Here is a 144,179-nt window from a genome sequence, read left to right on the forward strand (position 1 = left end):
AGAAGCAACAGCCACCGCACGTCTTAAAAGTGACCGGTTGGTCGCCGAAGGAGCCCTGGTACTGGAGCCCCTACGGGGCGACCCAGGAAGGAGAGCCAGCGGGCGAAGACAGGCTACGAGCGAAGGCGTCGGACTGCGCAGGCGCCTCCACCTCCCCGCCCCCGGGGAGCCCCGCCTCCCGGCCGCTCGCCCCGCCCGGATATCCGGCCTGGCCCCGCCTCCCGGCTGCGGGGCCGACGGAGCTGTGCGAGGCGGTGGTTTGCGGAAGCTCTCTGCTCTGGCCTCGGGTTTTGCCCTTCGGAGACGCCATCACCCAGGTACCGCCGCTCGGCGCCGTCCATTCCGCGGAACCCGGCTCGGCCACCGCGTGGCCCGGTCTCTTGGGCGTCCTCGCCGCGCCCTCGGGGGGGCGTCGCCCTCGCCGCGAGCCGCGGGCCAGGCTTCTTCGGTGATTCCTGGCTCTCCTCTCCGCGCGGGAGGGGCCCATTCCTCCCGACTGTTACGAGGTTGTCGGGGCCGCCTCCCTGCACCCCGCTTCCCCCAGCAGATGCTGCCCCAAGGGCTGGACGCTCACAGAGCGTCGTGTCCCCGCCGCCTCCAGAGCCCCTTCGTGACACCTGGCAGTGGTTCATTTCTCGGTGTTGGTAGCTTCCAGCAGGGTGACATCTTAAGGAGGGCAGCGCGGCTTCGCAGTACCGGACACACGTTCCGTTTAGTCTTAGGGGGCTTGTGTGACGGATGAGATGAAGTGCAGGGAAGTTTAGGGACTTGTCCACGCCACGCGCTGGGAGTGACAGGGCCTGGGCTGGCCGCTCTTTGCTTTCTGTGTCATTTTTCATAGGGATTTTGGTAAGACCTGGCACGTTGTTTTCATCGTAGTGTCTTCCTGGTCAGTGGCTGTTGTCCTTTTCCCTGAAAGGTACTTTGAATGTGCTCACAGCGGGAACAGTGCTTTGTGTCCCACGCGGAGCTTCCTGGGGCGTCACCTTGCACAGATCACGGCGGCGCTGAAGCACTTCCTTCAGTTCCGTCCCTCCCATTCCATGCGGAAAACCCTCTCAACCCCCGTGCTTCCTCTGATGGAACATCTCGCCGCTCTCTTGAATGAGATGCCGCCAAGTGATACCGACCAGGGTTCTTGGCCTTCCCAACCAGTAGAAATGGATAAGAGGCCAGTCCAGAAATTCAGGCAGGGCTTGACTGGAGCTCAGCTCTGCAGCTGCAGGAGGGGAGCAAAAACAAGTAACAGGTTCCCTTGCTCGCTCCCCCCACCCCAGGGGGGGCAAGCTCGTCCCTTACACGGGGTGAGGGTACGGGTGTGTCCAGGGGTCGGGCGGAGGGGCGGCTGAGGTGGTTCGCCCACCCCTTGGCGGTGTTGAGCGCAGGGGGCACGCGCAGGACCCTGCTTTTGCTCTCTGCTCTTCAGAAGTGGCAGTTGGGTTTTTGACCTTTTTTGTGTCTTGCCCATAATTTGCCCCAGCTGCGCAGGGACGCAGTTATTTTTAGTTCCTTAGCGTTTCTTTGTATTCTGTTGCTGAAGGAGGAGACGTAGGTCCAGGGGCAAGCTCTGCAGCCGAGGGCCCCAGGTTCCAGATCACCTTTTCACCCAAGATTATTTCAACTCTCATTCAAGGAAAAATAGGTGTTCTTACTTCAGGGAGGGAGTACATTTTAAAAATTACCTTCCCATGGTGTTTTTCATTTTGTTTCGTTTTATCTTACTCTTCTCGCATTCAGACATGACTTCCTAAACCAGTTTTCTGTGTGTATGCCAATAATTGGTAACATTGTTTTTAGGCATCTAGGGCAGTGAGGACTCTCCAAGTTCCATGGGAATATATATCAAAAAATGTTCACCCTGAGTTCTGAAATTAATTTCTTTATTAATTCTTTCAACTCTGAAGAGGTAGTGTAGTGTGGATTTCACTTCCTAACTGAACATACAGTTGGTTTCATCTCTTGTACCTAGATTTAAGTAGCTTTTCTAGATAACAGTGAGTCTAATATAGGTCTCAGTAAAATGCAGGTGATTGGCTCAAGTCCAATTGACAGGGAAGAAAACTACCTCTTGCTTCCAGAGTGCTGCTGAGGTGTAGCTATAGTAATCCCTAAGACGACCTCGGAGCAAAGCAAATGGTGAAGGCCAAGAAGCGAGGGAGTACAAAGAGAAAACAAGAGGGGAGTTGCTGAGCAGTGTGTCCTAATTACACTGATAAATAGTAACGGGCTTTTTCTGTCTTCAGGTTTCTTTGCAGCAGGGTGGGTGGGGAGTATCGCTGGCTGACAGGCTGGCCGGGTGAGAACAGTTTCTAGATTCCTACTTGAGTGTTTACTGATGGAGAAGAGAGTGAATGATGCAGTTTGAAACAGTAAGTTCCTCCTTTTTGTGTCTTTGCAGGCCGTTCCTAGTTAGTGTATATAAGGGGTTGGGGGAGAGAAGGGCAGCACTCGGGTTCAGTTAAAACTTTGCCACCTCATGAAACCAAACCCTAAAAGTTGTAAAATATATTAGGGGCTTGGATCCAAAAATACAGCTATTCACTATCTGAACAAGACAAGTTCTTTTTCAGTTATGGTGGGTACGATTTAAATAATGAGCAAGGAGTTCAATTGAAAGAATACAAAATATATTCTAAAACCAAAGTTGGATTCATTTTTGGATAGAGATTTTTCCGCCCAGATTCTCTTTATAAAAGATATCAGGTATATAAAAAATAAAATATATCAGATATATAAAAAATATTTTAAAATATATCATTAATAAAAATAGTGATGATTTTGGTATTCCATTTGCCAAACGGAAATCATTAAAAGGGAAACAATGTTCCAGTTCAGGTGCCAGAGACTTTAAAATACTTCATGTTTGTTGTCTCATTTAATCTCTACAACTGCCCGGTAACACAGTGATTTATCATCCTCCTATCCATCTTCTAGCTGAGAAAAATAAGGTGGAGAGAGGTAGATAACAAAGTCACACGACTAAGAAGTGTCCGGTGGCCTGGCCCCGGAGCCCCGGATCCTCCGGCTCCCGGGGATGACAAGGGCCCCGCTCTCCTGTCGGAGGGCGAGTCAGCTGCTGTGCGCTGCTTAGTCAAGCGCCTGGCCCCTGAGAAGTGCTCCAAAAGTACTGGCTCTTTTGTTTTTAATAATTCAGAACCTGTTTAATTAGTCCATTAACCTTTTCTGATCAAGTAGAAGATATGGAAAAGCTAAATAATTATTCAAATGGCCTGAAAAACTGCAGGCATTGCAGATGTTTCTCCAGTACATAATAATGTTAGTACTAAAATCGTCTCAGAATTGATTGTTTACAGGTGTGATTGCTAGAAGACCATTTAATTAGCAAGTAGTCATTTTTCAGAATTGAGAGTAATTATAAGATGAAGTTGTAGACAGTGTGTGTGTGGTCTGGTAGGCTTTATCTATGTCACTCCTAAAAGCATCTTGTGACAGCAGGCACAAAGCCGAGCGGCCACCGGGAGGCCTCAGCTGGGTGAGTCCCGCCTCCCCTCTCCTGGGCTCACCGCCCTCGGCCAAGGCCGCCAGAGCCCGTTGAGAACCAGAGTGGCACCGCGGCCCGGGAGCTAGAACCCAGGCAGAGCGGGATCCTCCCGTGGGCGGGCGCGCTGAGCCCACCTTCCACCGGGCAGGCCCACGGGAGAAAGCAGGAGGCCGTGTCGGGAGGGGCGCGCGGCAGAGGGACCGCAGCTCCATCCAGCCCAGCCTCCCTTTCTGTGCCGGCAGCGCCGCCCCTTTGTGTCCCACACCGACGGCTGCCCTTCGGAGGTACGCGGTCTTTAGCCACGTTGACGCTTGGGGTGAATCTTTTGCATGACCCAGGCCCCGACTGTCTGCTTCAGCCACGTGCAAGGCCCAGAATTGACTTGATTCAGTGTTTTCATTTCACCTAACCTCCAAGTTTGAAGGTTATTAAGAGTCACCTTACTGTGACTGTCCTTCTGTACTGCCTATGTGGATAGCAATAAATTTGAAACATGTAATTGTGTCCCATAGTGACGTCCTTAAGTTTTAGCTTTAAATAAGATCTTTGTATACTCAGTACAAACAGCATTTTAAGCATTCTTAAATCCACTTAAATACTTTTTAATTTACTGATTATTTTCATCAATCTTTTTTTAGCCTTATCCAAGTATTTCTTTAACCAAAAATACTTGGTTTGAAAGGTTAGAAAAAACTCATCTTTTTCAGTTTTTAAAAGCTTCTGCTGTTCGCTTTTAAAGATATGCTCTTGCCTGTTGTCACTTATAAAAACCTAATTTACATTTTTTCTGGAAGGCAGTCAATCTTACAGAGCCTGGATGTTTTGGAAGGAATCTTTTAGTTAATTCCTATCCTTTTCCCAACTTCATCTGAACTTAAATACCTGTTATTAGCCAAGAATTCATGTAAAAACCTTTCTTAATTTTCCAGTTTCTTCCAGCCTTTTGAATAACTTGGGCACTATTGATTATGTTACTCAATCCAGAGAAATTCAGATATTCTTCCCCTTTCAGAAGGGAACTTTAACAGTTTCAACCATGGGCCTCACCTGCAGTTTTTTTGGTTCACAGCCTTATAATAATGATATATATATATATATTTTAAAATCTATAATGGCAGGGATTTATTGAGCTCCTTGTACGTATCTGGCCACTACATTACTTTTAATCTTCACATATCCTAGCAGATTGGGTATTAGTGTTCATCTCTCACAGCTGGGAAGACTGAGGCACGGAGAAATTAAGTTGTCAAGGCCTCCTTACCAGTGGAGGGCAGCGAGATCCGGGCACTGGCTGCTCTGCGTCAGGGCCACAGCATACAGGCCTCAGGGAGGGAGCTGTTCGGCCTCGCACCACCGGATGGCTGTAAGACAGACTTGTCAAAGTTCTAGAGTGTTCCATTTTAAAGTATTCTAAGTGGAAGCTTTACAATGGCTAGCCAGCAATTTGTAATCATTACATACTAAAAACACAAGAACCACACTTAGAAATAAATGTGGCTGAGTTTTTTTGTTGCTCCCAAGGCTGATCAATGCTGAGCGCTTGCAGAGTCGCGTCAAACCAGAGTCCGCTCCTGCTGCCCTTTGGCATCTGGTGGTTGGCCTTTGGCCTGCAGTTATTCATTGGTGCCCTAGCTTCTCTGCTTAGTTGCTTATATGTAGGAATTTGAACCATACACCAAAATTAACCACATCAATTTGCTAACCATCAATTGAAGTTTGAGATTCATTGGGAAAAAAATTTTTTTTAGTGGACAACTTGAAACATCTACAGACCCTACCCAAAGTCACAGCTACTCAGTGTTGGAGCTGGGATTCTAACGCAGGCAGCCAGCTCAGTTTCCGTGGTTGGTTGTTTTCAGTATACCACCATACAGTACTGTGAATCAAATCATATATTTTTAAGAAGGAATAAAATGCCTGTTAACAAACTGGTTTAAACTGAAACACAACTAACACATATTTACTGAAACTACTGAATCAAAACCACCAGGTAATAATGAGAAGCGTGTGTCAGTGTAGTTTGCCACTGTAACAAATGCACCCGCGGGTGGGCGGTGTAGGTCGTCGGGGAGCGGGGCTGGGGGTGGGGCTGGGGGTTAGGGGAAGTCTGTACCTTCTGCTCGGCTTTTCTGTAAACCTAAATCTCCCCTTAAAAACAGTGTGTAAGTACTGTACGCGTACTGTACGTGTACGCTTATCCCATTAGAGTTCCAGCTTATTAGTGCCTTTCTACCTTTAATACCTGCCTGCTGTAAGCTCCATTTTAAAAGTACCCCACTGACCATGCATGAAATCAGCTAGTCTGCATAGCCCCTTTGTTCATTATTATTCATAACCTCTCTCATCGAGGAATGGGATGGATTTGCTGTATCTTGGAACCATGAAGGAGAGGAACATGCCTCAACTCTGCTGCTGCTCTGATCTTACCAAAGTGACACCTGGGCAGCGGCAGGGCCATGGCACAGAGCAGGCATTGTGAGCCCAAGCACACCCTCCCACATGGAAGGTTAGCTACAGGCGACCAGAAATAGTTCTTTGCTCACAATTCATCTTTTTTATTTTATTTTTATTTTTTTTTAATTTATTTTTTAATTTTTTTTTTATTTTTGGCTGCATTGGGTCTTCATTGCTGCGCGCGGGCTTTCTCTAGTTGCGGCGCACGGGCTTCTCATTGCGGTGGCTTCTCTTGTTGCGGAGCACGAGCTCTAGGTGCACGGGCTTCAGTAGTTGTGGCACGTGGGCTCAGTAGTTGTGGCTCTCGGGCCCTAGGGCACAGGCTTAGTAGTTGTGGCGCACGGGCTTAGTTGCTCCGCGGCATGTGGGATCTTCCCAGGCCAGGGCTCGAACCCGTGTCCCCTGCATTGGCAGGCAGATTCTTAACCACTGCGCCACCAGGGAAGTCCCTACAATTCATCTTTAAAAATGTTTCATTTCAGAAAATGCGATGTTCCGAATCGTGGATTTTCGGGTTACAATACCAGATGGGCGAAAATTATCCTCCCGAGGCCAATCAGGAAGGGCAACAATTTGGACAGCCCAGTAGCAGTTACAATTTTCTTTGGTGCCAATGACAGTGCGCTAAAAGGTAAAGGCATTCTTGTTTTCCTAGTTCATTTTTAATTGTTTTTTTTTTGTTACAGCAAACTTAAATTTATATACTTTTTTCATCTGTTTACCTATCTCCCGGTAGGTAAAGTTTTGCCAAATTTATAACGAGTTCCCTGAGTTTACTTCCGTGTATTTCTTCTGGCTTTCTTTAATGTCAGTGAATTTTATTCCCGACTTATTTTCTACATGCCTGGGTCGTTGGCAGACCTAAAATTTCAAGCACTTGAATGTTTTTTAGAGTCCAGTAGTGCTGTGCCCAATTTCTAACGTTTCTTTCTCTTTAGTTGATGTAGTTGGCAGCAGAGAGGTCAAACTGGACACCTTGCAGTGTGACTCACACTGATGGAGAAAGGGTAGCTCAGGGCAGCAGCGCCCTGACCCAGCACAGGCTTGACTCCTGGGCGACGGGAAGCAGGTCTGAACAGGAGACGTGTCTCCGTATTTTTGGAAGAACTGCTGCTGTGACTAGAGGCACAGGCCTCTCTTCCTTTGCTACTCGTGAAAGGAGAGCCCTCTGCTCGGCATAAAGGAGAAGAGTAGGCAGCTTCCAGAGGCTTCTCCCATGCCCCACCCCCGGCAGCGAAGGTCTGCTATTAACAGGCACACGGTCGGGCCTCTCAGGTGAGGCTGGAGAGAAGGGAAGGGACAGCTGCCGACTGTGATGCAAGGAGGTCTTGCCGCCTGTGAGATCATAGACTACAGGTGTTGGTGGAGACTAAGCTCTCTCCAGAAAAACCCAGAAGTTTTCAAACAGGTGAATTTCTATCAAATTTAGGACAAGGAGAAATACTTTCTGAGTATAAAAACTTAGAGGAAATTGCAGTGGAGGAAACTGCAAAGGAAAAAATAGATTTGTGAAATAAATTAGATATGCCAAAAAAACTATTAAAAAAAGAAAATGACACATTAAGGAAAATGTTTGCAAAAGCAGGAGAGACAAAAGGTTAATGTCTTTAATGTAGAAATCAATTAAGAAAAATATTAACTCCAGTTTAAAAAATAGGCAAAGGCAGGAACAGGTAATCGCAACAGGAGAAATTTAGTAGCCAGTACATGTTTGAAAATGTGTAAAAACTTCTGTTATCCACAACATGAAAATTGAAACAAGGAGTTTTGGTTTTTTGACTCTCAAATCCATGGTTTTAAGCAGTAATACTTACAGCTGACAAGTGTGGAAAACAGGCACTCTTACAGTACTGGTGGGAAAACTTGAAACCTTTCTGGAAAGCTTCCCTAGAGACTTCCCTCATCTAGAAACCCAGCCTAAGGAAACACCTAGTATGTAATGCAGCCAGGTATATGTGTAAAGATTTCTATGCGCTGTTATTTATAATAGCAAAAAATTAGAATGCTGCACAGTAAGGAAATAGAAGCATCCATTGTGGTCACCCGACAACTAAACACCCATGTTTTTGAGGACTGTTTGTAGGCACAGAAATGCTCATAATGTTATGTGAAAAAAGCACAATATGGTCGTTTATCTTCAGTGTGATCCCTCTTTTTTTTTTTTTTTAAAGTCTACATATCTGCATGGAAAAGACTGCAAAGAAGTACGACCAAGTGCCAACAGTGGTTTTCTGGGTGGTAGGATCATGAGTGCTGTTACTTTTCTCCTAGATTATACTTACGTGTGGTTTGCAAATGGCCTGCAGTGAGCCTTGTGTGAGCCTGTCTAGAAGGAATCCTTTGCAGTGACGTTAGCCGTTGCTTAGTTTATTTACTGAGGGCTTCCTTCCCGGCAGGCACCTTGCTCTAAGTGCCTTACACGCTTCGCTGATGTAATTTTCACAGCTGCCCTATGAGGTAGACCCTATTGTCATCCTCATTTTACCAGCGAGGAAACGGAGGTACAGAAAGGCTGATCATTTGTCCAAGGCCACGTGGCTAGCCAGTGACAAAGCCGGGCTAGAACCTGGGCAGGCTCACTGCCCAGCGCAGGTCTTACTTCTTTACAAATTCAGCCTAATCGACTAATAACCACATGACCAGTAAAGGAGGAAAGACGCGAGTGCTTACAGGGCCCCGAGCCAGAGCCTTTGGGGTCTGTTTTACATAGGACTCTGTACTTGAACTCTTTCCCCTTCTCCTTCTGCGCTTGGCGCTAAACGGTCCCCCAGCGACGTCACGAGTTGTGCCCGTTTGTGAATGTGCATCAACCTTAACTGTCATCACTTACAACAAGTCTGCATTTGGGCTGAAGTGTCCACGTTCCTCCCAAACAGATGAGAGCCCCAAGCAGCACACGCCCTGGGGGAGCACGCCGCGAACCTGACGTGCACGGCGCCGCACGGCACCTGCACTCCGTGGGCATGCCCGAGGGCAGGCTTATCCTCATCGCACCGCGCCGCTCTGTGAGGCCGCGTGGGGACAGGAGTGCCTCCGGCAAGGTGAGCAGGTGAGCGCAGCCCGGACGCCGGGCCCAGGGAGGGGCAGGGGGGACCTGTCTCCAGCCGGGGGCCTCGGCTTCTTGGGGGCCTGTGAGTTCCCTTCTGTCTGCTTTAGTCGACAGAAGTTGAAGCAGAGCTCCCAGCCTGTCGTAGCGTGATGCAGAAAAGGATCCTGGCCGCGCGTGAGTCGGGCCCCGGGCCTGGCACTCGCCCGACTCCGGGGGGCACAGGAGGCCGCCGAGGAGTGTTCTGCGCGGCCAGGGGCTGCGGCTCCCGCGTGGTGCAGAGGCTCGGGCTGTGTGCGCTCTGACACAGGTCCGCACTCGGGGTGTTTTCCTGACTTCTGAGCGGCAGGGGGAGGTCGCTTTGCCCATTTCCGCCTGCACGTGGCCCTTTCTCCGCTGCCTCGCCTCACCTGGGAGCCTGCCTTGGCAGTGGGACCTTTCACCCAGATCCAAGGCTCCTCTGCAGGTCACCAGCACGGACGCGCTCAAGCGCAAGGGCGCCGCCGGCATCACTGGTGGTTGAGTGATCGGAGGCTGCTCTGGGGCTCGCCAGCGCCAGGGTTCTGGCTCCCGTTCTGTCCCCACCAACTATGCATCTTGGCACCTGTATGTGCTATACTAGGACCTGGCCAGGTGTGCAGGATACAGAGATGACTAGAACCCGCTTCCTGCTGTTGGGCTAGCAGGGGAGCTAGGCCAGCTGTCGTCAGATATTTGAAGGGCGCCGTCACGTAAAGAGGACAACGCCCTGCTGTTAGCTCCAGAGGGCAAAGGGAAGACCCCCGTGGGCGTCTTCAAGGGCGATTTTAGGTCATAGTGATCGCTTGGGAGGTAGAAAGTCGCTACAGGAAACGTTCACGCTGAGCCTGGACGGGCAGAGGGGTGCAGCCAGCGCTCAGTGCTGCTCACATTGCAGGTCACGACCCATGCGTGGATCGTGAAACCAAGTGAGTTGTGACTTTTTTTTAATGGACTGTAATAGAAAAATCCGTATCTAGAATGCGGTGGGCACGTCTCATGAGACTGTTGCACTCTTGTAGGCGTGCGTGCGTGTAATGAGTCCTGCTGCATCACTCTAGTTTCAGCCAGGTTCATGACTTTGGACCACGCGCGGTTCTCCCGTGGTCCCAGATTAGCAGGTCAACGTCATCTGGGAACTTGGTAGAAGTGCAGATGCTTGGACTCATCCCAGACCTGTGGAAGCAGAAGTCTAGGGGAGCAGCCCAGGGCATGCTCCCGGTGAGCCTGCTGTGCCTGGGTTTGAGAATCCCCGCACTGCAGTGCCTGGCGCTGGGCAAACCACGCCCCGTCGCCTACAACAAATACAGTTTCACTGGACGACAGCCAGGCCCATGGTTTACATGTTGTCTGCGGCTACTTTGGAGCTGTGAGGGCAGGGCTGAATAGTTGCCCGTGAAGCCTGTCTCCTGTCCAGCCCGTGGCAGAGGAAGGTTGCTGAGCCCCAGGCTGGCCTGAGTGACCTCTGCGCTCCCTTCCAGCTCTCGCCTTCTCTGGTCCGAAGTCTACAAGTGACTTTTCCACTACGTGGCTGTGGCTTCTCATTACACATAACGATTCAGGGGCCTGAGCCCAGCAGCGGTCCTGCCCCCCGTACCCCATAGTGGTCACCTGCCCAACTCCGTTCGCCTCTGGCCTGCGCTCTAGCCAAGCCGCTCAGCTCTCCTGGCCTGTTCTGCCTCTGTGTCTATTCGGTGTCCTCTGAATGCCCTCCATGGCCCCTCATCCCCATCGTCCTTGGTCCTGTGCTGGGGAGAGCAGCACACTAGTGACCCGTGAGGCCCGTCCTTGTGTCCCCCAAGCCCCGTGGCTGGCCCACTTCGGGTCTGTAAGCACACTCCCGTTCCCTTGAACTGAGAAACCCTCCAGGTAGTAGAACTTGCACAAAGACCAGCACTTGGGTTTATCAGTTGCACAGTGGATTTTCTCTTCTCAATAGGGTGCAAATGAAATCGCCTCAACGCGGTCGTTGGTGAGTATGCCAGGGCCTGTTCACAAGCAGCCCAAGACTGTGGGATTGATGCACTTGACCTGTGGACCCTGATGCAGAAGGACAGTCAGGTATAGTGGCCTGCTCGGTCCTGTCGGGTGAGTAGGATCACACAGCAGTGACCACGCTGTGCGCCGTCTGCCTGGCGCAGCTCTGAGTGGGTGAGACAGTTGTCCTTTTCACCAACTGGAATGAAACAGGTGGATGGAGTGGAGGAGCTGGAGAGGCTCCCGGACGGCCTGCAGACCCCGCACCTTGCTTGGCCTGGTTCTTTACCGGCATCCAGCAGTGGGCACCGTGCTCTGGGAACCCCTTTAATAGGAGTTGGCATATAGGGAAATGAATGAGCAATAAATGGTTCATATTTAAGAACATCCAGGCCAAGTTTTATAATATGGAGAGGGGGAAAGTTAAAAGAGGCAAAACAATGAATTTAAGTAGAATATGGTATTAACTAAAATTCGTATTTTGAGGTACGGAGTTCTAATTGGTTTAAAGCCAGAAAGCCCACTTACTTACAAATATAAAAGGTAAAAAGCCAGTCCCCGTGCAGAATGACACAGCCGCCCCGGAAGACAGCATGACAGCTTCCCGTACAGTTAAATAAACGTGCGCTTGTGTGGGACCCAGCAATCCCACCGCAGACGAGAAGGCCGTGTCTGTGTTCCTCTGCACCCTGACTGGACTGGACCCACCTCGCGTGTTCCCAGGTCGGGAAGCAGGCTTGGCCACGTGACCGCTGAGACAGCACCCAGAGCTGTGGTTTGGTCTGGGTTACGCTTCCACCTGAGATGGTTTGGAAAAGTAATGCTGCTAGAGAAAAGGAAATTGCAGACTGCTGGGCTAGTGGCTCTTTGAAAGTCCTGTTAGGCTGACTTAACATATTAAGACTCAGTCCAGAGCTGGGAAGGTCTTCCTCAGCGATCATCTGACCTGACACAGCAGAGATGAGAAAACTAAGGCCCGGGAGGGGTGCGGCTAGAATCGGAATGGCTGGTCTGCAAGTCATGAACCAGCTCCAGGTTCTAACGGGGATGGGCGGAGCTCTAGCGTAGGGAAAAGATTCTTCCCCAAAGGAGAAAGGGCTCCAGGGGTGGGGCGTCTGGACTCTGGACGGTACAAAGTCTTTTTGTCTGATACTGTGCCTGTCAATTTAATTCCTAGACTGAGAAGAGTCAAAAACAATTTGACACACTGGGCCCTGAGCTCTTGTAACAAATTTTTCCTTTTGTTGACTACATTAATGTGCTGTATTCACTCATTGCTCCTCTTCTTCCATCTGCTGGCCTGGAAGGACACTTCGGCTCAGGCACTCATTAACGGTGTGAGGTTCTGTGACGCTCCGTGTGTCGTATGTAGACACTGTCCCTCCACAAAGGGCGTGGGAGCACTTGATGAGCTAACTGTTCAGGCCAGGGACTCGCCGCCTGGGGCCACAGCTGGGAGACCAGCCACCCCTTTAACTGCGTTCTCTTCCCCTTACAGGACTCTTCTTCCTATTTGTCAGATGGACTACATTTATCACCAAAAGGAAATGAGTTTTTGTTCTCCCAACTTCGGCCTTTGATTGATTGATAGAGAAGAAAGTCTCTTCCCTGCCTTTGCTGCTCCCTTACTGGCGAGACATAGCAGAAGCAAAAGCAGAACTAAGTCTTCTGGGAGATGGGGACCACTAGTCACAGAAAACCAAGTCCAGCTGTTAATCTACACAAAGACCCCAAGATAAGTGGTCCCAGAAGATTCTTTTCTCAGGTTTAAACCTTTGCTCATGACCCTGCAATAAAAATCACTAACAAACAAACATCTGCCACCAAGATTAATAAAAGCATTGGAATTTTTCAGGACAGCTTTGTACCTAGGTACATCGTGGTTTGATAATAAATATTTATTGATTGATTGATGCAGGTGTCATCAGTGCCACAGCTACAGAATATACCCTGAGCAGCCTGTTAATTTTATAAATGGAAAAAAGGTAAAGACAGTGTTGCTTTTTTAAAAAGTCAGTCACAATTTTATAAAAAATGGTTTCTTACATTCAGCTGGGAACCATTTCACTCTCATACATACACCCACACACCCCACTCACATAACAGATTGCAAAAGTGTTAACTACAATATAAGAATATTATGACTAGTTAAAAGACAGCAAATACCACAAGGTACAAGTTCAAGTATTAGTGTAACAGGTATCTGCGTAACAAACATCCTTAGAAAAAAAGATACGATTTGTCACAGGTTTGGTTGATTGCTCTCAAAGCTTACAAGTTATCTCAGTTAAAATGGGTTCGCTGGTGAGCACATTTCAGTACTTAGCAGGGGAAAGAAGCTTTTAAAAGGAAATCAATCAGAATTCAACCTGATGGTTTTTATCCTTCACACAGTAGATGCAGACCATACTGAAGCACTAGATCAAGAAGTAACGTGGGTCAATACCAAGGGTTTTTAGGAATCAATTGTGTGGGGAGAAAGCCCCAGGCCAGCACATCACACCCTGTTCTTTTGGCAGAAACCATCTCATGTACCCTCTTGGCCACTAGTGTTTGAGAAGAGGCGACCATAACTCTCTCATTCTGAAGTAGTTCAGGCTTTCTGAATGGCGAATGTTTTAAGAGGATGGTGACAGTATTGATACATGAAGATACTTCAAAAACACACAAAAACCGCCCAGCTATCTAGGGTCCTAAAACAGTTGGCAGAATTCTGTAGATTCATTGGGCTACAATTTGTAACCCTCACTATGAGCTAGATTGTTTTAATTCTAGAAATTAGAAATTCTTAACAATTTAGAATTAAGAAACATTAACCCAACTTATCCCTAAATTTAGCAGTGTAATTCCCTTCTTCTGCTACAAGTTCTACATAATACCTAGAAACAGAACCCACATTTTGGAGACAATGTATACATGGGTTTTATCTCCCTTTGTGTTGAAGGCAAAAGAATAAATCAATCTATTCTGTGTTCCAGTTACCCTCACAAGAAACTGCTAAATGCCTCATTATGTTCGCTGGATCATTACAGTGTTTAAAAAGAACTGATCATCTCCCTAATCAGTGCCGTTCTCAACATAAAAAGTTAATTTACAAAAATGTAAATACTCATAACCTAATCCAGCTGTAGTTTCTGCTTTTGCGTCAGAGGTTGAAGGACATCTGAAAGATCAAAAAAAACTAAAACCTGAAAGCCTCAAAATAAGCTAGATTCACCTTACCTCTTCAGAAGGAAAAGGGCCTGACCACACAAGTATTACGTATGCGAAGGAAGTCCAAACACATGACCGGCATCTGCTGTGAAGTCACTTCCTTTTTTCTCCCAAATCTTCACAAAAAATATGCAGTGATTTGAGGTCAAATCTACGAAAACATTCTACACACGGAAGTCAGAGAGCTCGGGACGCGGTCCTGAACTAGCACTCGGTTTCCTTGCTGTCAATGTGGTTCTGACGCTGCAGCTTAAAGGACGAGCCCTTTTCGCTTCTGGCGGCCGGACGGTCCGTGAGATCCTCAAACGACTTGGCGGCCGTGCTGCTACTCGGGAAGGGGTCCTTCTCGAAGCCGTCCTCGTCGGCGTGCGAGTCCGTGCTGGGGTCCTCCTGGATGGTGTCCATCCGCTGGTGGTCCAGCTTTGGGGCCACGGGCACCGAGGGCGCGGGGGGCACCGCAGGCACGGGCTGCAGCGGCTGCAGGCGGCCCGGGGTCGGGGGCGCGGGAAAGGGCTTGATGACGCGGACTGACGCGGAATCCATGCTGCTCAGCATCTCGACGTTCTGCAAAGACACGGAGTAGATAGAGGCACCCCAGGTCCCACGGTCCCGGCCTCACCCGGCAGACGGCCACGCCCGTCGGCGCCCTGACCCCCACGCTGGGGAAGGCGCCCCGAGGAGCGACTCGAGTGGTTAGCGTTCAGGTCCTGACATGCCGCCGTTTGGAGGCCCAAAGGAGACCCATGAGAAGCAGCCCCGTCAGGATCCCAGGACAGGAAGGGTTCTCTCAGTGTTACACTAGGCCCGGGCTGAACGGCTAGCCACTCGGCTGCGGGGAGGGCGGCGGTGCTCCTTTCGCTCTCCATCCAAGCGACTAGCAGACGCTCACTGTCACTGTCACGAGACTGACCTGAGCATCCAGCCTAGATCCCTCCTGCTGCAACAGGACCTTCCAGCCAGAGAAGGCGCAGCTGGAAGGGCCGGTGGCTCTTGCCGCAGAGGCCAGTGAAGGTCTCTGCTTAGCAGGCCTCAAAATACAACTGAGAACGACTCGTGAGAGATACTTACACTGGGGTGGAACAGAGACAGAGATTCAAACTGCTTATCCAGTTTCTTATCCTAGAAAGAAGAGAAGAGCGGCGTCACTCCTGCGAACAGCTCCGTCAAGCGCCCCTTCCTCATGAGCCCCCCCCTAGTATCAGGGGAAGAACCAACTCAGCCTGCGGTGTACGAAGTGGGAGCAGGCCGTGCAGAAGGGGAACTTCGCACCCAACCTTTAAGGGTTCTGCCCAAGTGTTTCCTCTGCACTTCAAGGAAATGTGTTTTTTGGCGTTAAGTAAGGAAACAGGCAAGGTTTAAGCGCTGGTTTCTGAGGCCCCGTCCCCCGGGCAGGAACACCTAGGGCGGCTCCGTGCGGCGGCGCTGGCCGTCAGGGCCGCTCCGGGAGGCTGAGGGGCCTCGCCTGGCGCGGACCTTCCAGTGCCCCAGCCCGCCGGGGCCTCGTTAACTCCTCCCGGCCGTGTCCGGGGTCGCTGGCGCCCAAGCTCTTGGCGGCGCCGGGCCTCGAGTCCCGACAGCACACCCTGCAGAAGGCTGGACACGTGGTCCGCCTCCGCCCTCAGTCCCTGCCCGGGCCTGACGCTGGCTTCCAGCCCGGCCGCCCTGAACGGCCGCTGAGGTCAGAGACAAGCCACCGCCCGCCCTCCCGTCGGCAGCTCTGCGCAGAGATCAAGCGTCAGGCCTCTCGGTCCACAGTCGTAACTCGCCGTAAACCACGCCGGTCTGACTCTCAGGTAAAAGCAGCCGTAATGGATGGCACCGTCGCCCATCTGTCAAAGCCTCCACTGCGTCCCCTTTAACACCGCTCGGCTTTAGCAGGGCTTCTCCTCACGTCCGCGGGCTCGCCGCCCGAGAGAAGAGCCGTTCAGTGAGCGCGCGGCCGAGGGAAGGCACGGGGCCGTGAAGACCCGAGCGCTCGCCGTGCCGGAGCAGCCCACGTGCTCGCGGGAGCGCCCCACGCAGGGGTTTCAGGGCCCAGGCCTGGAGGCCGGGCTCTGACGTCCTCGTCTCTACACAGCGGACAAATCCGCCTTTTCCCACAGAAGCAAGGAGAACGGATCTATAAGAAAATTTCTGGAGAAAGAAATTTTCGGGAAGAACAGGACCAGACCGCCCAGAGAAGCCTCTCGAGCCCCTTAAGCCCTCCCTGTGACAGCACAGGAATAAAATCGTGTTTCTGTGGACAGCAGAAGGGTCTGACTTAGGCGAGTCAAGCTGCCCATAGGTCTTTCCTGCCCACTCGGCGCCCGTTTCAAAATCAAACTTTATAAAGTGCCTGGAGTTTCTCAAAGCCCTATTCAACTGTTAACTGTTACTCATTTTGAACAATAAAGAAGACGGCTCCCTCTCCTCACGTGGAAGCATCTGAGCGAGCGCCCCAGACGACGACGCCAAGACTGCAGACCAGATGGGGCAGCACGTCTGGAATGCTGCTGTTTGGCATCTGCTCTGCCACAGCAAAGTCAGCCTGGACACGCTCGTTCAGAAGCTTCACTCACCAGAGGTCCTGGACAAGCCCAGTTAACCAGGCTCCTGTGCTTAGAAGTATAAAACTCCTCAGAAATTATACATAAGGGCAAAACATCCGCACACAAAAAGTGTAATTCTTTTAAGAGACCATTAGTTAATCTTTTTACAAAAAATGCTTTCCCAGGGATAGCACCAAAAATGTCATTGGAAACAGCAGGTCAGATTTTTCTAAGAACAAATTTTTATCTTTTCCGAAGGTTACATGGTTCGAGTTGCTCAAAATTTTAATAAAATGTTTCATTACTTAAAAACTGGTGACTTACCACACAATGGACCAGAATGCTGAAAGGAATCCAAAATATCAAGGAGAAAACCAGGACGGAACCTACGATGTTGTCTGCTAAAAACTTCCCTGTGAACAATTCCAAACAGTGAATGTCTTGACCAAGTACTTTAGAAACTGAAAATGCAACATTTTTAGAGTATTGTCACGTGTCAAACGGCACAGACTGCTGGCGGGATATTACAACTGAGCCGGCACCGAGAAGCGTCTCTGTGCCACCTGCTCTACACCCAGCCGTCCCCCCACACACAGGCGCTCTCCCCAGAATGGCCCCATGTGCTCGTGGAGAACAGATCGCATCACAGGAGGCCCACACAGTCCCCGGAGGGACCGTGCAGGGGACTCACCCTGGGGAGGCTCCTACTAGGCACGATGCTGGCGAAGACAACGCCGATGCTGTCTGGGTACCGTTGTTTTTGTGACTAAGCCCTACATTACGAGCCCTAGAGGACACAGTGCACCCTTGCTTCTGCAAAGTCTGAGGCCCACTTTTAAATAAATGACTCTTACATCAAGCAGGATTCAGCTTTACAATCTATAGGACTGAAGGACACTTATGCTGTCACATGTTCATTTTTTAGTAAAGAAGCCAGTATTTTTACTTCCCTTGTCTGAAAATTTGTGCATCCACGCTACACAGGGGCAGACCTATAACGTGTCCATTTTTTTTTTTTTTCAGCCAGCAAAGTCGTTTCAAAACAAAAGCAGTAACTATTTCCATCTTCTATTGCACGATTAGGGCCTATCAGTCTGAAACCACACTTTTCTAATGTCATCAGTGAAATCGGCTCAGTTCCGAGCAACCACCCACCCGGGGAAACCACGTACCGAAAGTATTGATGCTCAGCTTGTCAATGAACTCCCAGAACCGCTCAATGACATCCTGCACTCGCTTCTCACATTTGCCCTGTGAACAGAAAGCACCCGGCATTACCCCAGCGGCCACGCATTTAGAAGGAACATGGCTTCCTTCAAGTCAAACACATAATTAACATGAAAAGGGCTCCACTGAAACCAAACGGCCAGGAGAGCCACCTCTGACACACTGGAATGGGTACCTAAGAAGGTAGCATTCTCTGTCACTGACACTCCACAGTCAGTCCATTTTTATAAGTGAATTTAGAGCTACTGGAAGACAAAACTCAAGAAAACCAGTTTGTTAAAGATGGGCCAATTCCAGTAAGGACTGCACTGATCTCACACACACACTGCCAGAGAAGCCTCTCGAGCCCCTTAAGCCCTCTTCCGTGACAGCGCAGGAATAAAATCGTGTTTTTGTGGACAGCAGAAGGGTCTGACTTAGGCGAGTCAAGCTGCCCGTGGGTCTTTCCTACCCACTCAGCACCCATGTCAAAATCAGAGCTTGCAATCCTGCAGAATTAGTGACTTTTATAATTAGCCCAGAAAACCAAGTAAGTAGGACTCCCTGCCTCAAGCTCAACTTTACCACAAAGTCCCCCAGGCCCTGCCTAGTCTCCTGAGAGCACTTGGTCTTCTCCTCCGAGGTCACACGCACAGTACGTAACTAGACTCTCACACAAGGACGACGGATAGACATATAGATAGCATCGGTGCTCTGATTCCCTTCCATTTGCAAAACCCAGCATTTACAAAATAAAAACTTCACATCTGGCTGTTAGAGAAAAAGCTGTAGATAAATAAATACTCACATTCATGTCACAAAATCCTACTGTACAGGGCTTTCCCTTCCTCAAAAATAAGTTCTTCTGTTCAGCGTCGACATAGGGCAGGCAGCGGCCCGAGGGGTCCCTGCAGCACACCTTGCACGAGTTGTCGGTTTCTGAAACAGAGCAGAGCCGCTTAGACACGCGCTCTCCTCCTGCCTGTCCCCCTCCTACCCCGCTCCCGCAGGGAAGGAATCGCACTCATTTTTTATTCCAACAGCGAATATGATCCAGGTTTCACACCCCTCCCCTCCCCCCGCCAAAGAGTAACTCCTGAGTTCAGGCTCCTCAGCCCTCAGAGAGGGAAAGCAAGGTAAAAACGATTTACACGGAAACGTTTCCTTTAAGAGATTAAAAGGCAGATTATTCTCTCTACTTCAAACCCTTCATAATGCTAAATGATTCCCTTCATCCCAACATTATTACACCGCGGGTTTCAATCCTTGGCTTCTCAGTTTCCAGCACACTCTGGAAAGCCAAGGCTCCAGCGAGAGCCAAGCCACTGTGACAGAATTGCCGGCCTCGGGTGCAGATCTGAGTGACCCACCAGCGACAGGAGCACCGCAGCCTAAGCACAACCTCTCCCCCCCCATGGACACCAACCTCTGAAAGCACATGGGGTATTTGGCACACGTACAAACGGCAGGAATGTCCAAAAGGTCAACGGGCCGTATAACTCGGGACAATCTTTACTTGACCTCTTAGGAAAAATTGAAATCAACCAGAACACGAAAACAGGCAAAACCACTTTAAAGGGAAAACAAAAACCTTTTCCTCATTCATTCACATGTCAAGCATTTCCTGGGCATTTACTATGTGTGCTTCCAGGGCGCCCCGAGCCTCCTGCCGCTCACTGAATAAATCATCTGACGTTTACTGTGCGTTACCTTTCTCTACGTGTTATTCCACCTGGAAGAGCCGCTCACTCCACTGTGTGGATGCTAAGTGCCCAACCCAGGGGTTCTGACTTCCGGGATTTTTGTTTTGAAAGCAGCAGGACTCTCTCTGAGGGAGGGTGGGGAGCTCAGAGCCCAGCCCGTCCCTCAGGCCCTTCCTCAGACCCAAGGGTTCCAAAAACAGTGTGGGAATCTGAGGACAAGGGTCCCAGAGGCCACGGCTGAGCGGAGCGCGGCAGCTGGCCCAGCAGACATCCCGCCGGCGGGTGGGAGCCGGGACTGGCCCGCCCTGGGCGGCTCCTGAGCAGCATCCGAGCTCGAGGCCAGCGGGAAGCAGCAGCTCCGGCTGCTCTCACGGCGTCTGGGACGCGGGAGGAGTGAGGACCGACCTCCAGCCACCCGCCCTCCCGCAGTCCCCTCTGGCCTCACCACCGAGTGGCCTCACGGTCTGAGAACGCAGCCACGAGGGAGACGGACAGGACGGCTTCCACAGACGACCGTGGAAGGAGCGGGATCCGGATGCAGCGGTCTGTCTGCACACCGCCCGCCGCAAGGATGGGCAGGGACACGTGCTCACCGTTACAGGCGCAGGACTCCAGCCTCTGCTCCCGCTCGCAGAAGGGCACGCACTTGCCGTCTTTACACTTGCCGAGGTCCAAGCACACCGTGTCGTCGGCAGCATCGCCGGGAGGGGGGCACTCACTGCTGTTACCTGCCGCACGCAAAGGGCACACGGGCCGCCGTGACTCACGTGGCCCAGTTCCACGGGGCGGCCCGTGTCCCGGCAGCCGGGGAGCACCGAGGCCTGGCCACGCCGGGCACCGAGCTGCCCGCTCCGCCCAGCGTCCACTCGGCCCCCGCGGCCTCGCCTCCGTCACTACTTACACGTGCCAAGCATTCTGCTTTTACCTTCATATCGTGAAACATAACATACATGCAAAAGAATGTATATATAAAAGAGATCTCTACTACTATCACCAATAAAAGACACCTGTGTGCCCTCCTTTGACTAAGACGCAAACTCCCTAGGAAGGCACACAACCGTCCCCAAGCCACACGCCCGCTCCAACGGCCTCCCTTCAATTTACTGCATTTCTCTCTCCCCTCAGAACCTGACTGTATGCCGCTCAGTACCCGCAATGTGCTTGTCTCCACTCTTTCACGAGGACTAGCTGGGTCCTTCTCACCCTTCAGATTTTCTCTCCAAGACCTCCTTTCTTGGCCTTTCTCAGCCATCCCCGAGGACCCTGCCTCAGCTGGCTACCCCTCACCCCCGCCACGCTCTATCATTACACGCGCTCCCCCACTTCACAGCACATGTTTTACAATTTACATCTATTCGATTATCTGTGGTTATTTTCTGTTTCTTACCACCAGACTGGTAAGCTCCATGAGAGCGGAGACCAAAACTATTAATGAGTCAGTTATGCCCAATCCCTGTCACACTGTAGGTAAGCCACAAATATTTCTTAAATGAATCAATGATTCTTAAGGACAAAGAAAAGCCAACCAAGGATGTTAAATTCGAGAGAAAGGGTGGAACAAATGACTCATTCTGGAAAATGAGAAGCACAAGCAGTTGAAAGTCAACGCTCAAAGGGAAGAGAAAAACCGCTGCATGAGAACACCACAGGCCTGGCCTTTCAACTGAGGAATGGAACCAATCAAAAGATTCAGACTGAAAGGTCTGTGAACTTAAAGGAATCTGCCCTATTTCCTACAAAAGCAGCCTTTCATTAACTACCTAACATATGAGACGCTTGCTTAGGCTGCTACCTTTGCCTCTGGTTTTATAAAACCCGTTATGGGTGCTGGGCATTCAGAGTGTCAACAAAACCGTCTTATAGCAAACTCACTGCCACTGACAGCAAGCTCTGGAAAAAGTACAGCAAGTTCAGTGAAGGTTTATACTCTGTATTGTCACCATATTTTTAGTATGTTACGCTGCCCTCAGCAGAGACATAAAAAATGCTTTAGAATATTTGTTGAACATCTGTTCTTAAAAGATTAAAATCAGAGTATAAAGCACACAGGAAAATAAAAACATAGCATCACCTATTTAACATGGTACTCGAAGTGGAGCACGCGTCAAGATCCGCCAGTGGATGCTACGACAGCGTGCTGGGCCCTGCCCCGGAGCTGCCAGCTGCAGGAGGCCGGGGAGGGGGCTGCGCACTGCCCTGTCCAACAAGAGCCCGGCTGCTGCTGCTGCTACTGTGTATAAAATACCGAGGGAACAAAAGGCTGTTTGAAAAGGAGTATCTGTTTTTCAAATTGTTTTACTTACACTTATTTAAAGAAAACATCTTTCTATTATTACAATAAAGACAAACACTGAGCACAGCTAGAAAGTGTTTTTTAAAGTCAGATTGAGATATTCAGGCTCCTGACATTTGCCAAACTAATGTGATGCTGACAGATCTCAGAATGTAAGAATCATAAGTAACATCTTATAAAATGCACATGTAAAAGCCGAAGGAAAAACCAAAATGAGGTAAAACTTTGCATCCACTAAGATGGCTACAATCAAAAAGACAGGGGAATTCCCTAGCGGTCCAGTGGTTAGGACTCCACGCTTCCACTGCAGAGGGCACGGGTTCGATCCCTGGTCGGGGAACTAAGATCCCGCATGCCACGTGGGGGGCCAAAAAAAAAAAGACAGACAATAACAAGTGTTGGTGAGGATGTGGAGAAACTGGAACCTTCACACATGCTGGTGGGAACGTAAAATGGTGCAGCCACTTGGAAAACAGCCTGGCAGTTCTTCAAAGGATTAAACAGAGTTACCACCTGACCCAGCAATTCAACAACAGGATATATATATATATATATATATATATATATATATGAGAAATAAAACACGTAAGTCCACACAAAAACTTGCACACAAGGACTTCCCTGGTGGCGCAGCGGTCAAGTATCCGCCTGCCAGTGCAGGGGACACGGGTTTGAGCCCTGGTCCAGGAAGATCCCACATGCCACGGAGCAACTAAGCCTGTGCGTCACAACTACTGAGCCTGCGTGCCACAACTACTGAAGCCCGCGCACCTAGAGCCTGTGCTCTGCAACGAGAGAAGCCACCACAATGAGAAGCCCGCACACCACAACAAAGAGTAGCCGCCACTCACCAAAACTAGAGAAAGCCCTCGCACAGCAACGAAGACCCAACGCAGCCAAAACTTTAATTAATTAATTAATTAATTAAAAATTGGGTGGGTTCGTTTAAAAAAAGAAAACTTGCACACAAATCTGCATAGTATCATTATTCATAGCAGCCAAAAAGCAGCAACAATCCAAAATTCCTCAATTGATGAATGAATAAAAAAATGTGATATATCCATACAATGGAATATTATTCAGCAATAAAAATAAATGAAGGACTGATTCATGCTACAACATGGATAAACCTTGAAAACATTCTGAGGGAAAGAAGCCCACATATTGTATGATTCCATTTACATGAAACATCCAGATTAGGCAAATCCACAGACACAGAAAGTAGATTAGTGGTTGTCTGGAACTGGGATGATGAGGAGACTCGAAATGATGGCTGAAGGGCACGGACTTCTTTCTGAGGTGATGGAAATTGACTGGTAGGTGGATGCACACATGTGAGTATACTAGAAACCACTGAACTTACACTTTAAATGGGCAGGTGGTATAATGTGTTAATTATATCTCAATAAAGCTGCTACAAAAATCAAACCAAGCAACCAAAGGGCACAGAAATTAGAAAAATACAAGATGGGATAGATACACCAGACGACAGGAACAAGAACAACAACAAACAGGTAGCAGACTGAATATTAAACAATTTAAGTTAAAACAGTATATGTGTAACGGATTCACTTTGCTGTACACCTGTAACTATCACAACATTGTAAATCCACTATACTCCAATAAAAATTTAAAAAAAAAAAAGTTAAAAGAAATCACAAGGGTCAAAAAGGAGCACTACATACTCATGAAGGAATAGCAGATCAAGAAGATGTAGAGAGGAGGATTAACCAAGATGGCGGAGTAGAAGGACGTGCTCTCACTCCCTCTTGCGAGAACACTGGAATCACAACTGGCTGCTGGACAATCATCGACAGGAAGACACTGGACTTCACCAAGGAGGATACCCCACGTCCAAGGACAGAGGAGAAGCCACAGTGAGACGGTAGGAGGGGCGCAATCAGAGTAAAATCAAATCCCATAACTGCTGGGTGGGTGACTCACAGACGGGCGAACACTTATACCACAGAAGTCCACCCACTGGAGTGAAGGTTCTGAGCCCCACATCAGGCTTCCCAACCTGGGGGTCCAGCAACGGGAGGAGGAATTCATAGAGAATCAGACTTTGAAGCCTAGTGGGAATTGATTGCAGGACTTCGACAGGACTGGGGGAAACAGAGACCCCACTCTTGGAGGGCGCACATGGAATAGTGTGTGCATCGGGACCCGGGGGAAGGAGCAGTGACCCTGGGGGAGACTGAACCAGATCTACCTGCTAGTGTTGGAGGGTCTCCTGCAGAGGCGGGGGCTGGCTCTGTTTCACCGTGGGGACAAGGACACTGGCAGCAGAAGTTCTGGGAAGTACTCCTTGGCATGAGCCCTCCCAGGGTCTGCCATTAGCCCCACCAAAGAGCCCACGTAGGCTCCAGTGTTAGGTTGCCTCAGGCAAAACAACCAACAGGGAGGGAACCCAGCCCCACCCATCAACAGTCAAGTGGATTAAAGTTTTACGACACAGCAACAGTCAGCTCTACCCACCACCAGAGCCTCCCATCGAGCCTCTTACATAGCCTCAACCACCAGAGGGCAGACAGCAGAAGCAAGAAAAACTACAATCCTGCAGCCTGTGGACCAAAAACCACAGTTACAGAAAGATAGACAAGATGAAAAGGCAGAGGGCTATGTACCAGATGAAGGAACAAGAAAAAACCCCAGAAAAACAACTAAATGAAGTGGAGATAGGCAACCTTCCAGAAAAAGAATTCAGAATAATGATAGTGAAGATGATCCAGGACCTCGGAATAAGAATGGAGGCAAAGATTGAGAAGATGCAAGAAATGATTAACAAAGACCTAGAAGAATTAAAGAACAAACAAACAGAGATGACCAATACAATAACTGAAACGAAAACTACACTAGAAGGAATCAATAGCAGAATAACTGAGGCAGAAGAACGGATAAGTGACCTGGAAGACAGAATGGTGGAATTCACTGCTGCGGAACAGACTAAAGAAAAAAGAATGAAAAGAAATGAAGACAGCCTAAGAGACCTCTGGGACAACATTAAACGCAACAACATTCGCATTATAGGGGTCCCAGAAGGACGAGAGAGAGAGAAAGGACCCGAGAAAATATCTGAAGAGATTATAGTCGAAAACTTCCCTAACACGGGAAAGGAAATAGCCACCCAAGTCGAGGAAGCGCAGAGAGTCCCATACAGGATAAACCCAAGGAGAAACACGCCGAGACACATAGTAATCAAATTGGCAAAAATTAAAGACAAAGAAAAATTACTGAAAGCAGCAAGGGGAAAATGACAAATAACATACAAGGGAACTCCCATAAGGTTAACAGCTGATTTCTCAGCAGAAACTCTACAAGCCAGAAGGGAATGGCATGATATACTTAAAGTGATGAAAGGGAAGAACCTACAACCAAGATTACTCTACCCAGCAAGGATCTCATTTAGATTTGATGGAGAAATCAAAAGCTTTACAGACAAGCAAAAGCTAAGAGAATTCAGCACCACCAAACCAGCTCTACAACAAATGCTAAAGGAACTTCTCTAAGTGGGAAACACAGGAGAAGAAAAGGACCTACAAAAACAAACCCAAAACAATTAAGAAAATGGTCATAGGAACATACATATCGATAATTACCTTAAACGTGAATGGATTAAATGCTCCAACCAAAAGACACAGGCTTGCTGAATGGATACAAAAACAAGACCCATATATATGCTGTCTACAAGAGACCCACTTTAGACCTCGGGACACATACAGACTGAAAGTGAGGGGATGGAAAAAGATATTCCATGCAAATGGAAATCAAAAGGAAGCTGGAGTAGCTATACTCATATCAGATAAAATAGACTTTAAAATAAAGAATGTTACAAGAGACAAGGAAGGACACTACATAATGATCAAGGGATCAATCCCAGAAGAGGATATAACAATTATAAATATATATGCACCCAACATAGGAGCACCTCAATACATAAGGCAACTGCTAACAGCTATAAAAGAGGAAATCGACAGTAACACAATAATAGTGGGGGACTTTAACACCTCACTTACACCAATGGACAGATCATCCAAAATGAAAATAAATAAGGAAAACAGAAGCTTTAAATGACACAATAGACCAGATAGATTTAATTGATATTTATAGGACATTCCATCCAAAAACAGCAGATGACACTTTCTTCTCAAGTGCGCACGGAACGTTCTCCAGGATAGATCACATCTTGGGCCACAAATCAAGCCTCAGTAAATTTAAGAAAATTGAAATCATATCAAGCATCTTTTCTGACCACAATGCTATGAGATTAGAAATGAATTACAGGGAAAAAAACGTAAAACACACAAACACATGGAGGCTAAACAATACGTTACTAAATAACCAAGAGATCACTGAAGAAATCAAAGAGGAAATCAAAAAATACCTAGAGACAAATGACAATGAAAACACGACGACCCAAAACCTATGGGATGCAGCAAAAGCAATTCTAAGAGGGAAGTTTATAGCTATACAAGCCTACCTAAAGAAACAAGAAAAATCTCAAGTAAACAATCTAACCTTACACCTGAAGAAACTAGAGAAAGAAGAACAAACAAAACCCAAAGTTAGCAGAAGGAAAGAAATCATAAAGATCAGAGCGGAAATAAATGAAATAGAAACAAAGAAAACAATAGCAAAGATCAATAAAACTAAAAGCTGGTTCTTTGACAAAATAAACAAAATTGATAAGCCATTAGCCAGACTCATCAAGAAAAAGAGGGAGAGGACTCAAATCAATAAAATCAGAAATGAAAAAGGAGACGTTACAACAGACACCACAGAAATACAAAGCATCCTAAGAGACTACTACAAGCAACTCTATGCCAATAAAATGGACAACCTGGAAGAAATGGACAAATTCTTAGAAAGGTATAACCTTCCAACACTAAACCAGGAAGAAACAGAAAATATGAACAGACCAATCACAAGTAATGAAATTGAAACTGTGATTAAAAATCTTCCAACAAACAAAAGTCCAGGACCAGATGGCTTCACAGGTGAATTCTATCAAACATTCAGAGAAGAGCTAACACCCATCCTTCTCAAACTCTTCCAAAAAATTGCAGAGGAAGGAACACTCCCAAACTCATTCTATGAGGCCACCATCACCGTGATACCAAAACCAGACAAAGATACTACAAAAAAAGAAAATTACAGACCAATATCACTGATGAATATAGATGCAAAAATCCTCAACAAAATACTAGCAAACAGAATCCAACAACACATTAAAAGGATCATACACCACGATCAAGTGGGATTTATCCCAGGGATGCAAGGATTCTTCAATATACGCAAATCAATCAATGTGATACACCATATTAACAAATTGAAGAATAAAAACCATATGATCATCTCAATAGATGCAGAAAAAGCTTTTGACAAAATTCAACACCCATTTCTGATAAAAACTCTCCAGAAAGTGGGCATAGAGGGAACCTACCTCAACATAATAAAGGCCATATATGACAAACCCACAGCAAACATCATTCTCAACGGTGAAAAACTGAACGCATTTCCTCTAAGATCAGGAACGAGACAAGGATGTCCACTCTCACCACTATTATTCAGCATAGTTCTGGAAGTCCTAGCCACGTCAATCAGAGAAGAAAAAGAAATAAAAGGAATACAAATTGGAAAAGAAGAAGTAAAACTGTCACTGTTTGCAGATGACATGATACTATACATAGAGAATCCTAAAACTGCCACCAGAAAACTGCTAGAGCTAATTAATGAATTTGGTAAAGTTGCAGGATACAAAATTAATGCACAGAAATCTCTTGCATTCCTATACACTAATGATGAAAAATACGAAAGAGAAATTACGGAAACACTCCCATTTACCATTGCAACAAAAAGAATAAAATACCTAGGAATAAACCTACCTAGGGAGACAAAAGACCTATATGCAGAAAACTATAAGACACTGATGAAAGAAATTAAAGATGATACCAACAGATGGAGAGATATACCATGTTCTTGGATTGGAAGAATCAACATTGTGAAAATGACTCTACTACCCAAAGCAATCTACAGATTCAATGCAATCCCTATCAAATTACCAATGGCATTTTTTACGGAACTAGAACAAATCATCTTAAAATTTGTATGGAGACACAAAAGACCCCGAATAGCCAAAGCAGTCTTGAGGCAAAAAAACGGAGCTGGAGGAATCAGACTCCCTGACTTCAGACTATACTACAAAGCTACAGTAATCAAGACAATATGGTACTGGCACAAAAACAGAAACACAGATCAATGGAACAAGAAAGCAAGCCCAGAGATAAACCCACGCACCTATGGTCAACTAATCTATGACAAAGGAGGCAAGGATATACAATGGGGAAAAGAGAGTCTCTTCAGTAAGTGGTGCTGGGAAAACTGGACAGCTACATGTAAGAGAATGAAATTAGAACACTCCCTAACACCATACACAAAAATAAACTCAAAATGGATTCGAGACCTAAATGTAAGACCGGACACTATAAACCTCTTAGAGGAAAACATAGGAAGAACACTCTTTGACATAAATCACAGCAAGATCTTTTTTGACCCACCTCCTAGAGTAATGGAAATAAAAACAAAAATAAACAAATGGGACCTAATGAAACTTCAAAGCTTTTCCACAGCAAAGGAAACCATAAACAAGACAACAAGACAACCCTCAGAATGGGAGAAAATATTTGCAAATGAATCAACGGACAAAGGATTAATCTCCAAAATATATAAACAGCTCATTCAGCTCAATATTAAAGAAACAAACACCCCAATCCAAAAATGGGCAGAAGACCTAAATAGACATTTCTCCAAAGAAGACATACAGATGGCCACGAAGCACATGAAAAGCTGCTCAACATCACTAATTATTAGAGAAATGCAAATCAAAACTACAATGAGGTATCACCTCACACCGGTTAGAATGGGCATCATCAGAAAATCTACAAACAACAAATGCTGGAGAGGGTGTGGAGAAAAGGGAACCCTCTTGCACTGTTGGTGGGAATGTAAATTGATACAGCCACTATGGAGAACAATATGGAGGTTCCTTAAAAAACTAAAAATAGAATTACCATATGACCCAGCAATCCCACTACTGGGCATATACCCAGAGAAAACCGTAATTCAAAAAGACACGTGCACCCAAATGTTCATTGCAGCACTATTTACAATAGCCAGGTCATGGAAGCAACCTAAATGCCCATCAACAGACGAATGGATAAAGAAGTTGCGGTACATATATACAATGGAATATTACTCAGCCATAAAAAGGAACGAAATTGAGTCATTTGTTGAGACGTGGATGGATCTAGAGACTGTCATACAGAGTGAAGTAAGTCAGAAAGAGAAAAACAAATATCGTATATTAACGCATGTATGTGGAACCTAGAAAAATGGTACAGATGAACCGGGTTGCAGGGCAGAAGTTGAGACACAGATGTAGAGAACAAACGTATGGACACCAAGGGGGGAAAACTGCGGTGGGGTGGGGATGGTGGTGTGCTGAATTGGGCGATTGGGATTGACATGTATAAAGTGATGTGTATAAAATTGATGACTGATTAAAAAAAAAAAAAGAAGATGTAGAGAATATGTCCAGTCATGTACCTAATAATATAGCTTGGAGATTTTTTAAAGGAACAACTAACAGAACTACAGGTAATATTGATAATCAATACAATCTCAAAATTAGCTCCAGATAAAGTCCTAAATGTAAAAGGTAAAATTATGAAGCTACAGAAGCAGTTGTGGAAAATATCTTTATAACTATCCACAACTCAAAAAAATAAATACACAAACAAAATGACAGATTTGATTCAAGTGAAAGATTTCAGTTCCAAAAAGGACAACAGATAGGAGGAAGGTATATGCAATGTTTAAACCAAATGGATTATCATAAAAGAACTCCTCCAAATCAATAATAGCAAAAATGAAATGCAATTTTTATAAATGGACCAAATAAATGAACTAGTTATTCACAAAAGGAGAAATTTAAATAGCTAACAAATATAAAGAATGTTCAAGAAAAATGTAAATGAGAAGAAATCACTTTATATTCATCAGACCAGCAAAAAAAATAAGACAGCTAGATAATACAGTGTGTCAGCAAGGACATCAGAATACAGGAACCTGGACCACTGACGGTGGCACTGACAAACCCGTTACTGCTGCTCTAGAGGACGCTGGAGTGCCTCCCTCCACGACTAAGCAATTCCACTCCTCCGTATGCACCCAGCAAGCTCTGAGAGCTCCCAAAGTAGATGTGTAAGGGTGTTTGGTGTAGTCCTATCTGCAGTATTAGGAGATAAAGGCAATCCAAGCAGCTACTGCTTGGCGAACAGATAAGTAAAATATAGTAAATCACAAGACTAAACACTCAGCAAGTGCCCAAAACAATGAACTAGATACAAAGATATAGATACACAGACAGAAATACAGGGCAATAGAAAACAGAGTTGTAAAAACATGGTATTGAGTTTTTAAAAAAATGATCTAAGGTATAGTATCATTTTGGCACGTTAAAAACACACACATACAGAAAATAAACACACTATCTTTCAAGGATATACACCTATCTAGGCAAATATTAAACACGTTAAAGCAGATGCCTATGAGGTGAAGGAGAACGGAAGTGAATAAAAGGGAATAAACAACAAAGAGAAATAATCACGGGCCTTGCACAGACCAATGACAAGTGTGCTGAGATCAACTCAACTCTGCACATGAGGTAAAAAAAAAAAAAAGGGCTATATTCATCTGAATGAAACACAATCTTGCTTTCCAACACACACATACCCTTTTGAGCAAATTATTCCAAGAGAACCAACGGGAGGACATACCTGTGCAGTAAGACACGCCTTTGCAAGTAGCATTAATAGCCTCTTGGCACTTCTTCTGGGCCGTCTCGAACTGACAGTTTTTACAGCAAGGACTGTTCCTATCACTAGAGAGGAAGAGCAGACAGTCCAAGTCAAAGGACAGCCCCACAGCACAGACTATGGTCATGCCACAGGGCCCTGAAATGGCAGGGCAGGGTCTCCTGGCTGGGTCACCCACTCCTGCACAGAGTCCCAGGTGCTAGCACCACCTGCACATGGTCCATCTACCCTTCCTGATGCAGACTCAGGCAGCACAGTGGTCCAAAGTGACCCATCTTTAAAACATCTTGGTGTCCTTGGTTTTCATTGACTTAATACAGTAATTAAAAAAAAAAAAAAAAAGGACTTCCCTGGTGGTCCAGTGGTTAAGACTCCACACTCCCAACACAGGGGGCATGGGTTCGATCCCTGGTCAGGGAACTAAGATCCTGCATGCCGCATGGCGCAGCCAAAAAATGTAAAAAACAAAAAACAAAACAAAACAAAATACACAAGCCCACAAGGCAACAGTGGTCAAGAAACTAGTCAGCCCTATCAGTATTTACAATGTTAATATGCACTGTATACCGTTAAATCTGTTACCATAAATTAAAGTTTTCCCCTCTACTTCTAAGCCAGGCACTGGACGTTAAAAATGGAAACATAAGTACCTTCTAACTTGTAACCTGCTTCCTCCACAGTTTCTGGGATTAAACAGTATTCTTCAACACTATTTACAGTATAGATACACAATAATTAATCTATGTCCCAGGACTGTCATTTTGATTGTTTCCCATATTTTGTTATTATAAAAGAATGTAGCCACGAACATCCCTGCTAAATCATCTTTGTACATCTCTGTTTCCTTAGAAAAGATTCTTTGTACTATGGCATTGCTACAGCAGAGAGGATGCAAGATGGGGGATTTGTGATACAATGTCACGTTGCTTTCCAGAAAACATTTTTCTCGCTGTAAAGGGCAGAAGGGGTAAACACACACTCGCCAGACCCTCTGATGATTCTAGAGCCCCGCGCTTTCAGCCCGCTGTTGTGAAGACCCTTGTCAGGCGCCCAACTCCACCCCGCGCCACGCTCCTCACCTGCACTGGACGCCCGGCCTCAGCATGCAGTCACTGTTGCAGCAGGTGTCATTGTTCAGGTACATGATGCCGGGGTCACACTCCTCCCCCTCGTCCACCCTGGAGTTCCCGCACACTTTGTTGCTGCGTTCTTGAAAACACTCCTGGGCCTTACTTTCAATGGTCTTATAGATGGACTGTTTACTGCAGTTTGAAAACATCTTAAGAGAAAAGAGGCCACATAGGACCCAAAATAACATAAAAATTCATTCCCAGGTGGTGTTTGTGCTTCTTTTCCAGGGACAAACTTTAACACAAAAGCCACAATCAGAACCACCTTGAAGGTATGTCAGGTTCACTGTCGCCTCTAAATGTCATTTGTATGGAATTGAGTCATGGCCCTCTGCAAGATGCTAAAAAGGTGACGTGAATGTGGTTAAGAGCCTAAAATTCTTCACAGGAAAGTAAGCCACACGAATGCTGAGACCAAACACCCCAGCCAGTCCAGCACGAGCAGAGAGTCACCAGACTCTAAGCCACCCCAGGCTCAGGCACAGGCCCCGCTGCAGGGACACTGAGAACGGGGCACAGGCGGCCGTCTTCCTAGATGTAACGATCCAGGCCTGCAAAACAGGGTCTGCTCTGGTTTACCTCTTCATCTTTCCCTGAATATTTACATCAATGATCCATGTTTAAAGTGTTTAAATAGTTGAGCTTAGTAAGAGGCATATTATTACATATAGTCTACTAAAAGATTAAATCCCAAATTATTACCTAAACGTTTTCATGAGTCCCCAAGATCTTAAGTTTCTTTGAGTTTCTACAGTTGACCAGCATCTCAAAGGAAGCCTGAACCCTAGCTTGCCCACTTGGTGTCCAGAAACATGAAAATGACCTTCTACATTTGGGCATTTTTACCTGGAGCTCTAAAATGGAGTCCATTTTCCAAACCATCTAAAATGATCAAGAAAAGCAGAACAAGACTTGGGTAAAACTCAGCGTGGGTACTTCTAGAGGTAGGGCCGCCACAGTTTGCAAATGGCTAAAATGGCTTCACTTTCAGCCCAGACAAAGGCCATGAGACCCCTGAGGAGCGGAGAGCACAGGACCCTCATGAAACAGTATAAAATATACACTGGTCTCTGGCCCCAGTTCCTGGCGCAGAGCTCCTGAAGCCCCTGTAATTTCCTGGGTCAAAATGGGAGTGTCTTTTGTTGTAATGAGCTGACCTGGAGTGGGCTCCTTGGTGGCTCCTGGATGGGGGCTGGTCACCAAAATGACCAAGCCACCATGAGAAGCTTGGAATTTTCAGCCCCGCCTTCCATTCTCTTTCGGAGGGACAAGGGCTTAAAACGGAGCTAAGGGCCGATCGTGCCTATGTGATGAAGCCTCCATAAAATCCCAAAAGTATAGGGTTCGGAGAGCTTAGGGGTTGGTGGACACACGGGGGTGCTGGGAGACGGGTGCACTCAGAGGCAGGGACGCTCCACGCCCCTTCCCACACACCTCGCCTTATGCATCTCTTCCATCTGGATGCTCATCTGTATCCTCGATCACAGCCTTTTATCATACACTGGCAAACGTGTTCCCCTGAGTTCTACGAGCCGCTCTAGGAAATTAACTGAACCCAAGGAGGGGGTCATTGGAACCCCCAACCTATAGCCAGTTGGTTAGAAGCACAGGCGATGACCTGGGCTTGTGAGTGGGGTGTGAGGGGGGGAGTGCAGAGTCAGGGCACTCTTATGGGACTGAGCCCTTAACCTTTGGGATCTGATGCTATCTCCAGGAAGAGAGTGTCAGAACTGAGTTAACCCCAGCTGGCGTTGCAGGAAACAGCTTGGTGTAAAGAAAAACCTCCATGTCTGGGGACCAGAAGGGTCAGAAGTGAAGTGGGCTCTATGAATAGTAAAGTAGACACACAGGAAGAAACACACAATAGGGAAGAACTGGGTATTCCCTACACAGGAAGAAAAAACTGAATTGATTTTCCTTTTCAACCCTCCAAAGGTGACTGTGACCACTGAATCAGATACAAAAGGATCACTCTCCAAAAGACACTGAAGACCCCATCTCCCTAAACAGAAACACTAACTGGATTTTTTTTAAAGGATCTTCCAATGTATTTTTATAGTAAAGACATTTAAGGGGCCTGGTTATTTCAGTCTAGGCCTGAGACAGTTAGTATTTTGCTGCGTTTATTCACCAGCACTGCAGACTCATGAGCTCAATTCTACCAGTTCATTATGGGAGGCCAGGTCCTTATGAATTCAAATTCACACTGAACCAATAAGAAGATCTCTTTGCTAATTTATCAGAGTCACACCCCCAAGCAGCTGGACCCCCCCCCCAGACAGAGCTGAGGGAAAATTGACCACTTCACTCTCGCTTTTGTTGCCTCCACACTCCCCGAAGACCTCTGAGCCCTCTCTCTGTATCCTTACCACACCCGCTTCTCCTCCCACCAATAAACTCTAAGAGGTTATGATCCCTAATGCCGTCTGGCTTGTCTGGTGTAAGGTGCCAGGTCCTGTCTTTCTAGGTCGAGGAACCACCTTATTTTTGTCCTGGAGCCTTTTTTACCTAGTTAAAAACATTTTAAGGAATTAATTTTAATGAAGGAATTAAAATGTGGACCAGAAGATGCCCAGTATCTCTTTACAAGGAGACTGCTACTTGGGTAAACCAAACTATTAAAGAAAATACACTTGGGACAAGATAAATAAGTGGATAAAGTGTTCGTCGCTGATAGACTAGCAGCTCCAGAAATAAATGGCTCTGCCTAGCCTCCATTCTCATTAGCGAGTTCTTACAGGGATGTTCCAAGAGCCCACTGGGGAAGTCTCACTTAGGAAGAACTTGTAACAGGAAGAGTTAGCACCACGCATGCTCACTTTAACAGTCTGCAAAGTAAAACATTTTACCCCAAAGTACTGATGCCATCCTCATGACCAAGAAGCAGTGACTAACAACTAGAGCTGCACTGTCTAATACGGCAGCCACTAGCCATATGTGATTATTTAAATGTCTTTTTCCTTACCACATATTTCACACTTTTTATTACAGAAACGTTCAAGCATCTATAAAGTGGACAGAATGGATTCAAGATGCTCACATGGCCCCTCACCAGCTTCAGCGATTATCAACTCATGGCTTCGTGACTCACCTATAGCCTCACCACTTTCCCTCGGTTCCCACACTGTTTTTTGTTGTTGTTGTTTGGGTTTTTTGCTGCTTTATTAAGGCATATTTTACATATCACAAAATTTACCAGTTTCAATTGTACAATTCAGTGATTTCTAGTAATTTTACCAAGCGATGAAACCATCACCATAAATCAGTTTTAGAACATTTTATCACCTCAGTAAGGTCCCTCAGATCCTTTTATAGGTAATGCCCATTCCCACCTCCAGCCCCAAGCAACCACTACTGAATTTAAATAAAACAGAATTTAAAATTCAGTTCCTTGGTCTCTCCAGCCACATTCCAAGTGCTTACTGGCCACACGGGGCTAGCGACTACTGCACTGGGTACAGCAGATGGTGTTTCCCCCATCACAGAACCTTCCAGCGAACAGTGCTGAACTGTAGTGTACATCATTAGAAAAAGAGAGACAACCTCTGAAAAAAGGAGAAAAATTCAATAGGGTATGTGATACAGTGGAAGAACAGGCAAAACAGGTAGTTCCTCAGGCACAAGTTGTTCAGTGGAGGAAAAATAAAGCATAACAAGCAAAGAAAGAGAGGAACGGACTTTACACCTAACAGCCAAAGAAAACAAGATGCGACAAACAAAAAACATGACAAAAAAAAACATGAGACCAGAATTTTAAAAGGCAGGGTCAGGGCCAGGGAAACACAAAAGTAATCCTTTCCTCTAGGCTCCTGGGTCAGGCTTTAAAAGGGGAGTCAGGACAAATAACTTGACCTTCCTTCCTGATTAGATGCAGATGGTTAGCCCATCCCCCAGCCCACTTTAATTCAGCACAAAACCACAATATTTTCCTCATGATGCCTCGTGCCGCTCAACTTCAAGTAAAAGGAAGAAGGACCGGACAGACATCTATGAACACTTTCAGTTCAGGCTCTACGAGTTAGTCATAGCCACTCTTAGGAAAGTCTCTGAAGCTGTTTACCATGTCCCAAGTCAATGAGTATTGTGTACTCCACCAGACACCCTCAAAAATCGTTCCTCTATTTACCTGACAAGTATTTATTATGTACCAGCTACCCTGAACAGGCCCTGGAGACAGAGCCGGTAACCAGAAGGGCAAGGGCCCTACCCACAGGATGCTTACATCTGGCAAATTACGTATTTTGTTGCAAAGGTTTATTAAAACGTGCATATTGTGAAGCAGTGTAGGGTTAACATGAATGACAAACTTGTAAATGAAATGAAAGGAAATTTTTAATTGAAAGCCTGAGCCCACCAGATCCTGCAAACTAGGACTCCTCCAGTGCAAGCCATTATATTAAGTAATTAATTTTCCACACAGCCCAAACCAACACATGATCTTCTTTGACAACAAACATTCCAGATGAGCAGATTTAGATGGACCATGTTTCACTCTTAACACACACAAACAAGTTTCAAGGTACTTTGTAATCTGTAGTTCCATCCCTAGAATGGAAAGCTTTCCTGAGCTCTCATTATAATTAAACATAGCCTCTTTCTTTCCTAACCACATAAAAAAAGCTCCAAAAGATACATACCTTATTGTTCTCATGATCGCCACTCACAGCTATGGGATACATAACATACTTTCCTCCCTGGTCCTCATTTGGGGCACATTCTGCTAGACCATCTGGATCGTGTTCTGCTCCAAAATTGTGCCCCAATTCATGAGTTGTAACGAGGTCAGCTTCCTGAAGGATCATGCAGAGAAAACATTATTTCCTAATACCTAAACATCACCTGCTTTGGCCAGTTGGGCCCTGCTGTCTTAAATGTTGGACTATGATTTCTTCTATCAATTATAGAAATTAAACAGAATTCATGGGATTTTATTTAATATTGTAAGTAGTATTATATGGATGAATTTAAATCAATGTAAGAAAATATAACTTAAAAGATATACTGGAACACTCTTACTGAGGCACCAAACATGGGCCATTCCAAAAACTGCCTGGCACCAGTAAACCAAATAGCTAACAGTCAATCATCCAAGCCTCCCGCCCCTCACCCCAATCATACTCCTGTTAAGATCTAACTATTGCGGGTGGCGGGCGGGGGCGGGGGGGGGGGTGGTGTAAAAACAAGACAACTGAAGAACAACAAAACAATGTTCCTTATCCCAGTGACTGAATTCATGTCCAATGACAATCTTAATGACCTAGAGGATTTTATCTATCAGAATCCAGTTAAAGGGCTGCACTGAACCGATGAGATCACCAGAGGATTTCTATCTGAACATAACAATGAACCTAGCCAGTAAAGCTAAAAATGTTCCCGTATTTAACTGCAAAAAATAACAAATTTATTTACTGATTTTTTTCCTAAGAGGGGGAAAAAAAAAATCACTCCATAGAATCTGAAAAAAATTGTATGCATTTTGCAAGACATGGGAATTTTAAGACGGAGTCCCAATTCTGAAACCAATGTGTTGAAGATTACCAAGTGTTTATATTAAAATGGTAGTAAAGAAAACTTTGCATTTTTAGCAAAAAAGTACTCAAATCCCAAAGGTGCAATATGGAGAAGTGATTCCAAACTGTGCTTTGGAAAAATTCATCAGTGGATTCTCTAACAGACTGACACTTTAAAAACATCGAAGCGATTTATTTTTTGTTCTGTGTGTCTTATAATAGGAAAACTCGGGAAGACCACGGAAAACATGTCATGAAATCAAACCACTGATGATGCTGCGATACCAAAAAAGTAAAGGAGTACCATGAGGAACAATTCTGGAAATTACAAAGTTTCCAGAAACTGCTTAGTATATTTTTCTTCTCTCATCCCATTTCACTTTTTTTAAATCAACCAAAGTCCATAATTTATATTAGGGCTCACTCTTTGTGTTGCACTTTCTATGGGTTTTGACAAACACATAATGTCTTCTATCCATCATTAAAGGATACAGAATAGTTTCAACACCTGAAAAAATCCTCTGTGCTGCACCTATTCATCCCTCCCCCCTGGGGAAGCAACCACTGGCAACCACTCATCCTTTTCCTGCCTCCGTGGTTTTGCCTTTTTTGCAGAATCTCATACAGATGGAATCAAACAGATTGGCTTCTTTTACTTAGTAATACACATTTACGGTTCCTCCATGTCTTTTTACGGCTTGATAGCTCTTTTTCTTTCTCTTGTTTTTAAAGTGCTGAACAGTACTGCATTGTCTGGATGTACCAGTTTGTTTATCCATTCACCTACTGAAAGACATCTTGGCTGCTTCCAAGTCTTGGCAATTACTAATAAAGCTGTTATAAACATCCGTGTGCAGGTTTTTGTGAGGGCTCCTTTGGGTAAACACTAAGGAACACGGTTGCTGGATCCTATGGTGATACCAGAGTAAGTTCAGTTTTATGAGAAACTGCCAAACCATCTTCCTAAGTGGCTGCACCACTGTGCATCTCCACCAGCAATGGATGAGAGAGACTTCATGCTGCTCCACATCCTCGCTAGCATTTGGTGTTACCAGGAGTTTGGATTTTAGCCATTCTAACAGTTGTGTAATGGTATCTCCTTGTTGTTTTGATTTGCAATTCCCTAATAACATATAATATTGAGCATCTTTTCACATGCTTATTTGCCATCTGCATATCTTCTTTGGTGAGGTGAGGTGTATATTAAGATCTCTGGCCAGTTTTTAAATTGGGGTGTTCGGTCCTTTATTGTTGAGTTTTTAGTATATTCCCTATATATTTTGGATAGCAGTCCTTTAACAGGAGCTGTAGATGAAGGGCTCCAGAAGGGATGTCTTCAGGAAAAACAATAATCCCGACTTGCCTCAAAAGAAATTTGACAGCTAACAATTATTTTCTTCTTTATACTTTTTATTTTCATATTTCCCACTAAAAGCACACATCTTTTTAGGCAGAAACAAAAAACAGTATGTATAGCTTTTAAAAAAGACACCTAAATAAATATGTAATAGCTCAGGTACTACTACAATAAACTCAAAATCTACACTTTTAAAAATTAAAGAACATACCTTTGTAAGGATGGTTTTACCGTAATTTTTTGTGCTGGTCAAACCACTATTCAAATAGATATTTTTCTTTCCAATTGGACTATAATAAGCTACAGGAAAAAGGAAACAGAAACAAACTGCTTGTTCAATACAGAATTGTAATATAATCCAATCACCTTGCTATCCCCACATATTCATACAACAAATGGAAAACTTACCCTTTGGGCAAACACCTCCATGACTGTTTGCTCTGGGAGACCCAACATAAGCTAATCCAAGAGTTCCCATATCAAAATCTTGGTAGGTGAAAAGATGTGCTAGGCAGACTTTAGATGCTTCTTCAGCTATATCAAAGCTGAATTGCTTTAAAAAAAAAAACAAAGTACTCTTAATTAGATTAACAGTTACATCAGACTAAAAGATATATCAACTTAATATTCCAGAATACTATCATACTTTACGATTGCAATTTTTTTTACATTTTTTTAATTGAAGTGTAGTTGATAGACCATATAAGTTACAGATCTAGTAATTCACAATTTTTAAAGGTTATACTCCATTTATAGTTATTATAAAATATTGACTATATTCCCCATGTTGTACAATACATCCTTGTAGCTTATTTTACACGTAACAGTTTGCACCTCTTATCCCCTACCCCTACTTGCCCCTCCCACCCCCCCCCAACTGATAACCACTAATTTGTTCTATCTGTGAGTCTGTTTCTTTTCTGCCACATTCACTAGTTTGTTGCATTTTTTATTTATTTGTTTGTTTGTTTTTTGGCCGCACCGGGCGGCATGCGGGATGTTAGTTCCTCGATCAGGGATGGAATCCGTGCCCCCTGCAGTGGGAGCACTGAGTCCTAACCACTGGATCGCCAGGGAAGTCCCTTGTTGTACTTTTTAGATTCCATATATAAGTGATATCATATATTATTTGTCTTTCTCTGACTTAGCATAACACCTTCCAAGTCCATCCATGTTGTTGCAGATGGCAAAGTTTCATTCTTTTTTATGGCTGAGTAGTATTCCATTGTGTGTGTGTGTGTGTGTGTGTGTGTGTGTCTATATATATATATATATATATATATATATAGACACACACGTCACATCTTCTTTATCCATTCATCTACTGATGGACACTTAGGCTGCTTCCATATCTTGGTAACTGTAAAAAATGCTATGAACATTGAGATGCCTGTATCTTTTCGAATTAGTATTTGTTTCTTTGATCGATTGCAGTTTTTCACCAGCAATCACAAAATTGTGCGGTATAGTGCTCCTTACCTAAGGTTCTCACTCATCTACACAGGTGAGAAGCAGACTGTCATGGGGAGGGTGCAAAAAGGAAAGAGCTTGGAGCTTTTTATAGCGTTTCGGAACTAGGAGGGTTGATGTAAACACATGCAGCACTGGGGACACTCCAATTCTGCAAGGCTCAGGGCTTTGATACTTCTTCCAGGGGATCTCAGCACCTCATACCAAAACAAATCCCTCTAAAGGACTTCAAGGATTCTATTGGTTTTGTAGGGGTTTTAAAGTTTGCTTTGGTTTTACAATGTACAGGAGTTATAAACTTATAGGAAAAAATATATACCTAGTTTTATGTTACTAAAATTAAGATAAAAATTCATTCAAGTCAGCACTGGTGCTTTGGGAGGGTTTTTTTTTTCTTAAAAGGGGTCCACGTATTACTTTATTTTTTTCATTTTTTAATTTTTTGGCCACACCACACAGCCTGCAGGACGCCAGTTACAGACCAGGGACTGAACCCGGGTCCCTGCAGTGAAAGCGCCAAGTCCAAACCACTGGACCGCCAGGGAATTCCCCAGAAGGGGTCCACATGTTACTTTAAAAACCTCTACCATAACAGTCAGAGACTCCAGCTTAAAAAGACTGATTTTTTTTAATGCTTAAAATGAGCGGTCGGAAAGCCCCGTATAAGGAATGAGGTGTCCCCGGGAGCTGTCTCCCTAGCCACATAGGGATTTTGATAGTTCCATGATAATAGGCTTAGGCTCTGGGACACTCTTAGGAGCCTTACGGACGAGAACTGGAGAGGAGCATGTGCAGAGGCAAGTCATTCCCTTTTGTCCCTCCCCTGGTGTGAGTTGTCTGGAGGCCCACAGAAAAGCAGAGGTGGGATCATTCAGCTGTCCTAGGTAGGTGTCAGGAGATCTGGCCACCTGCTTTTGGCTTTGTCATCACTAGTTGTATAACTAAACGTAGACAAGTCATTTAACCTTGCTGTTAATGGGCTGAATTGTGTCCCCCCCCCAAAATTCATAGGTCGAAGTCCTAAAGTCCTAGCAGCTCACAATGTGACTGTATCTGGAGACAGAGCCTTCCTTTAAAGAGCTAATGGAGGTAAAATGAGGTCAGGCAGGTAGGCCGAATCCAAAATGTCTGGTGCCCTTACACACACGAAGGGAAGACCATGTGAGGACACAGGGAGAAGACGGCCACCTACAAGCCAAGCAGACAGAACTCAGAAGACGCTAACCTGGCCAACACCTTGATCTCAGACTTTCAGCCTCCAGAACTGTGAGAAGATAAATTTCTATTGTTTAAGCTGCCCACTCTGTGGTGCTTTATTATTGGCAGCCCTAATAGACGAATACACTTGGCTGAGTCTCTTTAGAAGAGTAATGGTGCTATCTCAGACAACCTCTCCGGTGGCTAGTGGCCCACGTTAGATAAGGTATGTCAGAGTATTATACAGATACAGCACTCTATGGATCTCAACCTGATAATATCCTTTAACTCCATTCAAGCTTTGAAAACTTGATTTCGCTTTGGCCTTGTTGAGACTCTAACCAGAGAACCCAGATCAGCCACACTGTGCCTGGACCAACCCTAGAAACTATCAGATAAATAAAGATGTTGTTTTAAGCTGCCAAATTTGCAGTGATTCGTTACAGCAGCCATAGGAAACTAACACGTTAACAACACAGTAAAAGATAAACACTATCACTTCACAGGCGGTCATTTTACAACAAAGCAATAGGACACACAGACAGAAACTGAGATCATGTGACAAAAAGGATAAATCATACCTTGTCAAGGCAAGAATCCATATGACATAGAATGCTTATGTTATCTTTAGATTCGTTACCAGAATAAAAACACAAAAATTTTAAATTTCCATAGAGAACTTTCAGATCTCCAAGTTATACTTCTACCATCTAATACATTTTCATACCATTTGGTAATTACTGACCTAAAAGATCTACTGATAAGCTTCAAAGAGACCTGAACTAACAAAATGGTGTGTAAAAAATCTGTAAGTGGGGTATCCATCTATTTTCTAAAGGCTGATTACTTCACTAGATTCACAGAGATATTACGGTTAAGAAGCATTGCTCTGTAGCATTTTTCGCTTTCAGTTCTGCCCACCTTGCTGTCTGCCCTGCTACAGGGGATGAGGGCACTGTTGGATCAGCTGGGGTGGGCTGCCCCTGGTTTTCAGTCACCTTTCCTGAGATGCCCCTTCACTAATACAGACATGACCCACGTTTTTAGGAATCAGAAAATGGTGTTAAATAGTATCACTTTCAGGGTTCCACGACCTACCTCTAGCAGCATCTTCACGTCCCAAGCATCCTTTTCTTCACTTGGGTAACTTTTTGCCATATTGAAGTGCCTTTGACCAGGTCTTACCTCTTGTGGAGACTTGAGAATGCGAATCTATACTTAAAGAGATAAAATACTTAGAACACTTCAGAAAAAAGTCACAAGACTGAAATAATACTGCATTGTTTCAGCTATTCAAAAAAAGACCATCTACCATTCTTTAAAAAAAAAAAAAAGTTTTAGAGTCAAAATTCCATAAAATTCTCCAGCTCTAATATCTAATGTTTAATTTAAAAACAAACTGAGAAGCAAATGGTATGCAAAACACATATGTCAAAGAATGACTTATACATTTATCAATGTACTCCTAAAATTTTATTTCCTCTATATTTAGTTGGAAAAAATGAAAACCTAGGTTCCATGAGCCTAAAATAATGTATTCCAACTATAGTCATTGATTCAGAGATACAGAACAATAAGATGTGCAGCACTGCACACCACAGGAATAAGAGTACAAAAAATAGGGGCTTTTCCCTACACATACAGTACAAATTCATATTAATCCTAATTTTTTAAAAAAGGAACAAAGGTTTGTCTCCAAAGGAGATGAAACATATAGGTTGGCAGATCTGGCAAAGGAACAGAGCCATGCTCAGCTCATTGTTGCCGGTGTCTCTTCCAGATCTGCCTGCCTACAGAGGGGATACTGGGCTCTGCTCTGCCACCACGGGGTAAGCTCACTGGGGCGGCTCTGCAGCTCTGGCGGTGGGTGATCAAGATCAACTCTGGGATCAGCTAGGTGGGAGCCCCTGTGACAGCACATCTAAACCACATCCTCCAACCCACCTGTCATCTTTACAGAAACTGGTTTTCTAATCTCCTATCACACCTCATTTTTTCAATCGTTTCCAAATTTTAAAGCAAAAAGGAGCTTTATTTATTGGTCTCCTAAAACTCAAACATGATGCAGCTATTTTAAACAAGTGAGACACCTCTGTTGTACCATAATGGAATAATCACCAACATATTCATGAAATGAAAAAGCAAGGTGCAAAAGAGTACAACATACCACGAATATGTCAAACACACACATATACAAACACATGCTATACATGCATAAAATATCTCTGGAAAGATATGGATGAAACTAGTGACACGGATGTCTCTGGGGAAAGGAACTGGTTTGACAATGGGTAGAGGTTGAGGAGACTTACTTTTCACTGGCTTTTGTACCGTGTATATATTACCTATTCAAATAATAACTTAAAAAAGAAAATGCAAAACAGTAAAAGAGAATGGAAAAGGGGAAAATAATTCTCTTACTTTTCTACAAGTACTATAAAAGTTTAGCATTTATAAGTATGATTTCAAAAGCTTTTTTCTTTTTATTCTCTAAATTCTAAACTACAGAACCTATAAGAATATGTCTAGTTTAGTACAAAGAGCCTGGAAAAAATAGAGACAATAATTTCCTTAATTTACATGTCAAAATGTCTGTCCAAAGCAATACCCAATTTCAGAAGTCTTGTTAATCAGTCTTATCAACTTGGAACAATTTTTACTATGTGATATAATTAGGATGACATTAATACATCACTGCTGGACATACTCTATTGACAGATAAAAACTCAGGAGATTTTTGGGAAAAGAGATCTAATGGTTCTGTATGTATAAATGCCTTGCAAATGTACATAGTATTTTTAAGTAAATCTTCTAAGCATTCAACAGCATGTGCTAGAATTCTAACTAAAGACATTAAGCATAATCATAGAAAACTAAAGCAAGGCAGGGGATAAAAAGGCCATGAATTCAGAAAAAAGAGAGATCATAGCAGCATAAGGCGGCTTTCTGCCTAAAATAAGCCTAAGAAAAGAATATTTCATAATCTATAAATAATTAATATCAAAACACTGTTAAGTTTATCAGATAAAAATCACTGGCATTTCAGAATATTTATTTATGAGTAAAGTAGAAGATAAGTTTTTGGGTTGTGAAAACAAGTGACAAATATTTACAACACGTAACTTAGCTGAGTATTATAACCCACATCCATTGATAAATACCTGCTCTATCTGTATTCCATAACCTTTAAAACCTGCATTGTCCCATGAAGTGTTCCGATAGATGTCATCAACTCTGTCAATTAGCTCTATCTGTGTGTATAAAAGAGAGCGAGAGAAAGACATTATGTATATCTTTACCACTCTTTGCAATGTAATATAAGTTCTGCAGGGATAAAAAAGAAAAATCAGTTCAGATAAAATACCATTGTAAAAGTTTCACCAATTACAAAAACTAGCATTAAGGATGTTATGCTTTACGTTGACAGTGCTAATAAAGAAATTATTCCTAGCCTCAAACTTAAAATGTTGGTATCAGAATAGAGCAGTGGTACAGTTCATCCCAAATTTCAGGTAATCAACTGCACAGGGAACCAAAATATCAAGTAACAAGTTTTTTAAAAACTGCCATTCCAGTCAACTACGGAAATGAAAGTTAAAAGTCAACCAATTTACCTAAAATATTCCTAAAAATAGGTACTCTGTTCATTCTATCTCTTGCCACATACCTCAGAAAAACATCTTCTTCAGAAAGAGGTAAGGAACAGTGACAGATACTGCTAACCCTACACCAGACCCACCCTGGGCAAAGTGCAGCACCGAGGACCAGGTAGAAACAGAGAGAGAGGAGTGAGGTCTCACCACACCTCCTTTCTCCTGTCCTCTGATTTGGGAAGGGGGAAGGTGGGTAGAGATTACTGAGGGAGGAGCCACAGTACAATAGCCAAGGACAATTCAAACTACTGAATATATAGGAACAGAATACTCATTACCAATCTGCTCCTCAAAGAGAAGATTTTATTGTTCAAAAACTGGGTAAATGAGGTTTGTTCTGGCAGCTGTGAAGCACATTACACATCTAAGAAATTGTTGTTTGCTTATAGTAACTGTAAACCAAGAAATGCAATTTTTAACACCAGACCTCTCATTATATTCATATTCTTGGTGTAATGAACAAAGAAGCAAACTAAGAGCCCCTAATACAAACCCCATACTAAGAAAGAAGCTTTTCAAGAAGGACTCTCCTACTTAGGAACAAGAGCTATAGTGACTTCACACACTCCTCCTACCACCCTCGCAATAAATTCACTTGGCATGGAAGGGAAGGGAAAGAAGGGTGAGGAAGGGCACAAAAAACCACAGAATGGGAATAGCAAGGCAAGGAGAAAGACGCCTTGGCTGCACTGGGCTCTGCACTACGAATCAATAGCTGCATTCTCTTTTATTCCCTCAACATCATTTGTGTCAGTGCCAAGTCATCACGAGGAATGAGGTCATACTGACAAAAAAATGTCAATGAAATATGATTCCCTTGACTTTTAAAATTACAATAGTAAATGCTTAAAAATCCAGCATCAATACTTCTGTAATCCTGCCTTCAAATCTTTGCCCTATAGTTAGTTATGACCACAGACGTCCCATCTATGTCATCCAGTTATAGCCCAACAATTAGCTATTTTATACCAGTACAACATAAACCAAATTGACCAACTCCTCTGATGTATACATATAAGCAAAAATAATACACACAAGTTCATACAAATATCAATACTTTTTCCCCCCACTCTGGAGCATACATCCATACGTGTCACCAACAGGATCACTGCCATTATAGCAGAGATGTTTTCACAGAGTTCACTTCTATAAAGAAGGAAGGCCTACATTATGAACTGTCCCTAAACATAATATGCATACAAATTCTGACGTGCACAAAATCTTAGTTGAAAGGTAAAATGGGGTTTCAAAAATTTGAAACTAGAATATCTATACAATAATGTAAGAACCTCAGGTGACAGCCCTCAAGTATTCTAGGAAATCACAGAGCATCTGAAACAGATCTCATTTCACTACGTTCAAATTATAGCAGTCTTCTCTTAAATGGAATTTGCCTACTTATGTGAGCTTTTTTGTCCATTACCTCATCCAACATCAAACACTTACCAAGTAGTTTGTAGTTGTACTCTCTTCCCCTCTGCCCATGTATCTGTAAAAGCGATGATCTGCTACCACCAATAATTTACACGTGTTCTTCAGGGGATTAGGGTCAGCTCTTCTCTTCACCCGATGAACAAGCTCTAATATGAATTTGGATGCACTATTAAATCAAAATTCATCAAAACAAGGAGTTTTTTATAGTAACATTTTAAATCTACCGTATTTTTGAAACAAATATTATTTGAGCTCAGTATCCTTAACAGTATCTTGAACAGGAAAACAATTTGGAGAAAGACAAAAAGTGAAAAGTAATATGAGGTTTTCAAATTGTAGAATTCAAAACCAAGGAAAAGTGCAAAAGTACTTAACAGAATAAAACAATCACCTATCTATTGCTGGGCTATGAAGGTGTCATTTTCTTCTAGAAGAAGTCTACAAATTAACAAAAGTAACAGTAAAAATATCCAGATAATCAAACATTAAAAAATTAGTGGGGATTCCCTGGCGGTCCAGTGGTTAGGACTCCGCACTTTCACTGCTGAGGGTGCAGGTTCAATCCCTGGTCGGGGAACTGAGATCCCACAAGCCATGCAGGGCAGCCAAAAAAAAAAAAAAAAAAATTGAAAAATTATTTTGTGTCAACAGGTCATTTTTTCTTATCAAATAATCACACTGTTTAAGAATTTAGTTATATACTAAAATGCTAGTAATATTTTTCTAAAGTTTTCAAAAATGAGGACAGACTATTTCTCCAAGATGGGTAGATGGTCTTTAAATGACTCTAAATTCATCTGTCCCAAGACTGATAATTTTCTTCTTTCTAAACAGGACAGACCTCTCTTGCTACCAACTAATTTCTTATAAACTTATCTGAAGATTGTTTTTTCACAGTACTATTCTGTCATTTCTAAATACCTACAAATGAAAATATTTTCCCTCAGATTATTCAATTTCCCCTTTCCCCAATCTTTTTTAAAGTCCAATCTTTATTGCCACCATTATTTTCTAGTGTTTTCAATTCTTACAGACAAAAAAATCGAGAAATTTCTGAACAAAACTATTTTCAAGCCAAATACTATAGTTACTTGATAATCATGTTCTTTTTTTTGTCAATTAACAACCACCCCTACTGAAGACAACTGTTATGCTTGCTTCTTATTTGAAATATATTTTTTTTAGTCTTACCATCAGGTGGCTCTCTGCCTACCAGCCCTTTTGGAAGCAACTCTTCATTATCCGCCTCTATATAACCACACACTTTTGGAGACTGCAAACGTGAAACATTCTTGATATCTTCAGATTTATAAACTAACACTCTTTTGTCTTTAGTATCATTAATTAGTCTCCAAAGTGGCTAAAATAGAAAACAAATACAACTGAGATGGAAATATAAAAATTCCTAAATATTCAAGTCTTACAACATCCTTTCCCTATTTTTAGATAACATTCATTTCCAGGCTAAGTAAACTGACTAGTCAGAACAAAGTTCTTCTCTGTAAGAACAAGGGTCTCCTCAGAACCAGACAGCTCATACAGAAAAGATTCTGTGTATGTATATGTGTGTGTGTATGTATCTCCATATCCGTCACAGAAATGAAAATCAAAACCTCAAGGAGACCACTTCATACCCACTAGGATGGCTGTAATCAAAAAGACATATAACAACAAGTATTGGCAAGGATGTGAAGAAACCCTCATCTACTGCTGTTGAGAATGGAATACGGAATATAAAATGCAATAAATGTAAAATGGTGAGAATGTAAAGGGCAGCCACTATGGAAAACAGTCTGGCAGTTCCTCAAAAGGTTAAAAACAGAGTTACCATATGACCCAACAATTCCATTCCTAGTAATATTATATACCCAAGATCAATGAAAATATATGCTCACATAAAAACCTGTTCAAAAATGTTCATAGCAGCATTATTCATATGTAGAAATAACGCTAATGTCCAACTGATGAATGAATAAGCAAAATGTGGTATATCCAAACAATAGAATATTATTTGGCAATAAAGAGAAATGGTGTACTTGACACATGCTATAACATGGATGAACATTGAAAACATTCGAAATGAAAGTAGCCAGACACAAAAGACCACATGTTGTGTGACTGCATTTTTATGGAAATGACCAAGCAAATCTAAAGAAACAAAAAAGACAAATCTAAAGAGACAGAGAGTAGATTAGTGGTTTCCTAGAGCTGGGAGGGTTGGGGTGGGGGGGAAGTGGGCTTCTAAGTAATAAACCACTTTTTCAATTTAGAAATTATTAATCTCATGCAAAAGTACTTCAATAAACCTGATGAGTTTACTTTTAAGTGAACATCTCACAGGGAAATGTTAATTATGGTCATTTTTGTACTTAGTGAAACTGAGAGATATGGATGGAAACAGAATTCCTAATTGTCCCAAAGGGAAATATTTGGAAAAGTGAGGAATCTGAGCAAATTTAACTTGGATCCTAAATGCACCCATTTTGGATTAAGAATTAATAGATGATCCTAAGGAAATAAGCAAACCTGTGCACTGTGGCAGAAACAACGCTGTGCATTCCCCACACAGTTTTATCTTTCTGAGCACAAGAGATTATCTTTCCCAGCCTCCTTTGTAGGCAGGTCAGAGACAAGAGTTTCTGGAACGTGGGTGGAAGTGATGTAGGCCACTTCCAAGCCTGGCCATAAAAATCCCCTGCGGGATCCTCCAGCTGTTTCCCTTCTGTGGCAACCTCAGAGAATATGTGTCCATGTTCCAGAGTATTCTCATTTTCCTAGAGACGCAGAAACACTTCAACCCACAGATCTGTAGCAAACGTTTTGTTTTCTGGACTAGTATCTGACATACAGCCATGTGTCTCGCACAAATGTGGCCAGTTTGCTCTTGGTTTCTACTGCTAGGATTTCAATGGAAGAATGGCCAGAGCCTGAGTTTCCTACAGTTTCCTCTTTTAACTTCTCAAGACTATGAACTATCACCTTTTATTGATCTTGCATTTCCAGAGCATCTAGGAAAGAAGATTTCACCTTCATCTTTGAGAAGGATTATTAGAGAAAGAATAAAGAAAAAATGAGGGCGTTTCCTCTTCCCATTATCCATCTCACATGTGACTTTCAATTAAATACAGAGTGCATCGTATGACAGCATCTTAGATATATAAAATATATATATATTTTTTACTCATCTATTTTTCTGGTTTAAAAAAAAATTTTAAATACAAGAAGAGAAGTTCAGTATAAAGACCCTTTTCTTCTCAAAACAACTGCATAATGGCTTTCTAAACATCAGAGATATATGCTCCTGAAAAAACAAATTCACATGTAGACTTACCTCTATATTATATTCCGCCCCATCTGTGTTGATTCTTATTGTGATATCATCATCTCCTATGTGGGCTAGAACCCGAGAGTCAGGCTCACCTTAAGAGAAAAAAAAAGTCATTATTAAAAAATATTTAGGGGCTTCCCTGGTGGCGCAGTGGTTGAGAATCTGCCTGCCAATGCAGGGGACACGGGTTCGAGCCCTGGTCTGGGAAGATCCCGCATGCCGCGGAGCAACTAGGCCCGTGAGCCACAATTACTGAGCCTGCGCGTCTGGAGCCTGTGCTCCGCAACAAGAGAGGCCGCGATGGTGAGAGGCCCGCGCACCGCGATGAAGAGTGGCCCCCACTTGCCACAACTAGAGAAAGCCCTCGCATAGAAACGAAGACCCAACACAGCCATAAATAATTAAATAAATAAATAATATTTTTTTTAAAAAAATTTAAATCAAAAAATAAACTATGCACTATCAATAAAAATCAAGCAAGCCCTTCTACAGAGTGGAATGTGCCCAGGCACTGTGCAGATGTAAAAAACACAGGCCCAGAAAGCAGCTGGGTATTCTCACTCTTAAGGAGGAGCCACAACTCTAGTCATTTGAAATCGGCCTCTTTCCCTGAAGCCTCTTATGAGAATTATCTAGTGTGTTATAGAACAAAACAAAGTGTAGATTTTCTTCTGGAATAACTTTACCTACTTTGGGGTAAGAAAGAGGAAGCAGAGAGCATGATTCAGAATATACACGTCTTGAACTGTACTACTTGGGTATTTTTAGTGCCATTTTTTTCATATTGCAGAAAATTTTCCAGAAGTAAACTGCAATTGCTTGTTTAACATATTTTCTTAAATAAATACATGATAGGATCACAGAGTCAATTATTTTATCTCCTATCTTCCTTGTTTACAATCTCATAAGGGAAGTCGACAATCTCATAAGGGAAGTTGACAATCCCTCCCTGAAGACAAAAGGAGGTTAAATTCGTATGACTTAAGAGGAAATCTGTTGTAATCATGAAAACAGCCAGTTAGTATGACATGCTGGATAATACCCATTTCCTCCTGTTTGAATGTTTCTGCTTCCAGATTTACAAAGCTCAAATAAAACAGACAAACAATAGCACTTCTTCGACACCCCTTTTTCCTCCCCTCAAAAAAGAATATACAATCTAGTTCAATCTGGACACCTAACCTCCCAAGCACAAAGGCAAAAAAATGAGCACCTACTAACCAACCACATGTCCACTGAAGAAGTCCTGCCATTTGACGGGGTACTCGCTTTCATCTTTCCCATCTACGACCACGACTTTGAAATTTTGGGAAAAGCGTTCAGTACTTGATGTCAGGTATAACTTAAAATGCCTAAAGAAAGAATGCATCTGAACTTTAACCACATAAAACAGAGGCCTAAATTTCATTTAATTAAACTTACTTAAGAAAGAAGTTGACACTTGAGTTTACATTAACAAAGTACTATGCAAGTTATAACTACTGTTTTACTTAGTTATAAGGTACTTAGAGTGTTGTTATCTCCAGTAAAGACAAAACAGACTAGTTTCTTTAGTTGTAAGAACTTGGCAGACCAAAAGAAACTAAAAGTGGGGGGAAAAAAGATTCAAAGAGCTTATATATTCATCTTTTCTGGAGACTCGGAAAAATAAAGAAACACAACTGGATAGTTGAAGCTGGAGTTCTGCTTATCTTAAAAATTTAGGGAAGACTGATATTACTGGATACCTTTTATTGAACACCTACTCAGTGCTAGCTGCTCTGCACGCTGTCTCCACCTCACACAGTAAAAACTGAGACTTGGAGATTAATCAACATGCTCAAGGTTCCACAGCTGGTAAACAGAGGAACTGAACACTGAACCTGGCTTTTACTTCAAATGCCTGCATTCCGCTGCCTCCAGCAATCAGCTGCTCTTACTGATGCACAAAATTAATAAATATGCACTTTCCATGTTTAAAAGCAGCCATGCTTCTTTTCTCCTTCAAAAGAGAACTTACCTTGAAAAAAGTAATCCACAATTACCATGAGGAAAATAAGTATCAGGTATCCAACAAAGATATCAAAATACACACTCCAGTTCTTTAGTTGGCTTAATACTCTCTTGTACAAGTTTTGTTCCTGACATAAAAACTGGATGTGGTGAGCAAGAATTTTCAATGATCATTTACAAAATTCTTTCAACGTACCCAAGAACACCAAAGATAAAGGTATGGTTTTTATCTCAGCCACAGGAACTAATTTTGTCAGCTATGGTGTTGAAAATATAAAATGTTACAGGTTTGGTAAATCGAAACTGCCAGGAAGAATCCAGAGTGGGACTATCTCCATGGCAACACTTTTTTTTTTTTTAACTTTTTGAGCATAACAAGGTAACTTTAGTTTGTCTGTGGTTTTTTTTAATGGTCATTGGGAAGGAGACACAATAGAACATAATCTCAGAAAACCTTGGAACATTTTCTCCTGCTACCTTAAAACGTACCTTCCCACACACAGTTATGATTTTTTTCCCCTGTTAGTTATGCTGAGAACTTTGAAAAGAAAAGCATCCCTCCTGGGAATTCCCTGGGGTCCAGTGGTTAGGACTCTGTGCTTTCACTGCCGAGGGCGCAGGTTCGATCCCTGGTTGGGGAACTAAGATCCTGCGAGCCGGGTGGCACGGCCAAAAACAAACACAAAAAAACAGAACAACCAAAAAGAGCATCCCTCTTATAAATGCCTTATTAGTTAGTTTTAGACTCTCTAGGAGTCTCAATACTATTTTTACTTAATGTTCTTTCCAGGAAAATCACTAGAATTGCACTCTTCATTTTCTATATTAATCTTCTATGAAGTAAAGAAAAGGACCAAGTGTTGGTAAAATTCCTGTTTTTTGAGTTTCCAATCTTCACCTTTGAACTATAAAACCTCCAACAGGATATGTCAGTCAGAACTTATATTTTACTTTATCCTTCCCAAATTATGTGAAATCATGTACTTACAGACCTCCTTTAGCAATTTATCCTTCTGACTTTTAAGGATTTACAGTGACTACAAACTGGTGTTAATCAGTCTGAATTAACATTATTTTCGTATTTTTTTGGGGGGTATATACTGTAAAATGATCACCACAATAAGTCTAGTTAACATCCATCACTGCACATAGTTACAATTTTTTTTCTTCTGATGAGAACTTTTAAGATCTACTCTTTTAAGGTCTAACTTTCAAATATGTAGTACAGTATTATTATCTATAGTCACCATGCTATATATCATTACATCCTCATAACATGTATTTTATAACTGGAAGTCTGTACCTCGTATCTATTTTTTTAATAGTGATTTATTTATTTTTTTTTTTTTTTGGCTGCGTTGGGTCTTAGTTACGGCACGCAGGCTCAGTAGTTGCGGCACGCAGGCTCAGTTGCCCCGCAGCATGTGGGATCTTAGTTCCCCGACCAGGGATCAAACCTGTGTCCCCTGCATTGGAAGGCAGATTCTGAACCACTGGACCACCAGGGAAGTCCCCATCATGTCTGTTTTTAATGGTCCATTTAGCTGGGTATATATCTCTCTCCTTCCTTCCTCCCTCTTTGTGGCTGCATTGGGTCTTCGTTGCTGCACGCAGGCTTTCTCTAGTTGTGGCGAGCTGGGGCTACTCTTCGTTGCAGGGCACAGGCTTCTCATTGCAGTGGCTTCTCTCGTTGCAGAGCATGGGCTCTAGGCGCACGTGGGCTTCAGTAGTTGTGGCTCGTGGGCTCTAGAGTGCAGGCTCAGTAGTTGTGGTGCTCGGGCTTAATTGCTCTGCGGCATGTGGGATCTTCCCAGACCAGGGCTCGAACCCATGTCCCCTGCACTGGCAGACGGATTCTTAACCACTGTGCCACCAGGGAAGTCCCCACTTTCATTTCTTTATCAGTTCTAGCCCTCTTCAAATATTTTGAGATATTTCACTTTTTGTTTGCTTGTTTGTTTGTTTTATAACAACAGAATTTCATTTCTCGTGGTTCTGGAGGCTGGGAAGGCCAGGATCAGGGTGCTGGCAGATTCAGTGTCTGGTGAGAACCCACTTCCTGGTTCAGAGACAGCTACCTTCTCACTGTGTCCTCATGTGGCAGAAGGGATGAAGGAGTTCTCTGGCGCCTCTTTTATTTTATTTTTTGGCCACACAGCATACGGGATCTTAGCTCCCTGACTGGGGATTAAACCCACGCCCCCTGCAGTAGAAGTGTGGAATCTTAACCACTGGACCACCAGGCGAGTCCCTGGGGCCTCGTTTAAAAAGGCACTAATCTCATTCATGAGGGTTCCACCCTCATGACCTAATCACCTCCCAGAGGCCCCGCCTCCTAACACCATTGCATTGGGGGTTAAGATTTCAACAGATGCATTTGTGGGGACACACACAGTCTACAGCAGTCATTTTCACAGTGGACCACCAGGGCAAAGGGGCATAAACACCCTCCAATTTCTGTTTCTCCTGAGGCCTGGGAATTCATCTCTTCCTAGGTTCCTGTGTATATTTCTTTTTTTATTGCAGTATAGTTTATTTACAACATTGTGTTAGTTTCAGGTACATAGCAAAGTGATTCAGTTATATATCACTATATATATGTATACATCTATATTTTTTTTTCCCGATTCTTTTCCATTATAGTTTATTATAAGATACTGAATATAGTTCCCTGTGATACACATAGATCTTTTATTTTATATACAGTAGTGTGCATTCTGTAAATCCCATAATCCCAATTTATCCACCCCCTTCCCCTTTGGTAACCATAAGTTTGTTTTCTACGTCTGTGAGTCTGTTTCTGTTTTGCAAGTGAGTTCATTTGTACTAATTTTTAGATTCCACATATAAGTGATATCATATAATATGTATAACTTTTTCCAAAAAAATTATAACATTATCAAAAAAGTATTAAAACAATATTTGTATTCATTACTTTTTTTTTTCAAATTAACATACTGTAATTGTTTTCCCAAAGATACGTTTTTTTTTCATACACACCCATCATACACTGTAACCAAAAAAAGCAGTGTACATGAAATAAGAGAAAATAAATTAAAAATCCCTACCATAGCATAGGTAAGGAGGCTCTAGTCTGGAGCACAGCTGAGTTTCCAGCACTATAAGGAGGCTCAAAAGTTTCTTTTAAGAATGCCTGCTAGCAAGGGCTCCAGCCAGGTGGTTGGTTCGTCTGTAAGTCAGTCTTGAGTACTTGAAACAGTTCTGTGTTTGTTTGTTTTTTTCTTAGCGTTTAGAATAGCCATCATTGTCCTGCAATAGGCAGAGCTATCACGTCCAGGAAAAATGAGGGAGGGAACCACAGAGGCAGCGTGAGATCCAAATACAGCATTCAAAGGTAATTGGTCCAGTGGTGCCTAGGGAAGGAGGAAGGGGATGGCACTCCCGGGTTAGCCATCTTCCTTCGGGGGCGTGTACTAGCCGTTTTCTTCGTGGATCTGCACCAAGGACTTGTAGGCCTGCTGTGCTCTTGTCAGGCTGCATTGAGATTTGCTGGCTCCAAACTGCACTCGTGCTTCTCCCTTCACCAGTGTGGACTGACCTGCATGATCACTGACTCTATTGAGTAGGCACTGCTCCAGCCCTGCTTGGTGAGAAGTTCCATGCAGATGGCACCTCCGCCCAGAACATACCCCCAGGAGAGGACTGGAGACACAACCCTGACAAACGGCGCGTCAAAGGGAAAGTTATCTTTAAAAGAAAAGTTAAGTAGGATGAAGTCAGCTCCTTTTTTCTCTTTGAGGATCTGGAGATCGTTGTGCAAAGCGCTGTCCTGGTCAACTTTGAGGAGTCTGACATTCCAGTCATACAGACTGTCATTCACGAGTTCGACTGCATAGTTTCCACCTCTGAAACTCTGTGATGGGTATATACCGCTGAGCTCCTTCATCAGCCGGTCAGTAGCCTGCACCGAGCCAGACACCGCACCATTTAAGTAATCTTGCCTCTGGTTCTTTTTAATTTTCTCTAGTATGGCCAAGTTTTCTCTTCCGATGCCGTCATCTCCAGATTTCTTGCCCTCAGCTGGCTCTTCTTCTTTCATTTCATAGTGAGCAGCAGCCAGGTTAAGGTCATCGGACTCCACTGACCAGATGGGGGGCACAGCAGGGCATGACTCCGTGATGTTGCAGTGGATGCGGACGGGATCCCCAGGCACCGACCCAGGAGGTGCGGTCCGGGCGTGGCCCCCTCACCCCGGCCCCTCCGGCCCCAGCCAGCAGGAACTCGCAGCTCAGCTCGTCCAGGCAGGCGCGGGCAAGGCGGAAGCGCTCGCGGCCGCAGTGAAAGATGGACTTGGGCAGGGCCCCCGCCCCGGACCCACCCTCTCGGGCCGCCCCCGGTCCCCGGTGCCACTCCCTGGCCCCCCTGCGGCTGCCCCTGCGGCGGCGGCTGCCCCATCCTCCGCTCCGCTGTGGGGCCGGCAAGCCTGTGGGGCCGGCAAGCCGGGAGCCTCCGGCCTCCGCCGCCACCGCCCTCATTACTTTAATAGTAATACTATTTATTGATTTATAAAAAAGAGGGAATGTAACTTCTGGGTAAATTTCAAACTTTTTTTTTTCCATAAGATTACTTTTTAATTTATATACAATCTCTCAGTGTTTCCATGCTTTTTCAACCACTAACAATCACATCAAAATTTAATGTTATGGGCTTCCCTGGTGGCACAGTGGTTAAGAATCTGCCTGCCAATGCAGGCGACACGGGTTCGAGCCCTGGTCTGGGAAGATCCCACATGCCGCGGAGCAACTAGGCCCGTGAGCCACAAATACTGAGCCTGCGCGTCTGGAGCCTGTGCTCTGCAACAGGAGAGGCCGCGATAGTGAGAGGCCCGCGCACCGCGATGAAGAGTGGCCCCCACTTGCGGCAACTGGAGAAAGCCCTCGCACAGAAACGAAGACCCAACACAGCCATAAATAAATAAATAAATAAATAAAATTAAAAGAAAAAAAAAATTAAAAAAAAAAAAAAATTTAATGTTATGATCTTAAATTATTTTGCTTTCCTCTACCATCTAAAAACAGAACATCTCATTTACCATCACCATCAAATAAAGAGTGGCTTCATATAGGCAGTTTAGCCCTCTACAATTCGATCATTTCAAGTATCCCAACTTTTTTTTTCCTTTAAGCTTCAATAACACAGTATAACAGAAAAGAAAGGGTATGGGCTTTGGATTCTGACATACCTGACTCAAATCCCGCCTCCACCACCGACCTGCTGTTTGATCTTGGCCTTAACTTCTGAACCTAATTTATCTTCATCTATAAGTGGAAGTAATACCAACTACTAACTGAATGGTTTTGAGGGTTAAATGAAATAAACTATTTTAAAGTACCCGGTACAAAGTTCTCATATATTGTTAGATACATTTCCTGTTAAACATTTAAGATGAAAATTTAAATTATAAATTTCTCTGCTTCCTTACACAGAGGGAAGATAAGGAGACGTTGTTTAACATTTCCTTAATGAATCAATGGCATCTATGAAACACGAAAGAGAAGTATGTTAGGCTATGGCAGTGTTTGACCCTAGAGTAAGGATTCTGCAGGCTACCTCAAGTCTAACTTCAAAAGAAACCCAGAAAACTAAACTTTGAGTTCTAATCGTTTTAAAGTCTTCTCCCGTCCTCCTTTGCTCCTACTCATTTCTTGCTACTGTGTCTCCACTCCTTCATCAAACTCTTCATCAGCATAGCAGAAATAACACAAGTTTTGGAAGTCAGACTTGTGTTCAAATCCTTTATCTTCCATTTTCTAGCTGAGTGACTTTGGGCAACTTACCTAACCTCTCTGAGCCTCAGGGGTTTTTTGGCCTTCAAAAAGGGAGTAACAAAGACTTCTATGCAAAGTATGGTGAGAATTAGAGATAATATATGTAAAGTGCCTACTGCAGTAAATACCTGATAAACTATAGCTATTATTAATATCACCACTCTGCTCAAATTTGCTATAGGTGAAGCTAGATAACCTATACTGCAATATTTTGACATAAAATCCAACAAAAAGAAATCATTCAAAAATAATCTACGGATGATGGCAATAACTAGGAAAAATAAAAAGATATAGTAAAAATATTTGCATAAAATATCAGTAACACATGTGATGATGGATTCATTTCCTTAATGCCAAGCACTACTACAATTCAGTAACCCAAAGGATAAACCCAATAGAAAAATGGTAAATGGATACGAAAAGGCAGACAGAAAAATAACTTATAAACACACGAAAAGATGATGAATTTTACACAAAATTAAAATCAAAACATTTGTGAGGTACCATCCCCTTTCAGAGCAAGAAAAGTCGAAGGCTGATAAAACCTAGTATTGGCAAGGATAACAAGAAAGAGGTAAACTCATACACTGTTGCTAGAAGAATAAATTGGTCTAATGTCTTTAGGAGGAAACATGTCAACATCAATAAACATTTATAATATGTATACCCTTGATCCAGTACAGTAATTCACCTTTTAGGAATGTATCCTATAAAAATACCTAGATAGGGGCTTCCCTGGTGGCGCAGTGGTTGAGAATCTGCCTGCCAATGCAGGGGACACGGGTTCGGGCCCTGGTCTGGGAAGATCCCACATGCCGCGGAGCAACTAGGCCCGTGAGCCACATCTACCGAGCCTGCGCGTCTGGAGCCTGGGCTCCGCGACAAGAGAAGCCACGATAGTGAGAGGCCCGCGCACCGCGATGAAGAGTGGCCCCCGCTTGCCCCAACTAGAGAAAGCCCTCGCACAGAAACAAAGACCCAACACAGCCAAAAATAAATAAATTAATTAATTAATTAAAAAAAAAAACACCTAGATAGGGTATATTTATAAAGATATTCACTGGAGCACTGTTCGTTACAGGAAAAAAAAAATCACTTTGATTAAACAGTATCCATCTGTATGGTACTAGTCAACAAACTGTCATAATTTTACACAATAGGAATATTTATGCAGCTGTTATAAATGAGGTAAATCTATGTTATCTATATCACCTACATATATATAGATCTATATGCAAAAAATATGCATTAAAATCTTTTGGAAGTTTATACAGGAAACTTGCTGGGTCTGGGAAGTAAAAACTTCTCATACCCTCTATAGTTTTGGTTTTTTTTGCCACGCCGCACAGCATGCGGGATCTTAGTTCCCTGACCAGGGATCAAACCTGTGCCTCCTGCAGTGAAAGCATGGAGTCTTAACCACTGGACCACCAGGGAAGTCCCTCTGTAGTTTGTTTTTTAAATCAGGTGCATATATTACTTTTAAATATGTGTTGGAGAAGGCCTACCCTATGTACAAAGAAAAAATCAGCCCATTTATATGCGCCCAGTGTTTGTTATTTGATATTAGTAAAGCTCCCTAAAAAGACTTTAGAAAGAGGCCTGTTATTATCTAACACATTTACATCTGCAAAACATAAGAGATATTAAAATTAATGCCCAAATAGAACACATCTATCAATTTGTGCTATGACATAAGAGCAATTCAATGTGGAAAGAGACCCAGCTCACCACTAGGTTGTGGAGTCCTAAACAAACCCTTTATCTCTAAACCTCAGTGTCTTCATATATAAAATTAAGACAGTACTCAGTATAAGGTGGACAATTCTAAAGTAGCACAAAAGTATTATAATCATTCAATTAATTAAAATTCTTTGTTAGAATTCCAAAAAATAAATAAATATACCATCATTAATTCCTTTGGAATACACATTTACTTTTTAAAAAATAGTCATATGAATTTTAGAATAAGCAATACACTATTGTAAGAATCATGACAGACTATAATTATATTACAAATCTTTAAAATGTAACTTTCTAAGATTTAATTAGACACTCCAATTTTTCTGCTTTTACCAAACCAAGTCCCTCATTACCGCAACATTATTCTATGAATAATTCAAATTACCTTTTCAAGGCTGAAAAAGTTAGTAGTGTTTCTAAGTGTGTTGAGGCCTGTAGATCCCTTTTTCTTACAGAGTGCTGTTGGATATTGGATAAAGAGAGGATATCGTAGTCTGAGAGCAAAGAATCAAGCTTTTCTGAAATAAAGGTAAAAAAGGTTATTAACACCTAAACCTACTAATCAATTGTAATATCATTAAAATGAGAGTCAGACAACAAACTCTTCCTGATGTAATGCCCCAGCACGACCTACGAAAGTCTTACCAAACACACATACACACACACACATACATACATACACACACACACACACACACACACCCACCCACCCACCCACACCAGTTTTTAAGACAAAAAGGGATTAGAGGTTGCCAAATTAAATAACAACCTTAGGAAGTAATCAGCCACACCCAAAATGGTCCATTCCTGCAAAACAAATGACCCAATTTCTCCAGGAAACAAATGGCATGAGAAAGAAGGGAGGGGTGGAGACAGAAGGGACTTAAGAATACAGCAAGCAAGCCAGTGTGTGAGCCGTTTTGGATCCTAGGTCAGGCAAATCAATTATGGAAAGATATCTGTGACAATCAGGGAAATGTGAACATGAGTCCATGTTCATATTAGATACTAATAATTTTGATATCTCAGAAAGTATCACAGTATGCAATGAACTAACTTCTAAATTCAAGGCATTTCTGGCTTGTATGTTTAGAATTTTTAAGATCAAGCCTGCCAACTTGACCTGCCCACTGCCCACTTGGGCTACATCAATTCCTTATCAGTTGATGTACAGTAACAAAGAGCAACAAATGTATTAATGACCTGAGGAAACCAAACTGGGAAAGTAAATCTGTTACAGAAAATCTTTTATAGAAAAACCACATGCTCCAAATTAGAGAGCAAAGAAGTGGTAATATCCCTATCATTGTTGACCTCAACAGACACAGCAGAATATCAATCCACCGGACAGCAGGAAGTATAAGTGGTAAGACCAAACCAATCCCTAGGAAAAAAAAAACATTAATTATTTTACAAGGCTGACTTGGAACCCAGGAAAAGCAAAGATGGACTGCCCCAAAGATAGAACAAGCACAAATAAGTTTCTATTTGGTATAGAGCAAGAGTAAACACTATAGAGTATATGCTACCCCCATAAGTCACTTTTTATCAACAGCAACTCAGCTGTCTCTCCCACAATCAGGAGGATTTTTGGAAGACAATTTTGGTGACTTAAGTCTCTGTAAAAACTGTCTAAAAATACTTGAGCTGATGTTTTCCTTTTCTCTCAACAGATATCACTGGAGAAGCAATGGTATTCAAAATCATTCCACTGGACTTAGAATGTCCTCAAAATATAGCAGCAGGAGCTTAAAATACAAGTGTGCTGCTACTGCAGTTAAATATGCTCACAAAACCATTTTTAAAAGAAAGAATCCACCCAATACTTTTCTCCATCCTCTTCCCCTGAATATCCTCAATTGGCTCTTTCATCCGTTCATTCACTGCTGTGTGCCAGGCCCTGGTCTAAGTACTGAGATACAGCACTCAACACAGCCAAGTCCTTGCCTAAAGCAGCACTCACTTTAGTGGGAGAGACGGACAATGCACAAGAAAATCCACGTCAGTGCCGTGGTATGAAAGCAGGACAGCAGAGAGGCAGTGGGAAGGGCCAATTTATACAGAGTGGTCAAAGAAGGAAAAATGCCCCACTGTCACGTAATACTCAAGCAAATGTGAAGAGGCACACTACTATATGGTTAAAGCAATTTAATCAAAGTCCATTCAAGGCTCTAACTCAAGATAAGATTAAAGTGGTAGCAAATTTCACACTTGCTGGGTACCACCCATTTTCTGTTACCAAAAATTTCCTTTTAATTTTAATCCAGAGGAAAGCTGTTTCAGAAGGCATCAATCTCTTTCATGCCGATGGATGTTTATTGGTGATTTGGCCTTGCTAATTACAATGCTTCGAGGCACCAATGAAAAACCTTCAAGAAGCTTATCATTTATTCAACAATTTTTGAGTGTTTTGTTTCCCACAAGACACCATACTAGGTGTTCTATGTAATCTACACAAACATCTTGGGGTATTTTTCCCATTTTACAGATGAAGAAACAGACTCGGAGAGAATAATATCACAAAGCTAATGTAGCACAGTACTAGGATTTGAACTGGGGCCTGTCTGGCTGAAAACCCCAAGCTTCATTGATTTCAACTTTTGAAACTGCTTAAAAATAGCCTAGCTCTACCTGGACCTTCCACTTCTTGGCCTCTTACTTTTTGACATGTCAATCAAACATGACCATGCCTCCCTCTGAATTCTGAAGCTTTTTGTTTACACCTTTCTTCTGGCATTTTTTAGTTATATTTGTCTTATCTCACAAATAGATTGTAAAATGGCCAAAAATGAGCTCTGTTTTAAAATCACGGTATTCTTACCTCACAACACCTGGCACAGAACCTTGCACAAAAGAGCACTCACTCCTTTGCTCAAATTCTCAATGCTGATACAATCCTTTAGCTCTTCGACTTCCCTGATACAGGTTGGTACACAGACTCAGTTTCATTCAAGATCATAATCACTCCCACTAACTGAGAAACTTAACCTCAGTCCTATAGTTTCACTGCCAATAATAGAGGCCAGCTGTTCTCAAAGAGTGGTTCCCCACAACCAGCCACCGCCTGGGAACTTGTTTCCCATCCCAGCCCTCCTCAATCGGAAATTCCAGGCGCAGGGCCCAGCCACCTGTGTTAACATGCCTTCCAGGTGATGTTGATACACACTACTCCAGTTTGAGAACCACTGAACTAGGCTAAACCAAGGAAATAAAGTGAAGAAAAAAACCTTTAAGCACAAAGATGTTCACTGTTCAGCCTTGTATTAGTTTTAAGAACAAAAATTGGAAACGAAGTAAATTAATACCTGGCAAATAGAGAAGTTATAGCATTTCCAAATGACCAAAAAAAATCTGCAATCATTTAAAATGCTGTTAACAACAGGTTTTAAGAACATGAGGAAATACTTATACTATAATATTAAATAAACAAAAGTAGATTTTAAAAACTGTTCATACTGCATGACCTTAACTATGTATACAAATAGGGCTAGAAAAAAAAAATGAGTAAGATAGTAACATCATTGGTTATCTTTAGGTATTTTTCTATAATAAATGCAGCTTGCTAAAGCACTTTAAAATACTTAACTAACATGTTTCAATTGTAATTTACCCCTTTTAATAACGAGAGGTCTCCAGCTGGACGTCCGGGAGCCGTTATAAACAGCGCGGTAAATGCGCGCTCTGTCCAACACCCTGAGCTCTTGCTCTTGCAGGTAACTTCTCACATGCTCGGTATTTCACTGCACTTTACTTCCAAAATTCCAGCCATGGGTAATCCAATTTTCTATAGCTTTTTCAACAGAATTTATATTTCCCCCATCCATATCCAAAAATCTTAAGTATAAACCACTTAACTTCTTACAGTAGAGTTTATGACAGTTTATACTAGACAATGCTACAAAAACTACCTTCCTTATCAGCTCAGCGTACGGTCATATTCTCCTGTTTAGAAACTCCACAATGGCTGCCCAGCATGCTCTACAATGAGAACACTTTCCTTGCTTCCTACAAGTTGCTCCAGCGATCACCCTAAACAACTGAGCTTTTCTCATTTCGGCTGCTACAAACACATATTAGAAAACAGACACTATTCAAAAGGTCAGACTGGAGTACTATATTATTTAGGATCCCCTCCCCAAAGCTCCCTGCTCTTCTCCGCCACGTGTTACAGTTTCCCTCACTTGGCCTCCTCTGTCTGGTCCTCCTTAGGGATCCTACCCTTACTCACTGCTTTTTTAATCTCTTCCACCCCCACTCCCATCACTCCTTTCTTGCAAACACATTCTGCACATACTTTTCCCCTTTCCACCAGACCCCACCTATTCATTTATTCAACAAAAAGTTATTGAAAACCTGCTACCTTCCAAGCACTAGGGATATTAATGGAGAGAAGGAGAGATACATTTCCAATGTTGCGACTTTGGGGGAGAGAGCATCACACAAAAAATCATTATAAAATACGTCACAAACCAAGGGAGAGGAAATGGAAAGAATTTACAGGACACAGCAGGAGCATGACCCCTGTCTGGCAAGCCAAGGATGCTTTCCCAGGGAAACAGCACTGAAGTTAAGACCGAAAGGATGAGGAAGCAGCCAAGAGAACAAAAAGAAAGGACAGGGTTCTAAGTAGAGGGCATACCTATGCTGAGGTCCACAAGAAATACAGAACACAATACACTCAAAGAATTGAAAGCAAGTCAGTGAGGCTGGAGTGCAGAACGCACCGCAGACATGAAGAGGTACGAGGCTACAGAGGCAGGCGGAGGTCTGGTCATGGAGGGTCATGGAACTAAATTAAGGATTTTTGACTTTGGATAAGGGCAACAGCTATAAATTAGAAATTTCAGCGTGACTGTGAAACCAAATGCCCCTAAAACCAAGTTCCCCTGCCAAGTTTATGATTAGCCTGTCTATCTGAAACTTTATTCTCTTTCTTCACCTGCCTCTGTTGCCCTCAGGATTAAAAAGTATCAAAGAAAAGGCGGGACTGAAACCAAGCAGGACCCTTCAGGGCCCTCCCAGATAAAAAAAACCTTTCATTTTTAAAAAAAAAAAATAAATTTATTTTGGCTGCATTGGGTCTTCGTTGCTGCATGCGGGCTTTCTCTAGTTGCGGTGAGCGGGGGCTACTCTTCGTTGCGGTGCGTGGGCTTCTCATTGCTGTGGCTTCTCTTGTTGCGGAGCACGGGCTCTAGGCACGTGGGCTTCAGTAGTTGTGGTTCACAGGCTCAGTAGTTGTGGCTCGCGGCTCTAGAGCGCAGGCTGAGTAGTTGTGGCGCACGGGCTTAGTTGCTCTGCAGCATGTGGGATCCTCCAGGACCAGGGCTCGAACCCGTGTCCCCGGCATTGGAAGGCAGATTCTTAACCACTGGTCCACCAGGGAAGTCCCTACAAAAGCCCTTCTGTCCCGTTTCTGGTTTGTAGAAAAGGCTTTAGTCTCTTAGACCTTCCCCGAGTTCCAAAGAGCAGATTCAAGCAATTACTAATTAGAGAAGTGGTGGAAGGCTGAAACAAGGGGAAAACGGTCAAGAAACAATAGGGAGCCCTAGTTCCTCCTGCAGGGATATACAGAACAATCCGACACAAATCTTTGATCTGTTCTGCAGGAACTAAGACACCCCCCCTCCTCCCACGTGGCAGATAGTGACTACAAGCTGACCACAAGCACACAGAACCCAGACTGGCTGGAACCAGAAGGCTGATGATTAAGACTCACGAAAAAGCACCCTGTTACTTCACCACCAACCAATCAGAAGAAAGTCATGCTCCCTGCAACCCTCACCCCAAACGTTGCCTTTAAAAACCATGGCCAGCCAGGAAGATGGATCTGAGACAAGCCTACATCTCCCATCTTCTCCATCGGTGCCCTCGCAATCAATAAACCTTTTTCTGCTCCAAACTCGGACATTTCCATCTGTTGGGCCTCACTGTGCATCAGGCACACGAGCTTGGGTTCAACAACAACTGCAGTGTGCAGAACGGGCTAGAGGAGGACAAAACTGGAGTCTGGGAAATCAGCCAGTAAGCTGCTGAGCAATCCAGGTGGAGATCACTAAAAGACCCCCAGGTTTCTGGCTTGGATACCTGGGTAGACAGTGGCACCACATTCACTGAGATTTAAAAAAATACACAACTAAGAGGAGGTTTGGGGGAGGGATTTGTTGAAGAGAAAAACCATAAGCCCACTTCTGCTAAAGCCCACGATACCAAACCTAGGTTTAATACCTAACTGTAGTTTCGACCTTCACCAGAAAAGTAATCTTAACCAACAAGTTTGGAATTGTCTACTAATGAGGTAATCTGTCGTAGGGGCCCCCTCCATCCCCCAGAGGAAGAAGAGGTTATCCATATGATAAAACCCTTGCCAGTTCCCTTCCCCCAAAAAAGATGATGTCCTGGCCTAAAAACAATCCTTTTCTTTTCTTTCGCTAACAGCTCCCTTGCCCCACCCTTATTCCTATAAAAACCTTCCATTTGGTACAAACCCTCAGAGGGCCCTTCTAGTTGCTAGAAGGGATGCTGCCCAATTCATAAATCGCCTAATAAAGCCAATTAGATCTTCAGATTTACTCGGTTGAATTTTGTTTTTTTAGCACGGTGATATAAGGGGACAAGTGGATGCTGAAAGATTCTTAAGTTCTACACTGTATCTTGTTCCTTTATATACAGTTTGCAATTATTCATTTACATAGAACTTTTTTGAATTAAGTCATCATATATTTGCAGTTACGTCACTGATAAATCACGTAATGATTTTAAGCAGGGAAACAGTAAATCTGTTATTCTATGATTTTCAAAATCAAGATCAGTGGTTAAAAAGCAGCTGATACTTTGTTCCTTTTTTTATGTTCTCAAAGAATAAAGAGAGGGCTTCCCTGGGGGCGCAGTGGTTAAGAATCCGCCTGCCAATGCAGGGGACGCGGGTTCGCGCCCTAGTCCGGCAAGATCCCTCATGCCGTGGAGCAACTAAGCCCGTGCACCACACTACTGAGCCTGTGAGCCACAACTGCTGAAGCCCGCGCGCCGCAACAAGAGAAGCCACCGCAATGAGAAGCCCGCACACCACAACGAAGAGTAGCCCCCGCTCGCCGCAGCGAGAGAAAGCCCATGCAGCAACGAAGACCCAACAGAGCCAAAAATAAATGAATAAAAAAAATAAAGTTCCCTTTAAAAAAAAAAAAAAGAATAAAGAGGAAGCTGGACCTTCAGGCCTGCCACAAACCGGCTTTCTGGATACAGATATGGAGTGGCCTATAGATTTGATAAACCTTCTTACTCTACCCTTCTCTCATACCTGAATTGTTCTGTCTCCAGGATATGCTTGTATGGCCACTGACTTTTGGTACAACGATATAAAATATACCCTTACTTCATTCATCAAGCCGAGGCAAGTTTTTAAGATAAAACTGATTTTTAAATAATGAGGTGTTGGAAGAGTCTGGGAACACTTGTGAACTTTTTACTTAATTTCTCTTTTCTTTTCGCAATAAATTGCATCTTCCTGGAATTCAACTTGCAGTTGTCATGCAGAACCCCCAGAGCACTCTGCTCCCTCTCCACGGCTCTGCTGCACAGAGTATGAAGAGTTCCCCCAAAATGACACAGTGTCAGGCGCCCACTTCTGGTGTCAGAAGTGGAAAAGATAAAGCCAGGGCTGCTGTCAAGTGTTTATTCTGCTTGTGCAGAAAACACATGAGACTTCACTGCTCTTCAGTACTCCCCAAAATATGCAGGACAAGCGAGAGGCCTGGTCGGGTCACTCTGCAACAAGCCCTAGGCATGGGTGAACCCCTCCTTGGGACTAAGGGATAAGAAAAGAACAGTGCTGTTTGCTAGGCAGTGGACCCCAGAACCAGGGAACTAAAAACCTAATTTTATGGGTTTATACCAGTTAGGGAAGCTGGAGGGTGAGCTGCCTCAAATAATTCCTTATCAAGAGCCCTTCACCTGGGCTGGGGCTAAACCTGGGCCAAGACTCTCCAGCAAGACCAGTCACATGGAAACTCTGAGCCAAAAATGAAAGTGAGCACAGCCCAAGGGAACCTCCAAAGAACCCTGGATTGATCCATAAGCCTCTGTAGCTGAAATGGATGCAAATTCGGGTTAAGCAATGAGATTACTTCCACAATTTCCAGCACTGCTGCCTTTTCCTAGATTAAACCTTGTCTCCTATACACATTCTTCTAATCAAAGAGGTAAGTAATTTTGGACATATGTTTGAGGTACCTGTGAACACTGAGGTGGATACATGAGAGTGGAGCTTCAGAGAACAAGTCTAGGTCAGAGACACATATTTGGTAGTTATCCAAACAGTCAAATGGTAAGTGAAACCAGGGCAACAGATGAGACTTGTCAAAGCCTACAACTCTTATTAAAAGAGAGAAAAAAAGAAAAGGAGGTGTGTGCGGAGGGAGATACCCATCTCCTTGGTTCATTTTAGGACTAAGTTAAGGGATACGTGAAAAAGCACTTCATTTCACCTCCCAACCTCTGTGAAGCCTCTTTCTGTCCCTCCCTCCCTACCCATCTTTTTCTGACTTTCCTCAAAGTATACTTCCAACTGAAAACACTCACCATCTCTCACAAATACAAAATGGTGGAGGATCTAAAATTCAACCACACTTGGCCTTGAAGGACACCTAGACTTAATGTTCTGGAAAACCCCATGAAGGCCAAATGGAATTCTCCAGTTTCCCCACCATGGCTTTCTGCTTAACTCTTCTCTTTGTTCTATTCTAGAAATACAGTTTCTCTCTCTAGTACAAAGCAGAGCTGCATTAAATTTCTCTTGAAGCAGGTGGGGTGGGTAAGTGTTTTAGTTTCAAAAGAATCCAGCCTGTAAGCAAAATTAACATCAAAAGACGAAGTCAGATGTCAAAATATTGAGCAAAATGATGCCGTCAATAATGAGAAATGAGCACTGCAATGTGGAGAATCCCCATGGCAATTGCCTAAAGGTACATTTCAAATATATGTTTCTGATACAAATTTTCATCCCTCATCTGTGACCTATATTTTTTTTCCTTCCACCCACTATATTCTCTTTTATTAAACGTAACACAGAGAAAACTCTTTTGAAATCACAGTGACACTTATATACCCCAGCTGTAACTTCAACAAGATAGCATTATGACTAAGCTCAAATGACTCGTAAATTTCCTAAATTATGCAATTCATGACAGTTCAATTGAAATCATGTTGGGTGACCTGTGGAGTACTCCAAAAGCCAGGATTCTATCATACATTTTTATTCTTCAGAAAATGTTGTCAAATCCCTAATCAATATTTAGAACTGCAGTTATGGGGTTACGGCAACATTTATAGGATAAGAAGGCTATTAAACAATAAACCATGCTCTTTAACTATGAAATTATTCATTGGCCTTGACCAATTCAATCTAAATGGTAGGGTAGAGTTAAGCAACAAGCTACATCCAAAGCTATCAAACAAACACACAAAAAAGTCATTCTTCTAAAGAAAAAATACTCTCAAGCCATATATTTATCACTAACTGAATGAACCTGACAAGTCACTACACCTTTCAGAGACTCATCTTACCTGCCGCTTTATTTAAAAAACTAGACACGATCTCCAAGGTTCATTTAAATTCTAACAATCTCTAAGTGCCTCCATCAGGACTGTCCTTATTTTCTCTCTTCAGCTACTTAACCTTACAGCCTGGGCTCAATATCATCACCTCCTTCAGGGAGCCTTCACTAACCTTCCCTGGATAGGTTCAGTGTCCCCTGATGAAAATAATACCCACCATAATGTCTTCTCTCACTCTCCTTCCTATTGTTCTAGAATTGTCTGTTTAGATCTCTCTATTCTACTACACCAAAAGCTTTCTGAAGATGAATATAGTCTGATCTTTATATTTCCAATGCCACACATAAAACTTGCATACAGTATGTGTTCTTCAAACATGCAGTGAATAAATGGTAAGTCTATGCATTTTTCTGGCACCAGTGGTCTGCACTTTGCAAATGAAAACACACAGTCAAAGAAAAAAAAAAAAACCCTTACGATTTGTGAATGCTGCTGAGAATTGACCTAGAAAGTAAGGTTTTCCTCTATACTATGTGCATTCCTAGGATTCGTGCTACTTATCTTTCCACTTGTGAACAAGAGAATGATAACAAAAGTGAAACAGTTGCGTTAGAGTGGTAAAAATATAACTTTAATATTTCAAAATACGTTTATTCTTTTCATTAACGTTTATCCTTACGAAGTGGATCCTTACCCTATTCCTCCATCCTCACCACCCCTAACTCACCATTTTCCTTCAATTTGTATTAACTTATCACACCTCAGCACTTCCTACCAGGTTCTCCCTGGCCTTTCATTAAACTAATCACCTGCAATCCATTGCAATTTGAGATAACCACAAAGCAGTTGTTCAGGTGAGAACACAACACCTTTAATACCCTCCGCCAATTACAATTTTTGCCCATTAAATAAGGAAAAAGAATTGCCAGGTAAACTAATGCAAATTTTTTATTGGCCATAAAGAAAATCTACACAGTGTCTCAATCTGCACGATACTATACTATATGGCATCATGGTGAGATCTGGGGGCCAAAACAACCATGAAAAATCACTGAGGCTACAACTTCTCACACTGGGAAAATATACTGTTTCATACTTTGTTACTAATTAATCAAACTCTCTTACATGCTAACTTTTAACAGATGAAGGACCCTAACAGGGGTCACTATACGTTTACACAAACTAACTCCCACCAAATTTCACATCTCTCAATGTTAGTCCATCCTTCAAATCCAAGCTCTTTAGAAAATCCACATGACCCTCTACTTTCTGGCCTCAAAACTGACCAAATTGGTCGTCCCTGATAATTTTTGCTTCAAATGGCAAGGAAGGCATTCACAGTAGCGGCATTACGAGTTGGCCCGGCAAGTTTAAGTACCTCCCATAAGCTACAATTTAAATAACACGCTTAAGATGTTCGCAAAAAGCAACTCCAAGACGAGTTCTCCAGGCACCGCCTTCCAACCAGATCACCGCCTAAGTACCTCCTACAGAAGAAAACCTAGTTCGCTTCCTCGGAGAGCCAGGAAGAGCCGTGCAGCCTTGGGCCTTCCTATCCCCCTCCAGAACCCTGCCTTTGGTAAGGACACAATACAGATTTGCTCCCGAGAAGGGCAGGGACCTGGACCACATCTCCCTCTCCGAACACGAGCCGCCACCACCACCCCGCCTCACCTCTGTCCGGAACACACGCCCAAACACGAACTCAGCGGGCAGACCCCTCCCAGGCCCTCAGTCACTCCCGGGGGCTCCCTCCAGGATCGCTGCCCATCCCGAGACAAGCCCATCTCCATTCTTTCCTGAACTCGGAGAGCCACACCCCCCTGCTACGCTGCAAACTTAGGGACGCGCCACCGTCGTCCAATACCCCGCCCCCAAACACCTGATGGGTCCTGCTCCCCTGCTCTTCCCCGAAAGCTGCGCGCTCCAGGCACCCGGTGCCGGCCGAAGCCAGGTCCGCAGGGTCTTTACCGAGTCGCTGGGGGGAGCCGAAGCCCGGCTCGTCCGGCGGTCGCGGCGCCAGCACGAAAGGAACAAAGCTGCTCAGGAAGAGGACACACTGCCTCATGTTCCCGGCCCGGCCAGCGGCTCCACCACTCTGGGCAGCCTTCGCCTGACGGGGGCTCAGGACGCCGCTCACATTGGCAGAGGAGGGGATCCGCCCGGCCCGGCGCCTGCAGCCTCTTACTCTTACCGCGCCGCCTACCGGAAAACTCTAGAGCCCGGCTCCAGGTTCCCGGAAGCGCAGGCAGCGCTCGGAGAGGCTGGCTCAGCCTGCTTCCGGCCGCCGCCGACCCCCGCACCGCCCACAGCCGGGCGCCGCGCGGCATGCCGGGAGGCCCTCGCTACCGCCGGCCCCGCGCCGGCGCGCCGCCATCTTGCCGCCCCTCCGCCCGCCCCCTTGCGTCCCGCCGGGGCTCGGCCGGCGCCGCCTCTGACGCGGCCCGCGGCGTCCTGACTCGACCCACTCGGGCCACGCCTCTGTCCTCGGGTGACCGCCGCGAGGGAGGCGGGAGCTCGCGAGTAGGCCCTCAAAGGCGCGCCCGGCCACCTCCCTCGCCTCGGGCCGACCCACGTCTGGATAGGATCCCTGTTACCCTTTTTACTAGCTAGCTGTGGAAACCACCGTGGGGTCCAGAGTGGACGAGGAGGAGCGCCGGGCCGGGTGGGCTCGGGGTGATGACCCAGCAGCGAAGTGCCTGGGACGAAGGACGGGCTCCCGGGAGCAGGAGGCCCCGCGTCCATGCGCCAGCTTCTGCGAGACCAGCCTCCTAGTCGCAGATGGGGTGCAGCCTGGCTTTCGGGGCCCAGCGTCGTACCACCCGGGCGTCTCAGGCCTCCGTCCGTTGTAACGGAAGAGGCTTTGTGGAGGGAAGTAAATAGGCGCTTCCTTGATGCCCATTTTCTCGTTGGCCCCACTGTATGTAGAGGGTCTGCAAGCACTTCCAGAAACTAAATCCTAAACCTACCTCCTCGTCTGCCCGTACAGGTTCTAGAGAGGTCCAGCCAACCTCTTGAAACTCAGCTCTGTGCTTGGTCACTTTAGCTCAGACTGGAAATTTGCCAAGACAGTTTGTGTTTTGTTTTGCAATCCTTTGCATAATTTTAGCTCTAGTGAGTGTTTATGGTACTGAATAAAACATTCTAATAACGTTGGACGGGAATTGCTATTTTGGTTCAACTAAAGTTTATGCAAGTACGACAGAACACATTTTCCACTTAAGAGTGAGTGAGTGGGAGAGCCTTGTCTCCATTATGAAATCGAAAATTGTTAGGAATAGAATATTAGTCCCGTCTGGTCAAGTTTTACGGCTACTCCTAATAAAATACTCGAACTATGATTTGAATTTAGGTTCACTGTGGCATGCCTCAGTAAAAATCTCAGCATCTTTTCCCAACAGTTATTATCCAGAGTTACTGGTTTTGTGCATTTTGGGCTTAACTGAACCTGTTGTGTTCATCTGAGGTATAAAATGCCTTCATTAAACATATACATTGATGGCATACCTAATCAAAAAGTAAGCAGAAGTTCACCTCTGCAAATTGTACATAATTTTTAAAATGTGTATCCCATAAAACGTGACAGTTTTTTTTTGTACAGTGAGAATATCATCTTATTTTCTGAGCACCCAGACACCATGCTCTCCAGCTTATACCTTTAGTAGATCCTATCTTTCTGTGTTCCACCCACAGCTCTTCTACAGTACCTTGCTCATAGACGGCCCTTCACTATCTGTTTAATAAATGCCATTTTAAAAAAGTAAAGTTCCTGATTCATTTGCTTATTCATATCCAGAAGTCCCAGATTTTCAGAGACAGTCAAGGTTTCAAGTAATTTTTCCCATTCACAAATCAGGACCCAAATTATGATTTCCAGTTTGAGGTTTATCTTTCATTTATAAATTGTCCATGCCTTTAAGATATAAGAGCACCACGTGGAGGAGATAAAGAGCCAGAGGAACATAATAAGAGGGACACATTGGATAGAACTAGTAGTCTGAGCCAGCTGTCTTCAAACTTTTATACTCTTATCCCCAAAAGAATTTTTTAAAAATACGTACTCCCTATATACATTTAACATTTTTCATCATAAATGTAAGTAGTTGCAAAGGATGAAATTTCCAGCATAATGTAAACACTGACATTTATTTGTTTATTTTTAATTTTATTTATTTTTGGCTGCGTTGGGTCTTCATTGCTGCGCGCAGACTGTTTCTAGTTGCGGTGAGTGGGGGCTACTCTTCCTGTGGTGCGCGGGCTTCTCGTTGCGGTGGCTTCTCTTGTTGCGGAGCACAGGCTCTAGGCGCACGGGCTTCAGTAGTTGTGGCTCCCGGACTCTAGAGCGCAGGCTCAGTAGTTGCGGTGCACGGGCTTAGTTGCTCCGCGGCATGTGGGATCTTCCCGGACCAGGGCTCGAACCCATGTCCCCTACATTGGCAGGGGGATTCTTAACCACTGCACCACCAGGGAAGTCCCAACACTGACATTCAAAATTAAAACTCTTAGGTTTAAACTTACCCAATGGAATATAAATACCTGACAGATTTGATAGCCACTGTGGTAGCCAGCCTCCCCGATGTCCCCCTGTGATCCCTGCTTCCTGATATTAACTCCCTTGTAGAGTCCATCCCCTTCCACACTGGTCCAAGGTTGGTCTCTGTGGCCAATAGCGCATAGAGGAAGTGATGGTATTTCACTTCCAAGGTTAGGTTGTAAGAGACTGTGTCTTCCATCTCAGGTGTTCTCTTACTTGCTTGCTCTCTCTTGGATCACTCACTAGGCAGAGCCAGCTTCTGTGTCATGAGAACATTCAGGAAGACTATGGAGTGGTTCATAGGAAGACAGGTCACCAGCCCACAGCCAACAAGTAACTGAGACCTGCCAAAGACTATATGCCTGAGCTTGGAAGTGAATCCTCCAGCCCTAGGCAACCTTTAAGACAAATGCAGTCCCCCAATCCAACAGCTTGACTGCAGCCTCAGGAGAGACCCTGAGCCAGAACTGCCCACCCAAGCCATACCCTGATTTTTGACCATCAGAAACTGGGAGATAATAAATACTGGTTATTTCAAGCTCCTAAATTAAGGGTAATTTGTTACACAGCCACTATTGTCTGTTTGAAAAACACATGAACAAGTTAACTGGATCCTGGTTCCTCTCCTTAACAACAAAAGTGGTTCTTTTAATTTAGGATTTAATAAAGATAAGTAAAAGATTACTTGAGATTTGCTGATCCCAGGCTATAGAATGAATTACTTACAGTTTACTTACTGCAAGTGAATGTAAGAGTAAAATATTTACAATCATTAAACACCTGTTGCCACATATGGTTCTGGAGTTAACTAGCAGATCCACATACGCATTGGTAAGACCTTTCATCTAAATGATCAGAGACATGGCTGTCTAGTTCTGGCTGAGTTTGGGGGATTTTTCTTCTGTCATCCCAGCTCTGTTTTTCTTATTAGCCACTATTTGTCCTATACCAATCACACCAGTCCTTATAGATGTATAGATTCTTCATCACTCTATTTCTAAAATGCTAATTAGTCCTACATCTGTATCCTTTTTTGCCAGTAAACAAATCTATGTGAAGTTAGCACTTCAAAAAGTATGAGGGGCTTCCCTGGTGGCGCAGTGGTTGAGAATCTGCCTGCCAATGCAGGGGACACGGGTTCGAGCCCTGGTCTGGGAAGATCCCACATGCCGCGGAGCAACCGGGCCCGTGAGCCACAACTACTGAGCCTGCGCGTCTGGAGCCTGTGCTCCGCAACAACAGAGGCCACGATAGTGAGAGGCCCGCGCACCGCGATGAAGAGTGGCCCCCACTTGCCACAACTAGAGAAAGCCCTCGCACAGAAACGAAGACCCAACACAGCCAAAAATAAATAAATAAATAAATTTATTTTTAAAAAAAAGTATGAGTCGGAACTTCCCTGACGGTCCAGTGGTTAAGACTTCCAATGCAGGGGGTGCAGGTTCGATCTCTGGTTGGGGAGCTAAGATCCCACATGCCTTGTGGCCAAAAAACCAAAACATAAAACAGAAGAAGCAATATTGTAACAAATTCAATAAAAAACTTAAAAAGTATGAGTCAATCCACAAATCTCCATTAGACGATAGACTGCTCTTACTGGAATATGACTATATACAAAGTCATATACCAAGAGCTATAGTTTCCAGGATTTTAGTTCAGAAATTTTAATGTATTTCAGATCCTTTTAGAAAGAAAAATGAAAAATACATCACAGACGGAGCAAAGCAGAATATGTGAGGATCGTCACTGATAAACAGATGATTCTTTGGGAATTTTTTACTAGGCAAAAAACCCCCAGCCCTCTTGAAACTGGAATAGTATTTCCCCTCAAGTTCAAAAAGAGAAGGAAACCAGCCATTTCATTCAAAATGTTATTTCAAGAAGGTTCATTTCTAAAATTTTAGTAACTATTTCTTTCTCTCTCTCTCTCTCTCTCACACACACACACACACACACACACACACACACTTTTTTATGTCTCTTTCTTATCAGGCATCCTTTCTTTATCACAGAATTATCAATATTTGCAGCGGCTAATCTGTCTGTTGTGAGCAGAGGTAGCGTATCTCCTATATAATGTATGCCATACAAAACATGGAGCTGTGTTCTTTTCCTTCTTAAATCCCTTTCTCTCTCCCTAGAGATCTCAGAGTAATTGAACCACAGGAATAACTGAACACAGAGAATAGATTGGATAAAGAGAAAAAAATGGAAACTTGTGCCGGTTTGAAATTACCACAGGTCTGAAATGGCCAAAAATCATTACTCTTGGGTTGACAGGCCCCAGAGAGGAAGCAATCGCCAATTACTCTCCAGTTCTGCAGTGGCCAGAGGCCTTAATTGAAAATCTGTTCTATTTCGTCCTGTTTAGAAAAACAGAACTCAGTTGTTGAATGTTTAAAATCTGGTAATTCTACTAGCATTTTAAAAATAATACCTCCAAAGTGAATGAAATCAGAATCTCAAAGAGATAACTGCACTCCCATGTTCACTGCAGTGTTATTCACAATAGCCAAGATGTGGAAACAACGGAAGTGTCCCACTGGCAGATAAGTGGATAGAGAAGATGTGGTGTGTACATACAATGGGAGATTACTCAGCTGTAAAAAGGAAGGGCATCTTGCCATTTGCAACAACATGGATGAACCTGAAGGACATTATGCTAAATAAGTCAGACACAAAAAGGTAAATACAGTATGATCTCACTTACACGCAGAATCTTAAAAAGGTTAAACTCAAAGAAGCAGAGTAGAACAGTGGTTGACAGAATCTGGGGGTGGAAGGGGTGGGAATGGGGAGATATTGGTCAAAGGTACAAACTTTCAGTTAAAATGTGTGGATCTAATGCACACTATGGTGACTATAGTTAAGAACACTGTTTTGTATACTCGAACTTTGCTCAGACAGTATTTCTTTTTTTTAATTAATTAATTAATTAATTAATTAATTAATTTTGGTTGCGTTGGGTCTTCATTGCTGTGCGTGAGCTTCTCATTGCGCTGGCTTCTCTTGTTGTGGAGCACGGGCTCTAGGCGTGCGGGCTTCATTAGTTGTGGCTCGTGGGCTCTAGAGTGCAGGCTCAGTAGCTGTGGCTCACGGGCCTAGTTGCTCCGCGGCATGTGGGATCTTCCTGCACCAGGGCTTGAACCCGTGTCCCCTGCATTGGCAGGCGGATTCCTAACCACTGTGCCACCAGGGAAGTCCCAGACAGTATTTCTTAAGTGTTCTCACCACACACACAAAAATGGTAACTATGGATGTGTTAACTAGCTTGATTGTGATAATCATCTCACAGTGAATAGGTATATAACATCAACACATTGTATACCTTAAATATACACAATTAAATATATTTATATATATATATATATACACACACACATTTTTTTTTGTCAATTATACCTCAATAAGGCTAGAAATAAAGTAATACCAAAGAGACCCACATCATACCTTTGATCTCAAAGGACTTTTATCCTAAAAGATGAAAGGTACATAGAAACACAAAAACACATACAATGTTTATTGGCCTAAAAATAACTGGTGTCATGCATTTTTTCCTATTAATTTTTTAAAATAAAATTTTCATTTTGGAATAATTTTAGATGTACAGGAAAGTTGCAAGATAGTACAGAGTTCCCATATACTCCCAGCTTCCCCTAATGTTAATATCTTACATAATCAAGGTACGTTTGTCAAAACTAAAAAAATAACATCAGATTTCACAATTTTTAAAAGTATGTGCCTTTCTGTAGTCTTTAAAAAATTGTGACAAAATACACGTAACATAAAATTTATCATTAGTGACATGCAGTACATTCACAGTGTTGTACAATCATCACCACTATCTAGTTCCAGAAGGTTTTAATCACCCCAAAAGGAAACCCCATACACATTAAGCAGTCATTCTCCATTACCCTCTTTTCCTGGCCCTTGATAACCACTAATAGGACTGCACAGTCTCTGTTCCAGGAGTCAACCCAGGATACCATACTGCATTTAGTCACGTTGACTTTTTATGCTTTAGGACATATAAAACTATTCCTAAATATTTTACTCTGTAGAGAAGCACCAGTTAATATGCTTAATTGGTGTTGAAGGAAACTGTCCAGCTCAATCCCTCACTTATCTCTCCTCTGTACTAGTCTAACAGCCTCTGAAGTGACTTTCTTGCTTCTGGTTTTTTCTCCACCAACATCTCTTCTTGTCTTGGATAACACTGGCTAAATGTCTCTTCCTCATGGCATGTTTCTTGCTTCTTTTATAGTCTATCCTCCGTTTTGTCCCCATTGTTGTCTACTGCTGCTATCTTGTTTTTCTCCACAAGAGCATAAGTTCCTGAGGCAAGGACTATGCTACCTTCCACAGCAAGTAACATAGTCCTGTGAAGAAGGCTATTCTCATTAGCCAAACAAATTAGACAATTTAATGCTTGTAATGGGTGGAACTGTGTCCCATAAAAAAGATATGTTCAAGTCCTAACCCCCTGTATTTATGAATGTGATCATATTAGGAAATAAAGTCTTTGTAGATATAATCAAGCTAAGGTGAGGTCCTACTGGATTAGGGTGGGCCCTAAATCCAATGACCAGTGTCCTTATGAGGAGAAGTGACACAGATACACACATAGGGAGAACACCATGTGATGACATGGGCAGAAGTTGGAGTGATGCAGCCACAAGCCAAGGAAAACCAACGGTTGCTCATGACCACCAGAAGCCAAGAAGAAGCAAAGAAGGATTATTCCTGAGAGCCTTCAGAGGGAAAAAGTCTCTGCTGACAACTTGATTTTGGATTTCTAGCCTACAGATCTGTGAGAGAATAAATTTCTCTTGTTTGGGGAATTCCCTGGTGGTCCAGTGGTTAGGACTAGCGCTTCCACTGCAGCGGGCCCGGGTTTGATCCCTGGTTGGGGAACTAACCTCGAAAGCCCCATGGTGCAGCAAAAAATAAATAAATTAATTAATTAAAATTCTCTTGTTTTAAGCCACCTAGTTTGTGATCATTTGTTATAGCAGCCCTAAGAAACTAATACATGCTCATGGAACACACCCTGAGATTTCCTCCCCTTCTACCTTTTCTTCTGAAATTCCTCTTGCCCAGAACATATTACTAGCTATCAAAAAACCTACCTATCCTTTAGTGGCCATCTTAAGAGACTTTGTGGGTTCCAGGTCTCCTTCACAATTTTTTAGTAGTTGTCGCCTTTTGAAGATCCCATGGCAACTGATAAAGAGTAGGCAGAGACCTGTTAACCAATAGACTTTTAGGAGACTTTTTTTTTTTTATTGGACACAAAGCATGTCCTAAGCCCTGAGAATCAGGCAACCCCCTAATGCAAGCCCAACTCAGAGAAGCTTCCGTGTAGATTTGATAAGTTTCAACATCATAGTCAATATTACCCCAGGTTCTTCCAAGTACTGTGTCATTTCCAACCATGATAGCCCTCCCCAGAGAGGGGACAGGACTAATGTTATCTGGTTCAGGATCCAGGTCTCATCCTTTGTTATTCCATAATTTATACTTTTCACCACTCAATTCTGCTTTGTTCTTTGAGGATTTCATTATGGCTTAGAAGCTAAGGGCGTGGACTTTGGAGCCAAACAGCCTGGATGTGAACAATCTACCATCTGTCTGACACATCACTGAAACTCTCCTAGCCTTACGTTTAAAATAGGGAATTAAAATAGGTACCTACTTCATAGGGTTAAATGAGAGAGGCTGGTCTTTATCTGGTAGAGATGTAGGGAAATAACTGTAGCATTTTAAAGCAATTTGTTGGGGCAACTGAATGATGAAAGAAAAAAACAGAAAAGCTATACATTATGCATACATTTGGTCTTTCAAAGCCAGTCTGCCCAGAGGGTCGCCAGCAGGGAAGAGAATAAATTTACATTTTATTTTACTCCTCCCTGCCTAATTCTAATTTTTAATATGAAAGCTCTCATGACTTGATCATTATTCTTCGGCTGTTCCCATTTTCTCCAAGAATTCTTGAGGCCAGGTCATGGTAGGTATGGACTCAAGCTCCTCCCTCCCCAAGCTCTTTGTTTCCGTTCTTAGTTGGGGGAAAGCTCTTCTCATCCTGGGCTGATGCACTGTTTGGAGAAAACTTGATATAGGGCATGGGGACTGACTCCATTCAAGGAATCTTATTTCATGAATCTGTCCCCAGAAAATAAAATAACTGGCTAATAGTCTTGAATGATTCACTCTCTGCTTTTTGGCAAATTCTAGTTTATTCTTGCTTGAGGGTGAACAATAAAATCCACAAGTTAACTCCCACATTTTTGACCTAACCCAGCAATTTAACCTCCTTGCTTACTTGCCAAAGCTACTATCAAGTAGCTGTGTGCCTGGCTTCCTTTCCCTCTCTCCTCTCCCCCTGTCCTGCCCACTAGCAGAGAGCCTCTTGTGAATTATAAGATGATCAAGAGATTAGACAGCAGGAGATTGAAAGAGAAGAAGTAAAGCCATGGGTAGACAGGCCCTGAAAGAAAAGTGTTAGGTTCTTAGTGGAGTGCTTTTTATGCCTTTGAAATAGCCAGTTAATTTTCCAGAGGGATGTTGGCTTGGGGCCAGAGGGGGTTGGTGCTCAATAAAAATTTATTACACAAATAGGCAAATTTAGGCTTAGAGAGTCCTAGCTGATTAGGAATGAGCTTGTCCTTCTTCTATAAAAGCGTATTGTTTACCCACATTGTGGCTTAGGAAAAGGAGGTACAATCAGGTGTGGGGTGTCTGCAGACTCCTTAAGGGGACAACACTCACATTGTAGTTGATGCGAATGGTGTCCTCAGAGTTGGGCAGTGGGTGGTCTCCAAGCTGACCATGACATCCCTGCAGGGAGCTAAGAGGTCAGGGTCTAGGATCCCAATCAATGAGGTCTACTTATAAAAACATCTTAAAATCTAGACAACAGAAAAAAGCACTCTTGCTTCCACACTGTTCAGATTATGCATGAAAATCAGGGAGAACTCCCTGTCCAGTGGTGCCTCTCTCCAGAGCGGAGGTTCCCTAACTGATCTGCGTGGCCACTGTGCCCTCCTGTGCTCTGCTTCTGAGGGACCAGTCACACTGAAGAGCCTGAACGTAACAGAGTTGCCTGGGGGGACATTACCATTTATTTACTGGCTTACTCTGCAGCAGTACAGGTCAGACAAATAAGTCGATGCAGAATTACAACGCTGGCTTATTTTTAGTATCGTGTACAGCCCTCGATATTTCATCACTACAACTATCTGGTTATGTAATGATTTTTCTTTAACATCTTTATTGGAGTATAATCGCTTTACAATGATGTGTTAGTTTCTGCTGTATAACAAAGTGAATCAGCTATACATATATCCCCATATCTCCTCCCTCTTGCGGCTCCCTCCCACCCTCCCTATCCCACCCCTCTAGGTGGTCACAAAGCACTGAGCTGATCTCCCTGTGCTATGCGGCTGCTTCCCACTAGCTATCTATTTTACATTTGGTAGTGTATATATGTCCATACCACTCTCCCACTTCGTCCCAGCTTACCCTTCCCCCTCTCAAAAATATGGAATGCTTCATGAATTTGCGTGTCATCCTTGCGCAGGGGCCATGCTAATCTTCTCTGTATCGTTCCAATTTTAGTATATGTGCTGCTGAAGTGAGCACTGTAGATTTATTGACATTCTGCCTTGTTCTGGAAATAATTTCAAAGTAGACATCCATTAAAAACTCCAGTTAGTGTCAAAGATGTGAATTTTAAATAAACAAGGGAATGTGTGTGTCATCCAGTTTGGTGATGTCTTCAAGTCTTTGGTTGTTATTGTTTTTAGCTGTAGCACTCTAGCTCCAAAAGAAATCTTTTGCAGAAACTTCATGTATAAAATAGATCAAAGGAGAGCATTGGGTTTGAAGTACTCCTGAACCATCTTCATAGAATCCCTAGGCCTTCCTGAAGTTTACAGAAAGAAGTTCATTGATTTTCCCAAAGTCCCACAGCAAGTTAATAGCAGGAATGATAGGCCAGGACTCAGATCTCCAGTCCATGGCTTTGTTGCCTAAACGGTGGTCTTTAGACAACTCCTGAAAATGGGCCCTGGCTGAGACCGGCTAGTTTCTGACTGTCGTCTGACGAATGAGTGTGCAATCCAACAGTTGGTAGTAACAGGACCATCCACCCAGCAGAATATACACAAAGAGAAGAGCTGGAAGGCCCGTCATTCACCAGTTGTCACCTCCAATGCCTCCATAACAGGGTACACAAGTTGAGCACAGAATGCAAAATTCAAGAGTGAGACATCTATTTTGAGAGAATGAGAGGGTACAGTGCTCTTTTTACAGTTAAGAGCTCTTAGCTCCTAAGGAGGTACAGGGATATTTGCCCTTGAGGGTCTTCTTAAGAAGGGAAAGACAGGGAGGGCAGCCTAATTTGGGTTTGCAACCTCTTATTCTATTGGGTTGGCCAAAAATTTATCTGGGTTTTTCTGTAACAACATACAGAAAAACTCAAATGAACTTTTTGGCCAACCCAATAGTTTAGCCTGTAAAGAACTAAGGAGAAAGAGACTAGTATACTCGTTTCTATCTAAGAAGTATTATCTGACCAGAGCAATCAGGAATTTTCATCACTTATTTTTCTGGCTGCGTTGGGTCTTTGTTGCTGCACGCGGGCTTTCTCTAGTTGCTGCGAGCGGGGCCCACTCTTTGCTGTGGTGCGCGGGCTTCTCACTGCGGTGGCTTCTCTTGTTGCGGAGCACCGGCTGTAGGGCGCGCAGGCTCAGTAGTTGTGGCGCATGGGCTTAGTTGCTCCGCGGCACGTGGGATCTTCCCAGACCAGGGCTCGAACCCATGTTCCCTGCATTGGCAGGTGGATCCTTAACCACTGCGCCACCAGGGAAGGCCCTCTAGCTTATCTTTAAGAGAGAAAGCTCATTTGCATTTTATTTTGCCCTCAATCAACGATTTAGGATTGATGAATAAGAACAGAAGGAACTCAAGTGCTCTACCTTATAACAGGGATATTGGGCCTCTAGTATGACCCTGGTGACCCATAGAGCCATTAGTCAGCTCACATGGTGCCCTAGCAAGTTTCTGGGCCTCCCACCCACTGTTGAGATACATCCCTGGCTTCCTGCCTCAAGCTTTAGGCCAATCTCCCAACACTGATCTCCCATTAATACTGAATGCAGACTTCTAACCTCACATCCACCAGCCAGATGGATCCTCCTTACCTAAGACCTTAAGGATCAGTTCTAACTCATCTCCACGGCATCTTGTCAAATCACGAAATCTGCTTGTTCAGTATTAGAGTATAACTGTTTTTTTTTTTTTGGCCACACTGCATGGCTTGTGGGATTTAAATTCCCTGAACAGGGATCAAACCTGGGCCCTTGGCACTGAGAGCACAGAGTCCTAACCCCTGGACCACCAGGGAGGGAATCCCCTATTTTTACTTTAAATACAAAACCATTAACATGGGCATGACTGAGAGTCGAGGGGCAGAGTGAACCAGAGCCTCCTGTACTCTTCTGCATAATCAACCCAAACAATTTCAGTTGCTGACAGGTAGGCCCTCTCATTCATTAGCCTCAGGTGGGCACAAATCTCAACAGTGTGCTGCTAGATTCAGAATCATTTAACTGACTTATTTTTACTCCCCTGCTGTGAAAATCACCTGATCTTTACTTTGGCCTTGTTCATGCTTCCTTAAAGCAGCGGTTCCCTAAGTACTGTACCAAGTCCCGATCCTTAGCATTGCCTGGGAAGTTGTTAGAAATGCACATTATCTATGGGCCCTACCTCAAGCCTACTGAATCAAAATGTTTTAGCAAACCTTCCAGGTGATCACGATGCATGCTAAAGTTTGATAATTATGGCCTTGTGGCACTATCAATCACTTACTGAAGTTACCTCTTGAGAAACAAAGGCATTTCCTCTTGGTACTTGTTCTCTGGGTCTTGATTTTTTTCTTATGTCAACAGAATGACCTTTCCCCATCTGCTCCATCAGCGAATGCTAATTAGAAGCAAAACCACTGCTTAAGTTTTTTTTTTTAACTTTGCATTCCCAACCAAGTTACACTTTTTTTTTTTTTTTTTTTGGTCGTTTTCTTTTTGTGTCTACTATGCCCTTGAAAATCTAGGACAATAGGTCTGCTCCAAGTGTGGTCGGTTTTCTCTTCCACAAGACTGGTTTCACTTTATTAGAACATTCCAATTCTGAAATTAGGCTGTCCTGCTACTCACTGAGTATTCCACATATGTGTATCTCACAACCCATTTACACCTGGAAATACTTTCACATATTGGCTCACAGGCCGGGCAGGTGTCTCTTTCATAGGTAAGAAAAACTGAAGCTGAGAGAGATTAGGCCTACAACTAAAAAAGTGGCAAAGCTGCAAGTTCTAGTACCCAGTATGAGTCCTTGGCTCTTAACAGGCACTCAATATATTTAACAAGTAAGTGAATGAACGAATGATCGTGTAAGCTAGATCTTTTTCCACTAGGTCACATGTCTCTCACATCACGCAGCTGTAGGAATAGACAAGTAATCTTGTCCCATTTATGCTCCTAGCTCCAAAGTAGTGGTGTTGCCCCAGTCTCAGGACACAATAGTCTTCAGAAATCTTTCCACTGAACGCTCCAAGGTTCTAAGTTCCAGAATAGCTGAAAGAACACCACCTGTTAAGGAGAATGGCTGAAATGCAGGGCCGTGTCTGAAGACCCACGGCTCTAGGATGGAGAGAGTGCTGAGCACTAATTCCAAATGGGCAAAAAACATGGTGACGCCAGCAGAAAACAAAAAACAAGTAGTCTGGTTTCCTTCAGGGTCCAGAGTTATTCAAGTCAGACGCTGTGGAGTGGCGCTCCTAAGATGAGTGAGTGGCAGGAATTTTTTTCAATAAATGCCAACTTCTAGTACACACACACACATATATGTCCTCAGAAATGAGGTTAACCTGAGCCTCATTAAGTGGGTTTAGCTCCCCTACATTTCCGTAGTGGAAAGAAAACCAGGCTGCACTCTAAGTTAAATTTTAATTGACTTTAAGCAGACCTTTTCTAGTGTTCAACAATGTCATCTGCTGTCACAGAAAGAAAAATGGTGATTTTTGTATATAGGCAAATAAATTTCATCTCAAACAAATAAGTCTACAGTATATAATTTCATTTGTCTAAATTAGCAACGAAATTCCTAAATCTTTAGTTCAAATTACAGTAATACAACTATTTTGATAGGCATTTGGGTAAGAACCTCAGATACTCCACTCCTCAAAGAGCTGTATTCCAGCTCAAATAAGAGAATTTAGGAGCCTAGAGTAGTAAGGCCTATTGTACTGATTTTTACTTGGGACTCAACCCAGTTTCAAACCCACTTAGTAATTCATATCTCATGAAAGCCCTTAATAATCCTCTTTGCTAGCTGAGTAAATCCTAACTCTGCCATGCTTCTAGGGTTTTAAGTACTTCCTTGATGGTCTTAGGCCAAGGCTGTGATATGCTGCAGAAAACAGTGTCTGAGTACAACGAAAAGATACAAGAATTAATCTTCACATAATCCTTCAAGCAATGTGGAATAAAAGTATTGCCCTCAAAAGACGGAGTCTCCTTTTTTTCTGAAGGGCATTAAGGGACTCACTGGTCAGCACATTCTAAAGTAGAAAGTGTTGCCATTAACACAACGCTGTAAGTGGAAGGGACCCAACAATGTCACCATGAAAAACTCTTGATACTATTCGCAACAGTGAAATTATGAACTTAACAGTCCTAGGACATGAACTGCAAAGAAACCTCTAAGACCATCTAGAACAAATGGCTCTTAAACTCATTTGAAATCAATTTTACATCACAATCCACTGTTCACATAAAGTGAAAATGATTTCACAAACTATTACCCCTATTAACATGCCATATTTTTTTTTTTTTTTTTTTGGCCACGCCGTGCGGCTTGCGGGATCTTAGTTCCCCGACCAGGGACTGAACCCGGGCCCCAGCAGTGAAAGCACCGAGTCCTAACCACTGGACCGCCAGGGAATTCCCATGCCATATACTTCTATTATAAAAGAGCTGGCTGTAACCCATTAGGTTTCCACTATCCACTAATCGGTCATAAAGAAATTTTTAAAAAGCACTGATCCGTCACTGCTTTAATCTCCAAAAAAAAGGCAACATAGCACAGCAGTAAGAGTACCAACTTCCAAGTAGATTACCCAGGTTTGAATCCTGATACCACCACTCACTTAGCTATGAGGACCCAAGTCCTAAGACACGTCATTAGCTTCTGTGCCTCAGTTTTCTCATTCATAAATCAGGAGAAAAATCTACCTCAAAAATTTTATGAAGCTGAGTTTTATTTGTGAAGATGCTTAAAAACAGAACCTGTGAAGATGGGTAAGTCAGGCCCCTGATATGGTGGCCCAAGATCACATGCAGCTAACAGTGGGACGCTTGGGCTAGAACCCTGGCCGATGGCCTTATCACTATACTGAAGCATGAGTATACGATTAACACTGACAATACAAGGGCCTTCAGTGTGAAACATGCAACATGAAGAACATATCTGAACCATAAATTTGACAAATGCTTGGTAATGAACATTATTTCCTTACTTTCTGAAAATCATTAGAGGGCTAACACCTTTTAAAAAAACCTACTAGAGAAATGTAAATTAAAGCCTTCATTTTCTAAGTCTGAGTGGCAGAAACAAATAATTTTCATTGAAAATTCTTTTCAACTTAGGCAGTAGAGAATTACTGAGAATCTGGAGCTATCTTCATGTTTTTTTGGTCTAATTTTGTCTAGTTTCAGGTCAGACATTACCTGGGACCTTGGGAAAGTCAGTTGATTTTTTTTGGATTTGCTTCCGTAACCGTGGGTTAGGTCCAGCATGTCCTAATATTCCTTGAGCTGCTTTTAAGGTTTTCCTCAAGGGCAAAACGGACAGATTAAGGGTAAGTGGAGGAAGAGTTAAAAAAACAAACCCTCCAAATATGATAGAAAATAAAAGATAAATAATTCTATTTACTAGCCATAGTAAACAAGCTGAAGCACCCACAGCTGGCAACAGTGACAGAAATGAATTTGGTTTTGGCATCTGATTTCAAACTATAGGTCTGTCGCTTAATACACATAATTTTGGACACGTAACTTCATTTTTTTCCTGATCAGATGTCCTATCAGTTAAGAGGAAATTAACTTGGCAGGGCAGTTGAGAGGATTAAATATGACTGACTATGAATGTGTGTGCCTAATACATGACCAGGCACCAAAATGAATCCAATCAATGCTGGTTCCCTGTAACTAAAACAGAAGGGCCAGACCATTTACGGACATGCTCAAGGTGTTCTAATTTTAAACTGAAGATGGTTCAGTCTCCAGCTTCTCCCCCTGGGTATTTATTATTACTTACTATTTATTATTTCTCCCTTTAAAGCATCAAGTCTAAAGGCTTTTTGTAAGTGAAATGTGGCTAAGCAGTAAATGGCAAGTCTGCTGTGAACCGAATTTCATGATGATCTGGGACTCATCTTCCAGTATTGATACCACAGGTTTCTTAAGCACCTGCTGAATGGGTCAAAAACGTTATTGTGGGGGACTTCCCTGGTGGCACAGTGGTTGAGAATCCGCCTGCCAAAGCAGGGGTCATGGGTTCGATCTCTGGTCCGGGAAGATCCCACATGCCCCGGAGCAACTAAGCCCCTGCGCCGCAACTACTGAGCCTGTGCTGTAAAGCCGTGAGTCACAACTACTGATGCTCACGCACCTAGAGCCCGTGCCCCGCAACAAGAAAAGCCACCGCAATGAGAAGCCTGCACACTGCAACGAAGAGTAGCCCCCGCTCGTCACAACTAGAGAAAGCCCGCGCGCAGCAACGAAGACCCAACGCAGCCAAAAATAAATAAATAAATTTTTAAAAACGTTAGTGGTTTCTGTTAAAAAAAACATTATTGTGGCAGGTGGTTTATACTGGTACTTAATTGTGATGGCCTCAAAATTCAATAGTAATATGTATGATATACAATGGTAACTCTCCTCTTGCAAAGCTGATGAAATACAAATTACACAAGGGAAGATGATATTCGGCAGAATAAAACATACAACATAACTGTCTTATTAATCAGTTTAAAGTGAGTCTTCCTAAACATATCAGATGACACCTATCTATAACCAGTCCAAATAAACTCAGGCTCATAATTTAACAAAAATTGTCACGTTTGTGCCTGAAACAGGCCCTCAAATATTTTTGAATGTTTGGCTCAACTCCACAAAAACAAAACAAAAAAATCAGTCCACTTAAAGATAAGTGACTAGAATTCTGATCTCAAAATATTTTACTCTATTAGAATTTTTACACACTTTAAATGGGCTTCCTAGTGTTTTTCATGATTTTTAAAAAACTAATAGTCTCTACTGACAAATATTTAAAGTTATAGACATGACTGTAGTCTACCAATCCCGTCCAAAAAAATGTACTGTTCTTTCCCAATCTCGGATCAAATAATCATGGCTGAATGTACTGTATGTTGGAAGAGAAATCCCTAATGTTTCTATTTTGGATAATCAGTGTTAGGATGCAATCCACCCTCCTGTTATTTTCAGTTATTAAAACCTAAATGACATTTTAAAGGGAAAACTGCCAATTAAAAAGTTCTAACTACAAAATAGGTGTAACATTTAAAATTTCTAAACTATCTCAGAAAGTAATTATAAAAGTTAGAAAGCTCAAACCTGGGTTTAAACCCTCCCTCTACCCCGACTGAGTTCTTAGCAGTATTCTATAAATATCCTCTACATCTAGTACAGGAGGCCCCAAAATGAGAGTCAGAAAGAGATAATACTACAGGCTGGGCCCCCTTTGAAAGATGCTCACCTCTCCTAAAGCAAGGAGATAACCTGGGACTAATCTGCTCTTTCAGAAAGAAGGCTACTTTCAGAACTCACCAAAGTAGTGTAGTCATTACTCTATTCAGTACTTACAAGTTTGTTAGGACTGATAATTTTTTCTCCTAATTCACAATGTTCTTTCAATGTTTACTGAAATTTTTATTTAAAAAGCACTGTCTTGGGCTTCCCTGGGGGCGCAGTGGTTGAGAATCTGCCTGCTAATGCAGGGGACACGGGTTCGAGCCCTGGTCTGGGAAGATCCCACATGCCGCGGAGCGACTAGGCCCGTGAGCCACAACTACTGAGCCTGCGCATCTGGAGCCTGTGCTCCGCAACAAGAGAGGCCGCGATAGTGAAGAGGCCCGCGCACCGCGATGAAGAGTGGCCCCCGCTCGCCGCAACTAGAGAAAGCCCTCGCACAGAAACGAAGACCCAACACAGACAAAAATAAAATACGAAAATAAATAAATTAATTAATTAAAAAAAAAAAAAAGCACTGTCTTACTGATTTACATTTTGGCAGGCCGAAGTTCTATGAATCTTATTTAAATGGATAATTTCTGCAAGTCCCATTCAATTCTGTCTTTTCATTTCCCCTCAGAAAACAAATCAAGTGCAAACAAAACCTTGTTTCATAGTCACACTTTTAGGAGAAAAAGGATAATCCTACACAGCTTAATTTTTCAGATTATTTTCTGACTTTAAAATAAATTCTCAGGCCAATACTAAGACAGGCTAGTATAATAGCCATGGCAATATTATAAAACCAAAATTATTCTGAACTCACCAATGGTACAACTGAGTGTTTACAAAGAGAATTATCTGAAAACAAGGTACTCAAACTCTGACATTCTGTTTGAATATCCACTGAAACGTAATTCTAACACCAGCCAAAGCACTCACAATCACATAATTTTAACTTTTCTAGTTTTAAAATGTCCACTTTATTTCATTTAACGGTTAACTAATATCATTTACATCTAAGGAAGAGAGGGTCCACAAAACTGATCTAAGGTAAAACACTAACTCTTAAGAAACGTAGTCCAATTTTATACAGGTCCAGGCATCCCTAGACAAGTGTATCACAATGCAGAAAAATGGGTACCACTACTCCATTTTACATGAGACAAAAGGGAAGTATCAGTAAACTTCAGAAAGTAGTAAATTCACCTGTCCCTTAAAATATGAGTATGTAATTGTTACAAAGCCATAGTAAATGGTTTATAAAATGTAATTTTATTTTACGTTACTCTGCTGTTACATAGGGCATAACATTTTCACAACGCTTTTTTGGGACTACAGTCGATGATTATTAGCAACATACAATAGTGGTCCAACTCTCTAACAATCACTAGACAAACTGGACACCCTCTCACATGTGCACAAATCTGCATGGAAAAGTACTAAAGTTTTAGACTTGGACTTGTGTACTTTATTTCCCCTTTCTAGTGTATTAAGAAATGACATGCACTTTCATTTGCCAAAAGCAACGCTTGTATTCTGGCAGCAACATGCTACTTCTATTACATAGTAAAGTGAATACCAGAACTACAAAGGCAGGAGGTGTAAGTGAATTTTTATTGGGAAGGGAAGTTGTCAACTTAAACAGCAGCAAATGAAGAGTGAATGAGGAAACTCCCTGTTGTCACAGATACACAAGACCTCCATTATATATGATACAGGAGGCATTTTAATTTGTGACCCCCCAGCCTCAAAATGTCAAATGCTTTTCCATTCAATCTAATACTTCTGGATTCCTACCAAAAAGGAATATATTAAGAGGATGGAAAAGTTGCTTACTGAAAGAAAATCCCCGAAGAAGAGTAAGGGAGGGAATGTAGAAATTAAGAAGTTATGTAGAACACTCTTTAAATTGTAATTAACTACATTTTCATATCTTCACAGTAATACAAAACACAGTCACTTGCAGAACTGGTTCAGATTACTTAAATACCAGATACATTTTTAGTCCTCTACATAAGTGTTTGGAAGTTACTTATGTTTATATGAAATGAAGCTATTAATACTTTTCTACAGCAGTAACTGCACACCAGGAAGGCCAAGACAAACACAAATCAAGGAATGGAGTTTTCCCAAAGCTGCAGTGTGAAAAGACTATAAACAGTTGATTCCATACACATGAATGGGTTTCTTTGCTATAGGAAATCCAAATGGAATAAGGAATGGAGATGAGTAAAAAGGTTTCTTGAGGGGAAGAAGGATGACACCCTGTATGCACTTAGTTCTCTGCCCCTTCTGCCGCATCACATTCTTCTCCTGCACTGTCTGATGTCCATAACTAGAAAAAAAAAATCATATTAAGTTACTATTTCTAGATCAATTATTTCAAGTCTTATTATAATATCAAAATGTAATTCTTAGAGCAGTAAATTAAACAATAGAGATTATGACTAAGACTGGAAGTTATATTTCATCAACTCCTCCCAAAGTGTACCCCTGTATTCCTTTCACTGTGCATTTACAAAATGGCAAACACATATACAATATTTGAGTACGTTTTCAAAGCTTACTATAATCTCAGATGAAAACAAGGTAACTAACATCCTTAGAATTTAATGCTCTCTCAATTTCTGGCAGCCCAATGCTCTCTTTAAAAGCACTACTAAAATATAATTTATGAGATTAATAAGGCCAAAAAAATTTTTCTTTGGGGCTGGGCAGGGACCATAGTCAAAGTCACCATTGCCAAGTACCTGAAGGGCTATCATATAGAAAAAGAAGCAGGCTTACTTTGTATGCTGCAAAGAGTTAAACAGGAGTGAACGATGTTAAGTTACAGGGAAGCAGCATGTATGCATGAAGATATGTAGATACGGTTCTTGAATTAGGTAGGATGTTAGTCTCTCTAATTTTAGGATGGAACAATGAAGTGAAAAAGGGAATAGTCAATATTTGTTGACTATGCATAACAATAGTTCACAAAATGGATTTCTATTAGACCAGCACCAAGACACTAGTGGCAATTTTAGCAGAGCTGAAGTCTTAACCTTTAAGTCATTATTAAGATACTAAAATAAAAACAAACAAACAAAACAAATATCCCCAAAGAACTGTCTCTGGGAGAGAGAAAACAAAACAGAACTAGTTACAAGATAGCTCCACGGTGCATCTGGAAAGAGGTTAATTGCTCAGTTTGTTTTTCTTCCACAGAAGCTATTTATGCTGATCATTTTTCTATTGTTACCTCACAACCAGAGGGATTTCTAATGGCTGGGAATGAACTGTCTTCATAATTTCTCTGTTCAGCAAAGTTGAACAGATAGGGTGCTAATGTTAAAATTTTTTTTATCTAGCAGAAGATGAAGCATCAAAACTGGGGGGGGGGGCAGGGGAGGGGGCGGGAGAACTACATTTATATTAAAAGGTGTATTTCTTCCACATTTTGTCTAAGATTTTGACATATCCAATTTACTTGAACCTACAAAAGCTAAGTAAAGCTCAACCTGTATTTTTTTCTCCATTACTTTTTCCTCCATCCCCTGTCTATACAAGAGGTAGGGAGAAAAACAAAAGAAAAAACAAATTAAAAAAGACAAACTCTCTAGATTAACATAATTTATCAACATCTTCATACCAGTGAAATAAAGAGTCAATAATGTTAATATTATGAGTTCCTAAAATCTTAGTACTTTCTCAGGAAGGTCTGATAAAATGCCTATTCAACTTGAAAATCTGCCTACAAAGAACAGTTGTCCTATACAAAATACTAATACGTATTTAATATTTTTATGTAATTTTTATATATTCATTTTCTAAGAGCAAGTGTAGCTCTAATATAGCTGCCCCAAAACACAGGGAGCCTGAATAAAATATTAATACTTTTGTTCCTGAAAAGGAAATAAAATTAAAAGAATGAAAAACTCACTGTTAGGTTGTCTCTAAGCAACTGCATGATGAGGGTGCTGTCTTTGTATGAGTCTTCATTCAGTGTATCAAGCTCTGCAATGGCCTCATCAAAAGCCTGACAAATATTTATATCCATGGTAAACAATATTTACATCGACACAAACTGATACTCTATAGTCGCAAACCATTTTTATAAAATAGATGAACATCCACTTTATGTTCTATTATCACTTAAAACAAAACTGAATGAAATCACTTCCTCGGATTCTCAGCTTAAGAATTTTTGAGGATGACTAAAACTTATAAAGTTATACGTACTTAATCAGTAAACAAGCATTTCTTAGTTCTTTCACAGGACAGACAGCACGGTAGCTATGCCCAATATATTTTTTACAAATAAGAACTAGTATTTATTTGCAAAAACCCCTTTGAACACTTCCATTTTGAAACACTTTGAGGAATGCAGAGATTCTACTGATCAAACCTGGCAGGCATTACTTTCCAATTCTTTACATTTCTTTCATACTTTTTTGATTACTCTGACCAATATGCTCTTTAGACAGATCTTACTGCTTACAACCATAGCTGGGAGAGTAAGATCTTGAGAAGGACAGTGGTAGGTGGTCATGATGGTAAGAAAAAGGAGATACCCAAATAAATGTAGAAATCATCCCTGGATATTCAAGTAAAATACCTAGACATTAACATGCTTGCTATCTCAAATAACCTAAAGAGGGTATTTCTGGACACACATCTTACCGTTTTAGCCAGTGTGCAGGCAAGTTCTGGGTTATTAAGGATCTCATAGTAAAATACAGAAAAGTTAAGAGCCAGCCCCAGGCGGATTGGGTGTGTGGGTTGCATCTCTTTCTTGCTTATATCAAAAGCCTCTTGGTAAGCTCCTTGGGAATTATCTATCGTTTCTGTGAAGGGAAAAAACGAAATAAAAAAGCATGGTACTGAAAATATCCATCCAGTATACAGTAACACCTTTAACATATGCTACTAACTCGGTAGAACCAGACTTCTCTCTGTAGCCTTCGTTTAAAACCACAGTAGCAAACCAAAAACATTATCCTGTACTGGGCTATTAAAAAACTAGTTTATAATGGTGCTTGTTTATAATCAGCTTAATAAAAAAACCATGAGACAGTATATCAGGTTTTTCCATCTCTGGGGCTAAAACACTTTTCTTCTTTCATGTCTTCTAATTTTATTACCTGAAAATGCAGCAATTAACAACAATTTGATATATGTCAATAATATCGCAATAAAACTTGAAAAAAATCAGCTGCAATATCCCTTCCCACAATAATGGAAACATTTTACAAAGATCATCACCACCAAAATCTCTATTTTTGTGACTCATCCGTAGAAATAATACTGACCCTCGGTATCAAGATGTATTATGTGAAACGCAATATAAAAGCACCGATATATAGATCAAAATCTGCTCTGACCAGAGTTTGATTACTGGCTTAATAAAAATGTCACCTTCCTGAACAAAATGTTCAGGAAGAACTACCAACACTAATCTGATTATATCATGTTTTGAAAAGGTTAGGTTTTCCGAATGAGGCCATTGGGCCCATTATAGCTCTAGAAGGACTGACCTAACAGAAATCAAGTTATCCCTTTAAAGCCCAAATATGTGCCTTTCCTTCTTCTTCTTCAATGGTACATTCACTGATCTAAACATAGCTGGTATGGCCCTCACATTTAACTAAGGAGCTCTTGGTGTCCAGCACATAAGGAGGCATTACAATGAGAGTTCTAAAGCGTCTCAGCATCTAGACTGTAAATACAGACTATTTACAAATCCCAGACTACTGGAGTGTTCTACGTATAGGATGAGAAAATCCCAATGAGCCAGAAAGGGTCAGATCAGATTAATGCTGGGGCTATGGCCCAACCTCCCAAAGATATCCCCTTGACTAGCTGACGTTTAAATGTTCAGTTCTGTGCAAATACCTGTCACATTCAATTTTGCTTATCATTATGGCAACAGAAATTATATATTGATAACACAACAGTTTAGTATACAGATTCTATTACAGCAAGGTACAAAAGTTTTCTCTTTATATCTTAAATTACACTGATTTGGGGGATGCTAAAACTGTCTCACTTTTAGTAACTCGCTGAGAGAGAGGAAGAGGAGGCTGTAATAACCGTTTGTGGGGCATGCCCTTTTAGGATAGGGTAAAATGAGGAAGAAAATAATAAACTTACTGGAAAAAAAATAAGGACTTAAGTGATACTTCTACCCAGAACTTGCTTCATAAACTGAGTAGCAGGCACATACACAATATACTACCGTACACTCAGCTACCAAATACTCCAGGAGACCGAGTTCACTGCTAATAAATTTACTTTGACTGTTTTACAATCAAGTTAGGAAATGAGGTTACTCTTTTCCCCATAGCTGTGTTTTCTGTGATAAATTATATACCAGCAATAATACTCTCATCTCACCTCTCCTCTTCAGAAATCTGGTTATGTGTAATTAGTAGTCAATGTTATGATCCCTCAAAATAGGTAGTAATTAATAAATTAATACGTCAAGTAGAAAAAGTACAATGTCCTGTTTCTAGTCTATATGTAATTTCCAGTTATCTTAAGTTTCAAGATACAAGATGCTGAAGACCATGTGACACAACAGAATCACCCAAAGCATATGCAAAGAACTCTGGGGCTAAAAATATGGTGAACCAAATTCTAAAGCCTAAAAGATTAAGCCTGTTTTTAATAATATCTTATCAGGTTATAATCAGAGAGTTTATGAGTTTAATTTTTCATAAAGAGCACATAATGTAAAGTCATAACTATGTTTTCGTTTTTTGAGAACGTAAGGTAACATTATAAATTTATCCTCCCTCTCTTTTATATTGTAGCTTTACCCATAAACCAAATACACTTACGTTTCCGATCATCACCACAAGCAACTTCAGCAAGGTACCGGAAGTAATCCCCCTTCATCTTCAGATAGAAGACCTTACTCTCTGGATTAGTTGCATTGGCTATTAAATACTTATCCAACAATTCCTGAAAGAAATAAGTTAAAACATTAGGTACTAGCAAACACAACTGCCACAGGAGCTCCACACGGTACCACCCTGGACTGGAGGCGTGGCTAGAGAGCAGGGGTCAGGCGGCCGCCATCAGCTGAACGCTCTGGGGTCACAGCAAGTCATACTTTCTAATGGCAAAGCTATATTACATCAAACACTAATTAGAAAGAGCCTGTCTGCCCACTCATCCATTCACTGAAGCAAGCATTTCCTGATACCAGCTAGGTGCTAGGCACTGTATTTGACCAGAGGGGAAATAAAGTCCTTGCCCTCAAAGAGTTCACAGTCTAATGAGAGGTAAGTATACCGTTAACAGTACAGATATGTGAATAAGGGGCTACGGAAGCACAGAGAGGGAATGTCTGGCTCTGCTGGTGATGATCACTGTAAAGACAGGCTTCCCTGGGGAAGGGATATTTGCCTTGTCAAGAAGGAACAGAAGGAATGCAGCAGTTAGGAAACGAGGATGTGCAATCATTTTAGGGAGGGGAAATAAAATGTTTAAGACATCAAATATGAAGAAGAGTATAATCACAGAATAAGTAAGCCATTATGGCCCAGAGCAGGGCTACTCAGTGTCCTCTGCAACCAGCGCTCATCCAAAAAAAAGGGTGAGTCTAGGGGTTGAGAGTAAGTGGTCTAAAAACTTACCTAGCAATGTGACAGTCATGTCTATCAAATACAACTATTTTTAAAAGTTGGGTTAGTATTTAAGTATGTCTTTTATCCCTCATTTCATACCAAGAAATGTCCGCTTGATCCAATGAGCTAGTGCCTCTCAAACTGAGGTATTTGTACAAGGTGTGCCCAGGAGTATTAAAAAGTCACAAAAAAATGAATATGGTAGACACCTTCTTGGATTATCAATTTTACCTGATGCTAAGTAATTTAAAAATCTTTTTGTAATAAAAAATATTATGGTGAATAAAATTTGGGGGGAGTAAAATCAACAAATAGATACTAAGGAAGTAAAAGATGGTTTAGAAAATGTAGTTTTAACTCAAGAGCTTTCTTGCTGTTTATCTGAATAAAAAGAGCCTAAACAAAACGCAATGATTATATGCATATTATTTTAAAGAAAATAAACAGAGAAACATTTTAAATCCTTAAATTTAATGAAAAATATGTTTAGATTAAAAAAATATATTTTAAAAGGGTCTGAAGCTCAGGGGAAGTTAAACTTAGTATTACAATAAAATTACCTAATGAAGCCCCAGAAATTTATACGTTATAAAAGTGGCAGGATCATATTGTAAGAATTTCTCCTGCTCAACATCACCAATACAATTTTAATAGTTATTTATTAAAATAAACTTGAGAAAAACTCTTTCCCAGAATCTTACAAAATCACACTACTTAAAATTTTTCCTCTAATACCATTTTTACATATCATGGATGACTTCCAATTTTAAAACTATTTCTATGGAACACCTGAATTTAGGGGGTTTTTGGGGAGGAAGGGGGGGCAATGGTGAGACAGCCACAAAAACGTTCACTAAGCTTCTAAATGTCAAACTGCCTCAGTCATCTCTATCTTAAAAAAAAAAAAATTTAAACAAGAGTAGATTCTGAGAAGCAGTATCAAATAATGCAAACACAGTATTTATACTGTAGGAACCAACACCTCTGCTTATATTCAAACTAAGGAACTACAATGTAAAATGAAGTGCCTCTCACTTTTCTTTTTCTCGCAAGTAAGTCAGGCAGTTAAGATGAGATCTCACAGAGGATCTCCAAAACAGTGCCAGCTCTGGTAAAGACAGTATTTACAATTAAAAAAAAAAAAAAAAAGCCACTTGGAACATTTAAGACCTAGTATTTTGTGATTAAATGTGGCAGAAATGTGGTAGCAGGGGCTGAGAAAAGTCTGACTGACTAGAATGAGGACTTGGGGAGAGGAGAGGAATGTGATTCTAGCTCTCATCCCCCCTAAGTCACTTGAGCCAGATGTGGGAATGCTCATGAGGACTCTCTTACTGGCACGCTGGACTTCCAAGGATTTGGAAAGCTGCTAAACAGCTACTGCATCAGTTTACACAGCCACTTATAAGCTAACTGTAAACTTTTCCCTTCTAAAATTATTAACTTTGATCACTAGTTTGCATATAGCCATTACATACGATTTACAGTGTTGGCTTTTATAAAGTGACTTGTGCATTACTTCCATCCTGGAGTTTCAGCCAGGTATCATGGTTCTTTGTCAGATGCCACTAGCTCTCTGTGAAGGAAACAACAGGTACAGAATAATTCTGTCTTTCCATGTGCTATCAGGAGTAGCGATGTAGATTTTAGCCCAATTAAAAGACAATGGATTCTGCTTCATGTCTTACCAAAACGATTTACGGCTATATCAGGTATTATCAATACCAGTTATTAAATATTAATACCACATAGAATAAAGGCTATAAATACTTAAGGTATATAGAGCCTAGGTGTACAATTTTTTTGTTAAAAAAATTAAATTATAAAAAAGACTCAATACAGGTCAGAGAGTAAAAACCAAAATGACAAGCAGCTCCCTGGAATAAGAAAATCTTCCCAGATAAGGTCATTGGTAAGAAGAAGTCAGGAGAGGAAGGGAATCAATTTTTAACATTAATGTAGTTAAAAGTTCCTCCACTAATTCCCCCTTTACATTACTCTTGTCAATTAAGCAGGAGATCCCCTTTGTGACGCTTCAACCAGCAAATTTTATGATCCTGGGAGGCTTGGAGAACTAAGATTGGGGCTACCTTCAGTGTTGAGTGTTACCTGATTGAGAGGCAGAATGCAAGAAGTACATTCCTTTTTGAGAATCTGAGAGATCTGTGAAGTCAGTGCACTTACTACCCAAAATTACAAGATGCACTAGTAACAAAACATTCTAGACCAAAGAAACTCAAATACAAGCAAAGTCAGAGGAAAAAATATAAGTTATTATGGTACAGGTCGTTTTAGGAGATGCTAAAGGACCTCAGAATAAGCTTAATCTCAGAAAAATATGATGGGAATAACAATAAAGAGGATTACATCATAAAAGCAGTAAAGAACTACGCAAGAAATGAAATTGTGAGAAATAACAGTGATGCAAATTTAGTATAGTAATTATTCTTCTTCAATCCCAAACCTTAGAGAAAAGGTTAGGAAGAATAACAAAACTCCAGTACTAACTCTATCTCTAGGAGTGAATTATGTTTACATACAATAATCCTACCATCACTTCAATAGCTTTTCCAAAACAACTAATTTGGCTTCAGTGGTAATAGTCCGTGTGTGGCATCCAAAAAACTAATACTTTTATCTTAAATTCATTTATAAGTGATTTGTTTTATAGACAAAATAAGCTGCTCTTCTTCCTCATTATATAGCTTATTCTTTACATACCAAACTGATTTTTTTTTCCAAACTGATTTTTTTTAAGAGAGCAGGTAACTGATGAAGAGCCTTGAAATACAAACAAAATAATCAACAGGAAACAAAAAATGTTCTAAGGATTTTCAATTTCCTCTCTATCAGCTTATTGAAATTCATTAAATAAAACACTATTAACATGTTCAATCTCTAACTTTATGGCACATATACTAGTCACTATCTGTATATTTTTATCTGTTTAATCAGCACACGTTCCCATAAAAGATTACATTACTCATTCAACAAATATTTAAGTGTTCAATATGTGCCACGCCCTATTCTAACCACTCTTGCATGTATTATTTGCACATAAGAACCATTATGATAATTTTACAAGTGAATAAAATCACCTAGGAATCAAGAAACTTACACAAAGTCATATAATTAATTAAATGGGGCTAGAATCTGAAAATAAAGCTAGCATTCTTAGTACTAACCTATAAAATAATGGAGCATATCTATGAGAGATAAGGCTTTGGCCTTAAGTTATTTAATTAGTAAAGCAAACAGAAGAATTAATATAGGGTCTTCCCTGGTGGCACAGTGGTTGACAATCCGCCTGTCAATGCAGGGGACACGGATTCGAGCCCTGGCCCCGGAAGTTCCCACATGCCACGGAGCAACTAAGCCTGCACGCCACAACCATTGAGCCTGTGCTCTAGAGCCTGCAAGCCACAACTACTGAAGCCCAGGTGCCTAGAGCCCGTGCTCCGCCACAGGAGAAGCCACTGCAATGAGAAGCCTGTGCACCTCAACGAAGAACAGCCCCCGCTCACCACAACTAGAGAAAGCCTGCACGCAGCAACGAGGACCCAACGCAGATATACATACATACATACATACATACATACATACATATATACATAAATAAATTTATATTAAAAAATGAATTAATATAGTATATAGGGTAACATAACTATTCAACAAATGGAACATTCATCTAATGGTAAGAGCTAAATTTTTCTAACATCCCAACTTCAAGTATTATATATAGTACAAAGAACCACTGACATGTAGGAAGAATAAAGTCTCTAGACAATAGCTATCTCTTAATTAGGTTTTAACTCCAAGAGACCAAAATCAAAGAAAAATTCAATACTCAAGAAGGAAGTCATATTTCATCCAGAAAATTCTATTGCATTTTACAAACAGGCAGAAAGCATGGAGGAAGAAAACATTCCAAGGCACAGAGCGCCCATGGCATAAGAAAAGGCACAATTGCAAAACAGGTAGAAAGTCACTGAAGACAGTAAAATCTTTTTAAAACGAAAAGAAATAAGTAGAAAAAAACTTTCCAAACCAGCAAAAGTACATTTTTAAAAAGGAACCAAATTTCACAATTGAACCTCAGTGGAATGAATGCTGGACCAAACATCTGGTTCTAGAGTCTCCATCTAGAGCAAGTTCCTTAGTTTAATTTCTTCTATAAAATAATCAAAATATTTTCTAGTTTTAATAATCTATGCTAATTCTAAGGTATTAAATCAAAGGAGCAACCTGTTAAGCAGAGCAACTTCTAGATAAAAATGTTTCCTTAATATTTCTCATTCACAAAATTCTGTATATGGTATGTTAAGTATTTAGCACAGTGCCTACCATAGAGCAAGACTCATTATTTGTCAAATGAACATTAACCATGACATGGTAACATACTGAAATGGATGCAACAGCAAGAGAATTTCACACGTATTACAGGGCTTAAGATGGCACAGGGCTTTTCTTGAATTATTTGTTTTTGTAATTCTTTATTTTTATCAAAGTAATAATGTACAAGTTAATTAACTACCACTCTAAAATTTCTAAATAAGGAAAAAAGAAGTCTCCCCCATTCTGTTGTTTCACTCCTTCAGCAAATTTTTTTTTTTTTTTTGAAAAATCATCATCTCATACTGATATATCCAGAATTCAAATTCAACCTCACAGGATTCTTCTTCCCTTACTTGTATATTCACACACAGTGAGACTCTGGTTTCCATTAAAATAATATGTAATACTGTCCATCACCTAAAACTCAAAAGTGAAAAATAAAGTTTCTCTCCCTTCCTTGGATCCTGAGCCGGCCAGTTCTTCCCCTCCCTCACCAGTTTCTTGTAAGTTCTTCCAGATATTTTAAACATTTAAAATCCATGTACGTTCCCCCTCCCTCATGTTAGCGTACTACATACATTGTTCTACACCTTGCCTTTTCCGTGCAATAATCCCTCTGAGATCATTCCATATTCATGTTTATAACTGCCTCATGCTATAGAACACTGAACAGTATTATATATGTCCACTGTATGGGCATACCATAATTATTTAGTTTCCTCTGATGAACATTTAAGTTGCTTCAAATCTGTTGCTCTTTCCAACAATGTGCCAAATGTACCTTCGATCCTTGGAAGACAGATGTTTAACTGTCCTTCCTCAGGGCAATTTCAATTTACATCCCCACTAGCAATGTGTAAGTGTTCTAATTTCTCAACATCCTTCTGAGCCCAAGGTATTATCATTTTTTATCTTTTCCAATTCAATAAGGAAAAACATCTTACTATAGTTTTATTTTCAGTTTTCTTTAAACAGTATGGTTATATCCTTTGCCATTTCCCCAGTGAGTTTTTTCCCTTACTGATATGTAGGGATATATGTTAATGATATTAGTCCATTTTCCAGATGTATCTCATATAACTTCATGTACTTAAAGATTCTGTCTGGGACTTCCCTGGTGGCACAGTGGTTACGACTCCGAGCTCCCAATGCAGGGGGCCCGGGTTCGATCCCTGGTCAGGGAACTAGATCCCACGTGCATGCCGAAACTAAAGATCCCACGTGCCGCAACTAAGACCCGGTGCAGCCAAGTAAATAAGTAAATTAAATAAATAAATATTAAACAATAAAGACTCTGTCTGGCAGTAAAACTGCATTTATTAATATTTTTCTGTTATATTAAATCAGATCTAATATTACCAACGTTTCTGACAAATGTGAGAAGCACAAGTTAATGTAACTATTTGATTTTAGCACAAATACACGAACAGAAGACTTCTAATTGAAATACAAGTCTGAATGTGTTTTTAGGTATTGTCCACCTCACCAGATGAAATGCTAACACATATTAAATGCTACCTGAATAGCAGTGTATCAGATTAAAACACACACACACACCCCCCTCTAACTCACTCTTGTATGGAGTATTTAAGAAATTTATGACTCTTCACCTTAAAATAGATGGGTAGAAACGTGATTTCTGGTTGTGGCAATACGGTTAAGACCAAGCAGACTTTCCCTTCTAAAAATAATCAAAATGCTAAACAGAAACAGATAAAACAGAAGAAAAAATTACAGCAAAGCTCCAAAGGAAGGAAGGGAGATATTCAAGTGCTAGATAGGAAGAGGAAATGAAGTTAGAGCAAAAAAGTAAAAATTTACAACACAATGACAGTGATGTGTAGGGGGTAAGGACCCTAGAAAAACGGTGTCTATCACTGCTGAGAAGTAGCAAGAAAGCTATTTCCTGGGCTTTTGGGGGTGTGGGTGGATGTGGGTGTCGTCCCCCATGAAAAACTGAAACCCAAACACATGTTCTGTGCAGGTGCTCTTCAAATTTTTATTTCATACATGATGTGTGAGTCCGCGAGCTGAAAATCTGTGGGCCGAGGCTTAGTGTGGGCCAAGGCTTAGCGTGCCCAGCAGAAACAAATCATCAAAACCACTTCCATAATCCAAGGCACACACACACAAGTTCCACAGGAAAAACTACATCTGAATTCTTAAAAATAACAAAACTAATCAAGGGACAGATCCACCATAATGAGGGATCAGCAGACAAACAGATGGTTAGTACCCAAGAGCTTAAAAAATGAAACAGCGTGTAATAAAACATAAGTATATTAAAAATGTCTAAAGACTCTTTTAAAGAATCCTTTAAAGATATATATTTTAATATTTACGGATTAAGTGGATGACGCCCAGGACTGGCTTCAAAATAATGGGTGTGTGTGTGTTGGGGATACAAACAAAAAATTCATAATTGCTAGAGCAGGGTAATGGGTACATGGGGGGTTATCACAGCATTCTTTATTTTTGTTAAGTTTGAAAATTTTCTTGATTAAAACAACCCAAAACAGAAGTCAAGACAAAGAATAGTATACAATGAATTAAGAAAAAGTAGCTTGGAGGTGGGGGAGAGAGCTTTTAGAATTAAAAGACAAAAAAAAGTAAAACAGAAGGCATATTTGAGGAAACGCCACAGAACACACAGAACTAAAAAGATGAAACAAGTGTGGATAAGTCAAAAGATGCAAATAGAAAGAGATGTCTAAGATATGATGTCTAAGGTAATATGCAACAGGAATCCCAGGAGAAAACAGAAAGAATGAGGAAGAGATGTTATGTAGAGATAATAGCTGAGATTCTCCCAGTTACGAATATAAATAATCTTCAAGGTGGAAAGGCACACTAAATCCCAAGCAAAATAAAATAAAAATAAATTCATACCCAGACCATCATGGCAAAATTGCAGAATGTCAAAGACAAGAAAATTCTTAAAAGCAACCAGAGAAATGACACGTTACATATAAAGGAAGAAACAAGAGTATGACTGACAGTTGATTTTTCATCAGAAAACAATCAAGTATCTTCAAAGTGAGGAGAAAAACAACTGTCAGCTAGAATTCCAAAACCAATTAAAGTACCACATAGAAGCAGGAGCAAAACAAAGACATTTCCAGACAAAGACAGAAGTTCTCACTCAGATCTTTACTGGAAGAACCTTTTTAGAGTTGGGAAGGAAGAAGTAATGGAATAAAAGAGAAGTCACCAAGTAGAATAATTACAGCAACTACAATACTGAGTAAGTGGAAAATTCCTGGTCATAATAATGAAAACAACTTTTCCAAAACTGTAACAACACAGAATTATTACAAGATGCTGAATAACAATACATGCGTGATACTTCATGTTTGCAGAGCATAGTATTTCAGATTATTTAAAAGGACAAAAGTTCTTTCGTATTAAGTATGTGCAAAGGATTGAGTTGGCTAGTAAAGGACACGTGTTTTCCTACCCTCTTTTAGAGGATTATCTAAATTTTTAAGGATAGTTAATGTGCTCCCTGCCCCCCTTCTTTAATCCAACAAGTGTCTGCGCCTTTAAGAGACCACACTTTCTAAAATCTGACAATTAACTATGATAATACAATCTGCTACTAGGAGGAAATGTTTCATTAGAATAATCATGGATCTCAACTACTTCAACAGCTCACTATCCATTTTAAGGTAACTGACAAGATGTGGGTTCATTTTAGATATTTATTGTCAGGACTTTAGCCAATTATCTACATGCTGATTACTCACAAATCTGCCCTTTACCTGGCTGGGCAATTTACTTTTGCAGCTCATACCTCAGTTTACTGTTAAATAGAGTTAATGACAATCTGTACTTCTCAGCAGCCTGATGTGAAGACTGAAAGACTCAATACAAATTACTTAGAACACTGCTTGGTACACAAACCTCCATCACCACGCACCACAACACAAGTCTTTCTCTTAAGCACCAGGCAAGGTGCTCCTATTTATATTTATTGACACCTGGATGGGCCACTGGCCCTTTAAACCTTACTCATCTAAAACATATTAAATTTGCCTTCCTAATACAATCTGCTGTTGATTCTCCTCCCCTACTCAATTTTCTGTCTTAGGAAAGAAAAGCCCTCAGTTGCCCTAGTTAGAAACCTGGGTGTTATCCTAATGCTTCTTTGGCCTCACTCCCCTGGTCCCCCATATTTACAGTCACCCAAGCCTGTGGATGTAATTTTTTCCAAGTCAAGACTTTGGAAACCTTCTCAAAGAAGCAGAGTATACTTTGGGAACACACATCTCCCCACTCTTAACTATAAACCACTGAAGGAAAAGACTTTATTTTGCCTAGAATACACATATATATATATATATATTTGTATAGCAAATTAATAGGAATGCAAGACTTGACTGTAATCCGACAGTATGTAAAGTAAATCTACTTTACAAATAAGGATGAGTCAATTATAAAGAACAGCGCTCAGAGGCATGGAAACAGAAAAGGGTTACAGACATTGAAGAAAAAGGATCCAATATATAGTCATAATCAGGAAGTTGCTTATATGGAGGGCCAACCCTACTGACTGTACTACATCATTTTATGGAAGGGACCTGAGCATCTGCAGATTTTGGTATTCGTGGGGCTCCTGGAATCATTCCCCCTTGGATACTAAGGGATAACTGTATAGTCTAGGGGAGTGTGACTCACAGTCAATCAATCCACTGATCCATCCATGCCCTACCCTGGAGATGACGGCCATTAAACATCTGAAAAGCCATCCACTTCTCTTGTTATAATGCCACATTTACTAAGCGACTCCCTCATTATGAGTTGATTCCTATGTGAGTCTACCTGCCTCCTGAATGAGAACTTACTGGTCACGCCAACACAAGTACTTCAATCTCTGTGCTAGCTATTCCTCACTGTAAATGAATAAACTAATATTCTTGGTTTTATATATCAGTCACACGAGCTTGATTATTGTGGATCTATCCCCCAAAAATAGCTCAATTCTGGTGTGTTTGAGTTAAAAAGGCTGAAGGTCATACTATAAATTGCAATAAACTCACGGAGGTAATGTGACCCCTGCCACTACCCCATCCACAATCCCAACTTCTCCGTAGTGTGACACGGCTAAGTATTCGTATACATTTTGAAATATGAATAGCCACTAGACCTCAATATGCCTTAAACAGGAAAAAATTTATTTCCAAACCTGTTTCTATATTTATATTGCTTATTTCTACTAATTATCTCACCATCTTCCTACCTCCTAGCCACCCAGCCTCATCACCGCAACCTTTGACTTTTCACTCTCCATTTCCCATCCTACCACCAGTTGTTAAGCCCTACTGATTGTACCTCTGTACTAGTATTCTGATCTATCCTTTCAGTCTCATTCCTATTTCTATTACCCAGAATTAACCATATCATTTCACTTCAACTAATCCAATAACCTAACTGATCTACCAGGTTTTAGGGTTTCTTCTTTCTCTAATCCATCTTACATCTTGCTACAAAATCCAATAACCTAACTGATCTACCAGGTTTTAGGGTTTCTTCTTTCTCTAATCCATTTTACATCTTGCTACAAAATCCAATAACCTAACTGATCTACCACGTTTTAGGGTTTCTTCTTTCTCTAATCCATTTTACATCTTGCTACAAGATTAACCATAAATTCTGGACATGTTAATCCCCTGCTCAAAAAATCCCAATGGGGCTTCCCTGGTGGCGCAGTGGTTGAGAGCCTGCCTGCCAATGCAGGGGACACGGGTTTGAGCCCTGGTCCGGGAAGATCCCACATGCCACGGAGCAACTAGGCCCGTGAGCCACAATTGCTGAGCCTGCGCGTCTGGAGCCTGTGCTCCGCAACAAGAGAGGCCGCGATCATGAGAGGCCTGCGCACCGCGATGAAGAGTGACCCCCACTTGCCGCAACTAGAGAAAGCCCTCGCACAGAAACGAAGACCCAACACAGCCAAAAATAAATAAATAAATAAATAAATAAAATTAAAAAAAAAAAAAATCCCAATGGCTGTTAAAGAATAAACTTAAAGCCTAGCACTCATGGTCCTTCAGGATTAGACTCTAAACCTAGAGCTTTCAACTAATATAAGTGATAAAGAAGTACTGATCCCCTCAGCCATCAGAGCAGCAGTGTGAATGAAGCTGGAGAAGAAATCCATTTTCCCAAGTGTGTCACACAAATATGGTTATTCTGTGTGTGTCACAAGACAGAAGGAGCTGGGAAGCACTGTCTCAACCGACTGACATACACACTTATTTCTACTGTTACCATTCCTGCACCAGCAGGAAGAGCATGGAGCAACAACGAGGTGCCTCCCAAATATCAATACTTAAAGTGGTGCGCTAAGAAGCAAAACACTCATTATTAGGTGATGGGAATACAGCAGGTATGGGGGGTGTTAATGAAAAAGCAAACACTGCTAGTATCTACAGCACTATTCAGAGAAGACGGGTACTTGGGTCTATGAACAGTCTTCCAAGAGTGAGGCCGGATACAGCAGTGTTGATAGTAACTAGTCATTAAGATCATCCACCTACTGCCTCTAGTTGGTTTCTATGCTCATCAAACAACCTTCTAATGCTAATTTGGTCCCTCCAGTAAATCTGCCTTCAAGCAATAAACACAGCTAGACAATGACTGCCTGATTTGTAACTCCTGTAGTTCCCCCTCTCAGTGTGCCAGCGAAGTGGATTTGGAGGCCCTAAATCCAAGGAGACAAACCCTGGACCATAAGTGTACACTACTGTGTTACTCATCTGGCACCCTGACAGACAGACAGACAATTCTGCCTTACCCTGATTTGAGGGACAGAAATCTGTGAAAAAGTGTTACCAAGTTCTTTATATCTCCAATTTCTATTTACTAAAATTTAAACAGCTCTGGAACATTCATGAATGTGAACATGCCTTCCTGGGAGAAAGGGTGTAGACTAAAAACCACCTCGTATAAAAAGCGTTCAAACTTTTGAGATATGATTCTAAAAGTAACAAAAGACCTAAAGTCCAACATTGCCTGAAATACGTGTCAAATTAATAAAATTAATAGGAACTAATGTGACACGATGAACTGTCACCGTGGTCAGAGAAATTAATATGGATTCCTCAGATCCAAAGGGATATGATATGTGCTACTGTAGTTACAGCAAAAGTAAAATGAGCCAGAGTAGTCCATGCAATCAAGCGGTTAATTACTTTTGTGGGCAAAAGGAAATACGGAGCTAAAACCCAGAAGATAAAAAGGCAAAGGGGAAGGGGAGGAAACAGATAAAAAGAATTCAAAGTTCTCAACAAAAAGAGAAAAAGCTTTGATCTATGTCCCTGTCCCCAATTATTTCCAAACTCTTTCTCCTGGTCTATCAGATGTCTAGCCACCGCCACCCCATGACCCAGGCGAAATGATCACCAATGACAGTACTACTGCTATCAACATCTACTGTGGCACTGTGGTGCCTTTTAGGGGCCCTTTTGTGAGCATAGTACACCCCTCTCTCCTCTCCTAAACAATCAGCACTTAAAAACAATAAAAATGCTCTCTTGTATAAGAATGTTCCTCCCATCTTCCAACACAGCTACACAGCTGTTATGACTGCAGTGGTGAAGACATATAACAGAAAGAGTTTTTAGCCTCTGACAAATAATAAGGTTTGTGTCAACTGCAATCTGTCAATATTAAAGAAAATCATGCTCTTTGTCCCCTTACTTCACCCAAGGCAGCCGAGCCAATTCCAGATATTCTTAGAAACAAATGTAATGTCCAGTCCTTTGTCTCTGACCTGCTGTTATCTCCACATTTTAGCAGCTGGATACTGAGTCGCCACAACAGCAAGATACGAATGTTATCCCTTCTGCTCAAAGTTCCCAACCCTCTGGCCAAGATGTAAAGGTTTGGAAGGACAGTTTAATACATACACTGGCAACACTAATACTGCTGTCCAAATTTGCCAATCTGCACCAAAACCAAATACACATACACAACCACAATCTACCAACATTTACAGATCGGTGCTACCAAAAGAACCAAGGCAAGCATCAATGTCCATACTTCCTTCCCCTTAGAGAACTTGCAATTTACTAGTATCCAGAAACTACGTTAGCCACTGGAATTTGCAAAGTAAAACATGACAAATGATAGTGAGAAAACAAGAGTGTTCCTTAAAAGGAAAAGAAAACAAAACAAACAGAACAGGAAGTCAAATCTTAGTTTGGTCATAAGTAATCCAACTGGACAGACATCTTGATACCTAAAAGAAAATATGTTCAAGTAATTAAAAATAGGTCAAAATTGCCTTGCTAGCTTAGTATATGGGTCAAGTTTTGCTATATCCTAGGAAAACTATCAAAAATAGATAATAGCAAAGATACCTGTACTTTCACATGAGCTTTGTCTTTTGTAAGTCTATGACAAATTGAATTAAGCCATTTCTACGTTATAGAAATTACACAATTACTTGCAGACTAATGTTTCCATCTGTGGCTAAGCCATGCCACATACATTTATCTCTGCAGCTGAATTACATACAACCCTGTAGTTGAGCCTTTCGTCTACCAGATTACAGGGCATAAAGAGAAGAAAATTTAAAAAGAAAGAAGAAAAAAAAAATTAATCTGCATTTGCACCTAAACTTACACGGGTTACTGATTATATTCAACTGAACTACTGGGTACAGCACAAAAAACAACCTTGAAAAATATAGCAGTGCTTAATAGTATACAGAAGAAAAAATACAGACGAAGTCCTTATTCTTACACACCCTTACAGCTTACCAATATCGACCTAACTCAGATGCAGCCACAAGAGGAACTCAGGACACTGGTAAACTCCAGACAATACAGGATTGCGTCTCATTACTAGACGGTGGAAGATAAAACATTATATTAACATAACAACCCATGCTTACACAGGGGAAAGAATAAGAGCAAAGCTAAGAAAGTACACAATATAGGAGAGAACCATGTAATTCCATGTGGCTGGAACGCAGAGGGAAGGAATGAGTAGTGAGAAAGGAAGCTAAAGGGAAAGGCTTGAAGGTCTCCTAAGTCCTGTTAAGGAACGTGGACTCCATCTAACAGGGTAATGGTTTCAAAATTTTTTGAAATGTTTATTTTCTCTCCCCCCTGCCCTAAGTCTTTTTTAAGCAATACCAGTAAACAGTAAAAGAGACAAAAGGGAGCTGCTCTAGTTGAAGAGCATAGACTTATAAAGCCTTGACTCTCCCTGACTTCCACACAAGAGAGAACCCAGAGAAAGATGAGATGATCTCAGAAGAATAGGGTCTATAAAGGAAGGCTTTACTATGAAAGGCAGAGGGAACAGAAAGAACACTATTCCAGAAGAGTTGAATGTGAGGTCACAGCTAACTGCCTATGTAACTAAGTAAATCAATATGGCTCAGTTTCCTTGCAGGTAAACACATGTCTCATCCACCCATAATTGCACATAGGAGAGTAGAAGGAAACAGATCTGAAAGTATTAATAGGCTGTAATTTGTAACTGACTATAATAACAAGTGCAGTGGCACCGAAATTATATCTTGTAGGATAGGTGTGATTTCAACATATAGAAATGGGAGAAGGAAGGCCTTCCAACCAAGAAAAGCAGTGAGTAGAGGGACAGAAAGAAAATATGGAGGGCTTTGGGTGAACAATTTGGCTAGAGCATGAAGAATGGAGCAATCACAAGTTTTCCTTAAGCGAGCTTTTATGCCAAACCACTTGTTATTTTCCCCATAAGGTGAGAATTTCAGATCAAGGATACATGAATATTTCAACAAATGGTGCTGGGACAACTTGAGTAGCCACATGAAAAGAATGACGGTTGGGCCCCCCCGTCACACCACATGCAAAAATTAACTCCAAATGGACCAAAAGTCTGAATGTAAGAACTAAAATGGTAAAACACTTAGATAAGAGCACAGGTATAAATCTTTACGACCTTGGATTAGGTAATGGTTTCCTAAATATTACAACAAAAGCACAAGCAACCTAAGAAAAAAAAATAAGTCATATTTCATCAAAATTAACAACTTCTGTCATTGAGCCTGGCCAATGCACTCTCCCCTACCTCCTTCCCTAATCTTTTGAAGTTGTTACTCTTGATCCTTTCTCTAATTAGATGGTTCTCAAGTTTTTTTCTACTCCAAGTATCTTGGCAGATGTGGGAAAGGTCAGGAGGATAAAAATTTCCAGGGGACCATCGGTAGTTTGATCAAGACTCCCATCTCAATTTGTTCAGGAACATAAAGTCACCTCAATAAATACCATTCCCCATTTCAAATGTCAGTCCCTTGATGTTTAAATATTACATAATTTTTTTCAAATATACTAAAGGCTAAATTACATAAAAATTAACTTACATATAGCTTAACTATATTAACGGGATAGTCAATCCTTCCAAACTCTTTTTTAAGTTTTTGACATTCTTAAAAATCAAATACCTGGTCTCTGCAATCAGTCCCCAAATAATCTATAGAGTATTTTCTGATTAAAGGATGCGTAAACCCTTACTGTAACCTTTCTAACCTCTTTACTAGTCCCTCAGAATCCTGAGGGAGCAACACAAGCACTGAAGGTCTAAAAGTGTGTTGCCAAATACTTGGAAAGAGCAGCAGGCTGAACGATTAGAACACCTAATATGTATTGATACATGTTTAGTTGCAGGCATCTAATACTATAGTTTTTAAAAGAGCAAAACCTCTCTGAGCTGTGTTCAAGTCATGTCTGGTGGAATGAGCAAAATAAGAAGGAAAATGAGAGTACTAAATATTCTAGACGAGTAACAGTAGAAAGTCTGATTTAAAAATCAGTATCATTATGGTTTTAAAGCAGTTTCACGTACTTTCCCACTTATTTCCCACAGTCACCCTGGCACTTACAAAGAGCAATCTAAGACTGTCCTTTAAGAATAAAGCATTTAGATTAAATTTACAGAAGTCCTTATAGTCATGGTCTCACCACCTGCACCACTGTTTCTCCATTTCTCTAAGTAAAGCCTGCAGCAAACATACAGGAGACTGGTCAAAGGCAGTCAGTAAACTAACTGAGAATATTTTACAACATGTATTCAGCACCACACCACGCCAAATCCATCCGAAGCAAAAGGCCCAGCTGACAAAGAAATCATGGAATACTGTTCAGCTGGACAGAAAAAATGTAAATGGATAGTCAAGATCTTCGTGAAAGACAAGTTTCACTGAAATGCTTCAACCAATGTTGGCTATCAACTAACCTGACTTCCTGTCTTCAAGAGCTAACTTTCAAACCTAAATGCAACCAGATCCAAAAGCCCATCATCTACATATTTCATTCATGCCACATCTGCTTTTGGGTTGGGTCTTGGGGAGTGAGACATCATATTAACCTCACTTTACCATTCTCAACATAAGGAAGCAGAAGCCATTCCAACATACTAGTTCTCAAGTCAGTTTTTCAGGAATGAACAGGGACTCTTTCTTACCCAATATCTAAAATAAACTTTTCTTTATTATCAAGTCTGTGATTTTTCTGGTCTCCAAAACTATATTCCTAGAGTAATTTGGGGGGTAAAGGAACTGGGCAATGGGAAGGGAGGGGAAGGTTTTACAAACTTCATTATCACCACATGATGACCACTACTCAGAAACTGCTCAATCACACAGAATGCCCCTAGAGCAGCAATTTTCGAAGTGTGTTCAGAGAACTTCTACCCCTCCCCCCAACTTTTTGGATGGGGAAGGGCACAAACTCAAACCGTTTTCATAATACGTATTATGGTACTATTTTCTTTTTCACTGCCATTCTCTCATGAGTGGAGTTTTCCAAAAGCTAAAAGAGACGTGATACTACAACAGATTATAAAGTAATGCCACTTTTCTCATTCAATTTCATTTTTTATTAAAAAAATGTTATTATACTTACACGAAGTATCCAGAGTTGTCAATTTCAGAGACAGAAAGCAAAACGGTGGTTGCTGGGATGGGAGAATGGGGAGTTAGTGTTTGATGGGTACAGAGTTTCAGTTGGGGAAGATGAAAAATATCTGGAATGGTGGTGACGATTGCACAACAGTGTGAATGTACTAAATGCCATAGAAGTGCATGCTTAAAATGGTAAATTTTACATCATGTATATTTTACTACAATTGAAAAAAACCACAAGTAATGTTAATTTCTAATGGACTTATTATTCTAAAATGGATTATAAAATCCTCAGTTTAAATTTCTAATAATGTAAATATCTATAGATATAATCTACACAACCAAAACTTTTTAGGTTCCACAGTATTTTCAAGTGTGTGCAAAGGGATCCTAAGACCGAGAAGCTTGAGAACCACCGCCCCAGAGTATGGCCAGTTTTGTAAGTCTTCCACTGCATTCTGTACCCCCATTAATCTAGTTAGCATCTGCCACCAAATACAAACAAAAGCCAAGTCCATCAGGGCCATCTCCTAGGTGGAGAGGAGACATGTTCTCATATCTTGAGGTCAACAAGACCTGGGTTTCACTATATATATATATATTTTTTGCTACAGGTATTAAAGGCATTCAACCATAGCGTGTAGAATATTATACCCCTAATATACAGCAACCAACAATTACAGTGAGCACCCACATACCCACCACCCAGATCCTACCATTAACCTTTTACCAAACTGCTTTATCAAATATCCATCCATTTCTACTAGTTTTTGTGTAAACTGAGACATCAGTACACGAATATCACTAACCAGAGTTTATTTTCTTTTGAAGCAAAAATTTACATACAATGAGATGAACAAATGTTAAGCGCATATTTGCTGAGTTTCCACAAATGCACATACATGTGTAACGCAAATCCATATCAACACAAAGAACATTACAATCACCATAGAAAGTTCTCTCTGGCCCCTTTCAGTCAGTCCCTGCCTCCATCCCCCAAGGCCACCACTCTTCTGATTTTTCACCCACAGACTACTTCTGCTTGTTCTAGAATTTCACATAAATAGAATGACATTATGTACTATTTTGTGCAAAGCTTCTTTCACTTAGCGTGTTTTTGAAATTCATCTACATTATAGTATGCGTCAGTAGTCCATTCCTTTTTACGGCTGAATAGTATCCCACTGTATGAATATACCTCAGTTTATCCTTTTTCCTACTAATGGACTGCTTTCAGTTTTCTGCTCTTAGAACAAAGCTGCTATGGTCATTCTTGTACAGGTCTTTCCTCTTGTGCAAATACGTAAGAGTGGAAAATTTCTAGGGGTGAAAACCTTTTAATTATGGAAAACTGCAAACATATACAAGAGAAGAGAGAACAGTATAATGAATTCCCATTAAAGCCAGTTGCAACTATATTAATTCACAGACACACTTGTTTCATCTATAACCCTCACCCATTATTTTGAAGTTCTAGGTATCATCATCATTTTGTCTTTAAACACTTCAATATGCAAACAATGTTTTCGAATCTGGTCAAATTATTTATCATGAAATATTTCAGGAACCTTCATTGTTGATTTACCCATGGATTAAGAGTTTAATTAAAGTAGAAATGGATGAACTATAGTTTTTTTTTCTTTTCTCATCTTTTTAAATGATGCCTCTCTACCATCCCTCGATACCTAGAAAGTCAATGGTACAAAGATATTTTCTGTTGTTACTCTGAAAGAACTAGTGCTAAATACAAAAATTGGTATTGATAAGTATCATAAAAGAATAAATAAACATCAATATGATCAAGCAGATTTCCCAACTGTCAAGCACCTTGAATTAACTAATCCCATGCTATGGTATCATTTTATAAGTGAAACTGTATATGAGACTCAAAAAAAAAAAAAAAGTCTGGTAACCGGCCCTTTGTGAGAACAAAGATAGTCCTCATTACATCCAAAACTGAACAAGGAGGTAAAATTTCAACCCTTCCAGTCACTAGATTTTTGTTAACCGCAAACAACTGTCTGTGCTGGAGAGGGTAAGGGGAAATGGTCTTTCTCAACAACAGCTGATGACAGTATAAACACATACAATCTTTTCAGAGGGCTATCTGGGGAAAAAAAAAAATGCGTATCTTCTGATTGGAAATTTCATTTCCAAAAACTTAACCTCAGTAAATCCTAGTATAAAGCACGCAACAAGGATGTCCTTCCCAGTGTTGTTTATAAAAGAGAAAATTTGTTTACAACCTAAATGTTCAGTGGTGCATTAGTATAATTATGCAACATCCAAATAAACACACAGTACAGGCTCGAAAGTCTGGAACCACATATGCCAAACTATTAATGGCAGTTATGAAGGAGAGGGGAATATTTGCTGTTCATCAATTTTAACTGCCTCTTCCTAAATAGATTTCACTATAATTTCAGTTGGATCCTTTTTCTCTGTGCCCAGTTTTTTTTAAAAGAAAAAAGCTCAGGGCCTTGGAGGTAAACCCTGAGGTGGAACTTTGAAAATGCAGGACCCACTGAGTAAGTGCCAGAAAGGTGAACTGCAGAGTTAAATAGCATACACATAAGAGTGACAAAGAAAAAAAAATAGCTGAAGTCTAGAGAAAGGGTTCTGACAAGATGCCAATATATTAAGAATCTAAAGGACAGGTGTGATACAATTCAATACAACTTAATACTGCTTGTTTTATTCATAACCTAACCAGAGTTTCTCAACCTCAGTCATTACTGACATTAGGGCTGGGTAATTCTTTGTGGTGGGGGATTTTCCTATGCATTATGTGACGCTTAGCAGCATTTAGGTTTCTACTCACAGTGTATCAGTAGCATCTCCCCACTCCCACCCCAGTCCTGACAACCAAAAACTATCTCCAGAACTTGCCAAATGTCCCCTGGTGGGTAAATTCACCCTGGCTGAGAACCACTGATCAAACCTTGTACTTCTATGCCTGTATGTACAATATTCCATTCCATTTCACTCTTCAGAAACAACTCTTAGCTTCAAGGAGCTGACACTCTAAATGCAAAAAATCCAAAAGTCAAGTTTTAAAATTTTACTGCAATATCCTGCATATAAGGAGGGCTTCAAAATTATAGACTAGGTGAGTTATGTCCACCACAGACCTATTCTCCCTCCCTCCTAACTTACAAACATTTATTAAAGTGTATAAATTCCTCAAAACACTGTGATCTTTAGTCAGCTACTATGTCATTTAGGGCCAAATGTGTTTCATATACTTTCATCTGGAGTCACACCACCTGGGTTCAAATCCGTGCTCTACCACTCACTAGGTTCTGTGATATTGACCAAGTTACTTAACTTCCTTATGCCCCCGTTTTCTCAACTTTAAAACATAAATAATACTATCAACCTAACTAATGGGAACACAGTGAGTATATCAAGTGCTTAAAACAGTACTTAGTATATAATAGTAAATGCCCAATAAATGTCAGTTATTACCTATTATTTTAACTACAAGCTTATAAAGGTAAGAACCATCATCACCAGTTTATAGATAAAGAAACAGAGGCTGAGAGAGACTTGCCTGCAGTCACAAAATTATACGGTTACGGAGCAATGGCCCAAAAACAGTCAGTCTTGATTCCAGAGCCCATAATTTTTCCATCATGTCAAAAAGATTACATTAAGACTCATTAACTATCAGGAACAACATATCGGTCTTTCTTCAAAATAACAACTAGCACTAGACATATTTTCATTAAGAGATTAATTTAGAACACAACTAAATTCAAGCACATTATGGAATTAAGATTACAGGGCTTTTACACACCAGAGACAAATTTCAGTTTCTATATATTTTAAATGATTCTTACTTTAAAAAAAAACTCATGACATAGACCTTAACTCCTGAAACCTTTTATACATTATATATACTAAAGCAACCTACTGAAAATAGTCTAATAAAAAGACCATTAAGGGCCTCCCTGGTGGCGCAGTGGTTGAGAATCTGCCTGCCAATGCAGGGGACACGGGTTCGAGCCCTGGTCTGGGAAGATCCCACATGCCGCGGAGCGACTAGGCCCGCGAGCCACAATTACAGAGCCTGCGCGTCTGGAGCCTGTGCTCCGCAACAAGAGGGGCTGCGATAGTGAGAGGCCCACGCACCGCGATGAAGAGTGGCCCCCACTTGCCACAACTAGAGAAAGCCCTCGCACAGAAACGAAGACCCAACACAGCCAAAAGTAAATAAAAAAAAAAAAAAAAAAAAAAAAAGACCATTAACACAGAAGGATAACATGGGGTTGCCTGAGACAGAGATTATCCTGTAACTACATTCTCTAAGTGTCCTGTTCTTACATGATATTTGTTCTCAGGTCCCAGAAGGGCTTTGTGGACCCCTCTGATTTCTTCAATTACCCTTACCTCACACCCCCGTTCCTAATGACTCTTAAACACCTTGTTCAAGTTTTTAACCACTGCCCGGTTGTCATACAACTTACAGTATTAACCTTTTTCACTTAAACTTTGCTATTTCCAACACTGCTTACTAGGATCACCAATGACTTATGCATCCCCTCTTCCTAAAGACATTTCACTGAAGTTGTTAGTTTTTCAACATTTCTTAAATGATTGGTGACGTGTTCTTCTTCTACCTGGACTATAAAAACTACTCATTTTAGAGTTGGAAGTCAGAGCACAGGTGGAATGACCGGGACCATATAACTCTACAGTCCCAAAGTATCAGAACTGCAACAGACTTAGAAATTTTAGCCCAACCTCTGGTTTCACAAATGACACTGAGAGACAGAGATACCTTGGTAATATCTTCCTCTTTAACTTCTCTTAGATTCTACGAAGAGTTTGGTCTTGGCCATTCGGGTCTTGTTAATTCCTTTTGCTCTTTAGATTACATATTTGGATTTTAACATTTTTTACTGCCTCCACAATTCAATAACCTCTCTCGGTACAGTGATTATCAACAGGGTTGAGAGCTGTCTGCCATGTTCATTTCGAGTAAACAGTCCCAATAATTCCACCCTGAACCTACTCTATGAAATAGAAAGATGAGGCTGAGAATCTCTGCTATTTAAAACCAAAGTTTTGCCTATCCCTCCACGTTACTCCTTTATTAGCCTTCTATAACAAGTCAGTGTCATCCACTTCCTCCACACTAAATTCTCCTTCCCGTTCACCAAAGGGGGGAAAAAGAGATAAAACCTAAGTTTGGTACTCATGTTCAGCAACTTGAGATTTCATTCTTCTTTCCCCATTATTTGATAAACTCCTGATTAAATCACTAATTTACCAATTCTCAAATTCTTGTTCACTAGTCTATCACTTCCTTATCTATCAGTTCAGATTACAAACCGGAAATTAGCACCCAAACCATGAATTCTAGATACTGCCACCTGCACCTCATTCGAAAATCTTCAGAGTCTTCCCACTGTCAATCAAATGAGAAAAATTCCCTCTGACATTCTCTTATATAGTTCCTACCTTCTTTTACAGGCTTTTCTCCTACACCAGCTCTGCACATATTCTGCTCTTCATACAGAAACCTTCTTCCATGAATAAGGCCCATCCTGTATACTTCTTCTGCTTGGAATATTGACACTGCCCCCCCCTTGATCCCCCTCCCTCAATGCTCATTCCAAAAGCCACTCCTTGTAAAGCTTTTCCTGAGGTTTCTGTTTCCTTTAAACTACACAGCATTTTATTCATAACCATCTTACGGGAATTATATATTATTTACATTTGGGTATTTCTCATATGCGCTCCTTATTATAAATTACTGGAGGACAAAATCCACCGTTTTCAGCATTGCTCTCCCCCATGCTGCTTAGCACAGTGCCTTGCACAGGCTGAGCTCTCAAATACAGCGGCCAACTTGACGATGGGCTTTCCTCAGGACTTTTTTCGGAGGCTGGCCGTTAAGTCACAATCAGTCTTTTAAGCCATTTCACTAATAAAAATATTTTATTTATTCCTTGGTGTCTGATGAATCAACTCTTCTATTTCACTTAGTATATACGAAGAAAACAGAACAAACAAACAAACAAAATCTGTCCTAATTTCAGGGGTTCTCTCCTACTGAAATGATCTACCTGGTCTCTATTTCAAGTCACTTATCAACTAAGCAAAGTCTCCTCTACTTATGCCATTAGAAAAACTAAAATTTATAGGAGCTACAAAATAAAACAAATATTCCTAGCTAACTTGCTAGAGAACAGGAAAAATTTTGTGGTAATTCTGAATTGCTGCAGGGTAAGTAACAAACTGCAAAACAATAACAGAACAAAGAGATTGAAATATGCTGTGAGAGCGTCCCAAAGTAAAACATGTATAGAAAAGCTTCTCGTTACCATATGGAGCTCTTACAGTCTTCGTTGATGACAGAGTGGATGTTGTCAATAACCATTACCGTATGCCACTGAAGTCTACCATCACTTTCAAGTTGGCAAATTTTTTGAATACAATCAATTCAGTTCAAAAAGCCTAAGTGTCTCCTCTATGCTAGGCAGGGAGTGGAACCTAAGACATGGGTGAACATAAAATCTCACCTACATAAAGCAAATCATCTCAAAGTTTTCTCCACCTCGTACACATGCTCTGCACTGCTTCCTTCGCCCCTTTACCAGTTATCTCCATCAGCCATGATTTCGTTCAGATCACCTGTTATTTGTACTGGAAAAATAGGTGAAAGAAAAAAATATTCCTGCCCCACGAATCTCAGGGGCAAGGAAGAAAAGGTTGGGAGAGCAAGACGCATTTCCCCCTCTATTCCCCCTTGAAAAATCACCAATCTGGCATGTTTGTCTTTCAAAGCCCACCTAAAACACAACGTGGAACCAACACATCAAAAATCAGTAGGCCCCCTGGAAAAGTGGCACCTAAAAGAGGCAACCGCATCGGCTATTTCATATTCTATTAGTAGAAATGACTCTTTGCAGTATTAAAACACTTTAAAACACCTCAGGATATAATGCTGGTGTTGACATTTTAAAAACTTATCTTACTGATCAAAAGATCCATACGATGACAAAGCTAAAAATGCTCGCTCTCACCAATAAGCGTGAATACAGCAGTCACCCTACTCCACCCAAAGCCACCCTAGCTAAGACTGGACAGTTCAAATCCTGGAAAGCCTTCCTCGCTTACTCCACACCAGATATGAATTCATTTCAACACCTCGGGGTTCACGTGTAGCTACGTAACAGCGAAGAAATGGTATCAAGCACCGAAATTTCCCAGGACGTTTTATTCCTTTGATTTAGCTGTGCCTTTTTCACATTTACCAAACTCTCCCCCTTCCCCGCTTTTAACAAGGAAAAAACTCAACAGATACTCTTACTTGAAAAACGAGGTACCCATTCAGAGTTTCGAAGTAAATTTCCATTGCTGGATTTGGGAGGAAAACCGACTGACATACGTGATCTTTACGGAAAAGGCGCCCGCCCCTTCTTTCAATGGAAGCCTGAAGCCTACGAGCTGATTCAATACGTTTAAAGGGTTCCCAGATCGCCTGAGGACGCTGGAAAACGCTTTTCAGCCTTCTACAAACCTACTCTCATGTTTAAACTTATCTGGTGGAGGAGCAACGCAGCACCTAGGAAAGATATACTTACCACCGGAAAAAAAAAAAAAAAAAAGAAAGAAAGAAAAGAAAAAGCAGCTTCTTCATCTCGAGAACTGAAACAACGCGTTAAGGAGGCCAAGGCTAACCTCCTCCAGCCCTCTGCGCGTCGGCACAGCGCCAGGCAAGCCCCGGCCCCCGCTTCGTTCCCGTCCCCGGGAAATTCCCCACGGAGAGCCGCACACAAAGGCGCCTCGGCGCCCGCCGCCCGGACGGTCGCGGACTCACCAGGACCGTGGTGCAGATGGAGCGCAGTTCGGACTCCACTTTCTCCCGATAGTCCTTAATCAGCTGCAGCTTCTTGTCGGAGGTGTCGGTCTTCTGCTCGATGCTCGAGATGACCCTCCAGGCGGACCTGCGGCCCCCGACCACGTTCTTGTAGGCCACCGAGAGCAGGTTGCGCTCCTCGTTGGACAGCTCGGCGCCCTGCTCCGTCACGGCCTTCATGCAGGTGGCCATGTCGTCGTAGCGCTCGGCCTGCTCGGCCAGCTTGGCCTTCTGGATCAGCTCCGTCTTCTCCATGGGGCCAGGGACAGGACAGCGAGGGCGAGCACCGACCCGGATGCCGAGGAGGAGTGCGGAGGGCCTGAGAGCGGGCGGGCGGGGCGGGGTCGCGGGCAGAAGGCGGGGGCGGCGCCGTCAGACAATGCGCCCGCCGCCCCGGCAGCCCGCCCGCCGCCCACCGCCCGCCGCCCCCTTTGTCTGTGTCCGCAAGCGCGGCCCCGTTGAATTTCCCTCCCCCGCCCACGCTCCCCGCGGGGTGCCCGGGAGGCCGGGGGGCGCCAGCCGAGGAGGCCCGCGGCGGGGGGAGGAGGAGGAGGAGGAGGAGGAAGGGGAGGAGGAGGAAGGGCAGCTCCCGCGCCCGCCCGGCCCAAGATGGAAGCGGTCGTTGGCCCGCACCTTCCTTCCCGCCAGGGCCGTCCCTGAGGAGAGCGGCGTCGAGGCCAGCCGCTCCCCGGGGCTGGCCTCCCGCCGGACTCTCGGGCCCGGCCCGACCCGAGGAGGGCCGGGGGCGACCCTGGCGCTCACCTTCACGTCTCCGCGGCCGCGGCGCGAGTCCCACCACTTTGATCCGCCTTTGGCTTTAGCCGAGGACCCTCCCGTCTCAGCCTACCTCCGAGCCGAGAGGCGGGCCGCAGCGCAGCGGCCCTCTCTCTCCTCGCCCAATGGCGCGCTGAGCTGTCCCCGAGAGTCCCGCCTTCCGCCCTGCCTCTGGCCAATGAGGACTGAGCGCGCGGAAGGGGGCGAAGGGGGCGGGGCGGGAGAGGAAGCGGAGGCTAGGAGGGTGGGTCGACTTGGGCAAGTTCGGTTGGCCGGCAGCCTGCGGCTTCGGCCACGGGGTTTCCTCCAATTAGATCCAGGGTACAAGGACGTCACTGTTGCCATGGCGATGCTGTTACCAACTCCCCTCATCCTCCTCGCCACCCCCGGCACTCGTGGGCGCGGCACGGGAGCAGGAGGCTCGCATGACCTCCCCTGCGGTGGCCGGGTCTCCTGCTGCAGCACCGTTGCAGCTGGTGCATTGCATCTTGTGGGCTAATGCAGCTGCGGCTCTCGTCGGCCCTGGTGAGGTCCGGCCTGGGAGGGTGACACCATCGGCTGTTTTGTTGCACAAGCGCCTGCCTTTCCTCCACCTTCCTATTCGTGACAAAGGTTTGGAGCTCAATACACTGAACTCAGCCTTTAATGACGTTGCGATGGGGACCGCGAATTAGAAATAATCCCATCCCCATTAAAGAGGAATTAGTTCCTGGAGAAAGTGGCATAAGCATGCGTTTTACAAGATAAATTCGGTTTCAGACGGGCACCTAAAACCTGAAATTCCCTTGGAAAATACCCAAAAAAGTCCAGGCAGGTGTCTCTGGCAATGCCAGATATTATGATTTTCTTTAAAATGGGAAATGACCTTAAGGATAATTTGGAGAAAAACACCCATTTAATCCTCCCCCGCCCCCCGAAAAAGCAACTGTTTTTATATTTCTTTCCAGCCTTTCTAGGTCATGCATCTAAATACGTATTTTTCACATCATTGTCATCTGATGCGTAAACGCTTTTTTAAATCTTCTGGTATTATTATTTTTTTAAAAATAAATTTATTTATTTATTTATTTTTGGCTGCATTGGGTCTTCGTTGCTGCACGCGGGCTTTCTCTAGTTGCTGCGAGCGAGCGGGGGCTACTCTTCGTTGCGGTGCGCAGGCTTCTCATTGCCGTGGCTTCTCTTGTGGCAGAGTACGGGCTCTAGGCTCGTGGGCTTCAGTAGTTGTGGCACACGGACTCAGTAGTTGTGGCTCACAGACTCTAGAGCGCAGGCTCAGTAGTTGTGGCGCACGGACCGAGTTGCTCCGTGGCATGTGGGATCTTCCCGGACCAGGGCTCCAACCCGTGTCCCCTGCATTGACAGGCGGATTCTTAACCACTGAGCCACCAAGGAAGTCCCTTCTGGTATTATTTTTGAGAGGAGACTTGAAAAGCTAAACTTCTCTCCCTAGATGTTGACTTCTGACTTTCTACTCGTGAACATCCTTCTGAAACGAGAATGACCGCCCTAGATGCCTTTCATTGAGGGTCATTGCTAGCCCTTTCCTTTCTCCTTAAACTGGGCACTCCCCTCCAGCCACTCCCTTCTTTCCTGGCACTTCCCCAGTGCCTGACTCCAAATCAGGTGGCTGTCTTGGGTGTCTGGAAAGTGGCCTTTGTGCCATATGGGCTCACACTGCCATGATTCCAGTTCCAGCAAGTCCAAGGGAGAATAGATTGTTGAAGGCAAAGAATGCCACAGCCGAGAAAGAATTTCAGATTCTAAGTGGAGCCTGGAGCAGATCTGGAGACTCTAGAATGGAAGATCTGAGAGCAGAGAGACGGCAGGAGAAGGTGTGGACTTTCCAGAAATCTACACTCCCTCCCAGCTGCCCCTCCCTGTCCTGACTTGTAAAGGTTGCTTTGTGCTTTGACGGACAGGAGAGGCCTGGGCTGGAAAGGGCTTGTGTCTTAATGCAGAAATGCCTTACTATGTTCCAGGGTTCTAATGGAGGGCCCTGCTGTTATTTCTGGAATCCCTGGGGCCGGGCTGTAGACACATGAGTGTTTATGGCCGTGTGGGCTGGGGTGGAGCCGGACACCAAGAAATCCCAAATGGAAAGAATTTGCATGTGCAAGGGCAGATAAAATGCTTTCTGTATGACCAGTGAATTTCAAGCTTACTGAAATTAGAGACAGCTCAGGCAAGAGGAGAAACCAGCGCAGGTGGGTGGGGGATGGAGACCCCTGAGCAGAACGGTCAGGGGACAGAACCTTTGTGGTAGGGAGGGAGGGTAGGGGCAAGAACACTAATTCTTTGTCAGAAAGTCTGGGCTGTACTGCCATCTCCCCAGGTGACCTTGGGCAAGTTTTTGCTGCTGCCTGTAACTCAGTCTCTATAACTTCTGCTTTCATCCAATCATCAGATATTTATTGAGCATCAACTCATATAGTTACATCTGGAATCATGGGTAAAAACTGCTCGGAAGCGATGGCACACTATGAAATTATATTTTATGAGGGACCAGAGGGATTAGTTAAATCTAAAGTCCTCGGCACGTGAAAGAACTCAGCTGGAGAAAATTAAAGCTCTGGGGACTGGGACTTCCCTGGTGGTGCAGTGGTTAAGAATCCACCTGCCAATGCAAGGGACATGGGTTTGAGCCTGGGTCCGGGAAGATCCCACATGCCGCGGAGCAACTAAGCCCGTGCGCCACAACTACTGAGCCTGAGCTCTAGAGCCCTCGAGCCACAGCTACTGAGCCCGAGTGCCACAACTACTGAGCCCGCATGCAACAACTACTGAATCCCGTGCCCTAGAGCCCGTGCTCCGCAGCAAGAGAAGCCACAGCAATGAGAAGCTGCACACTGCAACAAAGAGTAGCCCCCGCTCGCCACAACTAGAGAAGGCCGGCGTGCAGCAACGAAGACCCAACACAGCCAAAAATAAATAATAAATAAATAAATTTATTTAAAAAAATTTTTAAAAAAGCTCTGGGGACTTGAAGCCCCTGGACATACAAAGAGCTAACACTTACTAAGTGATTACGTGTGTCAAACACCATTTTAAGTCTCTTGCAAGTATTAACTCATTTATTCTGCCTACTGCCACTATGAAGTAGGTACTATTCTGATCACCTTCTCCATTTCACAGATAAGGAAACTGAGGCACAATCCTTGGATTGTGCACAGAGTCAAACAACTAGTGAGTGGCAGAGCCTCGATGTACACCGACGCACGCAGGCTGGGTGCCAAAGCCCATCGATGTAACGGCTCTGCCAGACCTTTGCTTGATGCTGTAGGGACTCCAGGAAAGATCACACTAGTCTCTGTTCTCTAGGAGTTTCATCCCAGTAAATATGAAATGTGTTAAACATCCATATTCAACGTGCTGGGAAGGACTCTAGGGAACAGACAGCTAAGAAAGAAAGCACTGAGTTCTTACTTTATTTGTATGATGTTCTTGTTATTTTTCTAAATTACTTGGTGAGAAGAAGCTTCTGGAGAAGAGCAGGAGGGAGCACGCTGAGCTTGAAGCCAGAAGATCCTCAGTCCCAGCTCTGCTATTTATTTGCAGTTTGACCTTGAACACCATGGTCTTCTCTGAACCTCAGTTCCTAACCTGTAAAAATAATCCCTACCCCACAGGGATCGTGGAGCTATCCCATAGGAAAATGCTGGGCATATAGCAAGTGTTCAGTAAATATTAGGGGTTTTTTTTTCCCCTTTTTCCCTCCGCTTGGTGGTAGAGGGCAGGGGAAGGGAGGGAGATGCCTGTGACGCTGCAAGGAGCCTCAGAGCCTCATAAAAAGTTAGTGAAGGTTTATCTCTTGAATCACTGTTGTAATTAGCAGAGTTAATGGTCTGCAGAATGGCTACATTCAGTGTACATTTCAGAATGAATGAGTCCTTCTGGTTGAGTTTACTCCGATAAATTGTTTCAGTGGTTTATTTGCCCAGAGCAGTGGGTCATCAGAGAGGAACTTCCTCTCTTGCCATATGGCAGATATTTCATTGACAAACAAACATTTGAGTGGGACTTTTCACTGCAAATTTCCATATAATCATTATCAATACTTCTGTCGAAGGGGTAGTTGAAGAGTTGCCCCCATTCTCCACTCCACCTGGAGGGGCTAAATGAGACTCACGTAGAGCCAGGACAGGTGGGGAAATCAAAGGAGTCTGGTCAGGCAAGGTCTTCCTACACATTTCCTGGCTTAGGGCCGGGGTCAGGCCTGTAGAACTCAGTCTCCCATCAGACCTGCAGCTGGCGAGGTTCATTCTTGCCATCTGGAGGCATCCCTCTGTGCTCGTGGGTGTCCCATTTCTGGCACCTCCTGGACACCCGTCGGCTACACAATGTTTTCCAACTCTCACTGTGTGTTCTCAGGAAAAAAATCTAATCAAATCATTCCATCATTAAAAAACAGATAAGTCTTCCAGCAAGATTTCTTCTGCCACGATTTGCATTTTAAGAGAAAGAAAGCTCTTACATTGGAAGAATAAAAGTTCACTGGTAGGGGAATTCCCTGGCAGTCCAGTGGTTAGGACTCAGCGCTTTCACTGCTGTGGGCCCAGATTCAATCCCTGGTGGGGGAACTAAGATCCCACAAGCCATGAGGCCTGGCCAAATACAACAACAAAAAAAAGTTCACTGGTAGAATTTCAGGCATTGTGAACCAGCTTTTGGTCCACCAGGCTTCTGGGGAAAGGCTTAAGCATTCTGACATTTCTCCAGCACTTCCTCTATGCTATTAGGGTATTTTTTTAATATATATAAATTGATTTATTTTATTTATTTATTTTGCTGCATTGGGTCTTTGTTGTGGTGCGTGGGCTTCTCATTGTGGTGGCTTCTCTTGTTGTGGAGCATGGGCTCTAGGATCGCGGGCTTCAGTAGTTGCAGCACAAGGGCTCAGTAGTTGTGGTGCATGGGCTTAGTTGCTCTGTGGCATGTGGGATCTTCCCGGATCAGGGATTGAACTGGATTCTCAACCACTGTGCCACCAGGGAAGCCCAGTAGGGTATTTTTTTAAAAGCTTGATTGCTTTTGTAATGATAATAGTGATGATGATAATGTTGACGAAAAATGTAATAGCACACATTATATTAAAAAAATGAAACAATACATAAATGTACAAAAGGAGAGTAAAAAAGAACCTGAGAGGCTGCCTCTGCAAGGGGACCACTGCTGGCATTTTGGTGACCTCCTTCTAGATATAGCTCTTTTCATTTGGACATATGCATGTGGTTTTACATGCACGAGATTACATTCTTCACTTTGTTCAATGCAATGGTTAATTTTATGTGTCAACTTGGTGATCAAACATTATTCCAGATGTTTCTGTGAGGGTGTTCTGAGGAGAGATTAACAGTTAAATTGGTGGACTTTGAGTAAGCAGATTGCCCTCTATAATGTGGGTGGGCCACCTCCAATCAGTTGAAGGCCTGACTAGAACAAGAAGAATTGTCTCCCTGGAGCAAGAGACAATTCTCCAGCAGACGGCCTCTGACTTCATCTGCAACATCAACGCTCCCTGGGTCTATAAAAGCCAGCCTTCAGACTCAGATGGAAATATAGTTTCTCCTAGATCCCCACCCTACAAGCCCACCCTGCAAATTTTGGACTTGCTAATTCCTTATAATAAATCTCTCTCTATATCTATCTTATTATTATCTTATAATATATACCTATATGTACATATCTTATTCTGTTTCTCTGGAGAACCTTGACTGACATTCAACAAAAAATCTGGTGTCTTTTACTAGCTCTAAGTGTATGTCCGTGACATATGTTTCACCTCTCTCCTTTGCCAGACCGTGAGCTTCCTGAGGGTTCGGGTTTTCTTCTTTGACCTGTATCCTTAGTGTCCTCTCAACAAAGGTGTACAGGTGAATAAACTGATGCCCAGGGAGGTTAAATTACCAGTCTAAATTGGTAAGCTACAGAGTTAAGATTCAAAAACAAGTCTGTCTAATTTCAATCTTCTTCTGCAACAATAAACAAGACTCTACACTACCTGCAATGGAAGATGAAAACTCCAGTGTTTGCTGGTCTGGGAACAATGTTTAGTTATCTGAGGCTCGTGGGTGGCTAAGTATATATCTGCTGGTGAATCAGCTGCTGATTTTATTTTCATATGGAAGTCTCTGTTTTACTCTCAGTGTCTCTGCAGGGAGAGGATCTTTTATCTGTTCCCTTTTATTAATAACATGTCTGTCTCTCCTCTCCTAGCTCCCCCATTAGACTGTGACCTTCCAGGGGGCAGAGTTTCATCTGCTTTCCACGTCCCTAGCGACTCTGACTCATAGAAGACATTCAGTGAGGGTTCGTTTTGAGAGTGAATCCGGGCTATCAAGGGGGACATTTCCAATACCAGCAATTATTTGCACTGGGTGCTTACTTTGTATCCAACCATATATAAAATCACTAGACTCCTAGTAAATTCACAGAGGAAAGCATACAAAGCAGAGCTGTACATTTCGCAGGTATTCCCCTAACGCGGAATTGCATCTGCTGTGAGGAGCACACTAAGAACCTTGAAGTTGGCCCTGAAGGTCTCTGAGCGTCAGGAAAACGTCCTAAGGTCCGGCACCAATGCTCACACGTGGAGGAGTGTGTGAGGCACTCTGAGGAGCTCCCAACCCCTGACTCAGCTCAGTTTCCTATCAGTTCACTCAACAAAATATTGAAGGGTCTGCCGTGTGCCAGACACTGCCCTAGGGGATTCCAAAAATGGTTAAGACACAGTGCCTACGAGGAGCCTGCTGGAGAGCGTGGAGGTGGGGCACCCAACCTGCAGCTCAGGGGAGAGGCGGGAAGGTCGCCCTGGCTTATCAGTTCTCAGATGCTCAGCAACCTGACTTCCCAGCCACAGCGGTTTAGAAGTAACTATCCAGAAAATAGGAGTAGAATTATTCCCGAGAGTCCCTCTGAAATCCACTCCAGCTTCTCACCAGATGATTCAGAGGAGAGGAAGTGCAGGGGGCTCAGGGGCCAGCCCGGGCCTGTCCCCATGGCCTGACCTGGGATCTAGTCTACGTGGAAGGTCTGTGCAAGGCAATCAGTTGACAGGTGGAGACAACAAACCTACAAGAATTGAATGAGAAAGCCCAAGAGGCTGGCCCCTTTTAGTGGAAGGGCACATGACCTGTACGTCTCAGGCAGGGCTAGGTACGAAGAAAGGTGCCTCAATTATCACAGAAAATGTTCATTATGTTCTCATTTTTTTGTTGCTGTTGCTGAAGTCTGTTATATACTACATGTATATGTGTATATATATATATGCACATATATCCAGAGTGTTGGGATTTTTTAAAAAAGTTTTGGTACAGAAAGCAACAAATCTTCAGCCATCTCTCAAATTATGACTCATCCGCAGACAATTCAGGACAGTTGAATGGATGAATGAACACAAAACAGTCGGAGAACAATGCACACAGGACTGATTGTGTGGCTCTCACAATAAGTGCTCTGGGAGTGGAGAGCAGGGAGATGTGAGTGTCGGCCAGGGCCGCTGCACAAGATGTCAGGCATCAGAAGGCTACAGGGAGAAAGGGATCATGGTAGAAGGGGAGAGCCACCGAGATGACGATGGTCTGCACGCCCACCTTTCTGCCGCCCCAGTGGAGGCCTCTGGAAGCGCAGGAAGGCCATAGCAGCTCCCCTTTGTGCGGAAGTCAGCTTTGGACAGGGCTGAGCCCCGAGAAGGGGGCTCTGGACAGAATGCCGGAAGGCAGACCACCCAAGGGGGGCTCGGCATCTGCAGTTCGGAGGTGGACCCTTGTGTGCCTCTTTACCCCACCCTGTCAGAACCAGCTCAGCCATACGGGCAGCTTAACAAGTGCACTGGGGAGACTGGTTATATTAACCGCCTGGCCCCTTCGGCAGGGCTGATCCTGTAAAAAACGCAAGTCTCACCTTTGCTTTACTTTCCTGCTTAAAACCCTTCAGCTTCATTTAACTGCAGCTCAGCGTAGTGGTTGGACCCGGAAGCCAGATGGCCTGGCCCCAGTACTCACTAGGTAGGTGATCCTGGCAGGTTAGCGAAGTGCGCGGTGCCTCACTTTCTCCACTTGTAAAATGCGGATGATGACAGTAATAATACCTACCTCACAGGCTGTTACGAGGATTCAGTGAGTTAATACTGGGAAGGTGCTTTGAACAGTGCTACATATGTGTTTGTTAGATAAACAGAATCAACTCAGAATCCTTCAGGTGACCCATAAGCCCCCCAGTGATCTCACCCCAGCTCCTCTCCTGTCTGATCTGTTGGCCCTCTCCTCCTTCTCCTGTGCTCCAGCCTCTTCTGAGCTTTGCCCCCGCCATCCCCTCTTTCCTCACATCTTCACCTGGTTAACTTCTCATGTCCTGAGCCTGCAGAAATGACAGCTTCTCGGGGCTGTCCTTGGGCTCCTCTCCCCTCCCAACTAGGTGAGCTCCCCCTGCCCTGCACTCCGCAGGCAGGAAGCATGGCACCTCACTTTCCCACTGGGCTGAAGCACCGGGAAGGCGGGGCTATGTCTCTGTGACTTGCCCAGGTAGCCCCAGTGCCTAGCAGAGTGCTTGGTGCATACGCTGGGTACCAAGAAGTGGACAACTGAATGGACAAATTAACAAGGGAGGGAGGGAAGGAGTCACGGGCAAGTGCACATTGGCCACTGGACAGGGTGAACGGAGGCAGCGGCACAGGACGGCTTCAGGCTCTGGCTGGAGTCCAGCCCCCAGCTGGAGGCACCCATCACTCTAGCTGGGAGGGGCTGGAAGCCCCAGGCAGCCCCTGATGGCCCTCCTTCCCTTCAGTCCTGTCCAGCTCTGTAAATGAACTCCCAATGGCACCAGAAGGCCTGCTGATTAAGAGAAACCAGGGAAGGAAACGTTGCAGAGGAAAGACCCTTTTGAATATGAATAACCCCCTGATTCATTTGGGCCATTTCTCTTCCGGATTTCCTTAAACCAGGATAAGCCCAGGTAAGAAATTTGGGGGCATCATACGTCTAAACAAAATACATAAAACCTTGTTCCATCAAAAGCCGCCCCTGGAAGGAAGGAGTGGATGCTGCCCTGCTCAGCTTTGAATACACCATGAGGTGCCTGGACGGTTTGCCAGGGCTCTAATCAATGTTAATGAGCAAGTGATCCCCAGCCACTCTCCCTGCTCCTGGTTCTGAAACTCAGAGACATGCCAGTCAGACTGATGAGCCCAGGACCCCTTTGAAGGATCGTACAGCAGCCGAATTGCCAAAATGTGTTCAAACAGAATGCAGTAGCAGCAGCTGCTACAGCTGTCGGGCAAGCTTCTTGAAATAAAGGGGAAAAGGCAGCAGCCTATCTCTCTTGAGCCAATGGATTTAGAACAAGAGAGATGAAAAAACATACAGAAAGTCGGTGAAATAAGACCTTAGCTCTCCGGACCAAAGTAGGCAGTCTGGAGTCTTCAAAAGAAAGTTTTAGCCGCACAGGCAGCCCCTGAAGGGTTAGGGATTAGGGGGCTGATGCTGAAGCTCAGCCTGGATGTGATGATGAGAGGGCAGGGATTTGGCAGCCCCATGCCCTCTCAGAGGTCCTCAGGGTCCTCAGGGTCCTCGGAGGATCCACACATAAAAGTATGTTTAGCCACATTAGCTAGTAGGTGCTAGTAGGTGCTCAGAAAATGTGTGTTTCCTTTCCCCTTCCTGAAGACCAGGGACTCAGCTTGGTCAAGGTTAGTTTCTATATGAGACTTTATTTGTAAGTAACAGATATTGACTCTAATTGACTTAAATATAAGACCATTACTTCTTACCAATTGTGAGGAAGGCTGGTGAGCCAAGCCTCCAAGATGGGTGGGCACTGGAGAGAGTGTGCAGTCCGAAACATGGCCAAAATCCCACTGCAGACCTCGACCAGAGGGATTCCTGTTGCTTCCTCCACTGGACCCCAGATGCGAGTCCCTACTGCTCTGGCTCCATGGGCACTGGACCCTGGACCCTGGACCCTGCATTGGCTCCACCCTCATGGAAATCCAAAGAAGCTTTGCCACTGCCCCCAGAAAGAATTCTCCACAACCCCTGCTTTTTTGGGTCACTTGCTCTAGATTCAAAATCCGAGTCGGGGGTGTCTGGCCAGGCCTGCGTTAAGTGCCATATCTTGCTACAAGACAAGCTAAGAGGTAGGTATCTGGAATATACACCTTCCAAAAAGGTGTATAATCCTCCACCACCCCCGCCCCCAATAAGATTCGTAAAGTGAGGAATTCCTCAAAGGGAGGGGCTTCAGGTGCTGGGCGGCCCCAAAATAGCCCGTCCCTTGCAATTATACTTGAACTTCGGGTCTGCATGATGGAAAAAAGCAAAAGCCATAAAATTATACTTGAACTTCGGGTCTGCATGGTGGAAAAAAGCAAAAGCCATAAAATTGACCATTTTAACCATTTTGCAACATAAGTTTCAATGGCATTAAGCACATTCACATCATTGTGCACCAGTTGCCACTATCCATCTCCAGAACTTTTGGCCTTTTTTTAAAAATAAATTTATTTTATTTATTTATTTTTGGCTGCATTGGGTCTTCGTTGCTGCGCGCGGGCTTTCTCTAGTTGTGGCTAGCGGGGGCTACTCTTTGTTGTGGTGTGCGGGCTTCTCATTGTGGTGGCTTCTCTTGTTGAGGAGTACGGGCTCTAGGCGCACGGGTTTCAGTAGTTGCAGCACGCAGGCTCAGTAGTTGTGGCTCGCGGGCTCTAGAGCGCAGGCTCAGTAGTTGTGGCACACGGGCTTAGTTGCTCTGAGGCATGTGGATCTTCCTGGACCAGGGATCAAACTCGTGTCCCCTGCAATGGCAGGCGGATTCTCAACCACTGCACCACCAGGGAAGCCCTCCAGAACTTTCTGATCTTCCCAGACTGAAACTCTGTGCCTGTTAAACAACAACTACACATTCCCCCCTCCCCCTCCCCCTGCTCTGGCAACCATCATCTGCTTTCTGTCTGTATCATTAGATACTTTTAAGCAAGAGAATGACCTAATGGAATTAGAAGGATCCCTCTGCCTACAGTATGAAGGATGGCTTAGAAGACTTAAGGTAGGAAGCGGTGGCAGAAAACTCCAGAGGAACTGAGAAGGCTGAATCGGGGCAATGGCGATAGTGGCGGACGGACAGGGAAGACATTTCAGAGATATTGATTAGATGTAGGAGTCGATTACTCCTAGGCATCTTTTTCTATTTTATTTTCTCTATATTGACCTCCACACCCCTTCCTGTATGAGGAAGAGAGAGAGGATTTACAACCCTATAAAATTGATTTTTAAATAACCCTCTGACCCTATTGGCTCTCAAATATGTCAAAATTACAGCCTATGTAGATGGCAAAGTACAGCCCCACATCATTACTGTAGGATGTGTGAGGTGACTTTGGGATGGATTTGATCATTGCACGCTATGATCGATTTTATTAAAGAGAAATAATTTACAAGAGGAGTTTATGACCATTCAATGTGCAGTGGCAATTCAGAACAGTTGCTCTGCTAGGAAAAATGATCTGAAGCTTGCCTTCAAAGGACAGCTGACTACACACAGGGTCTGGAGTGGATCTCAGAAAACCTGGATTCCAGCCCAGTTCTGCCATTCACCAGCAGCGTGGCCCTGGGCAATTTACTTAACCTCTTTGCATCTCTGTGTCCTCTTTAGCAAAGTGGTTGTTGATTCAATGAGCTGATTTGCACAAAGCACAGCAGTGTCTGCCCTACAGTAAGTGCTCGGGTTGTGCGGCTGTTGTTGTGGTCTTCATGGTGATGATGGTGATGGCATCATCGCCTCGGAGGCCTCCTTCAGGGCTGAAAGCCTGCGCTTTGCAGGAGTTCTTGGCGGGAGATGGAATTGTCCATTCCTTGTGGTTCTGAAAGGAAGGACTTGCCTGCTCCCTGCATGGTCCCTCTCCCTCCCTGAAGACGCGGCCTCAGCTTTTCTGCAGGAAGAACATTGCACGTGATGTTTCTGCCAGCCTCGTCCTCTCTGCTTCTCATTTCTTCTCCCAGCTTGCTCGGGTTCCAGTCACCCTGCCCAAGTCTTCCTCAGCAGGTGAGACGTTTCATCTCCTGCCGGGTGTGGGAGCGCAGGAGGTGCAGGGGTCAAGCCCTCTTCGCTCTACCCCCTCTTGGACCACAGCCGTCTATCTCCCATTCTTTCTCAGAGCCTGCACACCAGCCTCTCTCTGCCTTCCTTGGCTCTTGGAGCTCCCCTTCTGGTGCCCTTTTGAAAGGCGTGTTCTGGGCACAGAATCTTATCTAGAGCCTTGGATGATGAGGCTTTCCCCTGGGTGGCCAGGCCACAGGGACCAGCGGGACACCCTGAGCTCTGTGCCGGCTGCATAGCCGGTGCATGAGTAGGTGCAGGGCTGCATCCAGGACAAAGCAGGGGCCAGTGTGAACTCTGCTGATTGAGAAGAGACTGGCAGGTGAGACAATGGATAAGACATGAGTCGGAGGCAGCTTTGAAACTCACACCAGTAGGAAATGGCTTTAGCCTTGTCTGTTCCCACCGGGCTAGGCTCTCTCTGCCTGAGGGAGACCCGTGCTTTCCTTTTCATGGTGTGTAGTTTTAGATCACTTGCTTTGTTGGCAAGATCCACAGGGCTGGGCATGTACCTAATTGACCAATTGATTACAGAATCAAATATTTGTTGATGGAAAAACCTTTAAGGTGCTTTAAAAAAAATTGCTCGTTGAGGTTAAACATCACAGATCTGAAGGTACTTTGGCTGAGGCTTGAGGTTCTATATTACCCTATATAGTTTACTTTTCAGGTCCTTACATCTTTTAGTGTCTTGAAAAAGAGGTTTGCTGTTCACTACATGCTTTGGTATTTCCCTAACTTAAGGGCAGGGACAGTGTTTGTCTCTCTCCCAGCACATAGTAGGTATTCAAGAAATATTAATGTCAGGAATCTTTTATAGCAAAAAGTATTCATTGCAGACAGTTAAACTCAGAAATTCTTTCTTTTTTCCTATAATTTTATTTATTTATTTTTTGCTGCGTTGGGTCTTCGTTGCTGCACGCAGGCTTTCTCTAGTTGAGGCGAGCAGGGGCTACTCTTCGTTGCGGTGCATGGGCTTCTCATTGCAGTGGCTTCTCTTGTTGCAGAGCACGGGCTCTAGGCTCGCACGCTTCAGTAGTTGTGGCACGTGGGCTCAGTAGTTGTGGCTCGTGGGCTCTAGAGCACAGGCTCAGTAGCTGTGGCGCACAGGCTTAGTTGCTCAGTGGCATGTGGGACCTTCTCAGACCAGGGCTTGAATCCGTGTCCCTTGCACTGGCAGGCGGATTCTTAACCACTGCGTCACCAGGGAAGTCCAGGAGCCATCTTTTTAACTAGAAGTCAGTGGGCACCTCTGCCCAGCCTATGTGGGATGCTTGGCACTGGTCTCAGATGTTGACTTTTAGGCATCCTAGTTGGGCGGTGCAGCGGGCAATGCCCAGGTTTGGTGTCAGACAGACAAAATGCAAATCTCAACTCTACCAGTTACTAGCTGTGTGACCTTGAGAAAGCTACCTGCTTTTCTGAGCCTTACTTTTGAAATGGGTATGGAGGGGCAATGTCCAATACGGTAGCCGCTAACCACATGAACACTTGAGATGTGGCTAGCTCGAACTGAGATGTGTTGAGAGTGTAAAATACACACTGGCTTTCCTCCCCTGCCAGGTCCAATAGTGACTGGAGATGCTGTTTGGAGGGCTATTTTCCTCGCCCCAAGGAGGCCTGGGCTGGAGGCCTGCATAGCTCTGGAGAGGGCTTTATGGAAGGCCCTCCTCCCTACCCGTCACACTTATGGGGACACCAGACATCTGGGAGGCCAAGCACACGCTGTGGATGGCAGCCTCTTGGTGATGGGCCTCACTTGTACCCATCATGCCAGTGGCATGCATGGGAGAGAACATTCTATCTTCCCATACTCAGCCTGGGCCCAGGGTGCCACACTGGGGAACAATGGGGTATAGATTGTGCCACAGGAGTTTCTGGCTCTGGCTCTGCCACCTACTGCCTGGGGGACCTTGCATAGGTACTCCTTACAAACCTAAACTTCCTCATCTCTAAAATAGACTAGGCCTGCTGCTGAGTAATTCTCCAGGACTTTTTTTCTTTCCTTCTTTCCTTCCTTCTTTCTTTTCTTTCTTTCTTTTTCTTTCTCTCTCTCCCTTTCTCTTTTTCTCTTTCTTTCTTTCTTTCTTTCTTTCTTTCTTTCTTTCTTTCTTTCTTTCTTTCTTTCTTTCTTTCTTTCTTTCTTTCTTTCTTTCTTTCTTTCTTTCTTTCTTTCTTTCTTTCTTTCTTTCTTTCTTTCTTTCTTTCTTTCTTTCTTTCTTTCTTTCTTTTCTTTCTTTCTTTCTTTCTTTCCGCTAGATGTTCCTTGGCTTGTAGATGCATCACTCCAATCTCTGCCTCTGTTGTCATATGGCCATCTTCTCCCTGTGTGTCTTTGTCTTCACATGGCATTCTCCTCTCCTATAAAGACACCAGTCATACTGGATTAAGGGCTCATCCTAATCCAGTATGACGTCATCTTAATTAATTACATCTGCAATGACCTTATTTCCAAATAAGTTCACATTCTGAGGTGCTGGGGGATAGGATTTCAACACATCTTTTAGGGGGATGTAATTCAACCCAGAACATATCAGGAGGAGCTGAGATCAAGGTCTCTTGCCTGCTCCCTTGTTTGGCTACTTCCCTCTACTGGAAACCACATCTTCCTCTCCTGTCAGCTACTCTCTCTAGGTTCTGGTAATCATTTTTTTCCTTTGCCCTGGAACTGCATCCATCTTCTGTTGATTGCCCTAAACCCTTACCCACCACTTTGTAAATAGTTCTTAATTAAATTCTCCTTTGATTTCCCAATTTGTGCATCTGTTTCCTGACACGGTGCCTTACTAGCCATCCACCATCCATCCATCCATCCATCCATCCATCCATCCAACCATCCATCCATCCACCCATCCATCCACCCATCCACCCATCCACCCATCCATCCATCCATCCATCCATCCATCCATCCATCCATCCATCCACCCATCCATCCACCCAAATATCCATCCATTCACCCACCCACCCATCTTCCCATCCTCCTGTCCATCCACCCACTCTTCCTTTCTGCACAGTACACAGTTCATTGTGGGCGCTCAATATATTCAGCAAACACTGAGCATTAGTGCTATGGCCAGTGCCAGGTCCTGTGCCAGGAATGTTGTAAGTAAAACACAGTGCCTGTTCTCCAGAAGCTGATGATACAGTCCAGGGATAAGAATAAAATATACAAGCCTTATTTCCTAATAGTTCTCTGCATCTAGTGGGGGGAAAAATGCCTGGAGAATTACTCAGCAAGATTTGGAGACAACTTAGGAGGTACATTCTGGGCTCTGTGGTTTTTAAATTTCGGAGTAGCTTAGGTCTGAAATTTTCTGTTTGTCTTCTAAGAGACAGAGAGACAGAGAGACTAGAGTTGATCATCAATATCTCTCTCTGAAAGAGGCTTCCTGATGGCCAGCTGCCCTCTGGCCATGTCCTGGGAAGACAGCTCTCCCTCGGGCCCCTGAGACAGCCCTCTTTTCATTCTCTGGTCCACCCAGGAGGGGGGCACGTTCTGAGAACAAACACAGGAACAAGGGAAGGGAGGCAGCCAGAGCAGTTTGGATTCATGGCGAAGCTCCTGCAGTGGCTTCTTTGAACAGTCCCCGTGTAACCTGTAAGGGGCTGAGTAGGTGAGACAGTGTCACAGAAGCCCACCAAGGAGCTGAGCCTCCTCCAAGGATGAGTCAAGGTGAGTCAATTCAGCAGGCCTCAGCTGAGTCCCTGGAACAGCAATTCATCCTTCCAGGCTTGGCAATACAAGGATAAGACTCCAGATCCCACAACCTCATCATCGAGCTGTAATGAGAGTGATGCACGGCAGGGTCCAGGAGGCTTCCCCAAGGTTGTGCAGCCAGTCAGCGGGTGTTAGCTTTGAGGCAGGGGTGAAATTTGTTCAATAAATATTGGGTTGGCCGAAAAGTTTGTTTGGGTTTGTTCGGGAAAGTAAGATCTTATGGGAAAAAACCCAAATGAAATTTTTGGCCAAACCAATATATAATGAGCGCCTACCATGTGCCTGGCATTGCCTGGTTGCTAGGTGCAATGGACAAGATGCAGAGAGAGGGCCTCTAATTCTGGAAGTCTTCCCTTTAGGGGGGCAAAAGGGGAAGGCTGTGGGAGGAGAGGGGTGTCCGAAGACCATGGGACTTTGCACTCCACAGCCTCCAAAAACTGCCAAGGACTGAACTGGGTGTGAGGTCTCACAGGGCAGAGACCCTGTCCTACTATTCTTTGTGCCTCTGGGGCCCAGCACTTCGTAGGTGCTCAGTGAACTCTGTAGAATTTAATTGATTCTGCCCTGAAGAGGAGTCCCTGCAAAAATGGAGACGTAGGGAACAGTCTGCATTCAAAACGTTACAATAACAAGCAATTGGCAAAACTGCCCAGTGAAGAGGCTTCTCCCTCCCCTCTCTCTTCCTGTCTATCTCTATGGTGACCATTACTAGGACTGGTCAAGGTCAAACATGGTCAACCAAGCAGCAATACTCCCAGGGACTCCAGCAGCTGCATCTTGGGTTATACTATTGTGTGAAGAGCTTTTGTATTTCACATTATGAACTTCTTTACACGATAGCAAAGTCTTTTGTTATTGCACATATGATAAAAATATTAAATACATTTTTAAGAAAGAAAAATAAACCACCCCTTGGCCACAGGACTGATTTAATTTTCACATTTGCCTTCCAGCCTTTGTCTATATGCAGCATATTTTATACTCACTGGTAATCACAGTGAACATACAATTTTGTATTCTGCTTACAAAACCTTTTTTTTTTTTTTTTTTTAAACATTTGTTCTTTCATATAGATTCAGCACTTGGGGCCAATCTTTGTTGGATATCAGTTTTCCTCGTAGGAGCACATCACTGAAAAGACAATGGGAGATGTTTTCCTTGTTTGTATTGGGTGTCTGTGAAACGCTTTGTTTTTCAGAGTTCTATAGACTAAGGAGTTCACCCAAGAACAGAACAGAACAGACTTTTCATACAGATTATTTGTACTGTTATCTAAATGGGGTATTCTATCTGTATGGGAGGAAATTTCCCGCATAAATTGAGTAGGCACAGCACTGGTGGTGTAGCCCGAGCTGCCAGGCTTGGAATCCTGGGCCTGTCACTCGCTAGCTGTGTGACCTTGGGCCACTTACCTAATTCTCTGGTCCTCGGCGTCTATCTCTGTACAGTAAGGACAGTAGCATCTATCATATCGGGCCGGGGAGAGGATTATGTGAGATACAGACTGGGCTTTGACCTTTAGAGCATATAGTCTATGTAGGTGACTGTGTAACTGTAGTATGATGTTCCCCATGTGATACTGGGATTGACCTTGGGCAAGCCTCTCTGGGCCAAGATTTGTACGTAACTGAAAGGGGAAAACAAAAGTCCCAATGAGACTAGACAAAATAATGAAAACAAAAGTGCTTTGTTATTTAAGATATGTCTGTCCATCTATCTGGCCTTCATTCTACCATCTTCCTGTGTCTGTTTTTCCTGGTCCTAGTATGAGGGGTGGAAGTTCAGGGAGCAGTTCTTTTTTTTTCTTCCTAGGATTTTTTATCTACATTAAAAAACCATGTACTGTTACAATGGAAAGGATTGACTATTACATAAATAAAATTCAAAAAAATTTTTAAAATAAAAATATATAGTGTGTATCACGGAGCAAATTGTATCTTCTTGTAGCTGATTTTATTTGTCTATAAAATGGATGGCCCTTAAGAGTCAGGGGGGAATTCTGAAGTGTGCCCCACAACCAGAAGCAGAGTAGCCACCAACTGCACCGGGCCAGAAGCTTCCAGGGACTCCCTCTCCGGGCCCAGCTCCAAGCCCTGGGGCTCATGCCGCGCGCACAGGCTCTCTGCCCCATCACCCTGCGCTGCTCTGTCTCCAGGGCCCAGTTCCCTGGGAGCTTGAGCGGAGATGCTGAGGACTCCATCAAGAGCCAGCCTTCCGAACAGCAGCAAGTGGGCACAGAGTCGGGGCCCGGGGGGCGGGGGGGCGGTCGGCGAGGACGGCCCAGCCTCCTGCAGGGCGGGCGGGGGATGCCCAGGGCAGCCGGAAAGGTAGGAATACCCTGCAGGTGTTGGTGGAAAGTCATCGGCCCTCCCTGCTTCCTTCTCTGCCCTTTTCACTTTCCTTTCTCCTCTCCCCTGCCCCACTTTCCTCCTTGATTTCACGCTACTGATTGCCACCAGAGCCCACTGAGACAGCGGGCAGCCTCCTCCACGGTCTGCAGCCCTGGGGTGGGGCTGGTCCCCTCCACAGTTCTAAACTTTTTTTTAGAAACTTAAACTTTGAAAACAAAGCAAAATCAATTATCAAGTTTTGAACCACCTCTCTTGCAAAGATAAACTTTTTAAATGAACTGCTTCTGCTGGGAAAAGAAACCAGGGGGAAAAACCATTGACAGATGATCTCAGACTTTGACGTGAGAACCACCGATCTGATCTCAGTTCCCGGATGGGGCTGACTCGGGAAGAGTGAGTGTGAAGCACGGCGGGCACCCCTCACACACCCCCCGGCCCCTTCCCCCGAACTCGCCCTTCTTCCTCACTTCCCCTTCTCCTTCTGTTCCTAGACAGAGCCCAGAGAGGCTAACAAGGCTGGCAGATCCATAGTGGGTGCTCAGTGACTTCCCTTTTTAAAAGCTTTTTTACTGAGGTGCCACTAAGCATGCTTCTGACAGCCCCTCCTTGGTGAAGCTTTTCCAAAACACCACCTGTCCTTTCTCTGTTCAACCTCTAAGCACCCAGTTCTGCTTTTTCTAGGAGTTCTCAAAATACTAAATAATACTGTTTGAGTTTATTAGCTAATAGAATGTACAGATACCTTAAAAATCAGAAATCAGATAGGATTTTTTTCAAACAGGGCTTTAGAAGGAAAGTTTTAATGCAGGCAGTTATGGGATCCCAGTTGGGGGAAGGGGTGGCGTCCCATAACTTGTCTGTCTTTTCCCGGCGGGAAAAGCAACTCAATCCAGAGTTGCTCAAGGACTTCCTGTTAACATTACTAAAAGAAGAAACCCTTCTTCCCTCTACCCACATTCACATCCAACACTTCTGACCCCAAATGTGTCACCAACAAATTCTCCACCTTTCTGGACACCAAGTCGGGGTCCTGCAGTTCAATTCTGACACTAACTTCCTGCAGGTAGCGCTGACCCCAGAAGTTAAGAGCTCAATATCACAAGACTGCTCCCACTTCAGAGGGCAACGGCAAGGCAGTCCCACTTCCGTGTGACTTTGCTACAAGCTGGGGGTCCCCGTAAGCCCCCTTCAGGTTCAATAATGTGCTCTAACAGCTCACAGAACTCAGAGAGACACTTACTTCCGTGATTTATTATATAATAAAGGATACAGATGAACAGATAGAAGAAGCAGTACATACGGCAAGGTCTGGAAGGGTCCCAAGTGCAGGAGCTTCTGTCCCTGTGGAGCTGGGGTGCATCACCCCCTCAACACATGGATGTGTTCACCAACCTGGAAGCTCTCTGAATCCCATAGTTTAGGGATTTTTATGGACGCTCCCCGTGTAGGAATGATCATTTATTAGCTCAGTCCTGGTCCCTTTCTCCTCCCTGGAGGATAGGGGGTGGGGCTGAAAGTTTCTAATCACGGCTGGGTCTTTCTGGTGACCAACCCCCTTCCTGAAGCTATCCCGGAGCCACCAAGAGCCACCTCATTAGAACAAAAGATGCTTCAGGAATTTCTAAGGGACTTAGGAGCTCTATGCCAGGAACTGGGAACAGACACTAATATATATATTTATGATTATTTCACAATTACTTATGTAGAAGTGAATTAATCACTGCTGTGAAGTGATCACCTATAGTTGTCCAGTGTTGTCACTGAACTACTGAATGTGCATACATTGTTTGAGTACTTTGCTTTCTTAAACTCATACAGGGTAGAGATTGTTCCAGTCACTTTGGACATGCAGAAAAGCTACTCCGTAAATGAGCAGTGGATAGATCAATGCTTCCCTGAGCTTATTACTGCTTTCTTTCTTTCTTTCCAAATTTAACACTAGTTTATAGACATTTTCTTTACACAAAGCTCGAGAGAATTGCATATTAACCACTGTATACCGATCACCCAGCTTCAACAATTATCATGTTGCTATTCTTGTTTCATCCACACTCCCACCAACACTTTTTGCTAGAGTATTTTACAGCAAACCTCAGTCATCATGTAATTTCAACCATAAAGACTTCAGTATAGATTTTGAATAGGAAAGGACTTTTTAAGAAAAAAAAAAAACTCAACTACATGCCATTTTTGCAACTAACAAAACTAACAATAATCTCTTAATATCATCTTAACACTGAGGCCAGATTCAATTTTCCTTGTATCAAAAGAGGTTTTTTGCAGTTGCTTTGTTCAAATGAGGATTCTATTTTTTTTTTTTTTTTTTTGACTGTGCCGCATGGCTGGCGAGATTTTAGTTCCCCGACCAGGGATTGAACCCACGTTGTCGGCAGTGAAAGCGTCCTGTCTGGACCGCCAGGGAATTCGAGGATTCTTAAGAGTATGTATGGCATTGGATTGGTACGTTCCTATGTCTGTTTTAATCTCTAAGTTGCTCTCTTTTTATTTATTTATTTTTAAAAGACTGTTTATTTGTAGAAGCCAGGTCACGGGTCCTGCAGACATCTCCCACGTTTTGGGTGTGGCTGATTGCACGCACCTCGTGACACTTGGCACTTTCCCCTATCCCGGGGTAGCAGGTGCTTGTGATGCACTGCGCCACGTGGCTTGGACCCGCCTGGTTTCAGTGAAGCTTAAATGATGATAATTGTGGTCCCACACGAAACACTGCAGCCGTTACTCTGCTTACCTGCCTCATGGGTTTCTCCCAAACATCGTGTGGAGGACGGGAGGTCAAGGGGGAGAATTAACATTTTTGGGAACCCTTAACCAGTGACAGATAAATTCCCCACCCTCTGGTGGGATTAGTTTGAGGCATGTTCTAGATGATTCCTCAGAGGGTCCCCAGTTATCCATCTTTCATTGGTTCTTTGTTATTAATTTATTAATAGAAGGTAACCACCCTTTATTATTAACACACAGACTTCATTGTCTTTTCTCCCAGGTTTTACGTTTTTCATTCCTTCACTTCTTCCTGAGACCATCTCCCAAACAAGCCACCTCCACCCAAAGCCTTGTCTCAGGCCCTTTTCCTGGTGGGTCCCAAACTAAGACACCTCCTTATGTCCTCTAAGGGATGGTTACATCTAGAGGCTTGGCTAGATTCAGGTTCCTTATCTTTTTCTTTTTGACAAGTCGGCTTCTTAGGAGGTGCTGTGTGCTTTGTTGTACCACATCTGTCACTGGCATTGTGTAGGCGGGGGACCTGCTAGTATTTTGTGCCTCAAAACATTGGGACTCTACCTCAAAGACTCCGGAGCCTTACTCCCCTGCTTCCCGTAACCCGTTCTGGAGCTCCCCTCCCTGCACTGGTGTCTACGCCCTTCCAAAGCTGCCGGGTATCTCCGCCTGCAGGCAGCACACTCTTCATTTAATGGGAGGAGACGCGTCTGCCTCCCCCTCACACAGAGCTCTCAGAGCAGCAGTTTGGCTCGCTTCACCTCACCAGAGCCTCCACATGTGACTCAATCCTGCTGCGTGTGTACCTTTTAAAGTCCTCACGGATGGAGCACTTGGTATCACAAAAATAGAAGCCCATCAAAGGTGTGCGTTGCTCGGCTGGGTGACTGCTAACCCATTCCTGTGAGGCTTAGCACCTTGTAATGGAGAGCAGGGGGGAGCCAATCGGCTGGGCGCGTGCGTGTGTGCGCGTGCGGGAGAGTGTGGACACACGGGACCGCTTTCCCTTCGGTGGCACAGATCGCTACCTGCTTGGTATGACTTCTGCTTCTGAGAAGCCTTCCCCCTTCTGTATTGCCTCTCCTGGTCCCCAGTTATCCCCTCCCGTCTGAGATACCTGAAGCGGAGGATGTTCAGGTGGGAAGTGGCTTGATGAGTGAAGCGACGTGGAGTTCTGAGTTGGAAGACCTGATGATTCACCGTGTGACCCTGGGCCAGTCACTGAGCCACCTGTTTTTCTCATCTTTAAGTTGGATATAACAAAAACATACGTTAGAATGCTTTGACTTAAATCAAGTGAGAGAGTGCATAACGAAAGAAGAATATCGTAAGCAGTAAAGCCTTGGATGAACAAGAGACAGCATTTCTATGCCTCAGTAGGAATCGATTTTTAATTCTTTCTTGGACAGGTTTCGATAGGAATAGAAAATGAGGATTGAACCAGACAAGGTGCTTAGTTGCAAACAACAGAAACAGACTCGGGCTAATGATATAGAAAAGAGACTTACTGACAGTATATTGAGTAGCTTTTAGATTTGCCAGGAGGTCACAGAACCAGGTGCGGAAAATGCTCAGGAGTGAAGAGCTCTGGCAAATGACCACAGTCATGGCTGAGACCGCACCATGGAACTGGGTCACTGGTACAGCTGCTTTTAAACATAGGACAGCACGGCCCAGAACATTCCACAGCCCTGCAGCAGCTGGTGCCTCCAGCTTCAGGTGGTTCTCCGTGGTCCCTGCTCCTGGGCTTGCTTTTGGCCAGCATCTGGGTGGGCATTTGAGGCAAGCCCAGTCACCGCCTGTGCCCCTCTGAGCCCCCCTCAGTGGTGAGAAGCGGGCTGAGGGAGGAGACGCAGTGTCAGTAAGCAGAAGCAGCCACGGGATGATGCCGGAGGCTGACAAAGGCCCAGGTAAACACTGATGTTGTCACACTATTGATTACTGATCAGATACAAGACTTTCTGACAGACATTTGTTGAGGATCTACTGCGGCCGAGTATCATGGTAGCTACAGGGTAGGTAAGACACAGCTTCTGCTTTGAATCCAAAACATAAATTACGTAAATTATGGTATGCCACGTGATGAAATTGTTTGTAGCCAGTATTAACGATCATTATGAAAATGTGGGAAAATGTTTTTGATACACTCTTAATGAAACAAAAGAGGAGAATACCAAATTGTATGCGCATTTGATTACAAGGGTATATAAGTGTGTGTGTGTGTGTGTGTGTGTGTGTGTGTGTGTGCGCATAAGGTCGTGTGCAAAATGGAAAAGGGCTGTTTTGGGCTAGGGTAGCAGAATTGTGGGTGATTTTTATTTTATTGTATTTTTATTTTATTTTTGTCCATGCCATGTGGCTTGCAGGATCTCAGTTCCCCGACCAGGGATTGAACCTGGGCCACAGCAGTGAAAGCCCAGAATCTTTTTTTTTTTTTTTTTTGGCTGCGTTGGGTCTTTGTTGAGGTGTGCAGGCTTTTCA

General features: G+C 42.9%; 3 protein-coding genes, 1 non-coding gene and 1 pseudogene across 6 annotated transcripts; 1 reads left to right on the forward strand and 4 right to left on the reverse strand.

The window, feature by feature from the left end:
• The first annotated feature begins 218 nt into the window (after positions 1 to 218).
• On the forward strand, positions 219 to 12,910 carry IAH1 (isoamyl acetate hydrolyzing esterase 1 (putative)). Its single transcript, XM_068564686.1, is given in 7 exon segments — positions 219 to 317; positions 6,439 to 6,587; positions 8,833 to 8,950; positions 8,953 to 8,997; positions 10,960 to 11,081; positions 12,496 to 12,573; positions 12,576 to 12,910. Coding segments are annotated over 5 exon segments (474 nt in total). The 5' UTR covers positions 219 to 317; positions 6,439 to 6,587; the 3' UTR covers positions 12,687 to 12,910.
• ADAM17 (ADAM metallopeptidase domain 17) lies at positions 12,881 to 71,231 on the reverse strand. Of its 3 annotated transcripts, XM_068564683.1 has the most exons (19): positions 70,940 to 71,230; positions 59,805 to 59,937; positions 51,117 to 51,247; positions 49,899 to 49,987; positions 47,759 to 47,927; positions 46,580 to 46,713; positions 44,642 to 44,731; positions 42,579 to 42,692; positions 39,222 to 39,366; positions 39,025 to 39,113; positions 36,584 to 36,736; positions 31,896 to 32,095; positions 30,778 to 30,881; positions 20,241 to 20,375; positions 18,753 to 18,883; positions 17,911 to 17,989; positions 17,063 to 17,151; positions 15,279 to 15,329; positions 12,881 to 14,774 (listed from the first exon to the last, which is right to left on the reverse strand). In XM_068564683.1, exons 1-19 carry the CDS (start codon positions 71,034 to 71,036, stop codon positions 14,415 to 14,417), a joined length of 2,493 nt encoding a protein of 830 aa, XP_068420784.1. In that variant the 5' UTR covers positions 71,037 to 71,230; the 3' UTR covers positions 12,881 to 14,414. The 3 variants fall into 3 exon arrangements, with proteins under 3 accessions (XP_068420784.1, XP_068420785.1, XP_068420786.1); XM_068564684.1 differs by lacking the exons at positions 51,117 to 51,247; positions 59,805 to 59,937 and having other exon boundaries at positions 70,940 to 71,231; XM_068564685.1 differs by lacking the exons at positions 46,580 to 46,713; positions 47,759 to 47,927; positions 49,899 to 49,987; ... (1 more) ...; positions 59,805 to 59,937; positions 70,940 to 71,230 and having other exon boundaries at positions 42,579 to 42,697; positions 44,642 to 44,728.
• LOC137777754 (ubiquitin-conjugating enzyme E2 Q1 pseudogene) lies at positions 55,295 to 56,050 on the reverse strand (annotated as a pseudogene).
• Positions 71,232 to 81,036: 9,805 nt separating the features above from the next.
• LOC137778196 (U6 spliceosomal RNA) lies at positions 81,037 to 81,143 on the reverse strand. The gene has a single exon (XR_011076776.1). It is a non-coding gene; the product is annotated as a U6 spliceosomal RNA (small nuclear RNA).
• Positions 81,144 to 89,574: 8,431 nt separating this feature from the next.
• Positions 89,575 to 120,898, reverse strand: YWHAQ (tyrosine 3-monooxygenase/tryptophan 5-monooxygenase activation protein theta). Its single transcript, XM_068564001.1, has 6 exons — positions 120,792 to 120,898; positions 119,991 to 120,348; positions 95,143 to 95,266; positions 92,984 to 93,147; positions 92,244 to 92,339; positions 89,575 to 90,656 (listed from the first exon to the last, which is right to left on the reverse strand). The coding sequence occupies exons 2-6, from the start codon at positions 120,282 to 120,284 to the stop codon at positions 90,597 to 90,599; spliced, it is 738 nt and encodes a 245-aa protein (XP_068420102.1). The 5' UTR covers positions 120,285 to 120,348; positions 120,792 to 120,898; the 3' UTR covers positions 89,575 to 90,596.
• Positions 120,899 to 144,179: the final 23,281 nt, after the last annotated feature.

This window comes from Eschrichtius robustus, chromosome 15, assembly GCF_028021215.1.
Source record: "Eschrichtius robustus isolate mEscRob2 chromosome 15, mEscRob2.pri, whole genome shotgun sequence".
Taxonomy (NCBI): Eukaryota; Metazoa; Chordata; class Mammalia; order Artiodactyla; family Eschrichtiidae; genus Eschrichtius; species Eschrichtius robustus.

Excerpts from the sequence above, each read along its gene's own strand:
- YWHAQ (XM_068564001.1), bottom strand. The coding sequence starts at position 120,284 with ATGGAGAAGACGGAGCTGATCCAGAAGGCCAAGCTGGCCGAGCAGGCC. Across the intron at positions 95,267-119,990 it reads CCATCTGCACCACGGTCCTG|GAATTGTTGGATAAGTATTT; the intron begins GTGAGTCCGCGA and ends TATTTCTTTCAG. Across the intron at positions 90,657-92,243 it reads TGCTTAGAGACAACCTAACA|TTATGGACATCAGACAGTGC; the intron begins GTGAGTTTTTCA and ends TTTTTTTTCTAG.
- ADAM17 (XM_068564683.1), bottom strand. The coding sequence starts at position 71,036 with ATGAGGCAGTGTGTCCTCTTCCTGAGCAGCTTTGTTCCTTTCGTGCTG. Across the intron at positions 59,938-70,939 it reads CGGCTCCCCCCAGCGACTCG|AAAAGCTTGATTCTTTGCTC; the intron begins GTAAAGACCCTG and ends CCTTTATTTCAG. Across the intron at positions 14,775-15,278 it reads TGTCTCTGTTCCACCCCAGT|AACGTCGAGATGCTGAGCAG; the intron begins GTAAGTATCTCT and ends GTGTCTTTGCAG.